At 35.5% G+C, this 144,179-nt stretch overlaps 4 protein-coding genes and 2 long non-coding RNA genes across 16 annotated transcripts in view; 5 read left to right on the top strand and 1 right to left on the bottom strand.

The window, feature by feature from the left end:
- LOC120334487 (CD109 antigen-like) overlaps positions 1 to 18,099 on the top strand; it is a 28,596-nt gene extending 10,497 nt beyond the window's left edge. The window contains exons 13-33 of the mRNA XM_078109468.1: positions 1 to 51; positions 1,552 to 1,669; positions 2,751 to 2,864; positions 3,375 to 3,593; positions 4,272 to 4,416; positions 4,971 to 5,166; positions 5,418 to 5,643; positions 6,299 to 6,376; positions 6,756 to 6,921; positions 7,432 to 7,652; positions 8,146 to 8,304; positions 8,470 to 8,648; positions 9,031 to 9,193; positions 10,457 to 10,562; positions 10,788 to 10,877; positions 11,461 to 11,550; positions 12,402 to 12,530; positions 13,679 to 13,880; positions 15,218 to 15,391; positions 16,076 to 16,155; positions 17,792 to 18,099. The exon at positions 1 to 51 is cut by the window's left edge and continues 103 nt beyond it. Coding sequence (XP_077965594.1) covers positions 1 to 51; positions 1,552 to 1,669; positions 2,751 to 2,864; positions 3,375 to 3,593; positions 4,272 to 4,416; positions 4,971 to 5,166; positions 5,418 to 5,643; positions 6,299 to 6,376; positions 6,756 to 6,921; positions 7,432 to 7,652; positions 8,146 to 8,304; positions 8,470 to 8,648; positions 9,031 to 9,193; positions 10,457 to 10,562; positions 10,788 to 10,877; positions 11,461 to 11,550; positions 12,402 to 12,530; positions 13,679 to 13,880; positions 15,218 to 15,391; positions 16,076 to 16,155; positions 17,792 to 18,099 — 3,214 coding nt within the window. The remainder of the gene's footprint in view (positions 52 to 1,551; positions 1,670 to 2,750; positions 2,865 to 3,374; positions 3,594 to 4,271; positions 4,417 to 4,970; positions 5,167 to 5,417; positions 5,644 to 6,298; positions 6,377 to 6,755; positions 6,922 to 7,431; positions 7,653 to 8,145; positions 8,305 to 8,469; positions 8,649 to 9,030; positions 9,194 to 10,456; positions 10,563 to 10,787; positions 10,878 to 11,460; positions 11,551 to 12,401; positions 12,531 to 13,678; positions 13,881 to 15,217; positions 15,392 to 16,075; positions 16,156 to 17,791) is intronic.
- Positions 18,100 to 18,147: 48 nt separating this feature from the next.
- LOC120334418 (uncharacterized) lies at positions 18,148 to 47,055 on the bottom strand. 5 transcript variants are annotated; one of them, XR_013480586.1, is made up of 6 exons: positions 46,272 to 47,055; positions 40,641 to 40,936; positions 35,020 to 37,475; positions 23,105 to 23,610; positions 22,140 to 22,341; positions 18,148 to 20,812 (listed from the first exon to the last, which is right to left on the bottom strand). It is a non-coding gene; the product is annotated as an uncharacterized LOC120334418 (long non-coding RNA). The 5 variants fall into 5 exon arrangements; XR_013480585.1 differs by having other exon boundaries at positions 35,020 to 35,315; positions 40,641 to 43,095; positions 46,272 to 47,054; XR_013480584.1 differs by having other exon boundaries at positions 35,020 to 35,315; positions 46,272 to 46,634.
- On the top strand, positions 21,443 to 66,486 carry LOC144432398 (uncharacterized). 5 transcript variants are annotated; one of them, XM_078120454.1, is made up of 6 exons: positions 21,444 to 21,574; positions 22,507 to 22,561; positions 59,846 to 59,940; positions 60,933 to 61,068; positions 61,736 to 61,907; positions 62,320 to 66,485. In XM_078120454.1, the coding sequence occupies exons 3-6, from the start codon at positions 59,910 to 59,912 to the stop codon at positions 62,485 to 62,487; spliced, it is 507 nt and encodes a 168-aa protein (XP_077976580.1). In that variant the 5' UTR covers positions 21,444 to 21,574; positions 22,507 to 22,561; positions 59,846 to 59,909; the 3' UTR covers positions 62,488 to 66,485. The 5 variants fall into 5 exon arrangements, with proteins under 5 accessions (XP_077976578.1, XP_077976580.1, XP_077976582.1 ...); XM_078120453.1 differs by having other exon boundaries at positions 21,460 to 21,574; positions 22,494 to 22,561; XM_078120455.1 differs by having other exon boundaries at positions 21,461 to 21,574; positions 22,407 to 22,561.
- A 5,883-nt stretch (positions 66,487 to 72,369) lies between these two features.
- Positions 72,370 to 73,570, top strand: LOC120334488 (uncharacterized). The gene is made up of 2 exons (XR_013480578.1): positions 72,370 to 72,491; positions 73,269 to 73,570. It is a non-coding gene; the product is annotated as an uncharacterized LOC120334488 (long non-coding RNA).
- Positions 73,571 to 73,750: 180 nt separating this feature from the next.
- On the top strand, positions 73,751 to 92,774 carry LOC120334406 (uncharacterized). Of its 3 annotated transcripts, none has more exons than XM_078109487.1 (14): positions 73,751 to 73,831; positions 77,337 to 77,514; positions 78,306 to 78,369; positions 80,109 to 80,175; positions 81,048 to 81,096; positions 82,135 to 82,207; positions 83,182 to 83,269; positions 83,451 to 83,643; positions 84,255 to 84,307; positions 85,188 to 85,263; positions 86,049 to 86,145; positions 87,450 to 87,505; positions 88,539 to 88,659; positions 90,486 to 92,774. In XM_078109487.1, the coding sequence occupies exons 2-14, from the start codon at positions 77,489 to 77,491 to the stop codon at positions 90,528 to 90,530; spliced, it is 1,008 nt and encodes a 335-aa protein (XP_077965613.1). In that variant the 5' UTR covers positions 73,751 to 73,831; positions 77,337 to 77,488; the 3' UTR covers positions 90,531 to 92,774. The 3 variants fall into 3 exon arrangements, with proteins under 3 accessions (XP_077965613.1, XP_077965611.1, XP_077965612.1); XM_078109485.1 differs by lacking the exon at positions 73,751 to 73,831 and adding an exon at positions 73,841 to 74,094; XM_078109486.1 differs by lacking the exon at positions 73,751 to 73,831 and adding an exon at positions 76,317 to 76,447.
- Positions 92,775 to 105,988: 13,214 nt separating this feature from the next.
- LOC120334399 (uncharacterized) lies at positions 105,989 to 138,094 on the top strand. Its single transcript, XM_078120601.1, has 17 exons — positions 105,989 to 107,961; positions 108,485 to 108,602; positions 109,340 to 109,435; positions 121,181 to 121,320; positions 122,738 to 122,933; positions 123,415 to 123,514; positions 125,697 to 125,790; positions 126,629 to 126,806; positions 127,193 to 127,349; positions 127,842 to 128,085; positions 128,240 to 128,559; positions 129,089 to 129,184; positions 129,671 to 129,881; positions 130,486 to 130,632; positions 130,854 to 130,906; positions 131,550 to 131,742; positions 132,133 to 138,094. The coding sequence occupies exons 1-16, from the start codon at positions 106,119 to 106,121 to the stop codon at positions 131,727 to 131,729; spliced, it is 4,173 nt and encodes a 1,390-aa protein (XP_077976727.1). The 5' UTR covers positions 105,989 to 106,118; the 3' UTR covers positions 131,730 to 131,742; positions 132,133 to 138,094.
- The last annotated feature ends 6,085 nt before the right edge of the window (positions 138,095 to 144,179 follow it).

Here is a 144,179-nt window from a genome sequence, read left to right as displayed (position 1 = left end):
AAAAAGATCATTTTTCCCTGAGACCTGGATTTGGACCGAAGACAAAATAGGGTTAGGATTAAGTACGGTATTCCCGAAGTATGCGAACCAAGATGGCGGACACCAGAACGTAGTATGTGTACCAGGTTAAGGTGAGGCCATAATTTCTGGTACAAACACTACGGGATTCACTTGAATAGTCCCCTGAACTCGTAATGGAACTAAAATAAGGAAAATTAGAATAAGCCTTTGGCCTAACCTGGTACACATACTACGTACCGGTGTCCACATCTTGGTTCGCATACTACAGGAGTACTCTAAATACTAAATACTGCATGAAAAGATTCATCTCCTAACTATACTCCACTACTTGACTTACTTGCCTGAATTAATCTGTGTATCCTCTGACTTCTAACTACTTCTGGTTTGAAGACTCGCAACCTCTAATGTTTGCTATGGCCGAATGTGACGGAGCTCCAATCAATGCAGTATTAGTAACTCGAAGATCAGCGTCTGCCTCTTCTGTAACAAGAAATTTTTTCCTGAATCTTGAATATGAACAGATAGTCAGACAGGGTGAGAATCTGTGTGGAGTGTGTTGTGCTTTTCAAAGAGTGTCTTGTGTGTTTTGTTAGTCTTTTCGAACTTCACAAATCTTTGAGTCTTGTTTCATCATTTTTGTGATGTTACCTGGCAATCAGATATACCTCGTTTCATCTGCGTGTGTTTTGTTTCTTGTAGTGTTTCTCACTAGAGTTTAGTGCATGCTTCAAAAATTCTTTTGTGTGACAAATGTTAGTCATATGTAGTTGCCTATGGGCTCGTCCAACTGGTCTTCAAAAATGATGTCGTTCAAATGTCATTTCCTTCATTTTCCTAACATACGGTCTATATGGCAAATCAGCAGCAGAAAAGGTCTTTCAGGTGGTGATTGGAAATTTGGGATCATATAAACATCACTATTTCTAAATGTAGTTGTATAAACTAATTAATGCTCACAATACATTACATTTGATGTAGCGGCATGAACTTACTAAATCCATGTTTCTATTTTGTCTTTGGTATTGTATATGCTTTGGTATTTTCAGAGATTATCGCTTTCGTATGTTACCAACCAAGACTTAAAGTACTTGAACCTTTTTTACAGCCATACATTCATAACAAACCTGTCTCTATATATACACCTCAGACATTTCAAAGACCATTTTCTCTAACTAGTTAATCTACTTAAAATAAATGCGTGCGAGTTGGCATCCAATTCTGCTTTATTTGAAACTTTCTGTCTGAAATCATTACTTTCAACCAGCTTAGTAGAAAAAATGATCTACATCTGCTTTGGCCAGTATTGTTATTGCCTTAACTCCTTTTTTTTTTAAAAAAACTTGCATGATTTTACCATTAGATTACATTGTGAGAAAAATAGTTGCATGTAATATTTAACATCACATATACTGACTTGATAGCATGTTTGCCTGCTGTAGTGTAGTTTATTGCTATTTTATTGTTAATTGGTATTGTTGCAATTGGCATCTCAAAAATGATAAAAAAAAATCTAATACAATGTATATCCAGGGAGAATGGTTCAGCAACTTTTACCTACAACACTCCTGATACAATCACTACTTGGGAGCTCAGTAGTTTTGCTGTTTCTGATGAGAAAGGTCTTGGAGTCACCGATGAAACATCAAAGGTTTGTTGATCTGCTCATCATCATGCTATTTACATACATTGGAAAAGTAACTAAGACCAAATTAATGATGTGAATGAAACATGTGACGATGGAAAATAAACCACAAAAAATAACTAGCTAACAGTAAGCTACTAATAACAGATAGTAAAGCTGTTTTATTCAAAAACATGTACTACATGCAATGGAAACACATGGATGGAGCTTAAATATACAAAATAAAGAAATGTAAATATTCAAAATAAGGCGGACAAAATCAAATTTGACAAATGTTTTTATTTTTAATTAGCTTTACATCTCCCTCAAAAAATTGTCTACGTCCTTTTGAGGGGCATCCAACCGTTTGAGAACCCCCGACATAGTTTAATAAAATAAATCAAAATCGGATCAAATATGTGTAATGAAACATGTGACGTTGTAAATTAAACAGTGTTGCCAGTTTTTGAGAATCATACTTATAAACATAAATATGTGATATTAAACGAACACTGAGTGTTAGGAGCATGATCGCCATCACATCACACTACTGACACCAGTCAGAGCAGTTTAACCAACTGTTGGCTAATTAAGGCCCCCTTTACTTCCTGTCTATACACAGGTTGTCCATAAAGTCCCTTTACAATTTCAATTTTGTTATGAAGTCAGTTCTCAATATATCTTAACCAAGTTTGTGTTTTAAATCAGTAATTGTATTAAATTATTTTTACTTCATTTAATACATCTGTGAGGGCCAAAACAATACATGGTATCGATAAATTCCCTTTGCAATTTATATATATTTAAAACAATTTCAACCCACTATCCTAGCTTGAAAAAGTAATCAGATGAAAGCATGTGGTTAAAATTGTTATTATATAAAATCTGGCGAACCAATTTGGCATCCTGTGGCTGATAATTGCCGGAGTCCTAATAGTGAGGGGGTGTTCCACATGCCTACTTCGTTCCTATAAATTGTAATGTCCTAAAACAGAATGCAGTTTGCCTCTCGTTAAATTCAAAATGATCATTGGTGCTGCCACTTTAGGGATTAACTTCATCTTAACATGAAATCGGAATTTCAATTTAACTTTTCTTTGTGTCACAGATCACAGTCTTCCGCAACTTCTTCATCTCCCTGAATCTTCCTCCAACCATGATCAGAGGAGAAACACTCAACATGAAGACGACTCTCTTCAACTACTTTGATGATGAGCTTACAGTGAGTTATCCGAACTTATAAAATCGATTTTCATCATATTTACAAATAGATTTATAGATTTGTCAACCAAAAACATATACATGAAAGCACACATACAATAAAAAAGGCACACTGTTTTCCGGTAGCGACTGGATGGAGCAATACGACGATACGGCCATCAGAGTCAGCTCATATTGGGTCAGATTATGTATTACAGCTTGTGAAGAATCTTCAATAAGGAGCAAAAAATATGAAAAATTACAGAGAATCTTGAAAAAAAAACGTGAATGTCAATCTTTTAATTAGGCCTTGTCTCTATATAAACGTTTTTTCCTTATGTGGGTGACAGTCACCAAAATAGTATAAAAAAGATGCTCACTTCCCAGTTTTTATAATTTTGTTGAATTGAATATAAAAAGTCAGGCTTTAACATTTTGAGCCTCTTTAATAACTTACCTCTTTTATGTGAGTGCCAGTGGCCAAAAGTTGTCTATTTAACTGTTTTACAATTTTGTTGAAATAAAATTCCAGGTCACTCTGACTCTTGAGGAAAATGAATGGTATGACCTTGTTATCCCTGGGGATGACCCAATTGCTGCTGGACCAATCAGAACTGTGACAATCCCAAGCAAAGATTCAGTGACCGTTGTTTTCCCGATAACATTCAAGAAAGTTGGAACAGCAAGAATCTCAGTCTCAGCAACGTCACCGATAGCTGGAGATGCAGTAGAAAGAACTATGGTTGTTAAAGTAAGAATATTCGAAAAATCTTGATTATGTTATAGTCTTGCTTCACACCAACACGGATAGCTCAAAAACCTGTGGCTCCAGAGTCGCATGTGACTCTTTGTTCTCGGCGCTCTGAATAGCGTTTTATCTGACAGATGATTGACCCTTGAAACTCGAATCGTTTACCACTGACATAGGAAAACTACGCCAGTGGGACCGTTGCGTAATTTAATCTGGCCCGCCTGATGCTGCCACAATCAAACTAAAATCAAATTTTGATGTTTTAGTGAAAAATAACTCAAGAAAATTGTTGAAATTGCGATTAAATTTATTTTAGGCTTTTGTTTTCCACTTTTGCTTTTGTAACACTGTAAATATTGTTCATAAAATGTAACTTTTACGTTAAACTTACATGGCCCGCCAGTCTGAGTGGGCAAAATGCCTGTTCCCTGCTCTGAAAACCTTGTCCACCCCTTATTTAGAATAATTATCTCCACTCTTACGCAGAACTCTTGTGTATCCCCGACTTACAATTACATTCATCAGGGCATTTGCAAGTCTAAGATTTATGGTAGAATCCCATGTCAGCTTATTATGTATCAGTAGTGGCTGCTAGTATACATCCTTGCTCAGGGTAAAGGATAAAATTTAGGTCCGGCTCTTAATCTTTTATGGATTTTGTATTATTATTTTACTTAGCCTGAGGGAATTCAGAAGATTGAATCTCACAGTAGTATCATTGACAAAGAAACAGATGATGGTGTTCCTGAATCAGTCACTTTCAATGTCAACATTCCTGAAGATGCCGTGGAGGGGTCAGCTCGTGTCAAGTTCTCTGTCTCAGGTTTGATATTAAAAATTGAACATTTGATTAGTGTTTCTGACAACTAATATATCGATAAGCAGCACCCTTATTAGTACCATCAGTATTTTTGATAACTAATATGTTGGAAATCAGTACCATAAGGTAGTCAGAACTCCCTATCGAAGCTATACATATTGCTATAGGCAAATTCTGAAATAATGCTCATCATTACTATAAATGAATATAATCTGCCTCAATTGTCACATTTTCCAATCCAGCCAACATTCCTAACTGTGCTTTTAAATTTTCTAAATTAAATGCTTCAGATCTATGCCAAAAAATGTCCTTCCTCTTCGAGCTCTGAGCAATTTATTTTCAAATTTTGTGTTCCATCCTTTACTATCATTTATTAAATTTTTCTGGCTATTACAATGCTTCCAATTTTTCTGGGCAATGAATAAAATGTCTGGACAGTTTAAATATTATGGGATTTGGAAAATTTTCAGCCAGCTTTAATACTCTCTTCAAACCATTGAGCTATACATGCACTGTGCTTTGAAGTATAAAAATAATTCTTGTTTATTTTTGTCCAGGCAACATTCTTGGAAGCGCTCTCAGTAACCTCTTTAACTTGTTACAAATGCCGAGTGGATGTGGCGAACAAACTATGGTCGGCTTCGCACCTGATGTTTATATCAGTTTGTATCTGGAGAAAGTTGGTGAATTGGAAGGAAAAATCAAACAAAAATCAGAATCTCATATCAGAGAAGGATACACTAATGAATTGAGGTGATTATATAGTTTGGTTTGCAGAGTTGATTGTGTGCGAGAGGATTGCTGGACTCCTCTCCGCCAGGGGAAGGTTCATGTAACTGATTTGCCATATGATTAAGCAGTCTTATCGGCTTCCCCCTCCCCTTTGTAAATATGTTAATCTTATCCTATCCTAGAATAATTTAGAAAATATTGATAATATTGGGAATTCTATGATAATTTGTGGAGTGGATTTTTTCATTGAATTATGTTATTCTGTTACACAGATACCAACGAGATGACGGCTCATTCAGTGCATTCGGTTCAAAGGATCGTTCTGGCAGTACATGGTTGACCGCATTTGTTGCAAAATGTTTCATCGCAGCTAAAGAACTCAATAGTGACCTTATTGAAGAGTCAAAGGTCAATCGAGCCATCAACTTCATTCTCAAACAACAGAACAAAGACGGAACATTCAAGGAACCAGGAAAAGTAATTCACAAGGATATGCAGGTTTAAGTAATTTTTTTTTAATGGGGGGGTTACTCAATTCAAGATCACATGCACTGACTTAAAACATCAAGGATATTTCTCTCTTATTGCAATAACAGGTACCACTGAAACTCAGAGCAGGGTGACAATCACTCACTTTGAAATAAAGAGGTTTAATCTCTAAGCCAATTTATGGGTGACTTGTTAAATTGCCAAGAGCTATTGAGACTATAAAGAACTAAGATTTAGAATTGTGCATCACTGAATACTGATTGCAACGAGACTTGAAAGCAGTCCATGTCAATACGATCATTCTGTACTATTCAAAATTGATTTGTTCACAACATCGTTCCAATAGGAACAGCAAGAACAATAAAACTAAGCCATTCATAAGTAAATTTGTGTCCAATAATTATCTTATTCATAGGCTGGCTAGATCGATAAATATTAGCAGGATTTAAGATCAACTATTCCCAAACCTGACATGGACTAGTAACAAAGGGTAGTTTGCCATATGCTTAAGCCTTCTTGTTACATGGGTTCCGTGAGTAATTTTATATAAAAACCAAATAAAAAACACACTAGTAAAACTTTATTTCATTCCTTAGTTCTCAGTGTTTTTGAAATTCTATAGTAATAATTATTTTTACCTAAACATGAATATCTTTCATTCTAGGGTGGAGTAAACAGCAAAGAAACTTTGGCTTCATATATGCTGATTGCCATGTCTGAAGGAAACTGGAAAAAGAATGAAGTAAGTATTATTTAAGCTTAAAACTGGCTCCATCCATTGCCTTTCATAGGTGAATTTGCTCAAAGAAAAGGCAAGCGCTCTCAGTCATATATATTCATTTTTGAGTTGAGGTTCTGGCAATTTGCACGCCAGCCATTGTAGCTTGCCAATGAATATTTGGTAATGAATAATTGCCAATGAATATTTGGTTGATTGCGTGATTTGATTTATATATTGTCAACTAAACTGATGTATTCTAGGGTGTCAACTCTCTAACTATCCTGGTTTTGGTATAATTTCCTGTTCATCAGTGCACACCGAAGTTCATTAATAATGTTGACTTGACCAGGGCCTTGTTTCCAGTATAGTGTGCATCATAATTCGTTACATAATTTCTCAGGATGTGGAAGCTTCAATGAAGAAAACTCAAACCTATTTGGAATCCAGAATTGAATCAGTTCGAGATGTTTACACTCTGTCTATCATGGGATATGCTTTTTCTCTTGTTGAAAGCATGGAAACTCCAAAGATATTGAACATCATTGATAGCATGTCAACTGTAAAAGGTATAGTGATGCCAAGATTATGATTTTCTAATAAATAACAAATAACTGGAAAACTAATCCTATACCCAGGGACTGGTAACCGTACGAGATGGCGTGGTTTTCCTTTTACCCTGGGATAAATATGTAAATCATATCCTTTCATAATCCTTAATCAGATAAATATACAGGATTCGTTTTTGAGGGTGCAATGGTTCTTGGCCCTCTAAGTCGTTTGTTCTTTTATAAAGTACTTAGTTTGTGCTTTCAAGGCGTTTCTATCAGTAATTGATATGTCATGTTTAATAATAAAAAGCTGACAAACGAATAAAAGAGAATAAATTAATTACAGCCAAAAAAAATTAAACAAATTAAGAACAGTTTTGGATAAATTGACGTATCATTGTACTGATACATACATATACATTTGTTTGTAAAATCCTAGCAAAATGAGGTTTATCACATTTTCGTGTTTGCCAACGCTTTTTTTTAGAATTTTCAACTAATACTTAAATTTTCCATGAATTCTTACAGCCAACATGAAATACTGGGTAAAAAAGACAACTGGAATGTCAAAATGTGAAGCAAGGAGAGAATATTGTCCGATGGATGATGATAAACCAAGCACAGCGTCTATTGAAACTACGGCATACGTTCTGTTGACTTATGTAAAGATGGGACGAGAAGACATCATGCCTATTGTTAGATGGCTCGTTGAACAACGTGGTGCATTCGGAGGATACCATTCCACACAGGTATGTTTGACAAGGAGAATTCATTCATTCTTTACATTCATGCTCAGTTATTCAATTTTGTTGACAAAGTCAAAGCCGAGGAAAGCATCGACCAAAACTGAGTAATATCAACTATTCGCAAATACATTCTGAAATAAAAATTTCAAATATGTTATGTTGGGTAATGTTCAACAAAGAAATAGAGAATAGTGATAGAATTTACAGATTTATCCCGGGGTAGAGGAAAGCCGATAAAACCACTTATTCACATGGCAAACCACGGCCTCTCGTCCAGTTACCGGTTCATGTCGAGTATGTGATTAGTTAGCCAGTTAATTGTTTTCCGAAGAAACTTGAGAAGAACAAAAAACACAATAAGTTTGAATACAGAAATCCAAGAAAGTTACATCGAGGATAGACATTTGCTCTGGTAGCAAGAGGCTTCAGTCTGACATATGATAAAGCTTCCTTATTAGCTTTTCTCTGTAATAAATTATTCTCTTTTATATTACAGGATACTGTTATGGCAATCCAAGCTCTTTCAACAGTAGCTGGATTATTCTCTGAACGTACAATGAATCTTGATATCAAAGTAACTCACAGCGGAGATGAAAATTTCGAGGAAACTTTCCAACTCTCGGACAGCAATCAAATCGTATTGCAAATGGCTCAGGTAATTGTTTAAAAGAGAGAGAGAGATGTCTTTTTTATTAACCAGAAATGACGAGCATTGCAACAATAATAATAAATACAACAACACAGTAGTTTGAAACTACTGGTATACATCCTCATTTGAATAGAAGCAGAAAACGACTCAACTTAAATCTCGATTTATTAGCTTCCTGCTGTATCAGGAGACGTTCTGATTGAAGCCAGCGGCCAAGGATTAGGTGACGTGCAAGTCACTGTTTGGTATAACCTGCCTGTCGGTCCAAGAAGCGACGACACGTTTCTTTTAAACGTCAATGTTCAAGAACAATACCAGGGAGAATTTGTCAGGTTACAAGTTTGTTCCAGGTAGTGTGACGTTTTTTGTTATTTGGGAATATTTAAAGGCAGCGATATAGATGGAACTCAATTTTTTGTTTGTACAGCCTGAAAGAATAAAGTTTGAAGGGTAAATGTTTTACTAGGTCCTGACTACCTAGGTGGGTGTAATAAATTGGGTGGGACATACTTCAAAGTGGAAACATTTCTGTTATTGCGAAGCGTAGCTACTGGTTTTAAGCATTGTTCAAAGAAAAAGTATAAAATCAACGTAATAGGTAAATGTTAGTACTAAAAGAAGGGGGCATGTTTGCGACACATCAACTAATTTTAAAGATTCAAATAGGGTATGTACTATTTACAATCACACATGGAATTTGAAAATTTCACAGAACCCGCCCTATTATTTTAGAATCAATTATGATCGAAAAGAAATTGTCGATGGCACTGGAATGTTTGTGATAACAACAGCGCTACCTAGTGGACACACAACTGACGATAAAGAAGCAACGAGACAAAATGAAATGAAACTTGTCGAACTTGATGGAGATCGAATCACAGGATATTTTGATGAGGTTACTTTATTATTCTGAATGAAATGATTTAAATTTTCACTCCAAATAAACAACAGGGTATGGAGCAGAGGTAGGCATGTATTTTGGGCCAGAGCCCACCTGGACCGGTGGGCCATGTAGGGGTGACGTAAAAAGTTACATTTTATGAACAATATCTACAATGTTACAAAGGCAAAAGTGGAAAACAATAAGCTCCGTGCCAACACTAAATTTAATCGCAATCTCAACAAATTCCTTCAGTTATTTTTAGCCCTTACATAAGAATTTGGGTTCAGTTCGGTTGTGGCAGCGTCAGTCGGGCCAGATTGAATCACCTAATTGACGGATTTGGCCAGCGGGCTGTAGTTTGCCCATGACAAGTCTAGAGTCTAAAAAAATTCATTTAAAGTTTTATTTCTATTTTCTGAAATGTGCAGACGTTCTCAACACTGTCTTCTCAAAATAATTATAAAAAATTTTTTTAATGTGACTTGCGCTGGTATTTTTCATTAATATATTATAAGCGTAGTTTTGAATGCTAGTTAGGGATAAAATTTGAATACATATTCAATGGAGATAAAAGTTAATAAAGTGGCTCAATCTAATGGTGAACCACGGCTTCTATGTAACTAGTTAATCGTTTCAGATGCAGAGACTTGCTGTTTGGGAAAGCTTTATTTGACCAGCTGTTATATGAGTACTCCTGTAGTTTGTGTACCAGATTAGGGTCAGGCCATAATTTTATTCGAGGACTGTTTTGTGTTAGCCCTGCCCATTGGTTTCAGTCCCTTTACACAACTCAATGAAAATAGGCGAACAAAATTAGTTACCTCCATTCCATATTGGTACACACACTTTTGGAGCGTCGTTATATGAATTCCTACAAGAAGCTGAGTAGTCCAGCAATCCTCTTGCAGATAAATATTCCCCACAGTTCTTGCAAACTCATTAAGGGTAATCAGAGATGCCTTGGCAACTGAGCTCTTCATATCTAATTATTTCGGGAGCTCCAGAAGTGTGTGTACCAATATGGAGGTAACTAATTCTGTTCGCCTATTATACATCAAGTTGTCTAAAGGGAATGAAACCTATGGACACGGAGTATATTCACTTGGCTTACACAGACAGTCCCCGAACTTGTAATAAATCTAAAATAAGGAAAATCGGAATGAAAATTACGGGTCTACCGATTAGAGGTGCATTGGCAACTGCGCTCTCAATGTCTAGCATTTCACGCAACCGGCATTGAATCTTAATAATTAAATCCATTTTTTTTTCTTACAGCTCCGTAGGGGCGAACTGAATTGTATGTATTTGGAGTTTCGTCGATATGCTGAAGTGACTGGAGTGAAACCACAAATAATGGAAGCCTATGATTATTATGAACCAGGTTTGTATTCTGATCTTTAATTAATCAAATCATGAACTTGGGTGTAAAAAAGTCAGATAAATAAGGATTATGTTATGCAGTTTTTTTTTTATTAATACGATCCTTGGCAGCTGGCCTCATCTTAGACCTTTTCCTTCCTGAGGATAAGCCCAGAGAATATCAAAAAAAAATTTTTCAAATTTTTCGATTGTCATTTTATACTAATTATTATGTTTTTATTTCCAGCTAAAAGAACAGCAGTTATGTACTCACTCCCAGAAGCAGAAGGTGGCAATGTCTGTGCAATGTGTGGAGAAGCATGTGTTGGATGCCCACGTAAGTAGAAAGCTCCATCAGTATTCACACTCAGAGCAAGTCTGTAGCCAATCAAAGACTGAAGTACAAAGTGTTCATAAAGTCTTGTTCCAATTTCAGTTTTGTTATAAAGTCTTAATATATCTTACAACCAGGTGTGTTTCATTTATTTAAGTGCTTATTTAAGTTATTTTACTTCATTCAATGCACCTGTAGCGGCCAGGGCCATCAAACAACAATATATATTGTAGTGATTAATTCATTTTGCAATTAAAAAATATATGACTTAATAAATATCCTGTATAACAAGTTGCCAAATGTTGCAACGATACTTCCACACTGAAATGGTATTTTTGAGTTTTTTATCGAGTCACAAGTTTTATTATATGTGTAGTAGTTATACTCTAAACAAGTTTAAAACCAAGCTGAGATTGAAGTATAATAAATTGCCAGTTTACACATTCCACATAAACGAAGTATATTTTCAATACGATGAAAAATTAAACTACTGGTTACTGAAAATCTTTCCCATTGTGGCCCTAGTTTTATAATTTACATATTTTTATATTTGTCGCATTTTTATGTTTGTATTTTCATTTTTTAGCAAAATCAAAATCGAAGCCGAAATCGAAAATTGTTCAAGGAGAAATTGATGGAGAATCATATTGTCAAGATATTAAATTCCCTTGTCCAGGTATGCATGTTCTATATTTTCAAACATGGAGATCCTGAGCTTTGCTAACTACTTTAAGTATCAAATATCTGGCAAGAACGCTTTGTAAACTATTCCTATGTTTGACATTCCTTGGCATCCGGACGCGATATGGCCTTTGCCCGCTTTATTTTTTCAATTGTCATGTGAACGAAATTGGGTTGTTGGTATCAAGCAAACTGGCTTACCCCATGCTAATGTGGTGCAAGGCTGCAATCTTATGACCAGTATCATTAGATCTAGCAATGACAACCTCAACTAAATAGGACAGGATTTACATATTTATTTGAGGAGAAGAAAGGCAATAAGATTGCTTAATGACATGGCAAACATGCCATCTTGATTGGAGTTTTCAGTATCATGATGACTGCTTGGGTCCTTGCCTAGACTTAGAATAGCAATCTCATGTTTATGCCAAAGTAGATGTCAATAGGCAATGAACCATCTATCTCTCGTCTTGTTACTTCAGCTATATCAGTGGTGCTCCACAAGGGGAGCGCAGTCAATTTTTTGAGGGCCGTGAAACTAATTCAAGATAAACGTTTATGCTAGATTTGATCTTGTCTGCCCTATTTTGGATAGTTATATCTCAAAACTTTTCATTAAGTTCATTATTCACTTTCAATCCACGTATTTTTAACCTAATTTTTTGAATAAAACATGCTTTTGCCTTACTATTTGGTATTTGTGGCTTATTATTAGCTAGTTATTTTTGAGGTAGGCCGCGACACTTAAAATTTTGAAAACCAATAAAGGAGTGGGAGAAACCTGTACCACATGCTTCATTGAGGTTTAATGAAGATCGAACAGATTTTTTTCAACTTCTTTTGCAGATTTCAGTGATGGTCTCTACTATGACACCGGTTCCCATATCTACAAAATGATGATGAAATATTCCAGTGATTCACAATGTGCTGCACCAAATAATGCTGAAAACTCACAAGCGTATATAGGACTTCCGGGTAAGTTTGTTTGGAAATTTTTACCTAACTCATCGCTATTGAATTCTCAAGAGATACAGGATTAATGTGTTGAGGTACGCTTATAAATAACAATTGTCGCAAGACTTGAAATGAAGGGAGGAATTTCACAGAAGCTGATAAGACGGCTCAATCATATGGCAAACCACGGCCTGTCAGTTACCAGTCCTTGTCGAGTATGTGATTAGTTACCCAGTTATTTGTTTCAGATGCATGGACTTGATGGTGGAGGAGGTCGTAATTGACTAGCGGTTCCATGAACCACCCTATGACAGCGAGGAGTCTAGCAACCATTTCGCACATAACTATCCTCACAGATACGAATCTGCGAACCTATGCAGGGTAATCAGAGGTGCGATGGTGACCATACTCCTAACGCTCATTTCTAACTAGCACGATATCACACCGCCAAGCTTGTGATACTTATTGATTTGGAGGGTCCAGAAGATTTATATTCAATACTCGTTTACCAAGAGCAAATTCAAAGCTTCTCTCTCCTCTATTCTGGAAAAGTAATTTTGGCCAATAATTGGTGATGAGTGTTGGAAACAGGAACATGCTTGTTTTAATTTGTCTGATTATCCCATTTGGTTTGCGGGTGTCGCGCGGCAAACATTCATGCACAGGAATCATCATCAAGTCCATGTATCTGAAACTGAAATCTGATTACGGTAATCGTTTTGGATAAGGTGTCCCAAACTGCTATCAAACGATAAATCGTTATTGACCATATGAAGTCGTCTTACCTGCTTTCCGATACTCCCGTAGTTTGTGTACCAGGTTAGGGTGAGTCCATAATTTTATACCGATTTTCCTCATTAAGGCCTCTTACAAGTTTGGGGAATGTCTGTTTTAGTCAAGTAAATATACCCCTTGCCCATATGTTCCAGTCGCTTTACAAAACTTTATGTAAAGTAGGCGAACAAAATTGGTTACTTCGTATTGGTACGCACACTTCGGGAGTACCCAAGAATCTCCAAGTCCATTTATCTGCAAGTGGAATATGATTAATTGTTTTGGATAAGGTATCCCAAACTGCTTACGAACGATAAATCATCATTTGCAATATGAAGTCGTCCTATCCGCTTTCCTCTTCTAAAATTCTATCCACCAAACTAAATTTCTTTCAGGAACTCTGTTCGATGGAGTCAGCCAGTACATTGAATGTGGAAGGACAGATTATTTTGAAAAAGTGCTTTCTGGCATCGAAGGATTCACTATTTCAATCTTAGTTTATCCAACTGAGCTAAACAAACCAAAATTCTATGCTATATACTCGATTGCAGCTGAAAAGGGAAAGCTGCCAATCGTTATATTTGCAAAACGACCAAGGTAATTCGTATTCTACTGCTATATATATAACTCATGGTTTCGGATTTTGTATCTAGTGGGAAATGCAATGCCTTACACTTACAGTAATGAATACATAGGCAAAACGGCGAAAGATTTTACGCTGCAACAAGAACCAAAAACGTGATGTAATTTTATCCATTTAAGCGCCTTTTCGAACATAAACTGTCGGATTACAATTTTATACTTGATGGGGAAAATCTTAGTTGTTAACAAGGGCCACACCAAATGACTTTGTGGGCTTCGCTGTGGCCCGCGAGCCGCCTGTCGCACACCCCTGGTTCAGAAAGACTTCATTTGTCTTGCTGAGATGTAGGAACCAGTGTTTGGGAGGCTCAAGTCACTGATACAACTTGAGTTGGACTCGGGTCCTTTTATCATAGACTGTAAATGATTTAATTGGAATGACTCGGATCAACTAAAAGTCAGTGAGACTTATTTCAGTGATTAGCTTGACTTCGTAAATGACTTGATTTGACGCGCAAATCTTAGTGCAGGGATTCTTCGACCTTTTTTCTGTTAAGTACCCCCCGAGTCACGAAACAAACAACGCGAACCCCGGTATTCATACATCAAACAAAGTTGTGCTGGCAACGACAATTCATTAACTAACTGCTGAAACTAAATCAAATCTTTGTGTTGATGTTATTGCCCTTGTCCTCCGCCTAAACCGGGGATAATGATTTTGTAATGATTTCTTGAAATCTCTCTCAAGTTTCAATTAGCATATCACTTTCTGCATTGCTCGCAACGCATTGTCTTTAGATATTTCACAGTTTGGCTGGCTGCAAAGTTGTGCATTTCATATTGTTGCGTCACAATCACAGTAGCGCAAGGTCAAAGATTCAATTGGCACGCATTTTTCTCTGGTAGTTACATAGTTTCACTCTGTTTTAAAGGTTATTAAAAAAAAGCAACACACAAAAACTCGACTGCGATCCAAGTACCCCGGGAAATCTCCCCATGAACCTTTGGGGGTTTTGTCACTCCACCCCTTCTAAGTATAAGAAGAAGTTTATTTTGATTCCCCAATCAGCATAATAAAAAATGATTGATGAAAACAAAATTAATAAAACAGATTACAGAATCAAGAAAGCGAACAAAACCCTTAGTAGGCTTAGGACGTACAAATTTTAGATTGAAAGGTGTTGTCAAAAAAGTGGTGTTCGCTCATCCAACACACTCGCGATTGCACTACGCCACAGTAGCCAGTAGCCATTACATATCAGTAAATGCTTATCAGAGCCTTGTTAAGATCAAAAGTGGAATATTTATCTAAAAAACGTGATTATCTAATGTTTATTTTGTTATCTTTTCAGAGTTGATCAATATTGGCTCAAGATAAGACTTAATGGATATGAGTACATGGTCCGATCCCTCTATACTTACAATATCCCACTCGACGAATGGACTTTGATAACGGCAAGACTGAATGGAGAAGCGAGTGCTGATGTGTTTATTAATGGAATAAAGATGGGAAAGAGCTTCAGGAAGTTAGTAGTTGATAGAAAATTGAGAAGTTTTGCAAAAATTGAGTAAACGATATTCGAAATTTTGTCCAACTGTTAGCACATCGCAAAATGCTTCGCGAGAGAGAGGCTGTAGTTTGCAATATAATTATTAGGCAGTCTCATTATTGCGTTTGCGTCCCTTTTTTCTGAATTCACTCAATTGCACACTAGAGTCAAAAAAATTTCAAAATTCTACAGACATGAAATTTAGTAATTTTCTACAAATGATATCATGTAAATTAGTAGTTCTTAAATGTTTGCGGAAATGATATTGTCCTTAATAATAAATAGCACAGCCAGAGTTTTATTTTCATTTACTTCCTCATATCTGACGCTAGGATAGGATTTAGTTATTTATCCTGAAGGAAAGGAAAATCGATAATACGGCCTAATCATGTGGCGAACCACGGTCTCTCTTTCGGTTACCAGTCTGTACCGGGTATGGGATTAGTTAGCCAGTTATTTAATTCAAATTTACCTAAATATTGAATCAAATTCGTATTGCATTATCCAATAATAAGCGAATCACTGTAATACATAAGCATAGGTAGTGTACTCTTTAATCCAACTTATTGATTCAGCCGTCTCATACCATCCGGGAACAGTTCTTGAACCCGTTGTTAAGTAACTCAGATCTTTTCTTCATCATACATTTTCTCATCACAGGAAGCGAACCAACCAAATGGTGGAATCTGATGTCACACTCAAGATAGGAAGATCTCACATGAGAGAAAGAAGAAATAGAGGTTTGATTTATATATTTTTGTTGGCGCAATTCGCCAGTGGTTTCCACCCTTTTTAAATGAATTCATCTTTCCGCCTATTTTGTAACCTATGCTCCCCTCCCCATTATGAATAAAGGCTCTGGATTTCAATATTTGTCCAATGTTAGAGGCCCTTTGGCTAGTTTTAAATGCAACTGGCACTCTAGATTTTGTATCGGTAAAATAGTTTATGTGTGTTTAAATTTGTATTACAATAATAATAAATATTATTAGTAAAACTACACTGGAAACAAAGTCGTATTTCCTTAGTTCCTCACCGAAACATTAAAATTCCTCTTTGGAGATGAATTAATTATTGCTTGTCAGGAAACGTTGGCCTAGCGGTCAAACTGCTGTGTCGACATCGTAAGTTACACGTTACATATCTTGGATTGAAATCGCATGTCCAACACCTCACTCAATTTTGTGAAGGCAATGCTGAACCACATAAATGCAATATCTTTTGCATTGCTGAATTTTTTTGTAACTTACAATAATTTTAGCGGAATTTTGCCAATGCTCAAACTTATTTATAATATATTGGATATTCCATAATCAAAAATATAATTCCCGAGTGTATTCAGAATAGTAAATTATCTGATTTTGCTTATCTTTTGAGTATGTTTCTATTTCCTACTTCTGCATTCGAATAATACATATAAGACATCATATTGGTCGCTCCAGAAGTGTGTGTACCAATATGAAGGTAGCTAATTTTGTTCGCCTATTTTACATCAAGTTGTGTAAAGGGACTGGAACCTACGGGCAGGAGGTATATTTAATTGGCTAACAGAGACAGTCACCGAACGCGTAATAGAACTAAAATGAGGAAAATCGGAATAAAATTATGGCCTGATCCTAACCTGGTACACACACTACGGGAGAACCTCATATTGTATTAACATGTCCATGTATCTGGAACAAATAACTGACTAACTAATCGCATACTTATGGGCTGGTAACCAGATTAAAGTTATGGTTCGCCATGTGAATGACCTATCTTTCCTAACCCCTGGATAAATTTGAAAATCCAATCACAAATTTCCTAAATAAAAGGAATATTTGTGTTCGAAATTCAGATACTGAATATTCAGAATTTTTTATTTCACAATAATTTAGAAAAGTTAGTATTAGGTAAATTTATTATTTAGCGAAAATAAAGTCTCCCGTTATGACCAAAAATGTTTTCTAATTCCAAGAAACTATAAATGGAGAACCAACCATAGTTTATTTCAACTTTTCCGCAACTATTTCAAACACATTGAATATACAGGGTGTCCATAAAGTCCTGTTACAATTTCAATTTATTCAGTTATGAGGTCAGCTCTCAATATATCTTAATAACCAGGTTTGTTGTTTTTCAATCAGTAATTGTTTGAGTATTATTACTTCATTTAATACATCTGTGAGAGTCATTACAAAATATGGTATCAATAAAGTCCCTTTGCAATTTGGAAAGTTGGGTAAAAATGTGAAGACTTCATGGACACCCTACACATCGACTTCTATATGCTCTTTTTGAACAAGACCAAATTTAGAATTTTGGTATCCTTTTACAGGTATTTGGATTTGGAAACCATTTGGTATGGAAATTGAACTATTTTTTGTTCCTTTACAGGTAACTGGAAAGGACTTGTTTCATCTTTGGACATGTGGTCCAAACCCTTGACTGATGACCAGATAATAAATGTCTACAATTATTATAGTTCAGTTATGTTTTCATCAAATCCAATGCTCAGCAAATCCCGTGTCCATCATGTGGTACCTATGTCGATCCGCCGCTGCTTTACAAGATCATATGGAGCATCTGATTTAAAGAGTAGAAGTGGTGATCTTCGTACTAGCTGCAATGAACCGAACCGAGATATGATAGACCCTCCAGACAGAGACCTGAGCTTTTGGAGGTTCTACGAGCCGGACGAATGATGCCATAGGTGAACCTGATTACCAAAGATAAAATAACGACAACTTGGACATTGCAGTACATTTTATTTTGAATTTTCAACACAAAAATAAATAAAAATCTGAACAACCAAGCCGACAATACACAACCTTTTTAAACACTTCTAACCGAATAAAATTTTACAAAGCAATATTGGTTATATAATCTTAATTCATTACTTACATTAATTCCTCATACATTACTTCAAATGAGAAAGATTTTGATTCGGTATCGCTACCTCCTTTCAATACCAGAGCAATTTTATTTTACATTTATTTTCGCATTGACGACTGCTTGTATTTTGATTAAAAAAAAAAATATATATATCTATCTCTCGCTCTCATAAATTTTGAGTAAGTTTTAATCGATATTTTCTGTATTATGAATCTTTAGTTAAAGTTGTACTTCGAAAACATTAATTATTTGTCAAATGTTTAAAATTTTTCAAATGGAGGGGAAAAATGAACCGACAGCTCACTTATGAACCAGGTTGGATTGGTGTAATTCTCTTCTTTTTTCCGTATATTTTTACTGAAAAATTGAAATCCGCTTACCTAGTCTGGCGGGCCATGTGAGTGTCACGTAAAAAGCTACATTTTATGAACAATATTTACAGTGTTACAAAGAAAATGTGGAAAACAATAAGCCTCGTGCCAAAACTAAATTCAACCACAATCTCAACAAAAATCTTTGAGCTATTTTTAGCTAAAACATCAAAAATTCTGGTTTCAGTTTGGTTGTAGCAGCATCAAGCGTGCCAGATTGAATTAACCAACGGGCCGGATTTGGCCCATGTCTTCTCTAGATGATTGAAATATGTTATTGGATGATTTCATCAAAGCTTTTATCATGTATAACGTACTGATTAAATAAAAATGCAAACAAAATGTACGACTATAATTTGGAAGCCAGATTTTGATATTCATTGCCAAGTTTATTTTTATTTTCAGGCTGTAAAAATAGCCTACGGAATTAAAATAAATAAGATTGAACACACAATTTTACAAGGCAAGGAAAGCCACTGAAACCAAAGCTGGCTCTGATATATCATTATAATTTAGAAGGTAGATAGGAAGATAATTATTACTTAGATTATTATTAATTATTTAAAACGAAATAAGCAGGGCGGAAGTTCTGGCAAGTTTCCAAAACTAAGTTTATAATAATTTCATTTCGACTCGACATTACAGATACTAAAATAATTGATAGTCAGGAGAGAGAATAGGTTTTAAACGTATAGACGTGAAAGATATTGTCAAATGAAGTGATAAGTATACACTCAATCATGCTAATGAAAGTATTACATGGGTAAACTCCTGTTGTGACATCGAATAACTAAAAAAACACGATGAAATACTCTTTAACCCAGTTTTAAGATTGTAAGCATTGTTATAATACAGGAATGTTAGTGCAAACATGCTGGCATAATCTTAAACCGAGCTTTAAGCTTGAAAGCATTGTGATATTGAATTAATATACAGGAGTGAAAACAGGATGATATACTTTCGGGTCTTAAGCTTGCGTGATATATGGCAAATGTTCATGGATTTAGATTAGAGTAGCCTTGTAGTTTAGTGATCTATATTGGCTACAATATGTGGAAATTTATCGTTTGCTCCCCCAGTTTGCAAACTGTGTTAGTAGATTGGTTCTCAGTGATATAGCAAACTGAGTTAGTAGATTGGTTCTCAGTGATATAGCAAACTGAGTTAGTAGATTGGTTCTCAGTGATATAGCAAACTGAGTTAGTAGATTGGTTCTCAGTGATATAGCAAACTGAGTTAGTAGATTGGTTCTCAGTGATATAGCAAACTGAGTTAGTAGATTGGTTCTCAGTGATATAGCAAACTGAGTTAGTAGATTGGTTCTCAGTGATATAGCAAACTGAGTTGGTTCTCAGTGATATAGCAAACTGAGTTAGTAGATTGGTTCTCAGTGATATAGCAAACTGAGTTAGTAGATTGGTTCTCAGTGATATAGCAAACTGAGTTAGTAGATTGGTTCTCAGTGATATAGCAAACTGAGTTAGTAGATTGGTTCTCAGTGATATAGCAAACTGAGTTAGTAGATTGGTTCTCAGTGATATAGCAAACTGAGTTAGTAGATTGGTTCTCAGTGATATAGCAAACTGAGTTAGTAGATTGGTTCTCAGTGATATAGCAAACTGAGTTAGTAGATTGGTTCTCAGTGATATAGCAAACTGAGTTAGTAGATTGGTTCTCAGTGATATAGCAAACTGAGTTAGTAGATTGGTTCTCGGTGATATCTATTCCGAGCAAAAGTGTTGGCAACCCGTGTTTTCTTGGAAAGTTGTACTGTTATACAATCCATGTTTAAAATTCGGTTCAATTCGATCGATTATTTTTTGTGGGCTTCGTATGACGCCGAGTGCATTACTGCTTATGGTTAGGATATGATTTCATAGAAAACGAAGAACGATTTTATCATATGGCGAACCACGGCCTCTCTTTCGGTTACCACGTCGGGTATGGGATTAGTTAGCCAGGTATTTGTGCATGTGCCAGATGCATGGGCTTGATCGTGGTGAAATCTGTAACCGACCAGCGTTGGCCAATGTGTAGAAAATCTTCAGAGAAAAGGCAAGCTCCAGGCCAGGTATAGGTCTTTTTTCTCGAGGTTCACCACGTCCATCATGTTGGGGTCGGAGGTTTTTCAATTGTAATATTCTCTGCTGTCCTGCAATAAATGTAAATAATATTTTAGCGTGACAATCTGTACCAGTAGAAAGTTGTTGCTTAGCAGACTTTTATCTATTTATATCCTGTCCCCTTTTTTCTAACTTATCCCAGCATGGAGGAAAGGGTGATGAGCCAATCTCATTCTAGACGGCGGACAAAGAGTTAGTTAGCCATGTTCGGGTGTGTATTTTTCAGGGCTGCGAGGTCGGAGTTTGGTGCTCCCGAAGTATGTGCACCAAGATGGCGCACCACCTGAACATAGTGTGTGTACACGGTTAGGGTTATCAGGTTGTGCGCCACCTTGGTGAACACACTTCTGGAGTGCCCGGAGTTTGACATGTTTTCATATTTTCCAACTCCGAGACTATTGATACTTTCTCCTACTCGTCAGATCTATTATTTGTCCCAATATGTAGTTGCATAAGCATAATAAAAAAGACAATATTAGAAACTAATTCCAGGCACATTCAACATGAAAAGGCTCTCAGTAATATTAGTAACACAAACACGAGGAAATAATCAGTGATAAATATCTGAAGATAGTTGGCAACTATGTTTTGTAATCAACTTGAAGGCGCCCGAGCGTGAAAACCATAATAACAATCGGAGTGAAACAAAACATAAGGTTCGCGAGTGCTGCGAGCATGGGTGCCGGTGCTATGGCGTTTCCATTCTTTTGAGTGAAGTTTTTGTAGGATGCTCGCAAACAAAGCCGTGGCTGCAGCTGAAATTCAAATGGAATGGAATAGCTAAGAAGCAGGTGGGAATCATTATATATTTCTAACATTACTGTTATATTTGTCTTTGTTGTCAATTCCTCTATTTTATGCGTCACTGGCGTATGTCGTGATTATTTATTTGAGAGCCTCATGGTTGACAAATAAAACATCGTAAGTATACTTTAACAAGCTCTATGACGTGAATGTGATGACGTAGTGACGTATTTTTGGGATGGCGTAGTCAGGTCGGGGTTAGGATTGACATGTGCAAAAATCGTTATGCTACACCCACTGAAGTACTTAGGTTACGAAACTACACAAGACCCGTGTACAGGTCATCCGTGTCTAGAGACCGAAGTGGAATTACCAACCTAAGTCACACTGGCAGTAAGTTAAGAACGAGTCATTTTATTTTAATATTTTTTGATATATGATTAACTCGAAGGTCGAATTAATGTCTCGAGTCTTCCCAATACTGTGGAATACTTGCGCAAGACTTTGTAGACGAATCATATAGATTATAGAGTACGTATAGAAGATATATCAATGCTTGATTTCAAATTTTTTGATTTCACTTCGGTTGTATCTCGTACTTACTTTTCTCACCTGTTTAAAATCCACTGCTGTAAGATCATGCGGAGTCGTGATTGGGGCATCACCTTTTTCAGCTGAGCGGCGTCGCCTTTCGGAATTGTGAATAGTACTAGCAATGTCAAGTTACCTGTTTATCGTCAAATATGAACTTCCGAACGTAATAATGACAATCCTCGGGAGATAGCGTTGTTGGTTATTGCGTCATTACTCGGCACTAAAACAAGTGAATATATATAAACGGTTAAAACGTTTCATTAGGGTCACCTTGTATTTACTCAGCAATAGAAACATGTGCAGAGTGATAATCGTATAAAAATGAATGAGCATTTGCCCTTGCGGTTTCTACACTTTTGAATATGAATGCAGTTTTTGTCGGCAGATCATAAAGAAAACCGAGGCTACAGCCGGACTTCGAATAGATAGCTGTGAATCAGGTGAAAACCAACAGTTTATTTTCGAACATTACGATAGTTTCATATTTATCTTCGTTTTCAGTTTTGCTAATCGGCCAGGGTTTAAGTTCTCGGAGAGAAAAAGCCGATAAGTCGGCTAAATCGTGTGACGAAACAAGCATCACATAAAAACAGGCATTTGTTCCAGATGGACTTATTTCATCCGACCTTGGCTTGAAATAAGCATCACATAAAAATAGGCATTTGTTCCAGATGGACTTATTTTATCCGACCTTGGCTTGAAATAAGCATCACATAAAAACAGGCATTTGTTCCAGATGGACTTATTTTATCCAACCTTGGCTTATGTTATAATAAAGTGCCCAAGCAGATGAGGTAGATGAGTTGTATCTTTTTCAATTACCTGAGCGAGTTTCTTTATTTTTATGAAATTGTGCCGTTGGCAAGATAGCTTCATAATTATATTATTGTACAAAACTTTATCTTTATTTTATGATGCGATATTGGTCGAATCACTTGGCTAATTGTACTAGACACGGAATCTTACAGTAACTGCAAACTTACTCATAAATACAGTGATTCTCTCGTAGCGAATTCCAAAGACCGGTCAAATCGCGTAGTTGATGTGGTCCTTACGACACAACTTCTTCGTTCTGCTAAGCTGTAGCTTTTATTTCATTTAAGATATCCTTTTTTGTAATCCAATATTCTTCATACTTATATCTCCATTTGATTAAAAATAGAATTTATCCCAAAGGGAGAGGAAAGTCAGCAAATGGCTCAATCATATAACGAGCTTGGCTTTTACTTCGGTCACCAGATAAGATAAAACTTTCAGACTTTCGCGTGGGAGAGTAAAGCCGATACGACAGTCCAACCATATAACGAACATGGTTTTAATTCAGCTGATATTTTTATCTATGTTTATTGTTAGTGAATTAACCATGATGCGTGTCAGGTGGTTCCGGTAATCCTCGAAGCCCTTTGTAAATTCCAGCTTGATGGTTTGCTCCAAAATGTGTACGGTATCATTCTTTCATTTTATGTTCCAAGTTTTTATAACTTATAAACTGTTAAAAGATAATGATTAAGTCATTCGTTTTCGATCATACGTTTTCGAGTTGTATATAAGCCAGAAAAGATCACACGTTGTTCAATAAAAATCACCTCGCTAATTTATAGAAAAGTTAAAATGCAATACGTCTGCCTGTTTTGGGTAACTTTACCTGACTCACTTTGCATAAAAACTATTGTTTCCGCTTTAGTTTGGTATCTGAAGTATTCTTTGCTGTGTTACGCGCAACAGTTCCTCTGGCTTTTGTACATTATAAATAGTTTATGATGTGTTCATACAATATTCCTAAATAATTTTAGTAAATTACACCGAGTGTTTGCTTAAGCTCTAGTATAAGTTTCATTTCCTACCTCCATTGTTTGTCAAGAGACAGAGCAGGGATGGGAAATGACTTTACCGAGTGGGTTTGTTACAGATAATAAACTTGCTTACTGGGCAAAGGCTCAAAACTCAATATGGAAAACAATGAGTAAAAAAGTAAGTTTATCTATAAAAGCTGCAGCTCTAGGCTAACGTTTATATAATAATAGGAAACACAATGTAACAACCGTCGTTATTTTGACGTTATTTTATCCATTTTTTCAACGGAAATTTATATACCTAAAAACTACAGTCGTAATTTTAGCATACACAAGTAGATCGGATGAAACACTTCGGGGGTTCGGAACCAGTCCTCTGGCCATAATTTTCCCACCCATGAGATAGAGAGATCTTTTACCAGACAAGTTCTCTGATATTAGCCCCCAAACTCCATATTTATTCCATTTTTTATTAACACATTTATTTCGCTATTTAGCATTGTCTTAACGAGGTAAGCCTCCCCCCCCCCCCCCCCCCCCCCCCCCCTTAATTGTAATGATTGGGCATAATACGAGGTAATTAGATAGAGAACAGCATTATTTTATATTACGACGACAATTATTTGGCAAAAAAAAACTCCAAGTCTCACTTCAATCGGTGTATTTAACGTATGTATTTAGTAACGCGCAATGTCATGCTATATTAGTTTATAGCAGGGGTGGGCAGGGTTTTTGAACCAGGGGCCAAAAATTTCGCCCACCTAAACTTGCGGTATGACGTGATGAATATGTAGGTATGACGTAAAAAGTTAAATGTTATGAACAATATTCACAGTGCTACAGAAGCAAAAGTGGAAAACAATAAGCCTCTTGCCAAAACTAAATTAATCGCAATGTTATCAAATTACTTGAGTAAATTTTTTGCCAAAATTTGGCCCGCGTTTTAACGGAGTGGGCCCCTCCACATTAATTGTAATGAGTGGGCATAATACGAGGTAATTAAGAAGAGCAGCAATATTTTATATTATGACAACAACAATTTTTTTAAACAAAAAAATAACTACTTTATGTCTCTTGTCAATTGGTATTTAGTAACGCGCAATGCCACGCTATAATTATTTTTTTCTCATGCACTCTTGGCCTTTCAGTATTCGCTTAGAGATGAATTTCCTTATTTTCTGAGTTAGTGACTTTTATGATTTTGACCAAATATCCATAACAAATATATAGACCCGCTTCGTGGGCAGAATCGTAAACATACGTATTGCAAAATCGTGAATTCTGGTATAAACTATCTTTCCCTCATCTATGTTTATACCATTTCTGACACAACAGGTGATGCGGTGGCTCACTGATTTAAACCATTAGGCTTAACTATATGATGTATCGCAGTTGAACAAACCCGTGTATGTCATCTTACCCATGAGTGAACATGCCTATCATTGCCTACCATATTGCCGCCCCTCAAGTTTGGACATACCCCCTCGAAAATGAAAAGCTGGGGATCATTCTGAACCGAGGAGAGATAAACTAGGTAGGCAGTGCCGCAACGGTTCTTCCGAACTAAATACCACTCTACCTAGAAGTTGCTGCTTGAGCAGAGCCTTGTTCCGAGACGAAAGCGTGTAAACAAACAATATCTTACCACTCTAATACCAAGTTTCAGAATAAAATAATATCCTCAAAACTAAGTAAATGTCAGAAATCATAAAATTTTATTATTAAAAAAGTTTGGTATAATTCAACGAAAATCCCACAAATCAAATATTATATCCTATCCCACCAGGGAATTCCCCGTGGCCTACGAACGAATGACCAATCAGAAGCTAACTAACAGTGTTTTTCTGATCGCTGTATTGATCAGGCGGGCAGCCGGCCATTTTTGTCGGCTTTCATTGCATCAGATTTTGCCGTGAGGAAGGCGGAAAAAAATATTTTCGAATATCTGTGTTGATTAACGCACTGATTGAGTTAAACTATATATTCTATAGTCGCGTACTTGGAAAATTCTACTCAATCGAAGAATTCGGTTATAGCGAGGTATAGCAGCTTTGCTGGAACTTTTCCTTCGAGGTGGGTGAATGATTTCATTTAGAGCCGTGTTCAGGGCAAAATTGGGGACACCTGGGGTGAAAAGTAAAAAATTGTTTTACTGTGTAGAATAGGCTATGTAACGACACTCCTTTTTAAGTTGGTTAGAAGCCGTGCATTTGGAAAATCAATCAAATTCTAGTTTCCAATTTGATCATTTTTGTATCAACTAGATTACTAGAGGATAAATAACAAAGATACTATAATAAAGAAAGCATGTCAATATGTTCTGCAACAGTTTCAACTTTCCTTTAGTTTTTCGTATTTTTTAAATATTCGTTATGATTGTTGTGTGAGTGATTTGGATACTCCCGTAGTATGTGTACCAGGTTAAGGTTAGGCATAATTTTGTTTCTATTTTCCTTATATTTGTTCTGTTACGGGTTCGAGGACTGTCTGTGTTTGCCAAGTGAATATTCCCCTGCCCATAGTTTTCAGTCCCTTTACACAACTTAATGTAAAATAAGCGAACAAAATTAGTTACTTCCATATCGGTACACATACTTGGAACTCTCCTGTCACTTCCCCGCTAATTTTCAAGGCTGTCCTTTAATTCTATGTATCATAAGTAAGAACTTTTACATTTGAGAACAAACTAGTCTTGATTCTATATAATCAAAGAAGACACACTAGGACATAAGTGCTTGGTTATAAAGTGATGTTTGCTATATAAAAATTAAGTAGTCGGTCGGTGAGCAGCCTTTCATAGGTTTACGAGGGTTTGGTAAAGTAGCAAAGTCAATAAGGCGTTTACAATTGGATTTTTATAAATACTATAATGGTATTACATATCATTTGAGATCAAAGGTTATCCCAAAGTTTGCCGTAAGTTCCGGGTTTACTAAACAGTTTTTATTTATTTTGAATATTACCAATTACAGTAAGACGAACTTTTGCATGCGTTCGGTTAGGGGATGGGTTCCAAAAGTTGATTGACAGCGGTCCAAAATCTGAATCAGAAGTATATTTGCGGGTTGGGAAAGCGGAGCGGAAAAAAGGCTGCGAGAGAACAATTGAACAGCACGCTCAACCGTCCTGAGAACATTTTTAAAAATAGGCTGAAAAATTGATTTTAGATACACCTAGCATCGCAGTTTGTTATGTTTTAAAATATATTAGTATTTATTTAGGGTTAAACTATTTCAGTTAAGTTCGGCTGGCTATTTCAAACCGTTACGCGGGCCGTGGTTTTGGAACCCCCGAGTTGGGGTATTGCGCAACTTATTCTTACCTAACCTAAAATAATCAGAATATCCAAACTAATCACAAATCAGTGGTAGGGCGGGTCAGTCAACGCCTCCATCTTTTTATTGAAATACTTTGAAGCCTCTCCGGTCTTGAAACCCTCAATATACACTCTGCTCAGTGATTTCCCTCCCCTCCCCCCATATAGGGAGTGAACACCTCTGCTAAAATTTCACCCCGTCTCCCACGCCCCCAAATCAGGGTCAGTGGTATAGCAGGATAGTGCCAGGTCGGGTCACCTTCTCCCATCATTACGCAAAGCAGGGCTGTACGCTAATATACCAATAATATTTTAGATGGTAAGACCAGAGCTTCAGTGTTAGACGTCCAAGATATTTAGTTCAAACTTATTCTCAACACCAAACCCAGGAGGTCTAATATCAACTTGTACAGAGCCCTTTGTCATTTTTTCACAATATCAAGAAAAGATGAAGACGAAAACGTTAATTATACTGGTCAATACTAGTGTTGTTTTTTTGAATCTGTTCAATTTTAAACATTGTCGCAAAAGTTAGTATTGATAGGGCTGGATATATGGCGTTCCAGAAGTATGTGTACCAATATGGAGATGACTAATTTTGTTCGCCTATTTTGTCATCAAGTTGTTTAAAGAGACTGAAACGTATGGGCAGGGGGTATATTCACCTGCCTAACACAGCAAGTCCCGAACTCGTGTAATAGAACTTAAATAAGAAAAAACGGAATAAAATTATGGCCTAACCCGGTACACATACGAGTGCTCGTGCTAATGGAGTACCGGATATGTGGTCCCAATCGCCATTAGAATAACCTTATTCGTAAAGCGTTTTCGAACAGCAGATCAGACTATAATGGGCATAAACAAATTATAGATGCTGTTATACATCAGAATAAATATAGCAAAGGTCAAGTTAGAGTGAAATGTATGTATTATTATTATTTAAATCGTCAAACAAAGCAATACTGCCCGAGCGGGTGCCTCTATGCCATTCTCTGTACACCTCCCTACCAACGTTGAATCGCGAAACCCATGAAACAATTTCGGTGTAAAGCATCTCAGACCTCAATGTCAATAAATAGCCGTGAGCAATCTGTATAAAGAAAACTAGGCTACATTCAAATATTTTCTTTACTAGTTCACGAAAGCCAATACATTTTAGTGATCTTCATTTTCACTTTACTTTGTTGAAAAATATTCGCATTTGCTCAAAACGATGTGTTAATTTTTTGTATAACACACACAGTATCGTATGTAAGGAAATTAGGTTTAGATAACGAGTGCTGGGGTTCTGACCTTGGAACTCTTTCGGAGAAAAAAAAATTCAAATGTACTAGGGAGGGATTTAAATATTTATTACTAATGTTTATTTAGTATTATTGAAATGCTCATTCATACGTATATACTGTACAAAATCACTAGCCGATTATCCCTTAAACCAGGGGTAAGCAATACATACAACAAGCGAAATTCAAATAAAGCGACCTCGGTAGCGTTCGTCACGTGCTATCTATATCCGGAAGTTAAAGGGGTTAAGCAAATTTAACGGGCTCATTCGGTTTTTGTCTTTATGCGCTTTTATTGTCAATAAATATTTATATTCGCCAGTAGCCTGGCATCCCCCACCCAGGCGGGCAATAACTACATTATATTAAGATTCAGTGGTGCTACTCTAGCATTAGGTCCCATATGTAGCCTACACCCGAGTTCTACTGTGTGAGAGATGATACAGCGATAGTCCTAACACTAGAGGGCTAACGGGAGGGTAGACCTAACGCTAAATTACTTCCGTTTTTGTCGACTGTCGGTTATCCCCATATGGCGATATAACTTTATTCGTTGTTTCTTTTTTGCGGTTCGTATCTCGGTCTTTTTTATGTAGATATGCAAAGGTATAAAAAGATTAGAATAATGATTGCAATTCAAGATACACACCTTGAGAGAAATCAGGGCCGTGATGAGCTAATTGCGCAATGTTACAGTCGGAACGTTGACCGGAAACAGACAGCACGTGACGCTCGCAACCAAAGTCGCTTGATTTAGGTAATAAAATACGCCGTATGTGCGAGCTTTCATTGGTGGCAAACCGAAAAAATAACTTAAATTTCATAAATATTTAATATGTCTCATAAATATTTTTATTCCTGAAAAAGTTTGGCATAATTTAACGAAAATTTCACAAGAAATCAACGTTTTTGGGAAATAGAATATATATTACTTGAAATGTGAAGGTTGTACATTAATTTTTATTGTCGTCACTTAATCGTGTTGCGTTTTTAAACAAGAAGATAGTGATGGCGCTCGCAATACTATATGTAAGTGGTTCTCATGCTTTTTCTAGATATTCCTGTTTCTGCCTGTTTTGAATTGCTAAAATTTAATTTTTATTGTCTTAGACTTAGCGTTTTTTATTAATTAAACAAGAATGTAGTGAAACGCACGCCAAAGCATAGTTAAATTTTCAGATTGTGGTTGTTAAAACTAAGTTTTATTTCAAATCACATTGATATTTTGGTGAAGATCTAATCTTGCGAATATGAAAACAGATAATAATATTCAACTAATGGGCCGCTAATATGGTTTGAGACAAAAGGCCAAATTTAACATTTGAAATATTTGCAAAAAAATAGGTTCTGGCTGTAGTTGCTTTTCTGATCAAAGTTTGAAATGATATTCACCACAGTACTTCAATAAAAAGTTAGATAGTTTAAAAATCAAAAGTATATCCTTTATTTATTTTCTCCTAATTAATAGCTTTCATTTTGTTCTGGATTTCATGAGAACTAGAAAGTATTGAAGCCAAAGTATAAAAGAAGGTAAGGTTGTAAATTTTACAACAAATTTTGGCTCTAAGTCTTATTTAATTGATTCATTTTTCATGATTTTCTCGGGTCTGTGTTACAAAATACTTTGAACTATTCTGTCATTTACCCTCGACTAATTTTTTGATTTAATTTTACGTATCTCAGGTTGGAATAAGTTAGATTTGGTTAGTGCCCTCTTATATTTGAAAATAAAAATAAAACTATTCATAACTATATAGAATTTGACAAAGCAAGGTAAAATATAAGTGTTGAGCATTAGCATGTATAAAATATATAAAATACATTTCAACATTCTCAACTAAATAGTTGGTTAAGGGCTTCGGTCTGTGATTAGCATGTCATTAAAGTGAAGAAGGAATGTACGATAATCTTTAATATTCGTTTATTGTTATGGTAACAAGTCTCGATATTTTTATTAAGGCGTAATTTATCGCTATAAGGGTTTTAGTGTCAGCTTTTTACCTTCAATGGTCGCCCTATTTTCTTATAAATTAACTATGTACATGCTGAAACCATCTATAAAATACGTTTCGACATTCTTAAGCTTCGGCCCGTGATCAAGCAAGTCGTTAATGTGAAAAAGGAATGTACGATATTTTTTCATTGGTGAGGGCGTTAGGCCTAACTAAGTTGGCGTCGAAGGTTACAGATATCTAGTTCAAACAGGCACTCAACACTTCGCCCACTGAGCCCAATACCATCTTGTACAGAGTCCTATTTGAAACAGAGTTGTAATCTACTAATTGAAAAGAACAATTTCATTCCAAGTGCAATAAATCGCAGAAGCTATGTCACGCGGATATTTGATTTCGTTATTTTCAATTTATTTGGTTATAGATATTCAATATATGTACTAGCTTTTGTCGCTTTTATTCATAAACAATATATAAAACAAACAAAAGTAAAATTATTATTCGGCTCAATTGTTTGACGACATTTTTTTCTGAGGGGCTGATTGGTTAGCCATATCAAGAAATCAAGAATTTGAATAAGCCAATAGACGTCTAAATGGCCTGATTCGTAGAGAGCATGTTTTTTTCTAGAATAGGTTAAGTATCAATATTGGTGACGGTTAGTGATTAAAAAATTTGAAAATAAAAAAAAATGTCTGTTTATATATACCAAGGCGTCTCGGGCCATAGTCAGTCGTTGAGTAGTCGGTTTGGCGTGGATGCGTTAACTTAATCTTAAATAACTTATGAGTTGATCGGCTGGTATGGTACGGCATTTTTGCTAAGGTCGAAACCGAACATATAGGAAGTCTTGGGCAAATATTTTGAACATCTTTGAGTCGAATAGTAAAGTCGATTCAAGACACCAGGTGTAGGAGATTGCTTTAAAACTCCACAACAAATATTCAGCTATATTAGAAGTTTTATCATTCTTTGTATGTTATGTTGCCCACATAATTCGTGGAAAAAAATTTCAAGTTATGTGCAATTAGCAGGATCAGAACGTTAGAAACGAGGACAGAGTTGAAGGTAGATAGATAAAAAAAAGGGTCTGCTCGTCCACGTGAAATTCCAAGTTTTATTGTAGAAGATTAGCAATAACTAATGAGGCGCCATGGAAGAGAGTAATAATAACTACTTATTTATAATATGTTGGAGAAAGAAACGAGACATTTTCCAGTTCACTTTTCGTCGGTTGTTTAAAGCATGAACACCAATCTGATAGTCTTAACTTTTCGAATTCACTGAATATACATTGTTAACTTGAATATACATTGTTAACTTCTATATCGAGTGTTTCAACCCAAAAGGTCGAAACTTGAAAAAAATGTTTTGAGGAAATAAGGATAACATATATTTCGATTTCCATACGCTTCCAGCTTTTTATCGTAACACTTTGTGGTGAATATCAGATTTTAATTAGAAAACCAGCTTAAAAAACATCTATTTATTTGTAATTTTCTCAAATAATATATATTTTCTTAATTTAAACAATCGTTCTATTCTATTCTCAAATGTATAAAATCATAAAATATTTCGGATAAGAATAGATGCCAGAAATTGCATTAAACTAGAATATTATAACGGGGCAAACCTTATGAAGTGACTCTTGAATACAACAGTTTAATTACTGTTAATTTTAGAAAAGGCTTCAATAATATATCAAATATACCTTTGAAATATAAATATTTCTACTTTATTCTTAAAGTAAATGAATAATGATCAAACAACTGCAGTATAGATAGTAAATACCATAATACATTACATATATAAAAAAAATCGGGCGGATGTAATGCCAGGTTTGGGCAACTTATGACGTTACAGAAAATCGGCCTAGAGCAGCGACTGAGCCAATGCTTCCCCGATATCACGAACGTGAAACGTCAATTGGCGTCATATTAACCCTCCCGTTGTCACGTACAGAGGATTTTCACATATTTAACCAACGTGGCGTTGTAAACATTTTTGTTCCACTTTTGGGTACTTGGCCACGGCAGTAACATGGGCTTGCTCTGAGTTTATAACAGTGACATTTTATGACCATATCGTGCATGAGGCGAATTGTAAATGAATTCAGATAAGATAGAACAAGAGACTTAGTTAGCATGACAGACACAGAGATCATTTCAGAAAATATCATTAGAAACTAAAATTTGACAAAAAAAATTGAATTGACAGCGGTACTCATGTAGTATGCGAACCAAGATGGCGGTCACGTGAACGTAGTTATGTACCAGCTTAGGGTTAGGCTATAATTTCAGGTACAAATGCTACGGGAGTCCCTTGGCTGTCCGCCATCTTGGTTCGCATATTACAGGAGTACCTTGACAGTAGCATATCGCCTTCATTTTGGATATTACTTTTAAATCCTATTCCGAGAGCAACCAAATAAGTTGAAATCTTGTTAGAAGGTCGTTTCAAGTATTATTTATTTCGAACATAAACCGATTTTATTTAGTTTGTCTTTGCGCAATTCTTTTTAAATATGAAGATTTGTATTGGTATATCAAGCATGTGCCAAATAAATAAATAGGAAGTTTATAGTGAATTCTTAGTTCGTCTTAGCACAGTCGGTTTATATATAAGAAAGATTTTAATGGTTGTTCATATTAAGTACGATACAAATCTGTATAAAATTATACTATATATCGATTTATAAATTAGAATGGAAGCCAAAAAATTAGAATATTATAACGAGGCACAAATATGAGACGAGAACCTTGTGAGGAAAATCTTGAACAAAACAGTTAAATTACCGTTTAAATTTTAGAAGATAGGGGGTAAGAGACTTCACCAATATTCCAAAAATACTATTGAAATATGAACATGTTAACTTTCTTCCTAAACACTAATTGAATATTATTAAAAATATATCAAATAAAACAAAAGTTAAGGAGTTCAATATAAAATATATACTATAATAAATCACATAATATATATAATATATTATATAAAGTAGATAAGGCGCCACAGAAATGTCGACTCGAAACAAACTGGTGGCTGGTGATTCCCCGCTCCATTAGTAAAACCAATGTAAAACTGTTCAGAAAACAACTTAGTCATCTAAGGGCATTCGAAGCGATAGCAGTGCACAGAATTGTGTCCTCAGAAAGCCTAGGTTATATGAACATTTTACCGTCGTCTAGGATTTGTAAAATTTAGACTAGTACTAGCCGCAGTGTAGATACTAATAGAAACGGGCAATTTTTAATTTGTTGAGAAAGTACGGTGAATTCCTATCTAGGTACTTTAAAGTAAAATTGGCATTTATTGTCTAGTATTTTTTGTACGTGCGGGGTGATTAAATCAAATGTTTCAAGTCATGATGGCCCTTTGCAAGAAGAATCGAAAACTTTGGTTCTGACTCCTGCTCTGGAGTGAAGAAATTTGTAAAAATTCCTCCGGCTTTGTACTCCGCTTTATGTAATAAACACGTAAGTGGAACTTTATGCTCTTTGACCACAAACTACGTTGTAACGGTAGAGGAATACAAATAAGAGAATCCGCTAGATGTCACACAATAGACGTTTCAATATCACTTTAAACTTAAAGAGAGTCCATTTCCACAATTTTGTTTCGTGTTCGCGTCTGCGTCAGTTACAATGCCGCATTTCGAGGCATTGTTGGTGATTTGAAATGTTAAACCGCGCGAATTGAAAAATCGATTATCGAATTGAATATTTCCACTCAAACCCAGTATACCGTATACATATATGAACTGTATGTATATTGTTTATATGACCAAATATTTTTCAGATTTTCCACTATTATTAAACCTAAAACACTTTAAAGAACATTTTGGCTTGCCTGCATTAGGTCTGCTTTTGGTACCCCTGAAGTATGTGAACCAAGATGGGCGACACCGGAACGTAGTATGTGTACTAGGTTAGGGTTGGGCTATAATTTTGTTCCAATTTTCCTTATTTTAGTTCTATTACGAGTTCAGGGACTAGCCAAGTGACTCCAGTAGTATTTGTACCTGAAATTATGAACTGATCCTAACCTAGTAAACATACTACGTTCCGGTGTCCGCAATCTTCACATACCACGGGAGTACCCTGCTTTCATATATAGTTTATGATACAATTCAGACAACAAAAAACAATTAAATTAATGCCCTAGGCCTAGGGTAAAATTCTGCTTGACCAAAAAGTTGAAACCACTTTTCTGTACTTTCCTGCCTGTTATTGCCTTGCCACAATTTTATTTATTTATCCCCTTAATCGAGGCGGCCAACTTCGGTTTATAAAAAAGACATGGTGCACATCAACTCAGTAGATTCATGACCTGTGGCCCCCATAAATTGTGCTTTTTGATATTGTTTTACTTTTCATCAGTTTTTCTATCTGCGACGAGTACATCATCTTATTGCTCATGTTTAATAATATAAATCAACGAATGCTTGGCAATTGAAGAAGTAAACCAAACAATTACTTTACTTTTCGGAACCCCGGAATCGGCCAATTGTAACTTTTCTATCAATTTAAAACTGAATTTATGTAAAAAATATCAAACCTTTATTTCCATTGACCAGTTTGGTCGCAATCAATTTGTTTGTTTGTTAAAAGGAAATCTTCCTTGGATGACAATAAAGTAGCAATATCATTCATTCAGTATCAGAAAGTAATCCTTATTGTGCGCTTCCTAGATGGTATCCAGTTTCAACCATTCAGTACATTCAGTTAGTTTTCCGCGAGCCAGTCAAGAATGAATACTGAAATAGTATTTCAGTCTAATTAAATCTAGTAGTATGAGTGTTTCGTGGTACGTTCCTGTCCAGTGTAAGTGAAACATGGACTATCCTAATGAATCTGAAATGAATAATAGAAAAAAATAAAAGTTGTTTTATAGAATACTAAATCAACATATGTTGCGATTCACTGATTAGAAACGTGGTGCTAACATCCCGAATGTATTCTGTGGCGATGCCTGTTTTTTCCCCTTGAATCAGCCTAGATGTGAAGTGCAATTCTCATAAAAACCATATCTCAATGCAGCACAAAAGTTGTTGCATTACATGTAGATAATAGGCCCTTTAACAACGCCCTACTTTAGCTCATCCCAGAGTCTATTTAAGATTTCAAAGAGGTGTTTATTGGTTATCGAAACTAAACGAAAACTTCCCACAAGAGCTAATGACCACTGAGTTATACGATTTAGAATAATTTTGAAAATATAAGTGTCAAATAAAACCCCAAATTATGAAAACTTGTTATTTACAACCATGCTTGATGAATTTGTCAGGGAGTAAAATGTTTATGAGAACCTAGTTATATTTGGTTACATTGCTGTTGACGCATTGCTGTGTCAGAAGACTTTGAACTTGTAAAATTATATCGAATATTTAAAAGCAGACCAACCTCTTGAGAGATTGTTACCCTGGAGAAAAACATACTTACATGGTTTTGAAGTGAAGATGGTTTATAGAGTAACGCATCAAGTATTGACTTGATTTCAGTTTGGTTGTGACGGCATCAGGCGGGCCAGGTTCATTTACCCAGAAGGCAGGATTTGGACCGCGGCCCGTACTTTGCCGATGTCTGACGTAGACCCATGTATATATAAGATTTTAAACGCGCAGTGAAAAAAATACTGATAAACACACACAATGACTCTCTTTCACGTACGATCAAAATTTTCGATTTCTTGCCGGTCTATATAAATATCACAACATGGAAAGAGGGCTTTGGCGCTTTCCACTTCCCTATTATATTTAATACTTCATCGTATTACAACAACATTACCAAACCATACATAAGCATACCAGCTTTTCAGTCCGCTGTAATTAATAAGGTACTAGGTCATTATGTAAAATATATAGTTCGATTTTCATTATACTAACACTATTCGATGTCTAGTGAAACAAAACCTTTTTTAGTATCTAGTTAGGATATCTTTTAACGATATTTATGTATTTATACTCTTGTTGAATTGTTCCGCGCGGATCTTCCCGTAGACCCGTTATGCTACTTTCACCCTATATTTGTATGGGGCGTATATGCGTAATAACCATTTTAATATCTGCATTCAAACCCTGGATTATGTCCGTTCTTTTCAGTCATAAAACTTTATTTTGTACCAAAACCCTCAAGATCGTGAAACACAAACTAATCATAAAAGTGAATTATTATGGACGTATGATACTAGGTTGACAAATATTTCAAGTAAAACACTCTACACCGCGTTAAAAAAAAAGTGGCACCAATCCAGCTCTCAACAAAAAAATGACAAAGTTTTGCAACGAAAATTATTTTGGATTCGGTTCCCTGGCAGTTTGAAATTATATATTTGAATCAGACCCCAACACCAGCATTATGCACATGCAAAAAAATCAATTTTCCAAAATAAAATTTCCTAATTACTTCAACGAAAATGATTTTCTGTTGAACACTTGTGTATGTCGTTCCCAAAAAATCTCAGTAATCGAGTACGTTTTGTAAAAAAGCTTCGTTCTCTCTGAAATATGTTAGAAATAGCCAAGGGTTTGTTGGTTCACCCTGATGTGTCCGTTGTAGCTTTTAAATACTTTTAATGGCTCAAACGTAATTTTTTTTAACAGTGCGTGGTTGATATTATTCCCGCTGTACATACGATCACGACCATAAACTGTTAGATTTAAAACAAATATTTTGCAGTATACTCAAACCATTTTGGAAAATTATCTCCCTTTGAGCAAACCCATGAAACGCATTTAACTCTGAATGAATCAAACGTAATTTGTTTAACAGTGCCCGGGAGATATTACATTTAATTCAAGATGCTTTAGTTACAAAGTCAGTCGCTGAAAGCTCGATAATCCTATGTTTTTGAAAGTACAGAAATTTTGTACGACTTTATTGAGATATGCTTGAAATCAGTATTGCGACGTTTTTCTTTTTTCTCTCTTCATCGTTTTTTTTTAATTCTCCCACAATTCCGAATACCTGATGCCTTTTTTCTTTTCTCTCCTTGTTGTTTCACCATTCTACAGCCTGACAAACAAATTCAACCCCTTATCACTTTACCGTCGGTTTCACTGCAAAAACCATTCACATATCCTATCAACTTGAATTAGTCTGTAAAGTATATAAAGCTATCCACAGAACCATCTATACCAGTGGTTCTCAAACGGCCATATAATGGGTATACTCAAACCATTTTGGAAAAATTATCTCCATTTGAGCAAACTCATGAAACGCTTTTAAATCGTGACGGCATTCGTACGGTAACCCATAACGCGTGTGTTTAACAGTAGGAACAGTGGCAGTTGCTTGCGATTTATGCGAAGAGCAAACACTCAAACAGGTGCCGTTTAGTAAACGAAAATCTTTTCTAGCCAAAGAGATATTTTTGACGTGCAAGAGGCTATGTTTAATAGGCTTACGCTAGCTTATTTAATATCATAGACTAGTAGAGTATATTGGGCTACCATACAGACAACTATCTGATTTTCAGGAAAGCTGCATCAGACGCGCGATGTCAATGGAGTGCAGTATTTGTGTAAAAACTAGTTTTTTATTAAAATTTCGGTGCTCCAAAAGTATGTGCACCAAGATGTCACACAATCTTAATCCTGGCCGATCCACACATACTATATTCAGGTTGTGCGCCATCTTGGTGCACGGTGACATGGGCTTCCTCTGAATTTAGAACAGGGGAATTTTATGACCATATTCTGTAAGGAGCGAGTTGTCAAAGTTGCTTTAAATGAATTCAAATAAGCTAGAATAAGAAACTTAGTTAGCAGGATAGATGTTGGAGATGATTTCAAAAAATATCATTAGAAACTAAAATTTGATAAAAAAAAATGGACTTGACAGCGGTACTCATGTAGTATGCGAACCAAGAGGGCGGTCACCCGAACGTAGTTATGTACCAGGTTAGGGTTAGGCTATAATTTCAGGTACAAATGCTACGGGAGTCCCTTGGCTGTCCGCCATCTTGGTTCGCATATTACAGGAGTACGTTGACAGTAGCATATTGCCTTCATTTTGGATATTACTTTTAAATCCTATTCCGAGAGCGACCAAATAAGTTGAAATCTTGTTAGAAGGTCGTTTCAAGTATTATTTATTTCGAACATAAACCGATTTTATTTAGTTTGTCTTTGCGCAATTCTTTTTAAATAGGAAGATTTGTATTGGTATATCAAGCATGTGCCAAATAAATAAATAGGAAGTTTATAGTGAATTCTTAGTTCGTCTTAGCACAGTCGGTTTATATATAAGAAAGATTTTAATGGTTGTTCATATTAAGTACGATACAAATCTGTATAAAATTATACTATATATCGATTTATAAATTAGAATGGAAGCCAAAAAATTAGAATATTATAACGAGGCACAAATATGAGACGAGAACCTTGTGAGGAAAATCTTTAACAAAACAGTTAAATTACCGTTTAAATTTTAGAAGATAGGGGGTAAGAGACTTCACCAATATTCCAAAAATACTATTGAAATATGAACATGTTAACTTTCTTCCTAAACACTAATTGAATATTATTAAAAATATATCAAATAAAACAAAAGTTAAGGAGTTCAATATAAAATATATACTATAATAAATCACATAATATATATAATATATTATATAAAGTAGATAAGGCGCCACAGAAATGTCGACTCGAAACAAACTGGTGGCTGGTGATTCCCCGCTCCATTAGTAAAACCAATGTAAAACTGTTCAGAAAACAACTTAGTCATCTAAGGGCATTCGAAGCGATAGCAGTGCACAGAATTGTGTCCTCAGAAAGCCTAGGTTATATGAACATTTTACCGTCGTCTAGGATTTGTAAAATTTAGACTAGTACTAGCCGCAGTGTAGATACTAATAGAAACGGGCAATTTTTAATTTGTTGAGAAAGTACGGTGAATTCCTATCTAGGTACTTTAAAGTAAAATTGGCATTTATTGTCTAGTATTTTTTGTACGTGCGGGGTGATTAAATCAAATGTTTCAAGTCATGATGGCCTTTTGCAAGAAGAATCGAAAACTTTGGTTCTGACTCCTGCTCTGGAGTGAAGAAATTTGTAAAAATTCCTCCGGCTTTGTACTCCGCTTTATGTAATAAACACGTAAGTGGAACTTTATGCTCTTTGACCACAAACTACGTTGTAACGGTAGAGGAATACAAATAAGAGAATCCGCTAGATGTCACACAATAGACGTTTCAATATCACTTTAAACTTAAAGAGAGTCCATTTCCACAATTTTGTTTCGTGTTCGCGTCTGCGTCAGTTACAATGCCGCATTTCGAGGCATTGTTGGTGATTTGAAATGTTAAACCGCGCGAATTGAAAAATCGATTATCGAATTGAATATTTCCACTCAAACCCAGTATACCGTATACATATATGAACTGTATGTATATTGTTTATATGACCAAATATTTTTCAGATTTTCCACTATTATTAAACCTAAAACACTTTAAAGAACATTTTGGCTTGCCTGCATTAGGTCTGCTTTTGGTACCCCTGAAGTATGTGAACCAAGATGGGCGACACCGGAACGTAGTATGTGTACTAGGTTAGGGTTGGGCTATAATTTTGTTCCAATTTTCCTTATTTTAGTTCTATTACGAGTTCAGGGACTAGCCAAGTGACTCCAGTAGTATTTGTACCTGAAATTATGAACTGATCCTAACCTAGTAAACATACTACGTTCCGGTGTCCGCAATCTTCACATACCACGGGAGTACCCTGCTTTCATATATAGTTTATGATACAATTCAGACAACAAAAAACAATTAAATTAATGCCCTAGGCCTAGGGTAAAATTCTGCTTGACCAAAAAGTTGAAACCACTTTTCTGTACTTTCCTGCCTGTTATTGCCTTGCCACAATTTTATTTATTTATCCCCTTAATCGAGGCGGCCAACTTCGGTTTATAAAAAAGACATGGTGCACATCAACTCAGTAGATTCATGACCTGTGGCCCCCATAAATTGTGCTTTTTGATATTGTTTTACTTTTCATCAGTTTTTCTATCTGCGACGAGTACATCATCTTATTGCTCATGTTTAATAATATAAATCAACGAATGCTTGGCAATTGAAGAAGTAAACCAAACAATTACTTTACTTTTCGGAACCCCGGAATCGGCCAATTGTAACTTTTCTATCAATTTAAAACTGAATTTATGTAAAAAATATCAAACCTTTATTTCCATTGACCAGTTTGGTCGCAATCAATTTGTTTGTTTGTTAAAAGGAAATCTTCCTTGGATGACAATAAAGTAGCAATATCATTCATTCAGTATCAGAAAGTAATCCTTATTGTGCGCTTCCTAGATGGTATCCAGTTTCAACCATTCAGTACATTCAGTTAGTTTTCCGCGAGCCAGTCAAGAATGAATACTGAAATAGTATTTCAGTCTAATTAAATCTAGTAGTATGAGTGTTTCGTGGTACGTTCCTGTCCAGTGTAAGTGAAACATGGACTATCCTAATGAATCTGAAATGAATAATAGAAAAAAATAAAAGTTGTTTTATAGAATACTAAATCAACATATGTTGCGATTCACTGATTAGAAACGTGGTGCTAACATCCCGAATGTATTCTGTGGCGATGCCTGTTTTTTCCCCTTGAATCAGCCTAGATGTGAAGTGCAATTCTCATAAAAACCATATCTCAATGCAGCACAAAAGTTGTTGCATTACATGTAGATAATAGGCCCTTTAACAACGCCCTACTTTAGCTCATCCCAGAGTCTATTTAAGATTTCAAAGAGGTGTTTATTGGTTATCGAAACTAAACGAAAACTTCCCACATGAGCTAATGACCACTGAGTTATACGATTTAGAATAATTTTGAAAATATAAGTGTCAAATAAAACCCCAAATTATGAAAACTTGTTATTTACAACCATGCTTGATGAATTTGTCAGGGAGTAAAATGTTTATGAGAACCTAGTTATATTTGGTTACATTGCTGTTGACGCATTGCTGTGTCAGAAGACTTTGAACTTGTAAAATTATATCGAATATTTAAAAGCAGACCAACCTCTTGAGAGATTGTTACCCTGGAGAAAAACATACTTACATGGTTTTGAAGTGAAGATGGTTTATAGAGTACGCATCAAGTATTGACTTGATTTCAGTTTGGTTGTGACGGCATCAGGCGGGCCAGGTTCATTTACCCAGAAGGCAGGATTTGGACCGCGGCCCGTACTTTGCCGATGTCTGACGTAGACCCATGTATATATAAGATTTTAAACGCGCAGTGAAAAAAATACTGATAAACACACACAATGACTCTCTTTCACGTACGATCAAAATTTTCGATTTCTTGCCGGTCTATATAAATATCACAACATGGAAAGAGGGCTTTGGCGCTTTCCACTTCCCTATTATATTTAATACTTCATCGTATTACAACAACATTACCAAACCATACATAAGCATACCAGCTTTTCAGTCCGCTGTAATTAATAAGGTACTAGGTCATTATGTAAAATATATAGTTCGATTTTCATTATACTAACACTATTCGATGTCTAGTGAAACAAAACCTTTTTTAGTATCTAGTTAGGATATCTTTTAACGATATTTATGTATTTATACTCTTGTTGAATTGTTCCGCGCGGATCTTCCCGTAGACCCGTTATGCTACTTTCACCCTATATTTGTATGGGGCGTATATGCGTAATAACCATTTTAATATCTGCATTCAAACCCTGGATTATGTCCGTTCTTTTCAGTCATAAAACTTTATTTTGTACCAAAACCCTCAAGATCGTGAAACACAAACTAATCATAAAAGTGAATTATTATGGACGTATGATACTAGGTTGACAAATATTTCAAGTAAAACACTCTACACCGCGTTAAAAAAAAAGTGGCACCAATCCAGCTCTCAACAAAAAAATGACAAAGTTTTGCAACGAAAATTATTTTGGATTCGGTTCCCTGGCAGTTTGAAATTATATATTTGAATCAGACCCCAACACCAGCATTATGCACATGCAAAAAAATCAATTTTCCAAAATAAAATTTCCTAATTACTTCAACGAAAATGATTTTCTGTTGAACACTTGTGTATGTCGTTCCCAAAAAATCTCAGTAATCGAGTACGTTTTGTAAAAAAGCTTCGTTCTCTCTGAAATATGTTAGAAATAGCCAAGGGTTTGTTGGTTCACCCTGATGTGTCCGTTGTAGCTTTTAAATACTTTTAATGGCTCAAACGTAATTTTTTTTAACAGTGCGTGGTTGATATTATTCCCGCTGTACATACGATCACGACCATAAACTGTTAGATTTAAAACAAATATTTTGCAGTATACTCAAACCATTTTGGAAAATTATCTCCCTTTGAGCAAACCCATGAAACGCATTTAACTCTGAATGAATCAAACGTAATTTGTTTAACAGTGCCCGGGAGATATTACATTTAATTCAAGATGCTTTAGTTACAAAGTCAGTCGCTGAAAGCTCGATAATCCTATGTTTTTGAAAGTACAGAAATTTTGTACGACTTTATTGAGATATGCTTGAAATCAGTATTGCGACGTTTTTCTTTTTTCTCTCTTCATCGTTTTTTTTTAATTCTCCCACAATTCCGAATACCTGATGCCTTTTTTCTTTTCTCTCCTTGTTGTTTCACCATTCTACAGCCTGACAAACAAATTCAACCCCTTATCACTTTACCGTCGGTTTCACTGCAAAAACCATTCACATATCCTATCAACTTGAATTAGTCTGTAAAGTATATAAAGCTATCCACAGAACCATCTATACCAGTGGTTCTCAAACGGCCATATAATGGGTATACTCAAACCATTTTGGAAAAATTATCTCCATTTGAGCAAACTCATGAAACGCTTTTAAATCGTGACGGCATTCGTACGGTAACCCATAACGCGTGTGTTTAACAGTAGGAACAGTGGCAGTTGCTTGCGATTTATGCGAAGAGCAAACACTCAAACAGGTGCCGTTTAGTAAACGAAAATCTTTTCTAGCCAAAGAGATATTTTTGACGTGCAAGAGGCTATGTTTAATAGGCTTACGCTAGCTTATTTAATATCATAGACTAGTAGAGTATATTGGGCTACCATACAGACAACTATCTGATTTTCAGGAAAGCTGCATCAGACGCGCGATGTCAATGGAGTGCAGTATTTGTGTAAAAACTAGTTTTTTATTAAAATTTCGGTGCTCCAAAAGTATGTGCACCAAGATGTCACACAATCTTAATCCTGGCCGATCCACACATACTATATTCAGGTTGTGCGCCATCTTGGTGCACGGTGACATGGGCTTCCTCTGAATTTAGAACAGGGGAATTTTATGACCATATTCTGTAAGGAGCGAGTTGTCAAAGTTGCTTTAAATGAATTCAAATAAGATAGAATAAGAAACTTAGTTAGCAGGATAGATGTTGGAGATGATTTCAAAAAATATCATTAGAAACTAAAATTTGATAAAAAAAATGGACTTGACAGCGGTACTCATGTAGTATGCGAACCAAGAGGGCGGTCACCCGAACGTAGTTATGTACCAGGTTAGGGTTAGGCTGTAATTTCATGTACAAATTCTACGGGAGTCCCTTGGCTGTCCGCCATCTTGGTTCGCATATTACAGGAGTACCTTGACCGTAGCATATTGCCTTCATTTTGGATATTACTTTTGAATCTTATTCCGAGAGCGACCAAATAAGTTGAAATCTTGTTAGAAGGTCGTTTCAAGTATTATTTATTTCGAACATAAACCGATTTTATTTAGTTTGTCTTTGCGCAATTCTTTTTAAATATGAAGATTTGTATTGGTATATCAAGAATGTGCCAAATAAATAAATAGGAAGTTTATAGTGAATTCTTAGTTCGTCTTAGCACAGTCGGTTTATATATAAGAAAGATTTTATTGGTTGTTCATATTAGGTACAATACAAATCTGTATAAAATTATACTATATATCGATTTATAAATTAGAATGGAAGCCAGAATAATTAGAATAATATAACGAGGCACAAATATGAGACGAGAACCTTGTGAGGAAAATCTTGAACAAAACAGTTAAATTACCGTTTAAATTTTAGAAGATAGTGGGTAAGAGACTTCACCAATATTCCAAAAATACCATTGAAATATGAACATGTTAACTTTCTTCCTAAACACTAATTGAATATTATTAAAAATATATCAAATAAAACAAAAGTTAAGGAATTCATTATAAAATATATACTATAATAAATCACATAATATATATAATATATTATATAAAGTAGATAAGGCGCCACAGAAATGTCGACTCGAAACAAACTGGTGGCTGGTGATTCCCCGCTCCATTAGTAAAACCAATGTAAAACTGTTCAGAAAACGACTCGGTCATCTACGGGCATTCGAAGCGATAGCAGTGCACAGATTTGGGTCCTCAGAAAGCCTAGGTTATATGAAAATTTTACCGTCGTCTAGGATTTGTAAAATTTAGACTAGTACCAGCCGCAGTGTAGATACTAATAGAAACGGGCAATTTTTAATTTGTTGAGAAAGTACGGTGAATTCCTATCTAGGTACTTCAAAGTCAAATTGGCATTTATTGTCTAGTATTTTTTGTACGTGCGGGGTGATTAAATCAAATGTTTCAAGTCATGATGGCCTTTTGCAAGAAGAATCGAAAACTTTGGTTCTGACCCCTGCTCTGGAGTGAAGAAATTTGTAAAAATTCCTCCGGCTTTGTACTCCGATTTATGTAATAAACACGTAAAAACATTAGTGGAACTTTATGCTCTTTGGCGACAAACTACGTTGTAACGGTAGAGGAATAGAAATAAGAGAATCCGCTAGATGTCACACAATAGACGTTTCAATATCACTTTAAACTTGTAGAGGGTCGATTTCCGCCATTTTGTTTCGTGTTTGCGTCTGCGTTAGTTACAATGCGGCATTTCGAGGCCTTGTTGGTGATTTGAGATGATTAAACCGCGCGAATTGAAAAATCGATTATCGAATTGAATATTTCCACTCAAACCCAGTGTACCGTATATATATATAAACTGTATGTATATTGTTTATATGACCAAATACTTTTCAGATTTTCCACTATTATTAATTAAACCTTAAACACTTTAAAGAACATTTTGGTTTGCCTGCATTAGGCTTTTGGTATCTCTGAAGTATGTGAACCAAGATGGGGAACACCGGAACGTAGTATGTGTACCAGATTAGAATTGGGCCATTTGTTTGTTTCAATTTTCCCTATTTTAGTTCTATTACGAGTTCAGGGACTAGCCAAGTGACTCCAGTAGTATTTGTACCTAGAATTATGGACTGATCCTAACCTAGTAAACATACTACGTTCCGGTGTCCGCAATCTTCACATACTACGGGAGTGCCCTGCTTTTATATATAGTTTATAATACAATTCAGACAAGAAAAGACAATTAAATTAATGCTCTCTAGGTATAATTCTGCTCGACCAAAAAAGTTGAAACTACTATTCTGTACTTTCCTGCCTGTTATTGCTTTGCCACTATTTTATCTTTGCATCCCCTCAGACGAGGCGGCAGGCTTCGGTTTATAAAGAAGACATGCTTAATGGTGCACATCAACTCAATAGTTCGTGATCTGTGGCCCCCATAAATGGTGCTTTTCGATATTGTTTTACTTTTCATCAGTTTTTCTATCTGCGACGACTACATCATCTTATTACTCGTGTTTAATAATATAAATCAACGAATGCTTGGCAATCAGAGAGGTAAACCAAACAATAACTTTACTTTTCGGAACTCCGGAATCGGCCAATAGTAACTTTTCTATAGATTTAAAACTGAATTTATGATACAAATATCAAACCTTTATTTCCATTGACCAGTTTGGTCGCAATCAATTTGTTTGTTTGTTAAAAGGATATCTTCCCTGGATGACAATAAAGTAGCAATATCATCCATTCAGTATCAGAAAGTAATCCGTATTGTGCGCTTCTTAGGTGGTATCCAATTTCAACCATTCAGTACATTTAGTTAGTTTTCCGCGAGCCAGTCAAGAATGAATACTGAAACATACTGGTGAACATGAATACTGGTACGTTCCTGTCCAGTGTAAGTGAAACAGTGACTACCCTAATGAATCTGAACTGAATAATAGAAAAAATAAAAGTTGTTTTATAGAATTCTAAATCAACATATGTTGCGATTCACTGATTAGAAACGTGGTGCTAACATCCCGAATGTATTCTGCGGCGATGCCTGTTTTTCCCCCTTGAATCAGCCTAGATGTGAAGTGCAATTCTCATTAAAACCATCTCCCAATGCAGCACAAAAGTTGTTGCATTACATGTAGTTAATAGGCCATTTAACAACGCCCTACTTAGCTCACCCCAGAGTCCATTTAAGATTTCAAAGAGGTGTTTATTGGTTATCGAAACTAAACGAAACTTCCCACAAGAGCTAATGACCACTGAATTATACGATTTAGAATAATTTTGAAAATATAAGTGTCAAATAAAACCCAAAATTATGAAAACTTGTTATTTACAACCATGCTTGATGAATTTGTCAGGAAGTAAAATGTTTATGAGAACCTAGTTATATTTGGTTACATCGCTGTTGACGCATTGCTGTGTCAGAAGACTTTAAACTTGTAAAATTATATCGAATATTTAAAAGCAGACCAACCTCTTGAGAGATTGTTACCCTGGAGAAAAACATACTTACATGGTTTTGAAGTGAAGATGGTTTATAGAGTACGCATCAAGTATGGGCTTGATTTCAGTTTGGTTGTGACGGCATCAGGCGGGCCAGGTTCATTTACCCAGAGGGCAGGATTTGGACCGCGGCCCGTACTTTGCCCATGTCTGACCATGTATATATCAGATTTTGAACGCGCAGTGAAAAAAATACTGATAAACACACACAATGACTCTCTTTCACGTACGATCAAAATTTTCGATTTCTTGTCGGTCTATATAAATATCACAACATGGAAAGAGGGCTTTGGCTCTTTCCACTTCCCTATTATATTTAATACTTCATCGTATTACAACAACATTACCAAACCATACCAGCTTTTCAGTCCGTTGTAATTAATAAGGTACTAGTTCATTATGTAAAATATATAGTTCGATTTTCATTATACTAACACTATTCGATGTTTAGTGAAACAAAACCTTTTTTAGTATCTAGTTAGGATATCTTTTAACGATATTTATGTATTTATACTCTTGTTGAATTGTTCCGCGCGGATCTTCCCGTAGACCCGTTATGCTACTTTCACCCTATATTTGTATGGGGCGTATATGCGCGATAACCATTTTAATATCTGCATTCAAACCCTGGATTATGTCCGTTCTTTTCAGTCATAAAACTTTATTTTGTACCAAAACCCTCAAGATCGTGAAACACAAACTAATCATAAAAGTGATTTATTATGGACGTCTGATACTAGGTTGACAAATATTTCAAGTAAAACACTCTACACCGCGTTAAAAAAAAGTGGCACCAATCCAGCTCTCAACAAGAAAATGACAAAGTTTTGCAACGAAAATTATTTCGGATTCGGCTCCCAGGGAGTTTGAAATTATATATTTGAATCAGGCCCCAACACCAGCATTATACACATGCAAAAAAATCAATTTTCCAAAATAAAATTTCTTAATTACTTCAACGAAAATGATTTTCTGTTGAACACTTGTGTATGTCGTACCCAAAAAATCTCAGTAATCGAGTACGTTTTGTAAAAAAGCTTCGTTCTCTCTGGAATATGTTACAAAGAGCCAAGGGTTTTATTGGTTCACCCTGATGTCTCCGTTGTAGCTTTTAAATACTTTTAATGGCTCAAACGTAATTTTTTTTAACAGTGCGCGGTTGATATTATTCCCGCTGTACATACGATCACGACCATAAACTGTTAGATTTAAAACAAATATTTTGCAGTATACTCAAACCATTTTGGAAAAATTATCTCCCTTTGAGCAAACCCATGAAACGCATTTAACTCTGAAAGAATCAAACGTAATTTTTTTAACAGTGCCCGGTAGATATTACATTTAATTCAAGATGCTTTAGTTAGAAAGTCAGTCGCTGAAATGCTCGATAATTCTATTTTTTTGGAAAGTACAAAAATTTTGTACGACTTTATTTAGATATGCTGGAAATCAGTATTGCGACATTTTTCTTTTTTCTCTCGTCATCGTTTTTTTAATTCTCTCACAATTCCGAATACCTGATGCCTTTTTTCTTTTCTCTCCTTTTTGTTTCACCATTCTACAGCCTGACAAACAAATTCAACCCCAGATCACTTTACCGTCGGTTTCACTGCAAAAACCATTCCCATATCATATCAACTTGAATTAGTCTGTAAAGTATATATAGCTATCCACAGAACCATCTATACCAGTATTTCTCAAACGGCCATATAATGGGTATACTCAAACCATTTTGGAAAAATTATCTCCATTTGAGCAAACCCATGAAACGCGTTTAACTTTGAATGACTCGAACGTAATTTTTTTAACAGTGCCCGGTAGATATTATTTTCGCTCTACATACTATCACGAGCACAAGTATTACCTTGCCCATCGGCCATATCGAATACCTTTCTTTTACACGGGTATTTACCCGGTTACCGAAATGTAAAAGTCGTACACATCGTACAAGTATTAGAGCAAATTTACTCTTCCAGTTTATCGAAACTGAATGCATGTAAGCAATGAAAGGGTTCAAAATTTCAAGAACGGGTTATCTTTCATATTTATCTAACTAACAACGAGTTCTCTCATTGTCATGCATAAAAATGGTGGAAACATTTTGTTACGTGTGAAAACGTAACGTGCGCGAAAACGTAATATTATGTTTAAAGAATCTGCAATTTTTGCGACTTCGATCGTCGCAAGAAAATTCCCAAATAACCAACGCTACGATTATTTATTATCATTATTACTAGTCAACTTTCTGGCGGTTTCGAATTCGTTCCGTTGTGGATGCAATGTTGTTGGGGTTTCAAAAAACTTGCTTCAGAGTAAAAACTCGGGTGCTACAAATCTGGAGGTACTGGACAAATTTGCTCACTTATTCACTTTGAAGATTCGTCGAGGCGGCGTCGTTTTAGTGGTTATAAATTGAAGCATTTGGGGGTTTAGAAGAGGCCCCAAATTTTGCAATGCTAATTAAGACTTGGTATGTAATCAAATATACCAAAAAAGACATCTACCGGTTACAAGACATACAACTACCGGTGAACGCGATTAATTAAAAGCATAATTTGGTGATCTGAGCTCAGATGTGGGGTATTCGATAACTCCCTTAGTTAGTAACAACATGTGAGATTATTTTTTTCCGATGGAGTGATTTAAAAAATAAATAGGCAATTTTGTGGAACCTGCTGAAGTATGCGCACCAAGATGGCGCACAACCAGAACTCAAGTTGTGTACCAGGTTAGGGTTCAGGTTATGCGACATCTGGGTGCGCATACTTCAGGAATACCATTTTGTGTTTTCTGGACTCTAGGTTTTGCCACTAATATCGTTTTTTTGTATAACTAATGAATCTTTCAAACTTTTAATTGATAAAATCTGACTTAAAAAGTAATATATTCCACTATAGCTGGTTTAAAATGCGCTTCAATGGTGCGCAACAAATTTAACAACAATACGATTGAGCAGCAATTATTAGATCAGTGTTCTTAAATATAGATAAAAGAACGAGATTTCGAGAACAAGTTCTCTTTTATATTAAACTAACTAACAGCGGGTTCCCTCAATTTACAAAATGTTACGAATCCATTTAGGAATGGAATACATCCAGCAAGTTAATTAAGATATCTTTTTTGCCCCTGCCAAAAAAACGTCTCCGCCAACGCTCAATATAGGAAAGTTTTCCTCCTGTTTGAGAAGTTAATAACAGCAACAGAAATCCGTAACCAATTCTCACGCCACAAGACTGCGTTCATCAAGCGCTCGTTCGTTGCAACGGTCTGTTTCCGCATCGTCACACAACTTAATTATAACACTCCGAATAGCAATAGCACAGTTGCCATATAGTTGATAATATTGATTCTATAGCACATTAATGATTAAATATTTGATAACTTGGCCACCATCTGTATTCGACGTCATTGGCTTATTTCACTCACAAAGTTGCGCATGTACATAATGTAGCGAGAGTAAAAATAACTATCTTAAATGGTTCAAGAGTCTTGCTGCACACTAACACTTCGGATCACTTAGGTAAATAAATTTCGTCCTTTCTTTGTGCATAGTGTTATAAATTGGCAACTATTAGTATTCTGCGTCATTGACTTATTGTTTACCCAGCAATTGGCGCCTGTACCGTACTTAAGGCTTACCAATGTTTCGCAACTTATTTCTATATCTTCAAGTTTAACGATGTTAGAGGTTTTTCGTCACAATTCTTTCAATGGGTACGTCCACTTTTTTCAAAATATCACAGGGCCAAGTATGGGAATGATTCATTAAAACCAGCTTGTTGTTGACGTAATACATCGATAGGTGGCTATAGTTTCGAGATTTAACCCAAAAAAGACGACGAAATCCGACTGCTACCGACATCACATTTCAACCGACATCAATGTAAACAAAGATGGCTGACCACAAAATATGAAACATTTGGTGGCGCTAAATAGGCTCAAACGAGAGAGTGGGTACAGACGATTTCGGGACAATCGCCGCTTTCTCTCTAGCTATCCTGGTTCATACTATGAGGGGGAAAATAAAGTCAATGTCCCGAAAACGACCCCGTCGTCGTTAAGTGGTTATCAGTACGCTACCACGTAGTAGACTGGCTATTTATTCATACTCGCCTGATACGCCAGATTTTCTAGAGATTCGATATTATACTATATAAATATAAATGATACCTCTATCGAGATACGCTATATAAACGTACGTCCCATAAAGCTGGTACTACATAAAAGCGAGGTTCTGGCCTGCGGACTCATTCACTCTGAAGATTCATCGAGGCGTCGTTTCGAATGCATTTCATTACGAATAATGGGTCGCATTCACGACCAAGCATTCGCGGGATCAAAAATGACCTCAATTTTTTAATGCTAATTAGGACCTAGAATGCATAAATCATGTTTAACTAATTATGCCAAAACAGAGATAGAAAACAACTCTTACTTTAGGGAGATTAAAAGCAAAATGTTGTGAGTTTTGAGCTCAGGTATGAGGTATTCGATAGCTCTTTTATAAAGTTAGCAACGACATGAGAAGTTATTTAGAAATCGAAAATCATTTTTCGTCAGCTGGATACAAAATATTATAGTTGCTTAGCAAGATGGCACTTATTTTCTATTTCGGATTTGTTTCCATAATTCGCTGCTAACAGTATATTGTCACTCGTAGGATTTGTACCAGAGTAGAGTCGGTTTAAGCCTAGCAGCCAGAAGCCTTTACAGTCATCTACAATTCAACAATTTTGATCTATTTTTCATTTTGGGTCGTTTTTAAATTAAAAGAGGTCTGTTTCATAATAATGCCAGTTTAAAATAATATAGATCTCACATTTTTTTTCGGGTTACTGATTCTAAATATTTGGCGTTGAAAAGTTTAAAAAAATGAAATACGGCCGAATAAATGAATTTGCATTTGTCAAAACCCTTAAAAATAAAATATGCTAATTTAAATTAACTGAACAGTTTTTACGTAATAATGCATTTTTTTATGAAAAAAATATCGATATATAGCTATATATCCTAATTCATCCAAGCAACAAAGAATGCAAGCGTTATTATATATAATTTACTATGCTAGATCTCACTGAAAACGAGTATTATGATGTCGAGTTTTTTGTTGTCATGACGTTTCGTGCTTATGTATGCTAAAGTATTGTAATTCACGCAATTTGAAAACTGTATGTGTGATGCCATAATACATAAACTCGAAATCCATATTATTACGTTATAATGGATTAGTTTTTATGTCATTGTTACATATGAGCCTCATAATTAGTATATCCTAGGCCCTGGCCTAGAGTGTCTAATTGTCCAAATCCGAGCCTGATTTGAATATATGTAGGTCGCCGTCAATATAGTACAGTCTCCATTATTATTTTAATACACTTATTCAGACGGTGAGAGGGCCCCCGATGCAACTGCTTTTAGATTGTACTAGGCCCGCGAGCTATGTTTCATGATTTTTCTTGCCTTTTCTCTCAAAGCGTCACTTTGGTATCTCTGATAATTGTTCCTGTTGAAATCGTATGACTTTAGTGTAGCTACTAAGTTGACGATAAAGATGCTCGATTAAGGTTCACACCGAAGCAAATTTTTCCCCACATTATTCTTAAATTATTATTCCAGCAGCGTGTACAGCTGAAAGAACGAAACATTTGGCATAATTTCACGGCGATGCGAGGGCTTTTCAAATGAAACACAAAAGATAGAAAAAAAATGGTTTAAAACAAGTCTGTTTTTTTAGAACTGATGAAAAACAAAACCATTAGTCACCAAGCATATGTATTTCTACGGCAAGAGTTGTGAAAGCGTCAGGCGACGAGTAGAAATTCAACTCATCAACGAGCACAAGTAGAAACTAAATTCCCAAAAACAGGAACAGGCAAACAAACGACAGAGAGACAGAGAGACTGGGAAAAGCGCTGCATTCCGTCCGTACGCGGAACCTCATTTCATGCGTCATAAAAATACAACGCTTTCATTGGCTGTTAGAAACGAAATTGGATATATCCCTCTGTCAAATATGGCCGCTCGTGAAAGAGTTTTTTTTGCCGCGGCATAACGACGACCAAACGTGTAATTAACATAACGGTTTTCGAATCACGTTCGATAACTGGGCACACTTAGTGATAACTGTCTTTTCCGTATAAAACGGGAGGTTCTGGCTCCTTTTGCGCACTTGTCCATTCTGAAGATTCATCGAGACGTCGTTTCGAATGCATTTATAGGTCGAAGTATTTGCAGGATGAAAAATGACCCCAATTTTTTTTTCAATGCTATTTAAGGCTTAGAACGTATAAATCATGTTTAATTAATTATGCCAGAGATAGAAAACAACTGTTACTTAGTGAGATCGAAAGCAAAGTTTTGTGAGTTTTGAGCTCAGATGTTAGGTAATCTATAGCTCTTTTATAAAAGTTAGCATGGACATGATACTCTGAAGTTATTTCTTCAGTCCGAAGTAGTTTAAAAGTCGAAAATCATTTTTTGTCAGCTGGATTCAAAATACTATAATTGTTTAGTGGGAATATACATATTTTTAATTTCGGATTTGTTTCCATGGGCCGCTGCGGTTTACCTATTTTGAAAAAAAGTTGCAGTTTTGCTAGTTTTTTTCTGGACATGTTTTTTTTTTTATAAGTAAAATCGTTCTTTTTTTGTTTTGTTCGGCTAGTGGGTTGTACGCTTTCAAATTTTCAATTATCAAAAATGAATTATGGTATTTTGTTCAATACTACCGCCTACCTAATACAAATAGTTTAAAGAATTATTGCAATGAAAGTAGCAGGATTACATCCAATCTCTACAAACAGAAAAACCTTTTTTTTCGGAAATAATGAGACAGGACTTTTAAACACTTTTAAACAACGCGGGTGTAGCGGCGGACCGATAAAATAATAACTTCTCTCTCTGGTTTACTGTTCCTGTTTTGCGATTCAGTTTCGTTCAATACATACTAGCCCTACGACGCGTACAAGGTTTTCTTCCTTACAGCCGTGAATACAAAAAAATAGAGAGAAATAGCTTTAGTGATCACACAATGCACAATTCGGTACCTAATGACGACAGTTTTCACTGTATAAAGCCGTTGGCTCAGTCAAATTTTTGCGCACTCGTTCACTCCGAAGATTCATCGATGCGTCGTTTCGAGTGTTTCACAATTAAAACACAAAGATAGAATGGTGCTCCCGAAGTATGTGTATATGGCGCAAAGCCTGAATATATTTTATTTTGAAAAGCTGTTTTGCAGCATTTGCAGTTAGACACACGCTCGTACTATAATTTCAACATTATTTGGCTGTTTTTAAACTGATAACCTGACGTTGTTTGGATTATTAACAATGCTTTCCACAGATGGACCAACCGAGCTATAGGCTATATTCTGTTGAGCGCTTCTTCAAGATATCATTAGATATCAGTAGCTTCTTGTACCTGGTCTTGGTCGGAGCCCCACTCTGAAAGAGATTTGGGCTGGCTACGCTATTGCATCACAAAAAATATTTCTTGACGAAATAATGTAACAGAACGTTTAATATTTTCATGACTTGGCACAAGGCGGCTATAGCGGAGCGATAACTTCTTTTTCTCGTTTTTTTGCTCTCGTTTTTCTGTATTGTGGACATAGCTACTAATTCTGCCCGTCGCTGTCTGGCTGTTTTCTCATATTCGCCTGATACATTCGTCGCACTCACTACTATTGCGATACAGATATCCTGTTTGTACTATTTCTGCGATACCAATTCAGGCGACTCTCTCTCTCGTACCGGTGCAAAGTAATCGTGTGCGCCGCGTATGAGTTTTCTTATAGCCGTGGATATCAATGGAAATTGTGGCAATACTCTGTCCACTAAACGAAATAGTACATAGAAATTTGGGGTACTCATATAGTGTGCGTTAGGGTTAGGGCATAATTTTATTCCGATTGTCCTTATTTTAGTTCTATTACGAGTTCGAGGACTGTCTGTGTTAGCCACGTAAATATACCCCATCCCCATTTCAGTCCCTTTACACAGTTTGATGTTGAGTAGCCAAACAAAATCAGTTACCTTCATATTGGTACAAATCCTAATTTCGAATGTTTATAGAAATTTATAGAAATAATAAAAATTTATAAATTTTAAAATGAATATTATAATTTAATTTTTTTTTTCAAAATCTCTCCTTGAAAGGTTGGTATTATATGACTAAATATGACAAAGAAGCGAATTGAACGTTCTATATTTTCCTTGTATTCGCTGGTTTTACCTATATATTTCTTTATCTTTGACCTATTTTTAAAACATTCTATATCCATAATTTCAGTTGGTTGCTTCTATATTATTTAACTTATATATTACTTCCAAATGCGCCAATAAATAGCATAAATGAATAAAAGTTAGGAATATAATATGAGTAACAAGATTGAAAAAACTACATAACAGTTACAAATTCCTCAATACGACTATATAATTCCAAATATACTAGTCTCTTGTATATAAATATACTAGTCTTCTAAATATACTAGTCTTATGTACCAATTGTACACGGGAACTCATTCGATGCCCCTCACTATTTTTTCGCAGACCTGATCGTTCTTTTTATACGAGATTTCGTGACGCACGTCTTTCTCTCTTTTTCTCTTCACATCTTACATGTTCTGACTACCATACACAAAGCATAGCCGAACCGAGTCGGTTTATAAGACCCTGGCCGTATAAATTTTAGAGAGAGGGTGAACACATTTCACTGAATTTAATAAATTTGTATTATTCAGGTCACGTTATCGTCCTTCCTTCCTCTGCGTATTTTACTGGCTTTGGGTCTCTCATATCAAAATTTATTTCGTAATACTGTGAATAAATAGATGACGCTATAGAAAATTCTGATTCCGGGTGAATCCACCACGCCGGGGACCAAATTATTCATTGTGCATATACTCTTATACAATGTTTAAAAAATGTTACTTTATGAGGCTTCATAACACTCGTATAAGCCATCTCCCAATTTATCTGAAGCCCCTACCATGGTCGATTTTCATTAACTAGGGCTATGTTCAGAACTATAGAATGATTTTTTCAATCAAAAACCAATGTTTCTTCCATATTTAGCTACCGCTCTTCACCAACTGAGCGAAATTTAACATCTTTACCTTTGCCCGCTCAGAAAAATGACTTACAGCGCTCACACGCAGTGGTTAGAATGGGCGGCTCACATGACGAGTCGAACGACGAACGGTCGAAAGACTGGTGAGCAAACAACGATTGACGTATTTTGTTATCGAAGGGATACCACTCCCATTTACCTGGCACCGGTCGACGATAAAGCGACCGCTACGACCACGTTTCATCTGTGGATGACGATAAAAATGGGGAACTGAATACTCCACTTCTAAAATTCAATTGGCGGCTGCTCTATGGCTGACTAAACGCTGTGCTGTCGAGTTATGTGGAACGGTCGATCGTTTTGAGAAGGAACGAAACCTGGCACGGGTCGCAGAGATAGCGACAACTTTTCATCTATGACTGACGATACAGATTAGCTCACCCTAAAAAGAGAACATACTACTTGAATATTCATAAAACTTTTCGAACGATTTGACCAGAAAATGTTGTATTGCGTTTGATGAGAAGACCATTCGTTACATCCGTCGTATATAGAATAAATGCTTTGTGGATACTTTTGAGGTTGAGGCTGAAGCAAAAAAAGTTCTTCGTTATTGTTAAATTATTATTCCGATAGCGTGTGCAGCTGCGAGAACGCAGCATTCGGCGTAGTTTCACGGCGATACGAGGGGTTTCTCAATTAAAACACAAACGATACAGATAAAATGGTGCTCCCGAAGTATGTGTACCAAGATGGCGCACAGCCTGAACATAGTATGTGTATCAGGTTAGGGTTCAGGTTGTGCGTCATCTTGGTACACATACTTCCGGAGCGCCGACAAAATTGATTCAAAACAAGCCCTTGTTTTAAAACAGGTTGTTTTTTGAATTTGACGAAAAAACGAAACCCTCAGTACTTAAGCATATGTATTTCTACGACAAGAATTGTGAAAGCGTCAGGCGAGTGGAAATTAAACAGCCAGGCATCGACGACCACAACTAGAAACTAAATCCATAAAACGGGAACTGGCAAAGGACAGATAGAGGGGAGATAAAGTTACATTGAATGCTTATTGTGCAACTCTCCACTTCGCCAATTAAACGACGCGGAAAAAACGTCAAGATTGCTCTGTCTGTCCCCACCGCGGAGTAAGCTTTGGTTAGTTATTGTCATGCCGGATTTACATAACGCGAATCGGTATCGATAATTATCGAACTTTTGAAGTAGGCGAACAAAATTTGTTACCTCCATATTACTACACACACACACACACGCCGAAATTGACTAATTTCTCTCCTTTTCTCTTTATTGCTCCATTCACTTTTTTTCTCTCGTTTTCGCATTCTTACATGTTCTGACTATCATACACAAAACATAGCCGGATCGAGTCGGTTTATAAGACTCTGGCTGTAAAATTTACTAAGGTGCTAGCAAGCATCGCCTCGACCTTTTGAATACTACGATTCATCCCTTTTTATAGACCAAATAGGAATAAATTTTGGAGAAAGGGTCAACACATTTCACTAAATTTAATAAATTTCAAGCTAGGGTGTCCAAAGCAAAGTTATACTGAAGGAATGGATGATTTTAATATTTCACCACGAAGGTGATTTCATAACATAGATATTCTAGTACAAGACTCTCAAAAGAATTTGCTTGTATTCATGCTCTTGTTTTATTTTTAATATTCGAACAAATTATTTGAGCGAGATGATAGTTTTTTGTTGCAATGAGTAGCGCCTTTGGTAAACATGCATGTAACTTTTGAACTAACGATTAGGACGTTGATCGGTACTATCGCGTCGATATTATAAATGTAGAGGAAGAAAGTAGATTGAGGCGGTCGAGAATATATTAAATGATGAACTGCTTCTACTCGAAATAGAGCTCCTCACTCGACTCTGCGAGATTAACATCCGCACCCTAAATCAAAATGAATCGTCTCCGCAGCGTTTAGCACGAGTAGTCTGAAGGGCGTCTCTTTGGCAATAGGCTGAATTCTGAGCTGACGCGTCACATGAAACGGTCGAACCCGCCTAGAGCGAACAAACATCGATTGACGTAATTCGTCATCGAATACATAACACTTCGATCTTCCTGGTACGGGTCGTAGATAAAACAACAACTACGACCATGTTCCATCTATGATTGACGATAGAGGTTAGCTCACGATAAAAAGCGTAATACTTACTTTTCTCTCCTTTTTGTCTCACCAATCTTCAGCCTGCATAACGAATCCAGCGCCAGATCACTTTACAATCGGTCCTATTACAAAAACCATTCCCATATCCCATCAACTTGAATTTGCCTATTAAGTATATAAAGCTATTCACAGAAACTCCCTCACTATAAAATCTTAAATATTATAGCGAGAGCGAGTCGTATTTTTATAGCGTGTCGGCATTGTTTTAGGTCAGTAATGTCGAAGATTAAAATTTTTCCACATTTAGTTCAAGATGTTTTAGTTAGAAAGTCAGTCGCTGAAATGCTCGATAATTTTATGTTTTTGGAAAGTACAGAAATTTTGTACGACTTTGTTGAGATATGCTTGAAATCAGTATTGCGACATTTTTCTTTTTTCTCTCGTCATCGCTTTTTTTTATTCTCTCACAATTCCGAATACCTGATGCCTTTTTTCTTTTCTCTTCTTTTTGTTTCACCAGTTTACAGCCTGGCAAACAAATTCAGCCCCATATCACTTTACCGTCGGTTTCACTGCAAAAACCAGTTCCATATCATATCAACTTGAATTAGTCTGTAAAGTATATAAAGCTATTTACACAACCCTTAACACTATAGAATCGTGAATATTATAGCGAGTGAGTCATTTTCATAGCGTCGGCGTGCTCGTGTTGTAGGTCAGTAATGTTAAATAGATGAGTTTTTCTACATTTAATCTGCATTTAATTCAAGATCTTTTATTTAGAAAGCCAGTCACTCAAATTTTAAATGATTTTATGTTTCTGGAAAGCACATAAAGTTTAACGACTTTATTAAGTGAGATGTGCTTGAAATTAGTATGGCGACATTTTTCTCTCGTCATCGCCCTTTTCTATTCTCTCACAATTCAGAATACCTGATGTCGTTTTTCTTTTCTCTCCTTTTTGTCTCACCAATCTTCAGCCTGCTTAACAAATCCAGCCTCATATCACTTCACAATCGGTCTTATTACAAAAAACAGTTCCATATCACATCAACATGAATTGGATTATAAAGTATAAAGCTATTCACAGAACCCTCCTCACTATAAAATCGTAAATATTCTAGCGAGAGAGTCATATTTTTATAGCGTGCCGGCAATGTTTTAAGTCAGTCATCTCATTAAATTAATTTTAATTAATATTTTTTACATCCAATTCAAAAAGTTTTAGTTGGACAATAAGTCACTGAATTTTTAAATGATTTTGTGTTTTTGAAGAGCACCGAGATTTTTTAACGACTTTATTTAGTGAGATATGCTTGAAAACTCACTGTTACAACATTGTGTAATATTTTTCATTTTTATATATTTGTTATTAAGGGCCAATTGTATGAAGTTTCCAAATACCTTTTTCCAAAATAATTTCCAAAAAGTGCTGAGAAATTCAGATCCGAGAAAAAAGCTTAGTGGATTTTATCACCTCGTATTAAATCGCATTTTTTTGTTTTACAGTTTTAAAATTGTGTTTGGTTTGATCTATTTTACTTTGAATCTCAGCGTGGAACCCTATTCAAAAATGGCTGCCAACAATTCAAACATCATAGTAGGTAAGAATGCATTCATTTTGATGGCTGTTGATATTTTTGAGAGAGTTCGGTCATATTAAGGCCTTGTGCACTCACTCAGAAAAGAGACACTTACCCGAACAAATTACTTGTGGCCACTGAAATACCGACAGCGTTGAGCTAATTCAAAATAAAAATATTTGTTGGATTTGATACCTTCCATCTTCTAAATAGCTTGTACTGAGACTCGGACCGCGTAGCCGAAAATACAAGGCAAAATTTCATACCCTGCGATCATGAAGGACGATTGGCAATCGTTGTATGCCTACAGACCAGTTCTAACCGGTTTTAACTGGTTTCTACCGAACGCAACAAGGTGCGTCAGAGTCTGCGTATCCCCGACACCGCACATCCCCGACCGGAAAGGAAAAAACTGTCATAACCTATTACGCGCAACATTGACAGAATCGTGGCCGTCCAAGCGTGGCAATGCCAGAATGACAGAATCTTGGTCGTCCAAGCGTGGCAATGCCAGAATAAAACGACACAGTCGACACGTTTTTTTTATTTATTTTTACTCGGTTTTATTTGAACAATGAGTGATTCGCGTTGCAAAAAGCCAAGTCAAATTAACTAGAATCTCTAGGTTACCAATTCGCGGAGATTCACGACTTACCGCGAAAACAGGATATTATGATATTCATGGCAAAAACCGTACCCACAAACAATTAAAAGTGTATGGCATAAAAATACAAGAGAGCTACGCTAAAATATATGGACACGTCTGTTCGCAGTACAGTACGGTTTACCGTACCGTCAGATCACAGTCTACAAATATATTCACACCAAGCGAAGCAGTACAGTCGGACACAAAATGGCGTCCGATGTCCGCAGAACGTTCAGTGACGTCATAGCAAACAAAAATAAATCTCACAGAGCTAACAGAAATATTTGAAATGATTAAAAGTAATAGCCTTCTGAAAAAAAATTTAATCTTTCTTGATTGATATGTAATAAACTTAATCTTTTTTCAGACGAGGGCATGTATGAAGCAAGGATCGATAGTCTCCTTCGGTTTGGGAATTTGATGCAGCAGCCCCCCTTCATGGCAGCTCCATTTGCAAAGTCTGGTTTCTCTGGAGTTGAAAATGATATCATGCAATGTGTTGGGTATGTTTTACGCTTTTCCTTTGCAGTAGTAAGATTTTTCAATAGTTTTATTTTGTCGGGCCGGGGTTCTAAGGGCTGGGGAACTTGTACTCTCGTAGTGTGTGTACCAGGTTAGAGTTAACGGCATAATTTTATTTCGAATTTTCTTATTTTAGTTCTATTACGAGTTCCGAGACTGTCTGTCGTAGCCAAGTGAATATACCCCCATCTCATAGGTTTCGGTCCCTTTACACAACTTGATGTAGTCTGAGTCGAAATTCTGAAGCCGAAGTCAGAATTGTAGACTCAATAACTGGTTTCAATGGTATTAAAACTTTGAAAGCATTATGTTTACTTGGTCTTCTTACCAGCCTGCTCAGAACATACGAAACTAACTATTATTATCAATTACTCTAAAGTTTCAATTAGGCAAATAAAATTAGTTACCTTCATATTGGTACGCATACTTCTGGGGCGCCAGGGAACTAGTTTCAAATCACAATGACGCTCGCTCCTAATCCACAAGTGTTTATTCTTTGGTGCCAATGCAGACTTCAGCTTCGGGGCTTCGATTTTTTTTTTACTAAGGCTTTTTTTACCTTTCAACTGAAATTCGACTCCATCGGTCCAAACGTAATTGAACTTGAAACCTTCAACTTGCGTTATAAGTTATAACTTTTGTTTACAGATGTGGACGACGGCATAAAATCAGCCAAGTTCTCCAGAATGATTCAACAGACGTTCAATGGCACGAACTTCTATGTCCTTTTCGAAAAGCAAAAAAACCTTGCTGGTACTGCTCGTCAACTTTTTTCAACTGGGAGACTTTCCAGTGTCCGAAATGCGACATAACTTCGAATGTGAGTCCTTATATCTTGTTTCAATATCTTTGAAAGTAGAAAACAATCAAAGCTAATTAAAAATATGAATATATTATAGATTTGCCCGCCTTATTTTCAGTATTTACGTTCCATCCACATATTTTCAACGGGTTTTTTGAATAAAGCATACTTTTGCTTTACTATCTGTTATTTGTATCTTATTGTAGCTAGTTATCTTTGAGGTGGGCGCGAGATTTGACAAATGCTATAAAGTGGGCGTGGCTTATTAAGTTTGAGAAACAACGAGTCATTGACTTACGTACGTTGTACTAGCAATCTAGAAAACAATGAGATTATCAAGATGGTAATGATTATCAAGACGCAAATAAATGCTATTATCTCTTTTCTCTAGAGTCCGAACCTTATTTAATAATATATATTTTTGTTCCAGTTCGACAAGGCTTTTTCGGAGGCTTCCTGTGTCATCTGTGGAACAATCGTCAACCTTGCAATTGAATACTATGAGCGCTGTGCGGAATGCTCAGGAGTTATTTGCAGGGAATGCATAGCCAGAAGAAGGCCACATGTTCATGCCGATGACGAGAGGAAGGCATTTTAACAGGACATATTCCAGACTAGAATTCCATCGGAATTCGACAGTTTCGAATCCATTGCCTGCCTCAACACACAGGCGGCCTGATGGAAATCTTATGAGAATTGAGGCGACGATAACATTTCATGAAATGGACCCTGCAATTTACCTGCAAGTTGGATGGCGCCGACAAAATGCCACAACTCTGAATAATCGGTACCGGTAGAATGGATTGGAGGCGCCGAATCCTCCCCGTGACATTTTATTGTTATTTAAGCATTGATGTGTATGGTAAAGCGGAGTTCAGTTTAATGCTGCCTAAAATTGTTTGTTTCAATCATCCGATCTCATCGTAAGAACCAGAATTTGGAAAAGCATTGCGGCTCCATCAATCGCCTTTTACTGTATTCGGCTTATTATTTTGGCCGACAAATTCGCCTTATGTTTTTCTGGCCAAAACATTAAGTAGCCTTATCGATATCGTTCATTTACCTCGTTGCCTGCTCTTTAATGACCTCTGTACACCCTGCCAATGAATAACTTTTGTCCTTCTTAATTCAAGAGTTTATATAAGCCAAACTTTATTATGTTGTAGCTTTACTCGTTAATAATAGAATTTGAAATTGTTTTCAATATAAACAAAAAATCATTGGCCTGCCCTTGCGCGCACTTGTGACGATAGGCAATAGTAAATATACGAATAAAATCGGGCCAGTCGAGTTTCTACCGTATCCACCTACCCTGTCTTTCAAATAATGATGTTTTTTTTTAATTTTCAAAATTATGACAGCATTATTTATTCTTGATTATATCAAATTTTATGCAGTACAGAATGAAGCATATGCGCATATAGCAGTGTTAGTTGAATTCAAGTGTTTAAACGCAGAGTCTCCATTCCGAAGCTAATTCACTAAGTTGAGTACTATTCATTTTGTTTAGATCAGGGGATAACAATCTTTGGTTTCTTGTGGCCAATTTTTGGCACCAAAAGAAACCTGAGACCCACAAAACCTTTAATATTTTTTTGTGAGTATAATAATACATTGAAAATGTTTGGGACCAACCCAATCTTTGTGTCTATTTACCAATTTCAAAACCCTGGTTCAACATCAAGCGTAAATCTTCTCTATTTTCAATTTATAAGTAACAATGTTTCTTCGTTACATACTCTAGGCCCGGTGAAACCTCACGAGCAATTTCAACTCTGAGATACATTGGTTCAAACGACCTGAAATTTTTTTTAAATATCGACTCGCGTCGAGTCAATGTCCCGAGTCTCTCCAATTGGGAAACGTCGGAAGAAACAGGAAACAGTAAATAACTGTAAATTTCCAAATCATGTTCTAGTACATCATGTTTAATTGTGTGTGTGCTTGAATATATAAAATCGTATGCAGTATAGATTTAACATTAAGACTTTATTTTCTATAACAAATTATATATTTAAATCCATATATTATTTAAATACATAGAGAGAGATTTTAAGTGAAAAATCTATAAATATAGTAATTATGTTTGAGTAAGCTTAAAGCGATGTTGCATTTTGTATTGTAAAGTTTAACTTGAATTTATCCGCAATTTTAATGAAATAGTTCATGATTGAAAATGGTTCTATTTATTTATGGGACAATTTTTATGACCATACAGGGTGGCCCAAAAATAGGTATATACAGTTATTTTATTTATTTTTTATTACCTTCCAAGCAGCTAGAAAACTAATGTAAAATTCACACTAGATTTATTATCTAAAAAAATAAGCAATTTTTGTGGTACTTAACAAGGAACAAAAAGTGAACTGCAAGTAGCTTCAAAGCATATAAAATAGTTTAGTAACTGTATACCTACTTTTAGGCCATCACCTACTTTTGGGCAACCTTGTACATTTATGAAACATATGGTATTTGAGATTTTTTTCATTATTTGAAAGCATGGTTCATTGGGGCACAAGTTATAAATCCTTGTCATGACGTCCCATCTTGAATATGGCGTCATTGTGGGTTGTCTATTCCAAGTGAATGGTTACTCTTTTACAGTATCCAAAATACGCCTTGTCTCCTGCTTTCAAATTTGCGTAATTTTGGGTTGATTTGGGAAGCACAGTTGTAAACGCAATTTGATTTTGAAACAGATGCAAAAGAGCGAGTGTTGTTGAAGTAAGGTTGGTTTATGCCATCTAGGCCCCCGTAGCCTCAAAACATTTAATAAGACTCCCAACGACTCAAAATTCGGGCGCTCAAGACGTATGCGTACCAATGTGGAGGTAACTAATTTTGTTCGCCTATTTTACAACAAGTTGTGTGAAGGGACTGAAACCTATGGGCATAGGTATATTCACTTACACAGACATTGCCCTGGTGCTCAAGTAATAACAGTTTTGCCAACTAAACACTTTGCACTTCTGAGTTAGTTTTAGTTCAGCAAAGAGGGCTTAAAATTCCGTTTCCCGGAATTGCTTGAAACATTCCCGTGATACTCATCTCACAAGCAAATAGGAAAACCCCCGAGAGCTCCATTATATTTTGCTATTATGATTGAACCAACTGGAAGCTCGCCCATACTTCAAATAAACTGATATCAGTACTTTCATAGAAAAAAACTCGTTATCTAAGAGTCATTTGAACGAGGTAAATAGCTTACACTTATAAAGTTCCCTTATTTTCAACTCATTATCAAAACCTAGTGGCAAAAATTTGAATTGTTGATAAGGTTGCTCTCTAGCGACATGCCGCGATTGTTGTCCACTCATAATTTATTTTGTAGTAGATAGTTTAATGGAAGTATCAAAAGCCCCCAAATTGCCAGTTTTTGCTGTCACACAAGTCTGGGTACTTCCGTATTGCATGTAACAGGTTAAGGTTAGGCTATAATATTATTCTGATTTATTTTATATCAATTATATTACGAGTTTAAGGACTATCTGTGTTAGACAAGTGAATATACTCCCTACCCGCAGACTTCAGTCTCTTCACACAACTTGATGTAAAATAGGCGAACAAAATTAGTTACCTCCATATTGTTACACACACTTCTGGAGCGCCCAGGTTGGTACCCAAGTTATGCATAGATAATTGTGGAAAGTATCAGTCAATAATTTAAACTTTCCACAGTTCCAAGTCAAAGACTTTTATACTCGATTGACTCGTAAACAGTTCCAATTACCAAAGTTTTGTTATTTTGGCTTTATCAATACAGAATTTGAAGAAAATTTCAGCCGACGCAGCAGCGAATAAATACACATGTAGTCCAGTGTTTGTTAACTTTAATGACCCTTCCTTTCCAAAGACTATCCGTACCTAGGACCAAGGGCATGTCGAGGGTGGGGACATGGGGCAAGCCGCTCTACCAGCACGTTACTAGGGTAAATTTGTTGCATAATATGATGATTTAATTAATGATAATACAAACATTTCTTTCTTACTCAACCTTTATTTCATGTATTCTCGTGTATAACAACGTCTATATTATATAATTTGTTTATCCCCCAAATCATTTTTGAAGTTAGGTATAGGGAGCAGCATTATCAGAAACTTGCTTCAGTCGGCGCAAAGTTTGATACGGCCGTGACGTCATGCTCTTCAATAAAAAGAAATCGTTTTTGTGCGTTTCGTCAGCTACTTCATGCGCTAAGTTCAATAACAAAGAAACCTTTAAGAGGAAGCCTGAAAATAAATACATCACGGTCAGAAAATAAAACAAATTGCTGCCAGTTTACTTTGAAAAATAAATATCATCGCGAATGGTACGTAGTGAAAAAACATTGGTCATGTCTGCAGAGAACCAGGTCGTGCCTTGGGACGCAGTTTAAACAACCGTAACATATCGTAAATAAAAATAGTATATAATGTGTTGAAACTGCACTAAAAATGAGATATAAAAATATCCGCGAAAATCTCAAGTACATTAAAATTCGATAAAAATCGTATTGTTCTATTTTGCAGCAGAATTCGAAATTGGTTTTTTATTGAGCCCAACGTCGAAACCGAATTTACTACTCAAATTTAGGTATTTGGAGCAATTCTATCTTATGCGCACCCAAAAATAAACATAACGAATAATATCAAACTTCTCTCTATGTAAACGCAGTTCGATTGGTTGTTCTTTGACCATCGAGAGAAACGATAAAATGCTTTTAACGGCCACGAGGCGATATCGAAATTCTATTTTAAAGTCCAGAAATTTAATATCTTAATATTAATGTAAATAGGAGCGATAAAATCTTAAACAATGTACCAGGGTGAAAGTGCGTTTGCATGATAATCTGGTTGGAAACATATCAAGAATGTAAACAGGATTAGAGAGTGAATTTGCTTGATTTTAGATAAATGATGATAAAGTACGCAATTTAAGGGAGTTTATGGTAAAATATGTTGTTCGCGTCTATTCGCTTATGGTCAGTATTTTTTGATCAAGGAATATATTACCCATATTATAATGGTACTAATTTATCCAAATAAAGGGTGGCCGGTGAAAAAAAAAAAAAAAATTTGTCAGTCCCTAAGTCGGAATTTCACTTTTGAGAAGAATTATTATTTACCTTTCAAAGTCTGAAACCTGTTTCCCGTCTATTTGCATGATGTAGGTATCAAAATAGAACGAACCTAAAAGGAATCAACCTAAAACAACCTAGAACCTAAATAACAAATATAACGTATCAAAAAAGAAATGAGAAAGCTAGCATTTTATCCGTAATCTCATCTGATCTTCAAATTTACTGCTTTTCTATCGAACACCCTGTAAGTTTATGAGATTTCGTCTATGAATGATTATTATAGTTTGTAAATATATGATTATTGTTGGTGGCGAGAGTGTAATGGTGACAATTGCCAGGTCGCTAAAACTGTCGAATAGTAAATTGTCAATTGGCCAAACTCAACTATATAGAAAACAAACATATTTTAATTAAAACCATGAATGAATTAGTTTTCCGAGGAAGCCTATAGCATTAATCCGATAAAATTTTGCAGAAAATATATAGGGTGTCAATAGAGTTTCAAAGTTATTTAGGAATTCATTGATACCACATATTGTTTTGGCTCTAACAAATGTATTAAATGAAATAAAAATACTTGAACAATTACTGATTAAAATACAACATGGTTAAGATATATTGAGAACTGACTCCATAACAATATTAAAATTGTGAAAGGACTTTAAGGACACCCTGTATATGTGTCAGTATGCAACAAGACTTTTTATGGACATTTTGCTCAAAGCAAGGTCGCGTGCATTCACTCAGAAATGGAGAATCTTGATCTCTGAGCGAAGTTACGGGTGAACACTAAAATGCCAAGACCAACCGAGGCTATAAAAAATAATGGCGCTTCGGAAGTGTGTGTACCAATATGTAGGTAACTAATTATGTTCGCCTATTTTCGTCAAGTTGTGTAAAGGGACTGGAACCTATGGCAGGGGGATATTTACTTGGCTAGCACTGACAGTCCCCGAACTCGTAATAGAACTAAAATAAGGAAAATCGGAATAAAATTACGTCTCAACTCTAACTTGGTACGCTTACTACGGGAGTACCAAAATAATAGCGCCAGTAAATGTCAATTACGCGAAATACTTCATGCCAATTATAAGATATCAGAAAACAGTTATAAAAGTTCCACATATCTGGAATCACTTGGAACTTTTATTGATATACAGGATGTCCATAAAGTCCCCTTACAAATTCAATTTTGTTATGAAGTCAGTTCTCAATATATCTTAACCAGGATTGTTGTTTTTTAATCAGTAATTGTTTATGTATTTTTACTTCATTTGATAAATCAGTGAGGGCCAAAACAATAAATTCCCTTTGCAATTTAAAATAATTTTTAGACTTTATGGTCACGCTATATTTGCAGAATATGACGAGGCACGCAAGAGCAAAAATATAATCGGATTTGCGCAACATATGACTCTGTATGTATAAGTAACTCATTATCTATAACAACACACCGTGTACAGCAAGGCTTTCCAAACTTTTAATCTCGCAACCTCTTCCAATATATTGAAAAATTTGCGCGACCCATGTTAAGTCGGCAATGTTATGCAAGCGCGTCGCTTCTCTGATCATATGTATTCTTTCGAAGTCGTGAGATTATGCTTCGCATTGATTTCAATAATTGTGTTTCGAATCAGAAATCTGAAAAAGTACAATTTTGTGGGACATTGGTGTACTTTTCGCGACCCCTAAAATTCGTTTCGATCCGTTTCTGATCTATAACTTTGCATGAAAGAACAGCGCAAACCATTTTTATTTTCGCCTTGCACTATTTTTGTGGTTTTTTATCATCAAATTGTCACTCAAATATGACACTCGATGCGGTTAATCAAAAAGCTAATCTAAAAATCCATTTATATGGTAACACGATCTTCTTGTTACAACTATTTCAGCTTTGAAAATATAATTTAGGATGATATAAATTTTGAGGTTCATTAAATGAGATGTTATCAAAAAAATAAATAAATAAACTCGAAACTGCAAGTGATAACATCGAAAAATATTCCCGTCGGAGATATATCGTTATGCACGAAAGTGCATGTTATTTTCTTGTTATTGAAAATTAGTAAAAGTATAAAAGACACGTCTCGCTTGTAATTGAATCAGTTTTCAACCAACAGCGCTGGGTTACGAAGTGTTTTGGACACAAAATGGCGAAAATATTCGAGATTCTGCTTGGGGTAAATATGGTGATCTTGGGCTTCGTTTGTAGAAGTGAAGCAGGAACTGTTAGGCCGCGAGCCGAGGACATTTATCTTTCAGTTTCGTAGCGCACATCAGGTAACTACCTGAAAATGATTTTAAAATGTTCCTTAGAAATTTAGTAACAAATATTGCCTTGTTCCCACTTACAAAAGTTGCACGTTTTACAGAAAAGACGCTTTTACTACAATAAATATGTGTTACCATCTGTCCTATTTTCTCTGCTTTTCCGGTATCATGGGCCAATGAACGCAGACTTCTGCACGACGTAACAGTCAAGTTAGTCAGCTGTAGGTGGATCCCCAGTGGTCGGATGAATATCAGATGTACTCAACTGCTCGCTTTTGCGTTGAGTAGCCTTTCCATAGTTTTTTTCAGTTACCGGTAATATTAGTCCAGTTATTCTAAGGAGGTGTTGAAAAGTATAGGTAAGATATTAAACACTTGTATATCCTTGCCATAAATAGCAATTTTAGTTGAGCACTAGCTCATAAGACGTTGTTAAATAGGTACCGGTACGGTGCGGTAACTCCAAGGAAGGCTAGACCTAGAATAATATGTCACAAACAACGATATTTTCTGGCTTGCATGAAATGTTTATGATTAATTTAATGACTCTTCTTGACTATTCAGCAGACTTATACTACTATATAGGCCACAGCATATTTGGAAATAGAAATGAATGGCTGTTTCTGTAATGCACGGTTGTGTGAAAGAGAAGAAATTAATCAATTTTACTAATGTCGGTTAGTCTAAATCTAAATTCATAGAGTCGACAAGAACCTGGGAAGCAATCATAAGTTATGCCGGAGTGGAAAGAAAGGTACGGTAGCATTGGAAATGATTGAGAGGTGAGAAATGAAGTTGTAGACAAACAGTTGATGTTTCAAAATATAGTCTATAGCCTAGTCCATACTCATACTGCTGTACTGTCATGGGACATTTCAGACTGTGATATATCAAAATTTAGTGTAGATATAGTCTAGTAATGGTATGCAAACACTGCTGGACTGTAGAACATGCAATGAGCATATATACGCTCATTTAGTACATCAGATAAAATGCATTACGGTATGTATTCAAGGTATTAGTTAGTATTTAGGGGTATTTTTAAAATCATGCTGCTCCAAATATTATTTTCTTCCTTATTTTAGATACTGTACTACAAAAGAAAACGGCAATGTTCCACCAATCCGACCTAACGCAGGCTCTGATCCCCGCTGCTATCAGTGCTATAAAATGGATTAAACAAGAAGTCTTGAAGCTTAAAGGTATATGAGAATCATAATAGTTGCCAACAGCTTAGATGGGCTATTCATATTGAAATACTTTAGCACTTTTCTGCAATTGGAACTGCCCATCAAATTCATGTTGGAGACTTCATTGAGATTTTCAATTCTTTTTTTTCCCTCGACTATGAAGATCTTTTGAGGTTAACGAGGTATTAATAAATAAAGCTGAGGAATTTGAAAAGGATATGAAGAATGTAAATGATACCAGGGCACGTCTATTTAACACTGTCAAACATAAGGATTATACTCTCCACCCAACAATGATTCACTGAAGAAGCATGTGGCCCTCAAATCAGTTCTTGAGTTGTCAAACTGCAAAGAAAAATAGTCAAAATAATTTATGAAAGTGTGCCAAAATCAACTTAAATTGCACAGATTTTTGTTTTTGTATTGACTGCAGAAATCACAGTACACCTATAGAGGAAAAGTCGATTTTTGAGATAGTGGATTTCGAAAACAATTCAGAAGAAAGTGAATTAGATATTACAGTTGATTTAATAAGTATCATACATTTGTTTTTTTTCGGACATTTGTTAGTGTCGTAGTCCTGTTTCTAGAAATATTATTGCCTTTGTTCAAATACATAACCACATAAACTAAAAAAAGATTAATTGTAAATTGTAATATTTCTGTTCACTATGTTATGTACATATTGTACATTCATTTAATTTTCTTGACTTTTGCGGTAAATTTCTAAGTGAGAAATAACTGATTTATTTGTGTTTTCGTGCTCACGATGTTAATTTGTGACTTCATTGCTTAAAAATAAATACGTTTGATACTTGATAGCTTCTATAAAATGGATGTAGCTTTTTATGCTGTTCTTGTTGTAAACTGCTTGTGGTTATTACATAAAATTTATTCTAAAATGTGAATCAGCGTTGTTGGTGTCGCTGCTTTCGAGGTCACTCCCGACTCCTGTCACACAATTAAAGTATTTTTTGTTGTTGGTTACATGTATGCCATATTTTTCGTAATCTACCTAATAAATTATGATTGACTGAGGAAGTCCGATTTTGGTCAGGCAAAACATTACAGGAATACATTTGTGTTAGTGTGCTGTAGTGCTCTCGAATTGTATAGTTCTTATGAATGCGTTGTAAACTTATGGTTATTGAATTTCCGGGAACCTCTTATATTCAATTTCGCACCAGGATTGTGGAACAAGCTGTAATGCGTTCATTATGTTCGTTTTCACACAAAACTGAAGAATTTATTTAGTTACCAGATGTGCGCTACGAAACTCATTTTCTGGGCGTTTTCATGGTTTCGTCTCACGGCCCATATCCGTGGTAAGGATCTACAAGTGTTTAATAATTTACTTATACATTTTTCAACAACGTCTTAGCATAACTTAACTAATAATAACTAAACAGGGCTATGGAAAGCCTGCCCAACTCAGCGCAAGGTCGAGCAGAAATAACTGATATTCATCCGCTCGCTAACAGCTGGTTTAATTCAATTGTTACGTCATGCAGAAGTCATTGTTCAGTGCCGAAAATGTAGAGAATATAGGACAGATCGTAGCACATATTTCTTGTAGTAAAAGCGTCTTTTCCGTAAAACGTGCAACTTTTGGAAGTGGGAACAAGGCAATATTTGTTACTGAATTTTTAAGGAACATTTTAAAATCATTTTCAGGTAGTTACCTGATGTGCGCTACGAAACTCACTTTCTAGGCGTTTTTCAGGGCCTCGGCTCGCGGCCTATGTGCAAGGTAAGCGTCTCTCAGCTAATCAAGTCTTGTTTTGTGTCAATGACTCTTTCATTCAAATCATAGCATGTGAAAACAAATACAACACAGAAGGCCAATTAACAGTTGTCACAACTTGGCAGAAATTTCTTCGTAAATCCCTTAGATACTTACATACTGAAATACTCACTTGTTGCTGTTATTTTACGCCCTATTGGTTATTTTTAAAGTTCCAGTCGAAGATGAAATCTGCAAGGCTTTGAAGAATATCGCAGTCAATGTTGTTAAACTTATTGGAGAAGGAAAACTAGAAGAGGCGAAAAATGAGCTTGATACTAAAATCGGTGAAATGAAGGTAGGGTATAAAACAGTATTGAGAATGTTAGGTATTCCATTTGATTCAAGAGTCTTGCTGCACACTAACTAGAGCTAAAATCTGAATACCGAGCCCGGTCCGGATCGGGCCTGAAATGTCAATCATTATGTTCCGGTCGGGTCGGGCTTCTCTATCGCTGACTTTCCTTTTAAGTGAGGCGTTTCGGCCACGAAAGACCGTGGTCTGCAAAATTCAGAAGTTTCCATATCAACACGTCACATACTGTACTAAACTCATGCAATGACGATTCAATAAACTCATAAATAAAATATGAAATTTCGGATTTGTTTTGGTCTCGGGCCTGCAAATACAGTTTATTAGTCGGGCTCGGGTCTGGTCATGTTTAATACCTACGAGCCTGGGTCGGACCGGGCTGCGATTTTTGTTTCCAATTTTACTTCTAACACTAACACAAATGTATTTCTGTAACGTTTCGTCTGCACAGCATCCTTGCGTTACACTGATACGGATCCACTCCCATAAAGACATAAGTCATGAAAAGCGGGTTGTTAACATTTTCAAGTCTTTATGTAATCGAGCGCTCGGTCAATTAATATTAAACCGTCATTACACGAAAATCGAATATAGGAACTCGTAATAGAATTAAAATAAGGAAAATTGGAATAAAATTATGGCCTAACCCTAACCTAGTACACACACTACGTTCCGGTGTCCGCCATCTTGGTTCACATAATTCAGGGGTACATCATTTTCATACTGTGTATTAGGCTTCACTAAACGTTTTTCTGTCAACAGGATTCCGACGATTTGGCAAAGATCAAAGAGAAACTTAGAAAAATGATGAGTGAATGGCTTCCCACAGAACAATACGTTATACTGACTTACATTGAAGGAAAACTTTGCCCCGGCGAAGCTGGGAGAGCCATAAGATCAATTCAATTCTGGTCACCAAAAAACAACAAAAATTGGGCAGACTTTGTCGAGATTATGGTGAAATGTCTAGGGGGCAATCCGTAATTTTGTGGAGTTACAACATTGTGTTTTGCACTGACTATATTCATCGGTTTTAGTCAATGAAAATTAATTTTTATCCCATATCATAATGGTACTAATCTATCATATATATCGTTTATGTTATATTGTGCGTGTATGATTGTTGTTTGTAAATATATGATGAAATAAATACTAAGTTAGTGACGAGAGTGTAATGCTGACAAACTGCCAGATCGCTAAAAGGGTCGAACAGTACAAAATATTCTTACACCCTTTCGAAATGTCGGACACGCACCTATCTCTTACTATGAGACAAAGCCGGCGTTGATTATAAACACCAGTGGCGACTTAATTGGATTCACAGCGTAAGTTTGTAAACAAGTGTTACAGTATTAACTGCCAGATATCGCTTTATGTTAGGGTAATGCAGCGCATAAAGTGAGATTCAGCATTAAGTACGGGCGTAGTAGAGAGAGAAGATTATGATTAGGCTTTATAATAGACATAGAATCACCGGCGAACTAAAGTAACACCATGTCAAATATGGCGGAGATATTCGAGGGTTTTCAAACATTTTTGATGAGTAATGTCTTGAAATTGCTTCGGATGTGTCTTTACCAATATAGAGGTAACTAATTTTGTTTGTCTACTTTACATCAAGTTGTGTAAAGGGACTGAAACCCATGGGCAGGGGGCATGATTACTTGGCTAACACAGACAGTCCCCGAACTCGTGATAGAACAAAATGAGGAAAATCAGGATAAAATTATGGCCCTAATCTCAACCTGGTACACACACTAGGTGAGTACCGAAATTTCTGCATTTTCGTTTTAAATTATCAGATACCTAATTTGGTATACCTTGACTTGCTACGGATATCAGAATGGAAATAGCCCAGCGACATCGGCATTTTGACTATCGGGGAATATAATCAATTTAACGCTTTGATTTCGAGCTACTGACTATGGGAATTGGAATCCATGTTTTTAAATTGTGACTAATACTTCTTACATTACGTCAAAATTCAAAGCCGCTAAATGTCGACAACGAGTAGAATTTAATTTCAATTATTTTTGACCATTGGGCCGTGTTTCGTTACGAATGAATAAACACAGGAGACGCAAACATGTTGGTTTACTTAATTACAATTATTGATATATAGCGCAAGAATTTGTGCAACGACCTCTTATAAAAGTACAATGTTTTTGATAATGAGTGTTTTCCCCATATTTCAATTGATTGTAAAGCTGACCAAATCCGCCAGTTGGGTGATTCAATTTAGCCCATCTGATGCTGTCATGACTTTCTGATTTCAACCAAATCTGCATACATTACATAGTTGTTGTTATTAAAATCTATATGGTGCGATAGACTTGTTAGATTGTTATCGTGGTCTGTGTAAATGGTATTTTAGAGTTCTTTTTCTCAACATTCGTTTTTGTCCAGAGCTCACGCTTTCTTGCCTAGTGATCTAGTACCTTCTAGTCTATCGTTTCCCGATGGTTTCTAATAATATGTTGCTGTATACCTTTTCTGCACCCTGATTTGCGAAAATTGATAGGTAAATTATCACGTCACACTTACATGGCCCGCCAGTCTGAATTGGCAAAACTTTTGGCCCCTTGTCCAAAAACCTTGCCTACCCCTGTTATGGAGCAATGGCGAGATTCTGTTGCTCTTTGGGTTTCAGCAGATGCTTGTCCATAGCATTGTACAGAGTGGATTCATTGAAATCATTTTAGGATCCTTGAGCATGAAATTTTGAATGACAAATCGCGATTGCGCTATTTATGTGATAGATACTTGAAATGTCCGGGTAATAAGACGCGGAATTGCGATTTAGGCAGACAGACAATGATTTATTTTTTAATATTTCATTGAATTAAATTACACATTGCAGTAAGAATATACAAACAAACAATCATCATAAAATATAATCGGACGGGGCAAGACTTCAAAGACAGCAAGGTCGACCGTCCTTGAAATTTATTTAAAATAGAGGAATCTCATACCGGTATAGTTGGGCACAAAATCATTAAAGGTACCTGTCAATCTACTTTGCACAGAGTATGACGTAGTGAGCCAGTTAGTGCCTTAGTTTGAGCTGGACTGACTTGGCCTTAGCTTTACACCAAAGCGACCATTTTGTGGGTGGTAGAGGGGCGTGTTCGTGGGTAAATAAGATATGTTGGGCTTATGGGTAAATAGAGACGGAAATGATTTATCTTTTGATATTCTATTACATATAACTTAATATAAGTAGGTTATATATTGCAGTAATGAAAAAACAATAATCTTAAAATATAATCGGGCGGGGTGGGCAAGACCACAAGGTCGACCGACCTTATAATTTATTCAGAATAGGAAAATCTCATATTCTCATTAATGTGTCACGACATCTACCAGTCAATGCCGAGTATGAACGTAGTGAACTAATTAATGCTCCTGTTCGAGCTGAAATAACGTTGCCCTTAGTTTAACTTAAATGTGGCCATTTTGCAGATGGTGGACGGACGTGTTCGGGAGTATACATTTGGTAGATGTATCGCGCTTACGTAAATGTTTGTATAGTTCAAACATTAATATGATTACTCAGGACGTCGGCCCCCCAGTGCTCATTTGTCGTCAACAAATACCACTCTATATTTGCTCTATTTATTGCGAAAGACTTTAAAACTCCTGCAATTCCTTCCCCTGACACCTCAACCAGGGGGTTCACCGGGGCTCGGCTACGGGGATCTATGGCGTGCATTACGTGCGTTCTCCTTTTGTAATATTATTGAGCGAGGTAAAAGTTTTATATTCGCACCTGACAGGTCGCTCTTGTGTGTGTACTAGTCTGCAAAGAGATTTTGTTTTGGTAAAAGCCTGCTCTAGCCAGAAGGTTTCTGTTTGGGTCGCTGATATGCAGTTCAGAAATTTTTTATCCTGTATTTGAAGTTAACCTCAATATTGGAATTAAATTATGGATAACAGAGATAGTAAGTTAACTTGTTTATGTGAAGCAATAAAACGTACAATATGAGCTTTATAGGATTTTTTTTTTGTTGTCTTAGAGTGGAATTTTTCTAGCAGAACTGTATGAATATTTGTGAAGAAATAAGCTAGAATTCGGAGGAGAAAAGCAAGCGTTTTTTTAAGACTAGAAATTAGAATATATACTCCAGTTGTACCACGTTAAGGTTAGGCCATAATTTTATACTGATTTTTCTTATTTTAGTCCTATTACGAGTTTGGGAACTGTATTTGTTAGTCAAGTAAATATACCCCCTGCCCATGGGTTTCAGTTACACAACTTGATGTAAAGTAGGCGAACAAAATTAGTTACCTCTATATTAATACACACACTTCTAGAGCGCCAAAGGTAGCATGAAATACTTGCTCGTCTGCGCTGTATAGAATAAGCGTTTCATTACAGTTGGTTAAAGTTTTCACGCTTGATAAACCGTGACAACATTTGAACGCCTAATATTCGAGCTTCTAATATTCTTTCACTCGAGTAGCAAATTATGTTAAATTTTAACTTAATGTGTGCCTGAATGGATTTATATACAGAAAATTAACAACTAATCAAAACCTTATTGTCGAATGCCGTGTATTTAGTGTATGCTTTAGCAGGCAGTGGCGTAGCCAGGAATTTTAAAAGAGAGAAGGGGGGTCTGAAATTTCTAGTTCCCATATTAGAAAGAAACACATACTTTACACATACTACGTACCGGTGTCCGACATCTCGGTCCACATACTTCGGGAGTACCAAAAGTTCTACAATTCTGATTCCGGAAGTACACTTTTGTCAGATTTTAACTATAAGTTAGGTTTGATTTTAAGATTTTTTTCTCGAAAAATTTAAAAATAAATTTTTTTTTTTAGGTGAAGAACTCGTTCCCATTTGCTTTCCTACAATTCCAAATATCGATTTGGATTCGGTATTTCGAATCAAAAATGTGCTTGGGGTAAAAGCAGAAGAAGCAAAGACGTTTTTCTCTGACTTTTTCGCCTCGAATTTGGAAAACAATGGAAATATGTCCAACCCGGAAGCAGGTCAAAGGTGAGAGATCTGTATTGACTTTTATTACAGTTATTCTTTCATGTATTTTGCGCCGTTTATCGATTTATCCATGTTATGCGGTATTTCATCCATGAACATAGTACAATCATCCATTCATAAGTGAAGAGAAGTAAGGAGAGCGAATACTGTACCATATTGCTTACTAGAGATAGACATTTTAGAATATCTGATGATTTCAGAATTCTAATCGACTATTTTTTTGAAATTGAATCGAATACTTGAAATATATTCAATTTTATTTGGCGCATACATTACTGATAATACCTGATGATTTCAGATATATATTCAATTATATGTGACATTTTTATTGTAATGGGTCCCCCAGTCACATAAATTACTAAACACATAGAATCTGTGCCAATTACATTGTAAAAATATGGATTTTATGGAAAAAATTTGTGGGATTCACCTCTACTTTTGGCTGATAGAAAAAGGGCAAGATGGCGTATATTCGATCACTTTACTTTTCAATTCTATTCGAATATTCGTTTCGAAATGCCAGGCCCTACACAATTGGGTGGGGGTGTGGGGAAACGGAGTTCGGATCCTTTAATCGACAATTCCAACATAGATATGCCCAGTGCTTTTAGCGCTAACGCAAACTTGCCACCACAAAAAAAAACTTTCAAAAACGTGCAAAAGCAGTGAAAAAGAGTCAAAAATCATCAAAAACTTTGCATAATGTCTGCATATGACTTCAGTCAGATTTTCTCGCTCTTGCATCAATAATGAAAACCCTATCTAATTATACTATATATTTTTACATGCAGGGGAATGGAGGAAGGTGAAACATCAGCGGAAACTGATAGAGAAAATCAAGACAATTCTAGAAAGGTAATTCGTTAATATTTTCATATGGAATTTCCAAGCAGCCATTATTAGGTATGAAGCAAGAGAAAAATTCGAGTTTTTCATATTTGCCATTGAACGCTTACCCAAGTAATTCTAAGACCATATCAACTGCCATATTAAAACTAGTTTATGATTATATTTAATGATGGGATTCAATATATTAAGGGTTCTCTTATGTATCAAACTCACTAACAACAGATTCCGTCATACCAGTAAACCGTGCTGGACCCATAGCTCTAAAACAGAACGGGTCTGCTGATTACTACGATATTCTAAAAACGGGTTCGCTGATTACTGCGCCATTCTACAAATGGATTGCTCATTTCGCGGTTGTCTGAGAACGGGTTCGCTTATCTATTCGCCGTTCAAAGAACCATTCGCTTATACAATGTAAATTTAAGAGCGGATTCACCAATGTCGCGGTCATTTGAGCACGGGTTCGCTGATTACGGCGCTGTTTCGAGAAACGGGTTCGCTAATACCACAACCATATGAGAACGGGTTCGCTGCTTACTGCAACATAGTAAGAACGCCAACTGCACCGACAATTTGAGAACGGGTTCGCTGATACCGCGTCAGTTTAGGAACTGGGTCGCTTATATTGCATCAGTTTGATAACGGGTTCGCTGATGTCACGTCCATTTTAAGAACCGGTTCAATGATGACAAGTCCATTTTAAGAACCGGTTCTCTGATGTCACGTTCCTTTTAAAAACGGGTTCGCTTATATCGCGGCAATTTAAGAACGAGTTCGTGCGAACTAGTGCGAAACTCCCGAATCACTACTAATAATCTTTTTTTATAAAAGCCATCACGCAATTGGTTTATTACTATGAAGTTACTTCGACAAATACTAACAGTAACTGTAGATTTCAAACAAAATTCTATTTATTTTTGAGTGAAAGCGCCTGGCTTCACGTTAAAGCAAATTCCTAAATTATTGATGGTTTTGTGTTAAAATAAAATGGCGCTCCAGAAGTGTGTGAACCAATATGCAGGAAAACTAATTTTGTTTCCCTACTTTACATCAAGTTGTGTAAAGGGACTGAAACCTATGGGCAGGGGGTATATTCACTTGGCTAACGCGGACAGTACCCGAACTCGTAATAGAACAAAATAAAATATTTATTATGGCCTAAAAAATAAAAGTATGACCTAACCCTAACCTAGTACACACACTACGGGAATACCGATAAAATATGTTTGAATGGTTAATGACGTAAAAGCCAAGCCGGTTATCACAGCGTAAGTACATACTAGTAAATATTTAACAGAAGCCATGTTTTGTGTACTGTAGGCCCGTAGGGACGTACGCTCATTCAGATGATATTATGAGGTCACATTCTTGTACTATGACCCTACACTTGGTAATGTGACGTCAAAATCTGTTTCTCGTTTTTTTTCTTGGCGCAAATCGTTACTCATTGGTTTCTTACTATGTTTAAGTTTGTACGGCCTTGCACATACCGTAAAATATTAGTAATTTTACAGGTCATTTTGTTGTGATTTTCGCCATTGTGTCACCTGGCCCCATAGCCAATTTTAGAGCAAAGTAGGGTTATATTTAATAATTAAACTACCCGTGACGATACGTTTGCTAGAACGTTTAATATCACTATTCGCTCATTCGAACGTTTTCCGAAAAAGAAAATTAATTGCCGTTATATATAGGCATGTAGGGCCGCATCGTTATTATTAATTTATTTTTCGAATTCTGTTTAGGGTTCGGCTGAAGGCACCAAGTCCACAATGTGGCCATTTTTGAACAAAGTTACAGAAACTTTTCAAAGTAAGATGATATTTTTTTTAAGTAAAATTTTATGAATTAGTACAATTTTTAGCCTGTCAAATGGTAAATTCGTCATAAATGGGTAGTTGCTAGTTTAGTGAACTAGTTCGTTGCGTTAATCACGCAATTTACTTCAAGACTATTTTATGCAAACTTTTTTTTTTTTTTTTATCTTGTAGTACTCGAAGATTAGGCTGGTTCGTTGATTTCCATAATATAGGCCGCAGACATGGGCAAACTACGCCCCGTTGGGTAATTCAATCTTGCCCGCCTGATGCTGTCACAACCAAGCCAAAACCAAATTTTGCTGTTTTAGCAAAAAATAGCTCAAGGAATTCGTTGGGATTGCGATCAATTGAGTTTTAGCATGGGGTTTATCGTTTTCCACTTTTGCTTTTGTAACACTGTAAATATTGTCCATAACATGTAACTTATACTTCATAATTACATGGCTCGCCAGTCTAGATGGGCAAAATTGTTGGCCGTGGTCCAGGGGTGAGCACCTACATAAAATTTCAGCTCCCAAAATTTTGAGGTTGACCATCACGCTGACCATTTGCATCTGTAACAACATGTTTCATTCGTTTTAATTTAACACACCCCGTCCGCTTGATATACATGCCTCCCAACGGGTTCGGATTAGCTCAATAATTGAATATGTAAATATTAAGTTTCTAGTGTTTACCAAAGTATTCAAAGCATTTTTGATTCGGGTTTTCACTTCGTCTGGCGCGCTAAAAATAAACCAACAAACAATGGAGTCTCTTTTCAACATTAAACGTTTCATTACTCGCTTACCGCGCCCCTTGACATGTATTCATCCCATTGGTTTAGAGTAAGTTCTGCTTTTGTTACGTCATCTTATATTTTAGAATTCCAAAGACATTGCGAGAGTGGAAATGAAAACGAGGTTCCCTTCACGTAAGTCTTTGTTTGCTTACTTAAGTCTAGCGTACTTTGTACCATTTGTCCTGGATTGAACTCTAGGAATAAGGAAGTTGGGTGAAACCGAGCCGTTACTCCCTGTTAGGTGAAAACTGTACTTTGATTACCTCGTAGGTAAAGCACGCTTTGGCATGGCCTTTTGTGCGCCGGTAGTTTTGGCACCAGCCTGTTTGATGCTATTTTGATTGGTCTTAAATGTACAAAATTACAATACAGTATTTTATCTAAAAAATCAGTTTTATTTCATTTATGATGCTCTCGAAGTATCTGCACCAAGATGGCGCACAACCTGAACATATTATGTGTACCAGGTTAGGGTTCAAGTTGTGCACCATCTTGGTACGCATACTTCCGGGGCTCCTCGTTTATTTATTTATTCGTAGTGCATTCATAAATGTTGTTAGTTCACCTAAGCCCAATTCTCCCAATTTTACTCCCAAATTGATGTATTTTAAAATCGCTGTTTACATTCCTATGTTACGGCGTATGTAACTTAAGTGATGGCACCAAATCGAACGTCACGTCCAAACTGTAGAGGTATTCGTTAAACACAAAAGTATATTTTTATTTCACAATAGCAAATACGCCAAACCTTTTTCTACTCGTGGCCTATTTTTACTAGAACGTATTATATATAACGGTGGCCCACTAAACATATGACATGTTAATGCTGCATCATAGTGTGACCTTTCTCTTTCTTAAATCTGGGAGTACGCTTTTAAGTTGGAACTCTGTCACAAACATAACATTTTTATCATCGAATATGTTGTTCCTTACTTGATCACAATGAACTTTTGTTTCAAATCCAATATTGCCTTCATTCTGTTTTATGCCAAGCTGTGTGACCCATTGAAAATAGAGCTGTGGCCCACCACTAGGTCATGGCCCACAGGTTGAAAATCACTGAACGAGAGGTTGCGGTTCGCTATTTGATTGTTCAGCCTTTCTCTTCTTTAGGAAAAATATAAAAAAAATTCTTATTACAATTGCACTAAAATAGTTTTTACTTCGCAGATGTTTACCGCGATTCGTTTCCGAGACCAAAAAACAACACGACAGCAAGCAAGATGATGCACTGAACGGTCAGGTAGTCGCAATTTAGCTATCATTTCATCTGGTATGCTCTTCTTAGCAAACCAAATATAGATATTTAAAATTGAGTAATTACGTAATTGAATTTTTATTTAAAAGCGTAGCCATTGTGACCCCCATACCCCCTCCAATAAACAAAACCCATACATTTCTTGACTACTTCAACAAAAATGAAGAAAATTTATTTCACACTTGAACTTCTGTTTGTGTATGATTGTGTCCAAAATCTAGGACGCTTTGCACAAAAGTTATGTTCTCTCTAGAATCGGTCCCAAATAACCTGTTTTTTTTTTTTTTTGGTCACATTGTACTCACGGTTTGTGTGTGTGATGACCTAAGAACGGTGTACATTACTATGTTGGTTTTGTGCGTTAATCTCGGGTCTGACGCGTATGCCCATTATGTAATGAGTCACGGAAATGCCGAACGGAAATGCTCCCTGTATCTACGTAGTAACTTCTTGCACGAATCCTTCTTCGGAGTGAATGTGTGGGAACTAGGGCTGGCCACTTTGAATCAAATATTCGTATCGGTTGAGAGCAAAATTTTGAATCGCCGCCATCTTGTTTTTTTTTCTTGTTTTTGTCAATGATTGAGGTGAATTTCCAGTTTTTTTTTTATTAAAGCCATATTTTTCCCACGCAATTTTGACATATGATTATTTTCTGTAGTGAGTTATTGATTAAACGTGTTTGTTTTTTTATTTGTGAATGCTCTGCAATCTGCCTGAGTGATGTAGCCTATTCTTTGTATTCAGTAATTCATGTCTCTGTATGACTCATTACTATAAAAAATGTCGCATACAATAACATACCTCTCAATTACTCGAGATTCGATTCTGAAATCATCAGGTATTCGAAAATGCCCAGCCCTAGTGGAAACACTAAAATAAATGACTAGGAACTGGAGCCTCTCTCTCTTTAGACAGTCGAAGGGGTTAATTTACAAGACACATCATTATTTTTGTAGGTATCTCCCAACCATGAAACACGTGTCAAATTAGACGAGATGAAAATTGAAGAAATCAATGGAAAAGATGGCCTATTTGCTGCACCAGGTGAGATAGTGTTGGAAGTGGGGTATGTTAACCATGGGTATATGGTAATACTACAGCAAATACAAAGCAAAATTTCCCTCAAAGAACAACAAAGTTTGGGGGAAACTGACCATATACGATTAAGCAAACGTGACTTTCTGTTGTTACAGTTGTATCATTATAATATCCCATTTAATTCTAGACGAATTCAATTCTGTAAGACGGAGGATTCATACTTTTGGAAACTCCATGTTTGGGGATCCGGAAGTTCAAAGAACTCTCGCCTCATCAGGGTTTTACAGTCTCGGTGGACAATCGATACAATGTATAGGGTGCAGGATTTTACATGACAACTGGGATTTGGAAAATGATCCAACGGATTCTTTATGGCATAGGTGTGAAATACTCATTATTGATTGATTTGATTAAGAATAAATTACCGTATATCCTCGGATATAGGAGTTTAAAACTTGAAAAATCTGCTAAATTATAAGTTCGACTTATAAGCGCATAACTCTGATCGCACTAAAATTCGTCTTATACGCTCATAACTCTTATCGCACTAAAAGAGTCGATTAAACATACCAATAATCAGTTGCGCAACCAGGATTTTCAAAAGGAGGGTTTCAAAATCGAAATCGGAAATTTCCATGCAACGGCTTCTGAAGCGGTGGCCGCGAATGCATATTCGTCAACATAGCCATTTTTTTGTCGCGTAATGTTCAATCAATGGTAACTACGTGGACATTACAATGATCGGGGACGTAGCCAGGATATACTGTAAATACGATGGATTTAAGTTAGGGTTAGAAACTGAATTCTATGAGATTACACACACTTTGGTAAGCCATCTACATTAGCAAGTAAGTCAGGCAAGCGAGATTGCATACCAAACGGTTTACAAATATATATTTTCAAAACATTCATAATAACTTTCTGTAAGCAACATAATTCGCTCACATTTAGAGGACCAATTTACATGAATAATATTTTTTTCTATTCTCAGGCGCGGGTGTCGATTTCTGTTACCAACGGCACGGAACTCTGGGCAACCAAACGGTAGGAACGTTATTCCATTGAAGCGATATTCGTTAAATAAATCAGTTTGACTTAATTTTTTGGTTCAACTTTCTCACTTGACACAGGCAATATGAGATAAGTGTACTAAAAAGGGAGAGTGGGGCACAATTTTTGAGATAGGTTTTTAACCCTTTCCGTTTACGGTGCACATGAACTCGACCACTTCAAACCCTAATAAAGATCAAGATCTTACATGGGCAAACTTATGCCCGCGGGCCAAATCCGACCCGTTGGGTAATTCAATCTGGTCCGCCTGATCATACCACAACCAAACTAAAACCAAATTTAGATGTTTTAGTAGTTCGTTGAGATTGCGATTAAATTTAGTTTGGCACGCGCGTGTCACACACAACCAGAGAAAAGAGAACTGAAAAGGAAAAGTGGGGCACGATTTCTTAGACATAGGTTTTTAACACTTCCCGTGTACGGTGCACATGAACTTGACCACTTCAACCCCAATGGAGCAAACTACGGCCCGCGAGCCGAATCCAACCGTTGGGTAATTCAATCAAGCCCACCTGATGCTTTCACAACCAAGTTAAAACCAAATTTTGATGTTTCAGCTAAAAAAAAACTTCAAGTTATGTTAGAGATTGCGATTTAATTTAGTTTCGGCCTGGAGCGTATTGTTTTTCACTTCTGTTTTTTAATACTGTAAATATTGTTCATAAAATGCTTACGTCACACTCCCATGTCCCGCTAGTCTAGGTGGCCAAGTTTTTAGTCCCTGGTTTAAAAACCTTGCGCTTTCCGGATCTAGATTTAATCCAATCATTGTCACTAATATTTCAATTAGAATAGGAGATAGATAACTTTAAATATATTCCAGATTGAAATAGAATAATTCCTCGTTTCGTAGGTCAGAATCACCTTGGACGTTCTTGTTCCTTCTCGACAGCTGATCTCGGAGCAGTTGGCGGAGAACAGGGTACAAGGTAAGTTACATAATATGATTTTTTCAAATTATCCTGGCGGTTAACGGCTTTATCGGGTACTCACGTAGTATGTGAACCAAGAACCGGAACGTATTATGTGTACCAGGTCAGGGTTAAGCCATGATTTTATTTCAATTTGCCTTATTTTAGTTTTATTGCGAGTTCGGGGACTAGACCAGTGACTCCCGTAGTATTTGTACTGAAATTATGGCATAACCCTAACCTGGTACACATACTACGTCCCGGTGTCCGTCATCTTGGTTCACATACTACGGGAGGACCTACCATGGGACAGACCACCATCTTCTGCCCAATCCGAGTCAATAATTTAACGTTTTCATATGCATGGTGGAGGCAACTAACAAACTGGAAGACATAACAAAAGCCACTAGGCTTGTTTTGGACATAAAGATAACAGGGTTTCGTAAAAAAATGGACTATGTCTGTTCTGCTTCCCCGATAAATAAAATCCAACTGTTCGAGTACTCATGTTTAGTGATATTTATTTCGACTTATTTTTATCGCAAGGACAAGTCTATATACAACTCATATGGATTGATTGGGCACTTGAAACTATTCCATCGACGTTCTTTTCCACCCCAAGTTGAAAACTGCTTCTAGTAAAATTTTAAAGTAGTGCTTTTAAAGCACCTTTCATTCAAATTACTTTTATCCGATACTTCATTTATTAAGTTTTACTCAATCTTCGCGCCATGGAATCTTTTGATGCAACATGATCTGAAAACAAACAACTTCTATAAAATTTCTTATTTTCATATTTCCAGCCATAGAGCTACCCGAGTGTTCTCTGAGCCGAACCGCGTCCGTCGCTCAGCAACTTGTGGTGATTTGCCTCTTAGACAAGATGCACCTCATGAACTGGTAGGTTCAATATAAAATAATGAATTAGAAATAGAGATTCATCTCTTCCAATTTTCTTTGCTCATGCTTCGCGTTGGGATTCAAAATTTTAAGAACGTATTCTGTTTTGATTCAGAATTTTAGGAACGGGTGTTGTTTTGCTTAAAAACTTTTAGGAACGGGTTCTATTTTGATTCAAAATTTTAGGAAAAAGTTTTGTTTTGATTCAAAAGTTTTAAAAACGGGTTCTGTTTTGATTCAAAATTTTTAGAAACGGGTTCTGTTTTGATTCAAAAGTTTTAGGAACGGGTTCTGTTTTGATTTAAAATTTTTAGAAACGGGTTCTGTTTTACTTCAAAAGTTTTAGGAACGGGTTCTCTTGTTTCAAAACTTTTCGAAAGGGGTTCTCTTTTGGTTCAAACGGTAAGGATCGGGATTAGTCTGGATTTAAAATTTTAAGAAAGGGTTCTCTTTTGATTCAAAAGTTTTTGGGTTCTCTCTTGATTCAGAAGTTTCGGAACGGGTATAGTCTGGATTTGAAAGTTTAGGAACAGGTTCTCTTTTAATTCAAAGGTTTAGGAACGGGTTTAGTCTAAATTTAAAAGTTTAGGAACGGGTTAAGCCTGGATTTAAAAGTTTAGCAACGGGTTCTCTTTTGGTTCAAATTTTTAGGAACAGGTTCTGGGTTGATTCAAAGGTTTTAGGAACGGGATCTCTTTTAGTTCAAAAATTTAGAAAGAACGAACCCAATATCAACAGGTTTCCTTGTTTCAAAAAATGTATAAACGCCACCACATAAATTGCATTAATACAGCGCGATTACATAACTTTTGAAACGCCAAATATAATGCCAGTTGTCAGCTGCGGTGCACGTAACCCACTTTTCTGCTGATGTCTAACGTCTAAAACAAAAAAAAACAAGAACAGGTTACTGATTATCACAAATATGGGTTGTCGCGAACTCCCTAAATTCAACCATTGCACTTGCCCCACTTCTCATTTCCTTTCTCCGTAACCGTAATACACATAACGCAAATGGAAGCGCAACCCTGAAACGCGGGGTCTACTTCGAATTGGAAAATAGAACAATCGATACAAAATCGTGTTCGTTTCCACAATTTTCAACAACAAAACCAACAACGAAAAACTCGGCAAAAATAATCTTTAGGTGTCTAAATCTTTGTGTCCAAAAAAGCTAAATTGTGATTCCACTGCCCTTGTCTTTTTCATCTTTTTGTTCATTTAAATTAAACAAGTTTTATCGATATCTAAACATATTTATCTAAACTTCCAAATATCTGAAAATTTGTTGTATTACTTTCCAGATACTGCCACATGGAATAGAAAGAGTTACATCGGACCATTCTTTTGAACTTTTTCGGTGAGTGCAAGAGTGTAGGCCAAACTTAACAGAAAATAGTTTCAGTTACAAAAAAGCACAATGCGAATTTTAATTGACTGCTCTTTCGGGACTCTATTTGGATCGCTGTCCGAAAATAGTATGAAAGTACGTCAGTCCCGTGTTGATAACTATTTGCTTTCCATCTTAGGCTAAATTATAGGCTACTTTATTCATGTACATGTCGATAACACCAACCAAGATCAGAAAAACGGGTCTCCAATTTTTTGATTTTTGCACAAAATCGAATCTAACACTCAATAGTTTTACGTTTCTGTTGTTTTTTCATTATCATGATTCCATGAATATCGTTAATTGAACTGTAGTTAATAGTATATTCAATTTGATCTTTCGGTACTCCCGAAGTATGTTAACCAAGATGGCGTACATTGAAACGTAGTATGTGTACCAGGTTAGGGTTAGGCCATGGTTTCAGGTACAAATATTATGGGAGTCGCTTGGCCCGAACTCGTAATAGAACTAAAATAAGGAAAATTGGAATAAAATTATGGCTTAACGCTGACCTGGTACACATACTACGTTTCGGTGTCCGCCATCTTGGTTCACATACTTCGGGAGTACCGATAATTTAACTATAGATAATATTATATTCAATTTGATTTTCAACCCTTCACCCTCCCGCCATGTCGTATATACCTATATATGTACAGGGTGTTAAAAAAGTAACGCAACATTAACGCAAAATGTTTTCTTATTGCAACGTTAAAAAAACTAAATGTTAAAAAGCGTAAGTCGTGAAATGTTTAAATGGCATTTCAGCGTAATTCAATACTGTTAAAAAGCGTCAGTCGTTGAATGTTTTAAGTAGAATTTCATCTTAACTTCTGTTAATTTTGCGTTCATTTTTCACACATAGAATAATTCATACTACAAAAGGTATGGAGTGGAAAAGTCGCTACAGGGCCATTGACGGTTCTGGAAAAACAGTATAATACATTAAAAAAGATCATTTATGTTAAACTTTTCTGATGTTTTATAACTCTTCCTATTTAAGGAAATGTGGCAACTGTGGCCAAGACCTATTGGGAGACGAAAAGGAAGTTTGTAGACAATGTCGGAAGTGGATTTGCAGCAGACCCAATTGCCAACAACATGGACAGTGTTATATTGGCCGGGTAAGTAAAATGAGTTCCTTATTTGTCTTTATCTAAAACAAAGACTCTAGTCTAGTCATCTAATAATAACTAAAAAAATTACTGATAGGAGTGTCGCATATTGTCAGAACAATCTTATCTTAATGTGCATATACCAGTGCTGTCAGTTTTATGGTTCATTGCTTCACTGAGTTAGTTTGTTGTCAACTGTTGGCACCAAGCTTCTTTTTATAAAAGTTAAAAGTTTTATCAATTCAAGTCGCTTTTTTTCTTGGACGTTCACTACCGCGGCGCCTGCAAATGAAATACAAATTTGGTCTATTTATTGAACACGAAGTGTACATCTTTCTGTAAATTGCTGTTATTATTTGAGGTTCTTCATCATTGAGGTTATGCATTTGAAACAAATAACTGGGTGTGTACCCAACATTAACTGGTAACCGGATGAGAGGCCGTGGTTCGTTGAACCACCCTTTAGGTGTTCATCCTATAATGTTAATAGGATAGTTAAATATTATAAATGCAGCGCATTTACGGCTTTTTTCATTTACATCCATTCAAATCAAGACGGGCACATTTTACTCAAATTTGGTTTATTCATGGGATACGAATTATACATGAGATCGTTTTTCTGAATTTTTTTGAATTGTTTTTGAGTGGCATTTCTTGTTGGTAAGAATCGCTCTGGCGGATTCGACGGTCCTCAAATTTAGTGGATTCTAGCTAGGGGGTGCAAACTGCGGTCCACAATAAAAAAAAAAATGCGAGTGATTTCAATCCCTTCTGTTGCAAAGCCTGTACCCGAGTCCAATATCGTCACGCTACTAACCGAATTGCGTAAGTCATTTTTAGCAGTTTTGAGAAAAACGTTAAAACTTTCTAATGATATTGCTATGCCACTGAGAGGCAATAATTTGCCATGGTCCAATTTTTTGATCGTAGTCGGATTTAAGTTAATTTGTATAACGCAGTCATGTGACGTCATAATGGCGCACTGTGTCTATGACTCGGGGACATGCGCAATTTTGCAACTCGACTATATGCACCAGTCCTGAAAACCAAACAATTCAAAAACGAATGTAATTCTTAGTATCTACGATATAGTATCTAGATAATCTGTTTCAATTAAAATATTTTTTATGTTTAAAAATATATGTTTCATCAATATAACACGATCTGCACACCCACCGAAATAAGAATAACATAAAATATATAGAATGAAACAGCAATGTACGCTTATATAAAAGTCAACCAAGATGAATTGGACTCAGACAGTGAATATCACAAGTGCACGCCTTCCTATACTGTAGTATAAATTCAAATTTATAAGCGCTAAGCTAGAATCTGAGATGGAAAAACTCGAAAATCCTCCGCTGAGGTTATTTTGTCTTTGCGAGCGTCACAATAGTCCTGCGTTAACACTGATAATTGAACAAAATTGCATGTCATACAAAATCTCCATTTTTATGGGTTTCGGAATTCTTAAAATAAAAAATTTCCGTGGCGTTTATACATTTTTTGAAACAAGGAAACCTGTTGATATTGGGTTCGTTCTTTCTAAATTTTTGAACTGGGTTAACAGACAGGTGCGCAGCGTTACATTAATACCTATTTTATAAAAAAAACTCAAAACCGCCAAAAATGACTTACGCAATTCGGTTATTAGCCTGACGATATGTTATCTATGCCTATGGCGAATAAAGCATGTTGCTCGGACCGCGGTTCCACCCAGCTATTTGTATTTGGCCCTTCTGCAAAAAAGGTTGCACACCCCGGAACTGCCAAGTAAAAAACTTGTTGAAAAGTTACAACTACAAAATGACAAAAAATACTTGCCTTGTTTTCAGGCCTCATCGACAGAGAGAAGAAGCAATGACCGAGACCGGACGTAATTACTACTGAAGAGAAATATGTTTTAATTAGTGTGTTTTCATGGGCGATATTACTAGGACGGACTAGGACTCGCATTCCATATATGGTCAATAATGTGACGTCATGGCGCGCCCTAGTACGTCCTACTTCTTCACCGGGTCCTCGTCCTACTGAGTCCTAGTATTCAAGGCGCTTATGCGTCATTTTCCGTTATAGCGACTTTCTATGTTTCTCGCAAATGACATTTTTGTGGCCTTTCTTCGTGGGGGATCCACCTGGGTTCAAATCTGTCAGTTGTAACGTAAATCTGTTGTAAATCTGGCATTGCAAGATGCGGTATTTTCAATTATCGTTATGTATATCACCTACGAAATGATATATAAAATGTGGTTGGGTAACTGAAATCTTGATTACACGGAAACAGGTCGCGATTTTGTGACCTTGTCCGCACCAGTGCACGCGCCCGACTGCGTCCAAGTCCGACCTAGTATGACCCAATCATGGAAACACACTTAATGTCAAATTGTCGATCGCATTCATGTGTTTAAATTTTGTATAATAACTTTTCGTATGCAAATTTGCTTTAAGCAAGATCAGGCGTGTTCACTTAGAAGTAAAAATGACTAAATTTTTGAGCGATGTCATCGGCGGCCACTGAAGTGCCAAGGGAACTACTGAAACGGCTTTCCCGTAGTATGTGCATCAAGATGGCGCACAACATGATAACGATAACCTGATACACATACTATAAACTATATTTAATTATGGCAAAACATTTTGCGTCAATACATACCAATTGACGCAAAACCTGAAGGGGTTTAAGTAAATGCGATGACGAATATTTTACTCTATTATTATGTTTTAAGCCTCTGATCCTTGCGTTCATGGTCACTAAATTACGTGTCGCATGGCATAAAAATGAAAAAGATTTAAAATTGGATATCAACATTGTGAAATATGATCGAGATAATGCCATATTGGATAATGGTTATTTCTTTAATTTAATTGTAAAATTGCCTAAAAAGCAAGCAAAAAAAATCATAACCATAAACCTGTAAAGGTTGGTCTTCAAAGGTTGGGCCAGGGGTGGGCAAGGTTTTTCGACCAGTGGTCAAAAATTTTGCCTCCCCCCCCCCCCCCTGACATTTGTGTCGGATTTTTTGACTTGATGGGTGATGGATAACTAAGCTGACTCACTTCACAGTATCAAGGAGTCGTCTCGCACATATCAATTCCCACAGGACGGGAATCGACGCATAATCATAAGCTATGCGGTGGCAAACGTACTGCCATCTACCTAAGGAGCTAGTGTATATTTGGAAATATTATTTTATTCGTTAAGCCTTGAAAGTATTTTCAAATAGATACTTTCGTACCTTATTATATCACATATTACCTAATACCTTAATATATTTTATTGAGTCATTAGATTATTTTACGTCATGTCATGAGTGAGGTTCAGTCCATGAGTCATTAGTATTAGCAAGCTGTTTTTACCTTTCTTTAGTTTAGTAATTTCACCATTTCCTCGGGTATCGGTTCTTAACATAATATAACATATTGGTAAATACAAATCGCCCCAGTTTCGACTATGACACCGGGCGAAATGTTTATGCATCCGTTGTAAATACATTCCTGTATGTGTCAAAATATTGACCTCTTTCTTACATTCCCCTTTCCTTAGTTTAATAATTTCACCATTCTCCCGGGTATCGGTTCTTTACATAACATAACATCTGGCGGAATCTTCATACATCCGGTGTAAATACATTCCTGTGTGTATCAAATATTGATAAATTTTCCAATTGTTTTATCGGACACGTGGGGATCATTTCGTTATTATTATTATGCTGTTAATCCTCTTCTTTGCGTTACTTTCTATTATTATAAAAAAAATTACTGTTGATTACTGGGCCAATTGCTTTTAAATTTTCAGTGGTTAAAGATGGAATTTTTCTCTAGAAGAGTATTACTTTTATATAATCCTAACTTTTTTATGAATCCCATGAGATTTGATATTTCATCCAAAATTTCGCTGTATTAATTTTTACTCATGTCCATGTCTCCATGTCCAAATATTTAATCATCGCTCTTTTTCTCAGTACTTATAAATTATATTTTTAATTTATATCTCATTTCGAGTGTGACTGATTTTCTGGTGTTTTATATTTTTCTAAATACAATGTATTTTATTAGGAAAGAAAGCGTAAAAGGTGTTATTTTCAAACCTTCTCTTCAGCCTTAGAAATAATATGAAGTGCAAACATATTCCTACTATTGTACAGTAATAAATTGCAATTGTGCGTACACGTGGACGGAAAGTTTATTTTATTGCAGATTCAGATAGCTTCCGATATTTTATTTTTATCATGTAAAAATCAATGAAAACACAACACAAAAGTGTATAACGGAATTAGAAAAAAAAATGTAATTTACACATAAGAAATATCGTCAGAGATTCATTGCAATCGATAAGGGGTCGCGAATACTGTAACAGTCTTCGAGTCAGCGACACCTGTTGGCTGATTAATTCAGACGAAAATAACCAAAGTATACTAATTTAATAATACAAAAGTATCACAAAATGAAAATAACAAAATATCACTGCAGCATTTGAATTGGTTCGCTTTGGGCAAAACATGTGCAAGCAGCCGATGTTACAGCCAGTACTTATCATTGACTAACCAGTCGAGAACATAATATGTGTACCAGGTTAGGGTTAGGCCATAATTTCAGGTACAAGTACTATGTCAGTCACTTGGCGAGGACTAGTCTTCGAACTCGTAATAGAACTAACAAAAGGAAAATTGGAATAAAATCATTGCCTAACCCCTAACCTGGTACACATACTACGTTCCGGTTTCCGCAATCTTGGTTCACATACTTCAGAAGTACCAAAACAGGAGTACCCCATTTAAAGAGTCTGAGAGATGGTTATTTGCACACGTTCGCTGTGGACAAGGCCCTGTACTGAAGTAGCCACTTATACGTAAAAGAATGCTACGATTACCAGACGGGTTAGTAAGGAAGGTTTTGAAAGTTAGAAAACTCTGATTTATTTGAACGGACACTTATCGCCATTGTGAGATCTTTATTATTTGGCGTATCCACTATTAACAAGGCGCTGTGCAAGTAGGAAGGAAGCTAATTTGGCTTAGTTACGGTGGATTTGTGAATGAGGAATATCGGATTCACAAACTGACACTCTTTTGCTCATTTTCATCCTGATTTTGAACGTATGCATATTCAATCAATTGTTCAAGCTGCACTGCGTTCTCGGGCGCAACGTAATGTCACGCATTGCGCAATTCCGGAACGAAAATTTTGTTTGTAAACAAAACTGCCTTGCAAAAGCTTTTAGTACAACGTGAGTTACATTAGTTGCAGTTAGATTGAGTCGGTACGAGTGCATGTTAATGTGGATGTATTCAATGTAAGATAGGCGTAATATGTGAACATCGAAGTAAAATCAGATGGAAGAACTACTTTTCATGAATTATGGTACGAAAATGAGAAAAGCCTACGACATCGGTATTCCCAGCTCGTCACCCAAGCAAGTTACAAGAAAATAGGTATGTAGTGTGTGGGGTTTTAAATTTTAAGAATGGGTTCTCTTTTATATCGAACTCACTGCCCCCGATCCAAAAACCGTGCCCGCCTCTGCTCTAGATAAATCAAATGCATGACGTATGAAACGCCAAATGTAACGCCAGCCGTCACGTAACGCAGTGGTCTGTGGTCTAGACAAGGGCGGGTTTGCTGTTATCTCGTCATTCCAGGAACTCGCTCACGCGAACAATCCCACAACTAGCTTCAGTATTTATAAACAGTGTACTGGACCCTAGGGTATTGTGTACTGAACTGCAAATTATTCCTCCTTGTTTACATCTCTATGTGTCCGTTGTCAAAATCGTGCTTGAACGAGATAGTATCATAAAAATAAATAAGAATAATGTGGAATACTATATACTTTCTATTTCATGGAAAGAGATTATGTTTTTCCTATTTTTCCGCATTCATCAAAAAAGGAAGTGAAATATTTCAAAATCCTGTCAGAGTTGCAGATCTCAGTCAGTCTCATTCTTATTTTTCGTTTTTGTAGCTTATTCGTCCTGCCCATGTCCAGATAAATAGATCAACGCACTATAAACTGCTCTTATCCAAATATTTATTCACTTTTAATAGTAAAACCTGAACCTGACATTGTATGACACTTCGCCGTTTCGAATATTTTGAGTCGCCTGATTATTCGAATTTCGTAAAATATTGGACAACCACCTTCGAAGACCCTTATTCTCAGTCGTTCTGCTGTGTTTATGCTGTGTGTTTAGCTGTAGCATCTAAATCAGACATGGGCAAAGTACGGACCGCGGGACAAATCCGGCCCGTTGGGTAATTCAATCTGACCGGACTGATGCTGCCACAACCAAACTGAAATCAAATTTTGATGTTTCAGTCAAAATAGCTCAAGGAATATGTTGAGATTGCAGTTAAATTTAGTTTCGGCACAAGTCATATTGTTTTTACATTTGCTTTGTAACACTGTAAATATTATTCATAAAATGTAACTTTTTACGTCACGCTAGTTATAGGCGTTTCAGCGAAAGTCCAGATTGATGTTTTGTTTCCATAACAACAGCGAAAACGCGCTTGTTGGGAAATTTCAGTTCACTTACAATTTATTCCTATTTTCCCCTCAACCAAGCCTAAAATTAAATATACGAGAATATTACCCTCCGCGGAAGAAAACAACCTTTCGATGTAGTTGTCGCCCTTATCGCTAATCCATCAACAGGGGAAGCCTTGTGAATTTTTTAAACATATTTTTATTAATACTCTCAGTTTACCACTTACACAAGGATGTCGATGAGACGCGCAGAGTTCGGTGTATTTACGGAAGTAATACTGTGTACGAGCGAATGGTTATGACATCAGACAGTGCGTTATATCAAATGTACTGGTAATTTGAGCGTCTTCCTCGGCCTCTTCAATACGTAACCCTGAACATATATATATGTATGTATCAGTGGAGATCCATAATGGGCGCCTACCGGCTTGTTACTTACCAATTGGCTAAATTTACAGAAGTAAAGCCAGGGATGGCCAATTCGAATAAAGTATTCGAATGTATTCGAATATCTCGTCATTCGAATATCGGAATTAGCGTTCACAAGAATATCGGATATTTGTGTGACGTCACACATTTTCGACGCCGCTCTCAAGACGTTTCCGTTGAATGAAAACATTCTCGATAGAAACTTGCGCGTGATTATTTTCATCACTCATCAGCGTAACGTGTTATTTAGGTCGTAAACGCCTTTACGTTTGTGTTATTTTCTCTAAAACGAAAATTTTCCACAAATTTGTTCCACGTAACGAAGACAATTATTTTAATTTTGTACGCGCACGGAATTGTGAATCTGGCAAATACGTTCATCGGCGGCGAGTTTCTAAAGACAACGCAACTTTTTGATTGAAAAGCGGCAATTTAAACTACTGAAAAAAAAAACCGTAAACAATATAAGTTTTATTGAGGCCCGCGAAAACTTGAAAAACGCTTTTCTAGGCAGTGAAAAACCCGGAAATCGCAGAATTTCGTGTGCCTCTGGCACACATTATGTTTGGTCGGCGTTTAGAAACATATCGTCACGAATTGAGGGCGGGATTTGCCTGATTATCCATTAAATAAATTGCCGTCCAATATTTTCAAAGTATATTTAATCAATTTTATTTTGATGAAATAAATTTCACTCCGAGATGTTACAGAAGATTTACGGATTTTTCGAACGGTTTTATCTAAAAATAATCAGAGTGGCAGCATTTCGATTGAGCGGAGACACTGTTAACAAGTACATCTAAATATTTGCCGAATTCGCAAAATACGGATCAAAACAATATTTAATCGGGCAGTTTACCACACGTTTTATTTTTATGACCGCGGATTGCAATGGTATATAAGAGGATTTTATTTTGTCGACGCAACCACAGGTTAAATTGAAGACAATTAAATTATTAATGAAGCAAGACATTTTAAATATGCCCCGTATCGGTCACGAATTCATCATTTTGCACAACAGAAAAAATATATTGTTATATTATTTGTTGTAAAAGTCGACTCTTTTAACAGGTGGCATAATCGCGGCAATGAATACGTATTTTCAATTTACTGCTAAATTTATATTTATATTCATTGTATGAAATGAATTATACTCTACACTTAACAGGATTTTATATCACTATTTGAGATTTTTCTAACGGCGATAACGAGTTGGCAAGATTGCAAAAATACGTATTAAAATTAAATACATCAGGCAGTTTATCTCGTACTTTTAGGTCACAGATCGCCGTGGACCGAATAGTAATGTTTTTTTTTGACGTAAGAAGAAGCAACCGCGAGTTACGTTGGACACATTAAATTAATATATAAAAATATTTTAGAAACTCGTAGTTGTCATGGATTGAATATTTTACGTAACAGGATGATCATTATACGCTGAGAAGACGGCTCTTTTAACGAGCGCGGAATCGCGGTGGGTGTTACCAAAGTCACTTTGGGTGTTACAGGCGGCAATGGGAATTTCCGATTTCGAAAATCCTGGCTGCGCGGCTGGCAGTGGTGGTCATCTATCCCCTACTAATTTATTTCTAATTTCAAACACAACAATATGTTACACATAATAACAATATGGTTCACATCACTGCAAGCGCAACTCACTGATATTGACCAAATCCCCCTGGAATGAAAAAACTTCTATCATGCCATTACTTATTACACCCCAGGGTGATTTCCCCACAAAGTTTCTTAGGATTAGGCGTACGAAGTGAAGTGAAGTGAAATAACGGAACTATCAGCGCATAACGGAGCAGGCCAAAGAATTTGGGGACATCGTTGGTAAGAATTTTATATTTTAATATAAAATAAATAACTCATGAACAATATTTTGATCAAATTAATACCAGGAATGTAAACAGAGGTATTGATTCAATTGTTTTCGACCTTTTGTCAAACACGTAATCCGAGACTGACGGAATCACTAATGCTGCGACATACTTGTGCAATTTATAGGCATGATATATTGTGATCATTCTACCATTTATCGGTAGCAAATCAAATATTGTAATTCTGCATAAACAAATTTTAAGATGTTTGCGTTCATTTTTCGACGAAGTTTACTTTTACAATAATGCTATTTATAACTAACGATATATATATAAAAAATCTTCCTTAAATTGATTTTGATTAGTCGATGTCACTTTCCACCAAATATCGGTAGTGTGACCTACACAATTATGAGCTTATCTAAATGTCTGAGTTTATATTTCTCTACAATAATGTAACTGTAATTGCAATATTGGGTCTGAAAAGAAAAAACGTGAACTTAACAAAGAACTGAGCTTCCATTTTGGCTCGTATGGCTTGCACAAAACTTATTATTTCATGACATAGATTGATTTTAGTTGGTCGGTTACATTTTAAATAATAATAAATTTTCAATTTAACAAGCTGTGATTGGCCGATATCTATTTCAACTCAAATTATTTGAGGAACTTCGATTGGTTAGCATATATGTATCAAATTTGAGTGTTGAGTTATTTTTACAAAGCATAATTCCAAGTATAGCCATAGAACATTCACCCACAGATTGTGCTATTGAAAAAATGTTTTCGGACCAGGTGCCGGAAATTTTGCCCACCTGGTCTGCCGGACCATGTAAGTGTGACGTAAAAATGAGATATTATGAACAATATTTGCAGCGTACAAAAGCAGAAGTGGAACAATTAAGCCTCGTGCCTAAAATTGAAATTAATCGCAATTCAACAACTACCATGGGCTATTTTTTTTAGATAAAAAATCAAAATTTGCTTTTAGTTTGGTTGTGGTAGCATCAGGCGGACCAGATCGGACCGGATTTGGCCCGTGAGTAGTTGTATGTCTATATGTCAGACCTAAGTCGTCTTATTTATCGGTATTTTTTGCCGTACTATTTCTCTGAGATTTCTGGTACGTTGTTTCAACACCATATCGTCTAGACCCCTTTGTTATATTAATAGGGTTCTCGCTCGAACTACAATGACTTATATGTAGATGTTACCTAAGCAAAACATTCTTATTATGATGTTAATGTCAGGTGACTTAGAAAGAAATGTTTTGCTTACATGGCAACGGTGTTTGTGTTACTCTTACACCACAATGAAAAGTCAAATACTGCCTCCCGGTGTTCCACCCAACTTCAGCGGGCCATATTAAATCGTTACGCGGGCCGTAATGGGCCCGCAGGCCGTGGTTTGTGAACCACTGGTCTAGAGGCTGTTTCTAAGAGTTTTAGTTAATCTTTTTCGAGAACAAATGTAGACTTCGTATGGTCTTATACATGATTGTGATTTCTCACGTTGGCACCGTAATAGAACTTTTCTCTTATTCCTTCGTGACTGTTCCTTGAAACAATAACTTGGTCAAACTTTGTGAACGTGGTTATATAGGCGAATATTAATAATGAAACCAAATATGAAATACTTTTCGGTTACTTTATCTCTAAGGAACCAGTATTAGCTACGTGAGCAAACAGAAACTTTGTTTGATTAACGACCATTAGGATAATGGCAGAAACCATTAGTCACGATTTCATTGCTTTTCCTACTGCGAGTCGCACAAAGTTCAAATCTTGATAGAGATTTTTTTCAATAAGATATTTTTTAAAATAACCAAGCAGTGATGCACATGCATTTATCGAACAGAATATGAATTTTATTTCCTCATTGCATCTCAAGGAGCTGCATTTGAATATTTTCTGCGCCATTGAACCCCTGCACTCAGCCTCAAATTTTCTGCGTGTTGCCATTTGTCTAATTATAGTCATTTATAACCATTTATATAACTGTAGGCTCGTTTAACGAGTAGCTAGCTGTTCACTAAATTGTTAGGTTATTATATATATATTGTTAGGTCTAAACGTGTCCCACAATGAATTCTGTTACGCAACGAATTTCATCTACTCCTCGAGCGTAGATTAAAAAATTCGTTCATCGTCAAAACTATCGTTTTGCTATAATTCAGAAGAGCGTCCCGGGCCTGATTATTTCACTTCGCGGGCCGGATCTGGCCCGCGGGCCGTCGGTTGCCTTGATGTAGAGCGTGGCTTTTATTCGCGAGCAATTCATTGTTAAATCGTTGCCGTTTAATTTTGTTTCACCTGACCTTGAACCTATATCGCTTTGCGCAATTGAGGCCTTCAGCAAATATTTATCGACATTTATTCTTTACACCTTGCACTTCTTTTTATGTGTCTGCCTGAAATTGTTCTTTGTTCCATAGCGTGTTTTCATATATATAAAATTAAATAACTTGAATTTTCTTACCATCCAACACCGTTCACAAACATAACGAATAGAAAAAAAGTCAATGTTAAGAATAATACAGAACGGTTATATTGGTGCTACTTTTTACGTACTATTCAAATAAAAAACTACCATCAATATACAGGGAGAATTTTAAAAATTGGCAAAGTTCTGTATATGCGATTGTGTTAGTTACCCACATAGTAAAAATTAAAGTCATAATTCTTATTCAGGTTAAGGTCAAACGGAGATGCAATACCTTGGGGCTCAAATTTATAGCCTTTTTACTGCAATGTCACAATATGTGTTTTCGAATCATTTAACAATTTATGCAATCTTAATATTTGCGCAATATTTGTCCTAATTTATGGCCACTGAGTATGAATACCCGCTGGTTACCCCACAGCACAACTGTTCCTGGGTGTGGCGTTACAATTTTGCACGAAACTTTATTCTCGGTTGCCGTTGCTGAGGATAATAAAAACCAGTCGAGGGTGAAGCCGGCTGGCACGTATACTAATTTATTTCTTCCGCATATTTACACTCAAGTAACTCCAGTTACCAGTAACACCGTAATTACAGCTGTGGATTTGAACAGAGACTTTTTCATTCACACAACTTCAGTCCCAACGCGAGGTCCATGGGCGTAAACTTATACCAGTAAATAGCGAGTTTCATTGAGACGCGTAACTCAACACTGTCAGAGTAACATCTAGAGAAACTTGAAACGTCTCAATAAAAATCACGTTGTCCAGTGTATTCCCCTATGGCCCATACAAGCGGTTATCGACCCTCATTGTCAAATTCCTCTTTTCGCCTTCATTGGAAATTTTAATTCCTCCCTTACAATGCATGAATATTACTTACTTGTCATGTCTTACACCAGCTTTCTAACAGTTTGAGTAGTTTATAATGTGTAACATTAAACAACATATAAATAAGTATTAATTTGAGTGAGTTGGGTTTCGCGAGGATACGTGTACATATACTGCAAGGATGCTGTAGCAGGAATAAACATGACTATTCTTTTCAATTAATTGATTGGATAATTAAGTATTACAGTAATAATATAAACTTAGACGTATTAGTAACACTAAAGCAAAAACAAAGCAATAGTACTCCCCTAGAGCGGTAACGTGGTCCCTAAACGTGGCCCTATATCAGGGGTGGTCTTTGTGCGGCTCTTCTCGCTAACATGAATTAGTATCAAAATTTTAACTGAGAGAAAAAACTTTAATGTAAACTTTTTTAATTTAATAAAGGTTGTAAAGAAGTTTTCGTCAATGATTAAAACAAATTATGTCCTAGTATGAAAATCGCTTTAGCGTTAAATTTTGAATTTAAGTCAATCAAGTCAGCAAATCTTTCGTCACAATTGTCAATGTTTATTGATGCGTCGGCGGTATTGCAGCTTGATTGCGCGGTTAATTAGTCTAAGTTACTTTGCGATATGTCATCAATTAGGAAACGAAAGTACGAAGATAAAAACAGAGTTGTCAAGTCAGAATGGGAAGAAGAATACGCATTTACCAGTCAGAGGAATAAATCGTTGTGTTTAATCTGCCATAAGCTACCAAGTCAAAATAAAGTCAGCAATGTTGAACGGCTCCATGAAACGAATCATGAAAACTTCTTACGAGTCTATCCTCGTAAATCAGCTATAAGGAAACACAAATTAAATGAGGTCAAATTGTGCATATATTTGAGCATAACTGCCTTGTTTATCAATTTATTGTTATTAGACTATTGTGTAAATTTCTTTTCTGTTCGTGATATTTTAATAATAAAAAAACATACAAATTCTGTGGCTCCTCAAAAGTTCTGACTTGCAACATGCGGCTCTTATACTAAAAAACTGTGCCTACCCCTGCTCTATACTTTCCGATCCCCATGGGAAAATAAAAAAAGATTTGTCGAATTACCTTCATCACCTTTGAGAATACCACATAGGTCAGGGGGCTCCAACTCAAAATATATCGCAGGACACTTCTTGAAATTTATCGACGACGCTGGCCGCAAACTAACAAATTAGATACATAATTCGTATACAAAAATTAACAAATTAAATCTTGATATATTTGTTAAAATTACCCATGAATCTTACACCAAGCGAGACATGAAACATATTCGTTTACCTGTGTTGGATATTTGGCATCGTTTTGTAACGTGAGAGACTTGATGTTGGCCTTATTTTGCGTTGGTTTGCTGGTCTTTAGACAGCATACAAACTCTCGTCCATTAGTCGTGTGCGAAAGGCTGATTTATTAACTCTCATTGTTAAAAAATTATTCCACAAGCCTCCAACATACACTCTTTAATAAAGTTTCCCTTAACGAAAGGACGTGACGATTTCGCAATCATCTCACTTATGGAAAAGCTTGCTTTTCATCGAATCTTCACAAATTTTGTTTATGTCTGAGAAAATTTCTCTGTTTCATCAGTGAACATTTTTTTTTGAGAAACCTTTTCGTGACGAATTGTTTCAGTATAAACATGGTATTTTCCCCTGTGTAGAATTTAATTATTACAATAGAATAAAATATATACTTGGTGAAGTGCAATAACGTGGGGAATTTTTGTTTCACTTTTAACAGTTTGTTGTACCGGACTCTTGATGTTAAATAAACAGGATAAAACTCATAGCTGACATCATACTTTTTTAGTTTTTTCTGGAAAAATCTTATCCACGACGCGGACGCAAAAATGCTTTGTGGGCCGCGTGTTGGAGACCCATGACATAGGTGAATTGTGGCATATGCAAATTAACATTTTTGGATTTTTTTGTTCAGATTACAGGTATAACAAAGCCGTTGGTGCATATCTCCATATATTATTTATATATTCATTTATTTCAGGTCGGCAAAATCAGAAGTGGAGAAGGACGATGTTGAAAGAATACGTGAGGATTTTCTTTTATATTATAAGTCTAGGCAGTTTCAACAGTTTTAATGATTTTCCATGTTCAACTCATCAATACAAGCATAGCGGACCATGAATTTTATTTTTGAAAGGTACTATGTTAGATGAAGCCATTATTTTACTGTTATTCGCCAAATTTTGTGATTAGGCTCAGTTGAAAATATTTGACAAAAAAAAATTTTTGGGGTACAAGCGATCGGAATATTTCAAACTGAATAGGCAAGTGGTGTCAGAATTTACTCATAGTCATAGTCAATTTTATTTTTTCCAACCAGCAAAAAAATAACATACAAAATAAACAAAATTTAACACACATTTTTACTGGGGAAGGGAAGCCGCGGGGAACCAAATTTGGTTATCGAGCAGCGACACCCAAGATTCTCTATCTAATTTAATTTGGAAGCTCGGAATTTAAGATCAAATTTTGATATAATGTATACTTTGGTTATAAAACCCAATCGGTCACAAAACGGTAAATTCCAGTAATATATATACTATTTTTTGCTAAACTTTAGTGGTTAAAATAAACTTCAATCACTATTTTTTTTTTGAACTCCAACCAAGTTATAATTCGAAAATCTTCGCTCAAATTCACGCATGTTAGTACAAAATATAGAAACTTTGAAAATATTATACAAGCGATCACACTTCGAACATATTCCTATTCTGCCATCATTCTGAAGATGAAACAGCATAGGAATCGTTAGAAGGAACGACGTTCAGTTAAAAACCACAGTCAAAGAATTTTTCATGCTTTTAATTTTAAACTTTATTAGTTAATATAAATACATGCTTATTGAGATCCTATAATACGAAAAACCGTGAGACGATGTTTTGTAAAAGTAGTTCACATTTTTCGAACGAGGTCTTGAACAAACAGTAACTTAGACGTAGGGAGATACTACATGCCAAATTATATGTGGTCACTTGCCTCTCTTTTATTAGTTTTCTTCTAATATGGGTTGAATTGACGCGACAAAGTCGACTTTGAGCAAACGTGCGTAAATACAAAGTTTAGTATTCCATGGCCGACAGATGTTTCATATAGGAAATTATTAAATGAGGACAATGGCGTGTGAATTGAATTTCAATATATATATGAAATTTCTGCTTTTATGGCATTGAACATTCTCATCGGCAAAATGAGAAAAGTTGACTAAACTGGAGGATTTCAAACATGGATAAAATTGCCTCAAACCGTATGGGAAGTACTACTGCGCAAAATCCCTCCGCGTGAATATTTGATGATTTTCATGCCATATCACGTTTTTGGGTAGATAGTCGTTAGGGTTGGAGTATATATATGTATATAAATTAAAAATTATACATATTTATCTTATGTAGGCTACATATACAGCCCAATATATATATATATATATATATATATATATGCAAAAACAATGTCATTTCCACGTTGACCGTACATTTGAACCCATACATTTGCACCGGTATACCCGCGGGTTCAATCTATATGCGGGTGATAAAATCCCTGGGTTAGGATTAGTCTGGGCTCAAATATCCATAAAAAAACATTTCCATAGGTGCAATAGTATGCAGGTGCAATTACGGACTTTCATACGACTCAACAGAGCGTGACGACTGCTGCCAGACCCACTTTTCGGGGTGACGCTGCGATTTTGCTTCGTACTCGCATGTGGTTGGGCGGTACATTATCCGAGAGATGCTGTACTAAAGTAAGTTTTTTTGTAATATGTCAGTGTTTTAAGGTACACGATAGACCAGTTTGACAAGATATCCGATCCTCTGACGCTACCGCAGAACTGATACGGGTGCACCACTGTCAGGTACCGTACCTGTACTCAAACCCAACCAACAAATAGACCGTGGTACTGTACATGCAACTTGACATAAGTTAGTCAGTATTAAATTTATAATATTGAAAAGACTGTTGAAGCAACATTAACACACAGCAGCTTCACTAAGCACTAAGCAGGTACGAACAGCAACCGCGCGTAGTCTGAAACGGCGCGGTAAGGCAATCGTCCCCTCAAAATATGTTGCTGGCAGCATCGGTCAAAGGTTATGAAAGTTGGTAATTACGGGTTGAAATGTCCGTGGGTTCATTTTATCAATATTTTCTACAGGAATATATTAAAATCATTTTTAAAATTCAGGCTAGGTCTTATTTTCAGGACAAGTCTTATTTTCGAAGAGACACGGGTAACTCAATCTACGTATACAGCCATTCATGTGATGCACATATGCAGCCAAACAGTTCAATATGCATGAGCGAGAAAAGTTTATTAGTTTTAAAAAAAAGATATTTTCCTTCCAAGCACTTCGGAATGTTAGACCCTAAACGCGAACTTCCCCTCGTTCCCGGAAATTTTTATATAATGTAAAAATCAAAAAAATAATAAACGATTTTAAAATTACAAGTAAACTACATACAACTGACGCTACAAAAAGCGCGTATAGCTGCATTTGTACCGCTCAAATGCATGTGCAGACAACGATAAATTTATAATTAATTTTTGTTTTATGCATTTAAAGTCGAGACGTTTGAATGCCGCAAAAAAATAGGTCGCGGGCCGCATTTGACCCGCGGGCCGCAGTTTGCCGACCCCTGCTTTAAATTCTAAAATCTCGGTAGTGATACCCCTGGGGATTTCCCTGAATATTTAAACCACGTCACATCAGCTGGCCAATCAGGAGACTGATCGTGGGAAGGAAGCTATGGGTAGCTATGCGAACTGTCATCCAATACGCGCAGACGAGAACCCGAACCCGATAGGAGAGAGGTCGCTAACGTCAGTCAGTTCTTTATCGTCGGCGCCGATGCTATTTCGGGCGATCGTTCGAGTATTTGGCAAGCTCTATGACGTGATTGTGACGTCGTAGTGACGTAATTTTTTGATGGCGTAGTCAGGTGAGGGTTAGGATTGGCATGTCGAGAATGATGCTGATGCTAAGACCACTAGAAGTGTTTGTGGTACTAAACTATACCAGACCTATGTTTTCAATCAGTTGCCAAGTGATAAATCAAAAGCAAACAATCTCAGTTAGAAAGAATTTAATTATGTATTTGGTTTGTGTGGTGCAAACTAGAATAAATTTTTGTGAAGAGTAGAAATAGTCAAAAAATGTTTTCTTCAAACAGACGTTATGTATAGTTAAGATGGACTCAAACCTCTGAAACTTGTTTTTTCCATTACAAAGAATGGTCTGTACAAGCGTATGATGATGTCTATCAATATTATCATGTTTTTCTAATTTATACAGATAACCAATACTCTGAAATCTGATATTTATTCGTATACAATATATATTAATGATTAATTATGTAAGTGCTGTGATGCTCGCGTTTACGAATTTGTCTACAACGAGCAAAAATGTCAGATTCTCCGATAGTCACTTCTCCAGAAAGTGACCAGGATAGTGACGCTTCGTTGCATCAGTTTAAGTATCAAAACCAATCTAGTACAAATATACATGAAGTAACTCGAAAAAGAAGAAATTTTCAACAGGCAAGAAGGCGTACATTTTCTACAGATACAAACTTAGCAGAAACCTGTCCCAAATTTCAATTTTTTTCGCAAAGCATCTCAAAATTGGACAAATTTGAATGTCCAAAAGATGTAAGAAGCAACACAACAGATTTGAAATCTGAGAATAAGGATTCTGAAAATGATGAACCAGAGGCTTCAGAAGAAAGTGATGCAGAAAGTGAAAGAGATTCCCGAACTAATAGGAAGAAGAAAACAGGATCCTATTTCATCTGGAGACTCTTCGCACATGTAGTAAACTTGTTCACGAACCAAGACAATGAAAATGATGAAAAAATGGAATCTGATGGATTACAAGCTAATGAGATAGAAAATGACCTTACACCCCTCACTGATGAGCCAATTAATGAATCCCCCAAAGTTCAAACAGATAACGATACTAATATTGAGGAAATAAATGTTTCAAATCGTTATTCTTTAAACAGTTTGGAAGCTGAAAAGGGGGTTGAGACACCACCACATTCATCTGAAAATTCTCCAACTGTCAATGGGTTCCTGTATTTTGCAATTCTGTTAACCTTTTGTTTACCATACATGCAAAATGGCATAACTCAGCCAAAAAAGTCTACCAAAGAAAGTAAACGAAAGAAAAAAGATTCCAGTGAGAAAAATGAACGCGAGCGAAACACTGCACCGCTTTCAAGAAATTTAAAGCCACGAATTAATTGGAAGGAATATATAGATCATGAAAAAGAGGTTAACGATATACAAGTGGAAAATGAAGTTTCTGATCAAATCAGAACGCAGAATTCTGTCCATACAGAATGTTGGGTAAATCGACAAAAACGGGATGGATCTGGAATCTCAGGCTGTGATATTGACCCAGCGGCAGCGAGCTCATTTAACCATGAAACATCGACAGAATTTCAATCTCGCTTTTACCAGATGGGCCATCTGGTCAACAGTTGTACAATATTTAATGACAATATTGTTCTCAATAATTTGATAAAATCGGAAGAATTTATTTACGAAAAGGGAAAAGCATATTACAATAAAGATATAAAGAAAGAGAAGGACACAATTCCCAGCAATTTTAATCTGAAGAACGAAGATGACACCGATTCTACAACAGATAACTGGTCTTGGGAACTCATTGAATCTGTATCCAGTCACAGTCATGTTTCTTCACAATCTATTTTCCTCAAAAAGAAAATTGTTGATAATATAGCTTTTCGTTCAGGCATAGGTGAAACAATAAGCAACGCTGAAAACAAAAATCCACAAACAGCAGAAGAAGAATTCGGTTCGGAAAGTGAATGTCAAAATGAGTATGGAAATGAATCTACCCATCAAACAAAAATTATTGAAAACTCAGAACTTCCATCTCTATGTTGTGAGGTCAGTGAAACTACAAGCGATGATAAAGATCCAGAAAAAGAAAGTGGTGTTGCCAAAGGAAGCGAAACTAAAGAAGAGATTGAAACTGAACCTTTCCAACAAAACAAGGCTTTTGAAAATGAGTTGGAACATTGGTGCGACCTCTTAATTTGCCGCAAAGAAAAGCCATATCAAAAATCTGAAGCATTTTTAGAAGATGAATTCCAATTTTACAAAAAGAAAGAAAATTATGAGTCACAAAGCATTTTTGAATGGTCGTTCAAACACGAAGAACTCTCCGAATGTTTGAATACGATTCCCCCAGAGGGCACTGCAACTTTCAACTCAGACGGTATTTGATTTTTCAACTAACTCATCTTAGGAGTTTTCAATCTAAATTAATTGTATTTAATAATGATAGATAGGCTTCATACATCTCATATATCAATTTTCTTGTGACATGTTATAGTTATTTTGAGTTAACCCACATTGCCCAAAAATTTTGTTTTTAAAATGTGTAACAATCATAGAGACTGGCTGAATCAATCAATTCAAATTATCTATCAGCAAAAATTACTTTCATTTTCCAAATTTATTGTTTTTGTCCAAATTGAACCAATCAAGAGTAATAAAAATAAATATTCAAAAACGCTCACCTGTAGGCTGTAGTACACTTGTAACTTGTAACTCATGGGATATTTTTTGCTTCCAACTTTTTATACTAGATTTTTCTCACGGCAGGTTCCCAAGCTATCAACTAAAAATAGAAGAGAGTCTTAATAGAAAATTTGCGAGCGGGCAGTGATAAGCTTTAAAGAAAAGTATTGTATTTCCCATTCAATTACATAAGATAATAGTTAATATTCTATATTCAGATTATTTGTCGCGTCTTCAAACATTTCAAGAACTGAGGATAAACTCTTGCTATCCATGGGAAGAATTTGCTAGAGCTGGATTCTATGTTATTTTCGACAATACATTAGCTTGTTACAGGTTTGTAACAGTTTAGCAGTAGATTGTTTTATCAAATTGTTCAAATTGTTTTATCATATTGTTTTGCAATAAATCGGGTGAGCAATGTTGAACTGAAAATACAGGGAGGTCGCTAGAAAAGCAGAAAATTTAAAGACCATATCAGGCCGCGAGTAAAATGTGTGCAAACTCATTTCTGTTTAGATACCGTATTTTTTTTTTTTTTTTCAAGGTTTGGGTTGAAATCTATCAGGTTTTACTAGGGGCACAATGCTCTGAAGTGCACAGACATCCTGAGCATCTATGAGTTTAATAAAAGATATGCCTTCAAAAAACTTTGAAGTTATTCTTTGTTAGAATATTTGACAAATTTTTAGTTTCTCTAGCGTGCACCCTGTCTTACGGCCTCACAAAAAGAGTAAGTAGCTAGTTATGCACCAGCTGAAGCATACACATAGCTCTTTATTCTAAATGGTTCTCAAACTTTTTGAGCTGCGCCCCCTTTTTAGAATTTGTCAAGTCTCGCGCCCCACGTCAAAAATAACTAGTTAATAACAAGCTACAAATAACAGTTCTTAAGGTGAAAGTATGTTTTATTCAAAAAGCATGTTAAAAATATGTGGATGGAACGTAAATAATGAAGTAAATAAAAATTAATAGGGCGGGCAAGATCAAATCAAACAAATATCAATTCATGACCAGCACTAATGTGTAAAAAAAAATGCTAAAATGATTTTAAATTTATCTATTTTTTTCAGTTGCTCTCTCCAAGTTCGCATCGAAGATGTAGTTTCTCGTCCTCCAACAAACCCAAGATGGCATCATCCAGGATGTGAAAATCTTCAAAATTCAAGGTTGGTAATCTATAACATTTATTTTATTTACGGTAAGTTCAAAGTGACTAAATGTGGAAAGAGCTATGAAAAATAATAAGCGACAACTGACATTCTAAGGTTATCCAATAGTGGTTGAAATTCAAAACTTCCTGCCTATGAATGGTAGAAAGATAAGTCAATTTTCGACATAAAATTCACATAAATTCTTTCAGTACTCCTGTAGTATGTGTACCAGGTTAGGGTTGGGCCATAATTTTATTCTGATTTTTCCTATTTTAGTTCTATTAAAAGTTCGGGGACTTTCTGTGTTAGCCAAGTGAATATACCTTCTGCCCATATGTTTCATTTCCGTTACACAACTTGATGTAAAGTAGGCGAACATAATTAGTTACCTCCATATTGGTACACATACTTCTGAAGACATCCTTTCACTGCAAGGTCTCTCTTAACTAATACTATTTAAAACTGATACATCGAAGATTTGAAATCTCTACTATGTCTAATTTTTACTAATAGAACAATCGTGCTGATTGACGAACATTGAAACTACCAACTAAGTATCAATATTGAATATACACTCCATATTTATTGACTTTACCCCGATTGAATGACAAATAAATATTTTCGTGAATTTTGATAGCTTTGACAAGTGGTCTATATTTAGATTGGGGATATACCATTTATTATTATTATTTGTTCACACTAAGATACACACACACACGAAGATTTTTATGAGATGGCTACATTTCTTGTTTCGTGTAATTATTGTCACCCGTATCGAATATACTATCCTCATTATTTGACTTTACACTGATCGAATTAAAAACACACATAAGTTTTATTATCTCTGGAATGTGTGGTCTATATTTATATTGGGGGATTTACCTGTTTTTGATTGAGTGATATATATACATTTTCACAAGTTCTATTAGGATTGAAATATTTGAAAAATGTCGGTCTATATTTAGATTGAGGAACTTTTTCCTTTTTTGTTTACACAAGATATTGTCCATGATGGCATTGTTTGTTGTAATGAATGTCGACCCTATTATTCAATTTATTTTGTAGTAACAGTAACTGAATAGAATTTCAGATATCATTTCATTTTAGTGAGGCTAGAATGGCCTTTGAAGTGCTAAAATGTACGGGTACTTTAATAAAATTTAGGACAATGTATTATATGTTAGTATGTAATTCGAGAGGCAGAGTATACATTTTATCGAAATTGTCATTGTGATTGTGACACTTTGTGTCTATATTTAGTATAAGTGTCAGTGATAAAATATTATTCATATTTATGTACATGGGTATTTCCCTGTTAATCATTTGGCACTGTAGTCCGCACGTAACAGCAGATCCTGATTCATAAACTTTACTGATTCATCTTCTTATGATTTTTGGTTCATTAAGTTCTAATACTAAACATGTTCTCAATTGAGTTTACTGGGCTGTTTTTTTAAATCTTGGGAACACTTTATTTTGCCACATCTTTGCTGAGTTTCCCAACATATGATTATTTATAGGTAACTGGTGTTACACACTTTGTGTCCATAAGGCTGTACATTACTTTCTTGTTTCATTTCTGACATGATCTGGATTTATTGTGAATTCGGGAGTCAGATGCCAAAGTAAATTTTTACAGCCCTGGTCTGTATGAAATAAGTGTTGTCAAAACTTTGCTTTTTACCAGTTGTGCTTTACAGGCTTCGAATACGTCTGGTTTCCCCACTGGGATTGAAATTCAATTTTATATAAGGATGACAGGTCTGCATTAACTGTATACCTCAATAAATGGTCTTTTTTTTCTACGGAGTACATAGGTATATCCCCTTTGAATCACATCTCCTTTTTCTATTTCTTATTTGGGTGCCAGTGACGTCACCTTGGGCAATTAATTGTTTTGACGTGTTGTAGCTGGTTGTCCCTAGGGCTTCAGAAACTTATATAATATTTGGATGCATTTGAATGATTATATTTGATATAGTAATAGCTAACATAAGCTTGATTTGATTTAATTGTAGAAAATAATAACTTTTCACAGCTCTGGACTGTATAAACATTAAGAATGTTGTCAAAACTTATTTGCTTCTTTCCAGTTGTAATGATATGACGGTATATAGACATAACCATGAAATCCACTGGGAATGTAATTTAATTTTAAAAATTGCATCATTCCTGTTATATAATGATGGCCAGATGGAATGTTCATGACACATCATTCTTTTTTCCGGGTAGACCACACTGGTTATTCCCCTGTCTTTTTTCATGGGATATATGAGCGATGAATAACTGAAGAGCAGTTAATTATTAATGCGTTTTTTGACTGACGTTAGTGCCAACCTGTGACAGCTGTTTCTTTAAATGGAGGTCATTCTCTGTGTCATTTAAAATCTACAGCAGGGGTCACCAACCTTTTCGAAGTCGAGTGCTACCTTCTGGGTACCGATTAAGCCGAGGGCTACCAGATCAATGCACACTTTTAAAAAAGTCAATTTGCTCGATTAACCTTCAATTATTGATGATGACTGGTATTTAGACAAGTATAAACACTGATAAACTTTAGGATTCTACAGGAAATCAAACGATTATCGCAACCTAGCAACTAAATTACTAGCAATGACACTTCCATTTTCAAACTGAGTGTTTTTCAAATTGATTTTCAAAAAATAATATCCTCGGAAATCACAGGTCCACAATGCACCTACTTTTTTACAAACACCCTGCTTAACCCTAAAATTGATTTTCAAAAAATAATATCCTCGGAAATCACAGGTCCACAATGCACCTACTTTTTTACAAACACCCTGCTTAACCCTAAGATGAAATGAACTTAACAGTTGTACTGCCAAATGTTACATTTACAAACATATTTAACTATTTATGAATATCTTGTTTTAAACAATGAGGAAACGAAAATCGAACAAATCTGGTCTAATGCTCTCCACCAGTGTGTTGTACTCTGGCGGCCAACTTGACACTGTAACTAGGGTCTTGCAGATTTTCATCAGTAAGGCGTATTTCGTGCTTAGTTCCTTGTAAAGTTCATGTCCAAAAATGTTGATTCACAAAGATGGCTTGATCCAAACACTGATTTCGTAACATAGGATTGCTGTTTGATTTAAAGGGCGGGATTTTTCTGCCCGTACTGCGCTGACCAATGGATAGTGACAAGATGGAAAATGTCTCTTCGCTTATCGTCGCTATAATCGCCCCGCAAATGAGACATACGCAAGCTGTTTTCACGGTGGCGAAAGGAAATCCCCCTCCCATTCATCGGGAAAATGGTAGGTTTTCTTTCTATTTTTCTTTGAAATCAATAATTGTATTATTGACACTGCCCCACGAATCAACGGACACGAAAAAACGTGGGTTCGTTTAAGGTGACATCTGTGTGATGTCATAATTGGGAGAGTATTTAATGACCCGTCAAATACTGAGGTCAAATGAAAGTTAGGATGATCGTTACCATAATAATTAACATAGTTTTATTCCCAGTTCCCAAGTGAGACATAAGTGTGATTTTATACAAGAATAATATGACAAAATGATATGACTTTTCAGCGACGTTATTAAGCTCATTTTGGAACAGACCTGCGGGCGACTCATGTGGCCTTCGCGGGGCGACTTGGTGCCTGCGGGCAACGGGTTGGGGACCCCTGATCTACAGGGTATTCGTGAAGTCCCCTTCTGATTTCAGTTTCGTTATGAAGTCAGTCGTCAATATATCTTAACCAAGTTTATTTTATTCCAGTAGTTTATTTTATACACCTTTGGAGGCCAACAAGCGATACATGATATTGATAAATTTACTTACACCCTTTGCAATTTGAAATTATTTTAGAATTTTATGAACACCCTGTCTGTATATTATAATCACTAGCATAAAAACTTGCTATCACTCAGATTTGTTTACTGGCTCAAACAATTGATTCTTTTCTGTCGTAATTTGAATTACCAAACATAGTTTTTCATTTTTTTTCTTGGGTGTCAGTAACCTTATGTTGGATAAAATTGAAATGCTATCCTTGGTTGTTTCTGATAATTCAAATTACGGTAGTTTTGTTTGCTATACAATTTTAGGAGTGATTTGGAATATTTTAACGTTAAAATTCGTCATCTTAAGTTGGCTGTCATACTAAAAATAAGCTCGATTTGATTTACCTAATTGTAGAAAATAGGAAAAAGCAATGTTCAACCTTCTGTATTACTAAATTCCCAAACTATCAACTTAGTTTGATAACTAAAGCCTTGTTCTGCATAAACAAATTATATCTGAAGTTCTTCATAAATTTAAAATGTCCTACACGTCATTAACTGCTTGTCCTGTTCTTGTGCATGTTTCTCATACATAATTCTAAAAAACTATTTCTTCATAAATTATTACGGTCCTCCCGAAACATAGAAGTTCCTTACATATCACTACTTGACTACTCTCTTTTGATGGTATAAGGCGGACATTGGTAAATCACGGCTCACGGGCCCAATCCGGCCAGTTGGGTACTTCAATCTGGCCCACCTGATGCGACCACATCAAACTGAAACCAAATTTTGATTAAGCTGAAAAAAATAGCTCAAGGAAGTTGTTGAGATTGTAATTAAATTTAGTTTTAGCACGAAGCATAACGTTTCCTTTTTGCTTTTGTAACACTGTAAATATTGTTCATAAAATGTAACTTTACATCATACTTACATGGCCTGCCAGTCCTGATGGGCAAAATTTTTGGCCCCTGATTCAAAAACCTTGCCCACCTCTGGTATGAGTGGTATTAATCATCCCATAGAAATCCTTTTTTCCCAAACTATATAACTATCAAATACTAGGTCCCTGTCAACTGCTAAATTGCCTGTCTATAATAATCTGATAATAAATGTCCCTATTTCTGAAAATAAACTTATCAGAATCGAGACTCTTCTTATGCCCTTATTTTGGTCTGTGCTGTTTTCACCCTTCCAATATAGTATTAAATATTCCCGCGTTTCTAACTTTGGCCCCCGGCCAATCAACTTTTGGAACCACTACTGTTGAGAATCCTCCATTTTGCTAAACTCTAGATCTGTCATTTACTAGGCTGCCTATCATATTCTAAATGAACTGTTTATTAAATTTACTTTATTTCTGAAAACAATAACAAATCCATGGAGAGTGGGACCCGTTCTGTGGTAATGTTACCGTACCTTCCCAAAACAGTATTCAGTAACAAATGATCCCCTCTTTGGTAATTTCAGCTACAGTATGGAAGCCGTATTGTTTGTTATTCTTTTGTCTTTTCCTATTCTTTTCATTTAATTGGTCTTTCTCTTCTTAGATCTGCTATTTGATTTATTTTCAATAAAAGTTATTTTCAATAAATCAAATTTCAAGTTTTTTTGTTGCCTAGAGACCCCATTTCTTTTCTCTGTATTTATATAAATATGATGACATGCTATTGTGACATCAAAATATCATTCAAAAGTTCGGGAAGTTTTACTAACAGCAGAAAAAGGGGCATTATGTAAAGCTATCTCTTATATAGTATTGTTCTTGCATTGTTCTTTGTCTGATTCGATTACTTCAAATCAAGATTTTGAATGACTCACAAGCACCATCAAGTGGAATTTACTGTATGAGAACTATTGCGCCATATTTTTAACAAAATATATTTGAACTTGTGTATTGCGGATGCAGAACTATACGTGGTATGGTTTGTGAGTTGTGACGTTAATCAAGGAGAATATTCACCACAGCATTTCCACTCTTAAACAATATTTCAAGTGTTTATTTGTTTTGTCTGCACTTTGACGTGTTTGCTAGGTTTAATAAGTATTGACGAGACAACTAGAATGATACGAACTATGTCTCAAATAAAAACAGGTTACTCCCCCGTTATTGGATATTCATGATATATTATGATATTATATTATATTATGATATTCATGATATTTTTCTATCAAATCTGTTTTTGTTAAATTTGAATAAGTGAGTCATCAAGATACTTGAACAATAAAAATGCTATGTAATGACTCAACTCAAAACAGTCGAGTTGAAAAATATCAGTTCGTTTTCTAAAAATTTATTACTTATGTACTCATATTTAGAACTTGTCATTGAATGATAAAATTGTTGAAATATGTATAGAGAAAAGTATGATTTTTAGATACAATAGGATAGGATTTATATATTTATCCCAGGAGAGATGAAAGACATTAACACGGCTTAATCATATGGCAAACCACGGCCTTTCGTACGGTACTACGGTTACCAGTCCATGTCGGGTATGAGATTAGTTAGACAGTTATTTCTTTTCAGATGAATGAACCTGATGATAGATATCTGACATTAAGTCACGGTGTTTTTGTGTATGTTCACAACAACAAGCTCATGTACAGCTTTTATTATATGTGCATGAATTATGAAACTCTTCTTTGTTGTGATTTAATGTTGATAAAGGTAAATTGTCTTTCCAATGCGTCATGACATTTATTAAAAAAAGTTTGGTAACCGAAGTAATACTAACCCAACCTAGAATAGAATTGTAGAATTAATTGGGGGCAAAACCAAGTTAGCCCTAAACCATGTTGTCATGTACTACTTGTTTACCTGATCCTCTTTTTTAATAAATCTTTATCACAGCCATATTAAATAATATTTTTGGTGTGCCTTGTAACTAATTTTGTTTTGTACATTCCTTTCAAAAGGAGATATTTAGGAAGCTAATAAAATTTTATTTTTATTTCCTCAAGTAATCACAAAATTGTGCAATAACTTGCATAATTGCGCAATAAATTGTTTTCAAAGTATTGGATTCTGAAAAAAAGTTTTAGTTTATCATTTCATGGGTGAGACCATGGGTTTCTCCCTGATACATTTTGCCAAATAATTCTAGTTTCTGGTAAATATTATTGCACTTAGCTCGATATTTATTGCTCAATACTGCACTCCATGACCATAATTATAATATGGAATTATTTAAAATAGTAAATTTGAAATCAGCTTATTTGTCAAGAAAAAATTTAAATTGAAATAAAGTAGAAGTAGAATATCAAATTACACTTCAAAAAATGTAAAACTAATGCTTGAGGTAGTTGAGGTATATATTTGCTCTGATTTTGACTTTTTTAACTTGTTGACGAGCAGACGGTAGGTCGTGTGCGTCATTTAATACCTATAGTTCCTCTTTTATTATTGACGTCGGTGGTGAATGTGCGAGATCACACACGACTGTTCTTTGTTTTTTTAACGTGTTGTTTATCACGTTCTACATATTTTAGAATCTGATAAATATTGTGTTGTATGGTCCAATTATTATTTGAATTTTATGCCAAGCTGAGAGCAGCTTAACCTATTATGTGTGATAATGTAAGATAGTATCCTTTTAAATAAAATAACAGGTTTGGATAGTATTTAATGTTAGAAATCAGTGTTCGGGATTTTTTTTGCAAAAAAAAATTAAATGCTCATGAATGAACAGAAATGGTGTCTTATTAAGTATGGTTACAGTAGCAAGAGATAATTCAGTATTACCATTAATTTACTGTTAGAAATCAGTTTTAGGTTTTTTTTGCAAAAACTAAATAAAAGCTTATGAATGAACAAAAATGGTATATTTTGTATTGTTACAGTTAGCAAACGTGGATTTGCATAAAATTGTATATTGTCTGTTTAAAATCAGTGTAAGGTAATCTGCTGCAAAAAACTTGAATGCTTATGTTGCAAGGAAATGGTATGTGTTAAGGGTTGTTACAGTTATCAAAGGTTTATTACAATATTACCATTAATTTGTTGCAAAAACAAAAGTTGATGCTTATGAATGCGCAGAAATGTTATCTTTAGTATTGTTACAGTTAGCAAAAGTGGATTTGCATAAAATTGTATACAAAATAGTAAAACTAGTTCAGAACCTTGTTTACTGCAGTTATATTTGTGCAAATTATATTTAGTCAAGAAATTGATTTTGATTATGAGGATATAAATAAAGTCTATCTGTAGACTGGCATCAAATTGTTATTAAAATTACAACTAAAAATTTTGTTTTTGGGATGTCTGATAACACAAATTAAGTAGTAAGCCAATTCAAAAACAATGTATAAATGGTTTATTCAATATTAGAACAGCAAGGTTTTGGTTGAAGAGGTTTCTTTGTGTCAAACGTAAGGCAAAATTGTGAGTTTCTTGATCAAAATTTAATACAATTAATTGCTTGCGGCCTGTTTAAAGCCTAGTTGAAGTTTGGAAGATGTTCAGTATGACTCATGTCATGTAGTATGTGAACCAAGATGGCAGACACCGGATTGTAGTATGTGTACCATGTTAGGCCATAATTTCAATATGGGAGTCACTTGGCTAGTCCTCAACTTGTAATAGAACTAAAGTAAGGAAAATTGGAAAAATGATGGCCCAATCCTAACCTGGTACACATACTATGTTCCAGTGTCTGCCATCTTGGTTCACATACTACGGTAGCGCCAAAAAAATGTTATATAAAAGAGGATCCTAATCTCTGGAATGAGTGTGATAAGCAGTAGTTATAAGCATCCTTTCTTATCTATCTTCAGCATTTCTAAAAAAATAAAGTATACAATATTCTATCAGTTGTAACGATTTATAATACAAGGAAGCTAACTATTGCAAAGCTATATATCTACATTTTGCAACTGCACAACAACTTATCAAACAAGAAAGTGTCTGATTATGGAGGCTGTCGTCTCACATAAAATAGGTGATTATAACTAATGAATTAATGTCATGTATATTTTTTTCTAAAATTTTTAGCTTTAATTTAACTTATAGATAGTTATTTACACAGGTTTGAAATGTTCAATATATTTTTGTGACATACATATTCTCTTTCCCTAACTAACAATGAAACATGTTTGGTCAGAATTATCTAATGATGAATAGATGATGACTATTCTGCCATTTACTTGCTTCATTGATTTCCCGGGCACTGGGAAATGAAATTATGAATTTCAATACTTGCTGATTGATTAATTAGGTACCGTAATAAAAGATATTTTATTTCAGAATTTCAGTAATATTTTAGAAGCACAGATTAAAAATGTTGCCTCAATTCTCTGCTCAGTGCGCCACCGGGCCACAACCTCACCCATGTTGAAATGAACTGGGTAAAATATACTGAGCCGGAAATCGTTCACTTTCCAGTTTTGGTATTCGTCAGTGGCCTTCTGTCAAACGAAGGTTGCAAACTTAGAGTTCTTGAACCTTAGTGACTGTTGAGTGATACTTTAAAGAAGCATAAAAAACTTTAACATCAATAAAGCCTTGAAGAAGTTTGATAGACATTTCACAATAGGCTTTCTTTTTCCTCAGGGCCTCGGCCCCTTCGGAAATGCAAGAATCCTGGAGGTTATACTCATTCTGTACTGAATTCAACATCAACTTTGGGACAACAAGCAAATAACAGGCACGTATCCTTGGATAACGTAAGCCTACGTTTGTTTAACCATCAATCGCGACCCTCAACAACAATTTGCTGGGGACCCCTGTACAATACAACATACTTGAAGCTGAGGATTTATATTATTGCTCAGAGAAGAATTTTAAATGAATAATATCGTTTGTGGTGTATGTGGCAAATTTTTTTATTTATAAAGTAGTAAAAAGATTTAATTCAAATTTCAATGCTAAAATACTAATCTTCGAACATGGTTCTGTATTTATCCTAGATCCTCAAGAGAAACATAGAATAAGATGAAAACTTTGCAAAATGAGTAAAAACCACCAGAAACCTTGAAAAAAGGTGCAAAAACAGTGTATGTGACAAATTTAAATAATTTTTTCATATTGACGTTGTTTGTATTTTCATGGAACATGGTTTTGTATTAATCCTGGATCTTGAGAGAAAATGTAAATAAGATAGTTTACTTAATTGTAAAATGTTGTGGCAGAGTTACCATTTATAAAAAGACCATAATTTGCTTGAGTCGGCAAAACCACTGGTGTGCAACTTTTATTACTGGAGGGCCAGATACGAATAACTGTGCTCCTGAAGCATGTGCATGAAGATGGCGCACAACCTGAACATAGTATGTGTACCTGGTTAGGGTTATCAGGTTGTGTGCCATCTTGGTGCACATACTTCTGGAGATCCGAAATAACTAGGTGAAACACGATTGCATATTTATTTCTAATATTTGCAGGGACAACAATTTTGTGCCACATTTTTTTAGAGTGGTGGTATTTGGCCTGCGTGCATGCAGGTTGCATACCTCTGAACTAAATGAGATGAAAATGAGTGAGACTTAGCTTAGTTATTGAGACTCACATGACCTGGGGTTATATGAGTGCCAGTTAGTTATTTCATTTAGATGACAAGTTTCAAAGTAGTTATATTTCGGTTGGGATTTTATTTAAAAATCATTGGTAGCCAAACCCAAGAACAAAGATTTTTAAAATTGATTAAAGAAATAAGTGTTCTTAAAAAGCTATCAGGAAATCTAAGTAAATAGACCTTGCATTTTCTATGATGGCAGATCATTTCTAAATATGTCATTTTGCTAGAAAAAGCCATTTTGGTGTGTAGTGTTTGCAATAAATTGTCTTTTCAATTAAAAATTAAAGTCAAAGGAAATATTTAGAAAAAAATATAGATTGTTTTTTAAATTTGGTAAGCCCTAGATAAAACCAACATGCTAGTAGTTTGAAAATTGTTAGAACACTTGTCCAGTACTTATAGAAGTTTATAGAATAAATACTTGAAACAACATCTGATTATGTCGTAACACAAAGAAAATGAGGTGTTGTAATTTCATATTGCTCATGTGCAACTCGAATCATTTACCCTAGTCTAAAAGTACTGATAATATCCCCAAAGTTTGTCGAAGTGGAATTGATATAAATTGGGAACTCAGATTGCACAATGCCCATTTAGTTGGAACTTCCTCGGCTATTGTTATACTATACACTTCTCTCTTTAGGAAATCTAGTTGCTCTATGAAACGATAAGCTTATATTGTTAGTAAGAAAATGATGGCGTTTCGTTAGTCTTGTATTCAGTGAAGTTTAAGTCAGTTTGAATGAAAACCAGTTTTATGTATTTGTTAACTTTACAATACTACATAAATTTTTCAAGAAGTTCAAAGTTTGTCTGGAATTTGGCGAATTTTGTATCAATGCTTTTTCAGGCTTAATTTTTCAAAAAAAATTGTCATACTTCTACTCACATAACTTATTTTAATAACTGACTAACCAATCTTAGACTGATAAACTAATAAAGTCCATGGTCCAAAGTCCATAAATTATCCGTTGTCCTCTTTTCTCTCCTCTAATATACAGGATTCTTTGCCCCAAATTGTTTTTCAGACAGTTTCAATAGAAATAAATGAGCGAGCATGGCGTCTCACATTTATTAAAATTCTCTGTATTATCAAGTTTTCGAGAGTCTTCCAGGCTGCTTTTCTTATTTTTATTTTTAAGTAAAACTTTGATGCCACATCATGAACTGGGAAAGTAAGATCAAGTCTTGATTTCGTTATTTCAACATGTAATATTTTGTTATTTAAGAGAAGAAGCTAATGAATTTTTGGGTCATTGTCATTTGACAAAATTTTTGTTATTGACACAAGTATTGGATTATTATTGTGTGATCATTTTAATTACTGATTTTTGCAGCAGCATACGTACTGAAAGTTTCAGTCTGAAACACAAGTAGGCCTACTAATAGTTAAAAGTAATGTTGGCAACCAATTTTGGTATTTTTAATACTGTGTTTACTTGGAAAAATTGTCTCTGTCTGTATTTTGAATTTCTGCGCTTTTAATTTACAGCTATCACTCTCCCAGTTCAAGTTGTGGTCGTCTTTCTTATGTGAGTTTACAGAACTGTTTTGGTGATATTGAGAGTGATGGTGCTGTATCTGATGATATAAGAGATCCTCCAGGACAACAAAGCATCTATATTCCACCAGGTATGGGAATTTGGGTTAAATTATGACATATTCCGAAAATCCGTACATCTAGAACAAACGGGCTATTCCAAGTGACACTACGGGACAATTCCAGAAATTTTGCATGTTGAACAAAATTGCACAAAAGTTATTTACAAGACTCACTCAGTGAATATAAAATATACAAGCCGGTAGGCGTCCAGGATCTCCGCTGACACCCAGGCCCGCGGCATACAGTATATCGCGAGGATCCAATTCATTTTAGTCTCTGTAGCACTTTAGTGGTCGGCCTAACTTCGTTCAGATTTAAATCTCTTTAATGAATTTGTGCGCTTGGAAGTGAATTCATGAAAATTTCCTCGCAAGAAATAGGCGAGAGGCGAGTAGGTTTTGCACTAGCCGACGATTATTTGTTGCGGGGCAATGACGGCGTATTTCAAAGATTGTAAACGTGATGCAGAATTCATAAAAGATTCCGTAGAAGCACTTGCCGATCACCTTCGTAAAAAAGGGTACGACAGCCAGTACGCTATTTTATCAACACAACAAGTATCAGCGTCTGCAGCTCGTATTGCAGCTTTGATTGAAAGAATGGAAAGCAGTTACAAACGACAGGACAACGATGTCTGCTTACCAGTTTGATTCGGATATAGCAATCCTAATTTATAGACTTAAATAGTTAAAGAAACTGTAGCCAGCGTTTAGGTGAACCACCCACTAACAGAGAGAAGTACATCAAATCTCAAGCAAATAATAATTCCGTATATATCAAGAACACCTGCACCGGCTCACCAGTTCCGTTGAGTTCATTTCAGACGCTGCGCGTTCCGTTGACATACTCACGTGACTGATATACTGTGACTAAATGGGGAAATTATGTTCACTGAAATCCCTAAGGCTTCTCCAGTTTATGAAGTATCGAGACCAAAGACGACTTATTGGAAAGAGTACTTTGCCATGCGGAAGGAAGCGCTCTTGGAATTTTAATTTTCGACTTGGTTGGCGAGAAAACGGCGATAAACTGTGAAAAAAATAGAAATTTCATAACGATCGGAGCGTTTTTCGTTGTTACCATGGAAACGAAACATTTATATGGACTTTCTATAAAACGCACATTACCAGGGTGACAGGATAACCCATGTGAAAAATTTCATCCAGATTGGTCCAGCCATTAAGACGCTACATCTAAACAGACAGACAGACAGACAGACAGATAGACAGATACACAGACAGACAGACAGAACGACTGATAATAAGGGTCTCCTATAGAGCGGAGATCCAATAGTAAAATAAAGCGGGACACTATTAGGCGGCATGTCCACCGTGCATTAACGTTTCATTGTATCGTGTTGTAAATTGCCGCAATGGTACAGCAGAAGCCCATACTATTTTCTGATTCTTCTCAAGGATAAACCAGTCTTACAAAATTAATATTTAGGTGACAGCAGACTTGAACAATATCGTTTATCAACATATGAGCAGTATCCAATTTCTTCTCCAACAACCAGAAAATCTCTGGCAAAAGCAGGATTTTATTTCACCGGATTTTTCGATCGTGTAAAATGCTTCTCCTGCGCACGAACTGTAGAACGATGGAATGATATAGACAGTCCTTCGGATATAAGATGGCATAAGTAAGTTTAACTTGAATTTAGATGTTATTATATAGTTGGCAAGTTGTGCTAAGCCTTAGGAATAAGTTTGCCATTTGCATCATTGATTAATTAATTGATTGATTAATTTGACTTGAATATTTGCTGAACTCTCGAAGGGGGGTCAATATGACCACTAGTTTGCTCAAAATGAGAAATCTTTCTGAGAGAAAAAGGTATCTGAGTGATTAGCTAATTGCAATTATTATATTGTGGATAACTTATTCCTGATTGGTCACTCCTATGGAAATAAACAAGGAAGTTGAAGCTTAGGGGACATCAATGTGTTGCCCCAATAATTATATCTAACTTTTTATTTTTATTTTGGTCATTATATTATTGATTGGTTATTATTAGGGAAATATATAATGAAGTGTATAATATGGGGATTAGGGAACATCCACGTTCTATAAATTGATTGTACGTAAAGTTTCGTTTATTTCTTATTCTTACAAAATTTCAGAAATGATTGTCTGTTTATAAGAGGACATGACAGCGGCAACATCCCAATAAAAAGTTTATTCAATCGGAGCAATGCACAAGCAAGCTCATCCAGACAACAGGTATGTGTCAAAACTGAAAATATACACTGTGTTCGGAAAAAAATTAAAATTGCAAAGATAGCTGCTATGGATATATCATTAATCGAATTAAAAAACTTAATCAAAGTGAAACAAACCTGGTTAAGATAAATCGGGAATATATTATATATATCAAATGGCGACAAATTTTTGTTGCGCATTTACTTATATGTTCTAATAGGTAACCCCCTGGTGAAAAATCCCATTTAAACTATTGTTTGGTTTATAAGGAACAAAGTATATTATTCTGTGGTGGTATTCATTTAGCAATAAAATAGAAAGTGATGTAACATTGCAAAACAGGAATTTTTTCATTGGACTTAGTTTTACAAACATGCTTTTAATTAAAGATGAATTCCATTTACCTACAGTATAAACAACCCTTCTAGCATTACAATATTAGTTAGACATTTTAAAATTATAGAAATATAAAAAAAATAGGGAACGTCAGTTTTCTATCTCAAAAACCTATTTTATGTTTAGTAGTTTTACCGTTTAATTACAGTAGTACCTTATTGAGAAGACGTTTTTTAAAAGGCTGGTTTTCCAGGCAATCAATCTAACTGAAACCAATTTCTCTATTTACATTATTCCATTTTTACTTTCCATCATTCAATTTAATGAAAAGGCTGGTTGCGTTATAGTGTATTTTTAGGGAAATTCCCACAATTAATATATGCTATTGAACCTTTTTTTTTAATTTTCACTTAAATATATAAAGCATGAATATTATTTTCTTAGTGTTAAGAGAATTTTAAACAGTAGGCAGTTAGCATTTTTTTGTTAGAACATCAAAAAAAATTAATAGAAAAAGTTTCAATGTATAAGTGTAAAAGCATTTTGTTTTTCGATTTCAATTATAAAAAACTTGGAAATTACGATTCAAAATCATGAATTACTATTTTGAAACTGTAAGTTTTTATGTTACCTAATCCTATTTAAGGTTTTTATTTGAAATTTGACATTTTTATTTTATTATATTTACACACTGGTACATTTTGTGGCATTCCAATCAACCTAAATAAATTCCATTGAGCGTTCCCAGGTGTTCATTAGGTTTCATTTCCAAAACCATTGAAAAGCGTTTGGTTACATTCCACATTATGTATGCACAGTTATGTAGTATTTGTACCAGGTTCAGAGTTATGACATAATTTCCTTCCGATTTTCCTTACTTTAGTTGTATTACGAGTTCGGGACTGCCTGTGTTAGCCGAGTGAATATACCCCTGCCCATAGTTTTCTGTCTCTTTACACAACTTAATGTGAAGCAGGTGAATAAAATTAGTTACCTCCATATTGGTACACATACTTCTGGAGCTCCCATTTCTCAGAGGAGGTATTCATTATGGCCAAAAACACACAAGTGTATTGTATAAATAGCAACCAATATCATATGAACGAAACAAACAAAACAAGATGGTGCAATTGAAAAGAATTTCCCCCGCTTAGTGGGAGCTTATAATTTGAAATGAACTATCAATCATTGTAAGCAATTAAAAGCATTTCTTTAAATAGAATACCCTGCAGAGATACCGCCTATTCTTGGTTCTAAGGTTCTCTATTATGCTAATTAGTTCCCCTTTTCCAGATTTATGGTGCAATTTAGTTTCTAGTTTTTTGTAGTATATTTTGTACTCAAAATATTTTCTATTTAAACCCTGGCTTTCTACATAATTAAAAGGTGAATTCTTTCTATTATTCTCATATTGTTGCTATTGTACAACAATGGAATAGGGAACTATTATTTGGTTTCAGAGTGGTTTATGTTTTCGATCAGATAAATCTGTTTTTTGCAAACCTCATATTGTTCCTCTTTTTTAAAATCACCTACCCGGTACGGTAATATTTTTTTTAATAACATCAACCGTGACTTTTTATTTTGATCAAAAATATCATTTTATTATGGTTTCTATGATTCTGTTTTCCCTCACAAATGTACAAGTTTGATAGAATATGAAATGTTTTATTAGGTTCTGAGTTTCACATCTCATAAACAGGAAGTATTTCAGAATCAGAATTCAAATCAAAGGCAAATGTATATTTTCCCAACTCCACAGCCAGTTATGTTAATCAATATGCTTACATGATGTCCCTTATACAGTTTCATGTTCGTATTTTTTATTCAAATATGATAAAATGATTAAACTTTCATAAAATTTTAGGAAGAAGTTTTGCAACAAATAGATCAAAGCACAGGAAATGTTCTAAGAACTGTCCACTATCCTGCTGATTTGCCAGAGAGAGTACGACAAACAGGTACGACAGGACTTTTCACATTTTTCCCTGGGAGACAAAAGATGATAAAATTATTTAATAATATGCGGACCACGACCTCTTGTCCAGTAACCAGTCCATGTCAGGAATGGGATTAGCTAGCCAGATATTTGTTTCAAATGCATGATGGCAAGTGTGTTTCTAACACGCCAGACTCAAAGCCAACTTTGTTTCCCCTATTAGCAAACCATGAGTTAAGTCTCATTAAAGGGGATATTAAAGCCTAGAGCAATAAATCTCTTATGGGAGTTTCTCAATCAATACAGTATCTCATTTATTTGATATGCTTCCTAGTTGGACAGTTGAGACAGTTTTGCAAAAGTGCTATTTATAGAAAGTGTATATCATGCATTCTTTCGCAAAAGAAGATCAATACTGTGAAACTGTGTTATATAAATATACTCATAAAACTATAAAATACTCTCACAGGCAGCTCTGTAGAAAATTGGGTTAGGATTTGGTAGTATAGGATTTTATATTTATCCTGGGGGAGAGGAAAACTGATAACACTGCTCATTCATATAGTGCACCATGGCCACTCGTCCGGTTACCAATGCATGTAGGGTATATACTATTTAGCCAGGTATTCATTTCAGATGTATGGACTTGGGTATAGCGTGAACCATAATGGTTCTGTCCTTTTTACCTGTAATAGCTTTCTACTCAATTGCTACTCAAAGTGCCTCTGTCCACAGCACCTAATTATTCTCCCAATTCCAGCGTTTCACCCACTTGGCCCACAAATTTTTGAATCTTCAAGGAAATGCAAATTTTATATTTTAGATTTTCAAAGTACATATGATAAAAATCTTATTTTCAGGAGGTACATTTGAAATTGGCCCTAATAATACAATAAGAATACAAACCGGTCCAGGACCTCAAAATATTGGAAATGGCGGTAATTCATCCCAACCAAGAAGATGGAGAATGGCAAATGTGATTTCGTCTGATCACAGAAGATTTTTAACTAATTTACATTTGAACAGAGAACTTGACAGGTGAGGGAGAGAGAGATTAATTATTCACGAACAACATTAACGTAATGAAAACAAAAATTGCCATAATATGATATTATTTCATGGAATTATTATGTGTAGGGATTCAGTCGACAAGGATGATGAAGGTCATCGAGGCTTTTGTTCTGTTTGCTTATGTTATGGGTTCATTAGACATTAGGTTACAATACAATAGCAATGACAAATTAAAAAATATATACATATAGGAAAGCACCCCAAAACAGCACCAGACATGCATGATGTACTATTTTTAAAATTTTCAGATCAGAATTTGCTGTCCTGCATAGTCTTCCTATGTTCTTTCATAATTTTAACCAAGTATTCCACTATATATCAGCTTTTTTTTAGTAAAGAAACTTTGTTTTCAGGCTTGCATCATTTGCACGATGGCCCGTTGGTCGCCCGAGTGTGTCACCGGCTGCTCTAGCAAGAACAGGATTCTTCTATCTTGGTGACATGGACAGAACTCAATGCTTCTCATGCGGAGGAGTTTTGAGAAATTGGACACTTGAGGATGACGCAATGGTGAGTGCAGTTTAAGTGATTTATAATCTCGAAGCAATACATCATCTTTGTCTGTTTTTAACCTCCTGTTACAAATTCAAAATTGAGTTGTAAATATGATTGGTTCCCGCAGGCCAAACGCGGCCCACAAAGAAAATTTGTGCAGCCCGCGTAACATGTTTTCAATTCAGTTTAATCTTGTACGTGCGAGCCACCAAGCCTGTATCCGAGTCCAATTGTATCTACTTTTGTTTTATCCATGCCCATGACGTTACAATGCCCTAACAGCTAGCTTTGGCGAAGCACGGTTTCACCCAGTTATTTGTATCTGGCCCTCATGTATTGAAGGTTGCACACCCTTGGTATACATTATACAATACAAGTCAAGTTGATGGAATGTGCAATTGCGAGAGTCCCATAATGCACAGTAGTAGCATGCATCAACCAGCCAGCACTTCACATGATCCATTTTAACGATTTGAAAGATTTTTTTGAAAAATATGTGTTTTACAGGCAGAACATCGATCTCATTTTCCCAATTGTAAAATGGTTCTCGGAACCGAACAACGTAATTACAAAGTAAATGAGTTTCCCGACCCACCTGCAGATCGTGCGAGAGATTATCCATGCAGATTTCCATCCAATCCACATATGAGAAATGAGGTTGCAAGACAAGATACTTTTGATCGTCGATGGCCTGTGGGAAGAACAGCTGCAACTCCTGCAGAAATATCACAAGCTGGATTCTTTTTTCTAGGTAATTTGTCGTTATACCTTCAATGTATCACTTTCAATAAGACTGATTCCAATCTTGTGTGAGGGTAACCATGAGGCTTCTGATGCATTTATGTTCTTACTTTATATAACTGAACATTTTTTGGGATCCTACAAATTTGAAACATATTTTTCAGGAGAACGAGACCGCGTTAAATGTTGGTATTGTAACGGTGGTCTCCAGAATTGGGAATACGACGACATGCCATGGATCGAACATGCAAAATGGTTTCCAACCTGTCAGTTTTTATTGCAAGTGAAAGGACAACATTTTGTTTATCGGCATTTAACAATGAACCCTCACCTTGCACGTCCGATCATCGCAAAACAAGATGGAGCTACCGTTGACCCTGGCAACGCCGCTGGGTCCGGAGAAGCAAGTCGAAATGTTGATATTCCACCTAGTGGTCCGAGAGCCCAACAACCTGAACCGACACCAGAGATCATTGATCCACAGGTACAGAGATGACGAAAAAAATTCTTGAAAATTTATTCATTTTTTCCTTTTTTTTGTACTTTACTAGAGTGAGGTCCCAAGTGCTCACTCAAGAAGAAATGATTCTCGCCACTGAGTACATTCATGAGTAACCACTAAACTGCCCATTACGTCTCCATGAGATTTCGCAGCACTTTCGAGGGATAGATGAGAGGGATAGATTTCGAGGGATGTATATAATCTGGGATTGATTTCTATGGAACATATATATAATGCATGAGAATATTTGTAAAACTTATTTACCCTTTTCATCAGAATTTCTCAAATTGAAACCACTTACTCGAAAGTGGTGAAAATCCACTGAAACACGCAAAAAATGGATAATAGCGTATTATACGTAACCCGGCGTTTACTGTTAGAATACTTTGCTTTACTGCCTCCACACAATGAATTCCTATGACATGTGGAGTGCACATATCCTAGTTAAATGGTTAGCTTGTTTAGTGCACTGGAACTACATTTTATGTTAATTACTATGTTTTATCTTCAGGCTGAGATGCGAAAACGTAAAGAAAGAGTAAAAAACATCATGGAAAAATCAGATCTTGTAAAGAGTATCATACTAATGGGTTTCGATGAGAAAATCGTAAGTATCAGATTTTGTATTTATTCTTTAGCAGTAGAAATTGATGTGGTATCCTTGAATGCATGGTGGTCTGGTCAAGCTCACCATCTCACAAAGTATTTTCATACAGCTTATCTTCCACATGTCATTGGGTGTGTGTTTAGAGCAGTGGTTCTTATAATTTCATGCCGTGTGGCTCCCTTTCAAGGACTTGTGGCCCTCGCTTTTCTATAAAACACCTCGTTTTGTTTTTACCAGTACCATTTCCACCAGTAATATTTTTGCCTCGTCTTAGAGTAGGAAACAAACGAAAGCCAAAGAAAAATACATCACAGTAAATTCACTTTCAATTAGATGTAGTTATCGTATTTGGCATTTAGTGGCCTCCAAAGACCCTCTCATTGGATGTTTAGGGGGTCGAGGCCCTGGTTAAAAAAAACTCTGGTCTAAAGTTTTGTTCAGAGCAAAAAGAAACAAGAAAATTCAGAATGTTACTTGAAATTCCAGGTTGCAGCTCTCCTTGAAGATAAAATCGAGAGTGGAAACATTGCAAATCCTGAGGATATTTATGATTCTATGTCCAGCTTACTTGATGATGTCATGAAGAAAGAAGCAGAAATCAAAGAAGAGGAGAGCCAGATGCAAGCTGCTGCCCAGATACCTGCAATGATGAACGTTGGTGGAGCAACTTCGATGGCTTTTCCATCTTATAGTTCAGGTATTAACAGACTTCAATTTACTATCAATAGCCTCGTTCCTCCAACTTGTTTGATTTGTGGCCACTTTGCAAAGATTTTCAGCACTCTGTGCCCCCTGCTATTTAATAACAAAAAATAGTTTCATTTTTGATGATTTACTATCAGGTATTTTATTTGCCGAGTTTATTGATAAAAAAGTCGCAAACAAAATCAAAAGAATAAATGCAGTACTGTCAGAGGTTAAAAAAGATCTCAGTCAAATGTATTTTATATCAATGTAGTCTTCGCAAATGCTATCTACTATCGGTACTTCTGTAGTATGTGGACCAAGATGGCGGACACCTGAACGTAGTGTGTGTACCAGGTTAGGTTAGACCATTATTTTAGATACAAATACTACGGTAGTCACTTGGCTAGTCCCCGAACTCCTAATAGAACTAAAATAAAGAAAATTGGAATAAACTTATGGCCTAACCCTAACCTGGTACACATACTATGTTCCGGTGTCTGCCATCTTGGTTCATATAGGCTACTACGGGAGCGCCATACTATCTCTTAAAGTTATTTTTTGTGGCGCAATCAAGTCTAATGCGCCTGTACAATAAAGATATTTCACTATTTCAGTCTACAGCTCAATGTCAACTCCAATGTCATCATTGGGACCTTCGCCAGGATCAGGAAAATATCAAGTTTCATTGATTGATGACAATGATGAACCAATGGATGAAGACATGTATGGAAGCATTGAGGCCGGTCCAGCTGTGACTCAAGGTATGTTGTTGTTATTTTATAGAAGATAGGATTTTATATTTATTCTAGGGTTGGGGGAAAACTGATAAGACAGCTTAATAATAGGGGAAGCCACGACCACTCATCTAGGTACCAGTTTATGTCAGGTTTCGGAATAGTTGGAATAATTTATTATAGTTGACCACGATATCAGTTTGTTTTATTTTGAATTTTTGTTTCTAACCATTTTTGTTTTTTTACAGTGAAAGAAGTCGCCCAGGCAGTAAATTTAGAAGAAAACTCAGAATCCCTTCAAGTAAGACCAGTTTTTACTATTTAAATCAGAGGTGTGCAAACTGCGGCCGAAGTGCCAATTATGAATGGTGTGCTCGCGAAACAAGTTTTTAGTTTAGTTGATCTGATACATGTGAGCAATTCCAATCCTTTCCAATTCCAGCAAAACTAGCTAGCAAGTCCTGTTGTAAAATACACAATGTTATAAAAACGTGTTTCTCGCTGAATTCGTTTAAAGTCTGTGTGACAATAAATTTGAATAGCAGTTTTCTTCAGAAATTCAGAAATGCGTCAGCTACTATGAAGGCATATCCTAAATAAAGGTGCGGCCCACGGTTTTCACCCAGTTACTTGTAAATGGCCCTCCTGTAAAAAAGGTTGCACACCCCTGATTTAAGTTATTCCTTTTTACTCTAGGAATGCATGTTAGGGTAGGAAGCCAGGAAATATCAAAGGGGATTTCTAAAATTTCCTAATTGCCAAGTTAGACTGTAACCTCTAGCGGGTCCGGCTGGAGAACGTGCTTTTTCGGAAATCCTCCGGGTCTACAAAGCGTTTCAAGATACAAAAATTGCTGTGGTATAATAAAGGAAAATGTTTTTGTTTTTTACACTTCAAAAGGGAGGGTCATTACAACCCGCAAAACTTGTTTTCATTTTATATAGCAACAACTGGACAAGATCGAAGAAGAGAGAATGTGTAAAATATGCTTCAGCAATCCGGCTGACATGGTTTTTATTCCTTGTTCTCATATGATTTGTTGTATGGAGTGTACGCAAGCAATCAGACATTGTCCCGTTTGCAGAAAAAAGATTGAAAAAGCAATCAAAACTTACGTTAACTAAACCTTCAAAGATCGTAAGTATCACTCATATTTTACTAAATATAATAAGTTCACCTGAAATTAAAATTTTATAAGTTAATCAAGTTCTATATATATTCAATTCCACCTAATTTGATGACTAGAATCGTATTGAGTCTTCTGAAGAATATTTCAGTCAAGTCAATGCCTGATTGTCCTCATATTAGGACAACGTTTATGTGAGGGCCCTTTAGATTTGGCCCTTTGTTCCCGAGGGTCTCAAGGGGCTATGGTCAAAAGCTCTCTCTAAGTTATGTCACAATGACTACATTGATTTGACTGTGATGCATCAAGGGCAAAAGCAGGTTTTTAGCAGGGGCCCATTTGCCATGAATCATGAATTATTGATAAACACTGGTTATGACATTTTTCTTTATATTTTTCAGACTGTGCATGGAGTTGGTAGATCATCTTTACACAAGATGGGACAACCCTCGGCGTGTACAGTGATTTATTGAAGACAAATTTCCTGGGCATCGATACAATCATAACTACGTTTTACTGATAATCCTACAAATTGTTATCAACGAAAAATGAGTTGAAAGATACCATGCAATAAGATTTATGCTGTATACCAGTGGTCCCCGAACTTTTTCAATAAAGTTTTTTCCTGCTTATTTTGGGACTCTAGATGAATTTAAGTACTTACGCCAGCAGTAGATAAAAATTTTTAATAACTGTTAACCTACTACTGGCCCACTCTATATATTATTTTTAAATTCACTGCAATTATAATTTTATAATACATATATTTCTTAAACGATATGTTTCCCAAATTCCCACAAAGTTTAAAAAAAAATTCGAAAGTATTGATAGTAATGCAAAGAATTAATTTAAAATATTTTTTTTAATATTTTGTTAAACTTATACGTTGATGATTCAAATCTTTATATTTTCATTATATATTTCATATGCCCAGGAAATTTGATTGAATTCGACGTAAACAATTCGCTCCTAACATCTTATAGGATTATTGTGTCATATTTGGCTATTTTCAATATATACACTGTTGTGGTGGTATCGGTCATTTGTGACATTTTGTCTTATTTCTCGAGCGAGATTGCTTTTTCCCCCTCAGCCAGTGACTTTTTGGTCATGTTACATTATTACTTACTTTTTTCCTTCCTTAGAACACAAAAAAAAAAAAAATGAAAAAAAAAATATAAAAATATAAAAAAAGACAAAAAAATAAAAAAAAATAAAAATGTTGAGCTCTTGCAGAGTTTTAACAATATATAAAAAAAAAATATATATAAAAACACAAAAAAAATAAACCTTTCACTGGCTGTGGGGTTCTTTTTCAATTAACATCATTTGAAGAATAATTAATTATCAGATCATCTATGATCAAATATTTGCCATAGATATACTGGCGCCCAGTTTATGTATGGTTTATATATGATTTAAGATGATTTGGTGATTGATTTTTCTGGACACGTGAGGCTGTCTGATCTTGTATAAATTTATTTTAAATCCTTATATTTAGAGATATTCATTGTATCACTTTTATATATTAAATGTGTAAACAATTTATGAAAATTACTTTTACTTGAATCCTTGATCCTGTCAATACCTATTCCCTTCCTTCAGAGCCCTTTTTTGTTGATGCAAAAGTCCTTATGTTATCATGAAGCAATACAATAAGCTATTCAATGAGTATTATTTTGTCTAATCTGATTTTTTCATGTTGTCTAATCAATTGCCTTTATTCATGAGTAAAAATATGCAGATTTGCCATCCTTTACGTCACAAGCGTTTAGTAATGCAATTTTTTCAATTGTCTATCTACACAGCCCGTGTCAATACATGATTTTTTCAGTCTAGAAATAAAACAATTTCAAATTATGATAAGCTGTATTAGAAGGCTTGAGTCATTGACTCGCCTCTATGAGATTAGAGCCTTATAAATGAAATGACTTGAACCCGGTGTATTTCAACTTTTAGAATACAAATGTATATATTGTATTTACAAGAATTGTATGTGGTAATGCAATTTTTTCAATTGTCCACCTATAACTCTTACACTGCCCTTTTCCATCATGATTTTTGCAGTCTTGAAATAAAACAATTTTAAATTATGATAATTAGCCTTGAGGAGGCTCTAGTAATTCCAGTAACTCAACTTGAGTCAACATTCAGCAGAGACTCTCAAAGTATTTTCTATAAAATTACTCGGACTCTTCTAACTAACGCCTTCGGGACTTAACTCAACTCTGAGAGACTGCTTAAGATGCAAATAACTCGTGTCTCGATTGGCGTATAGAGACTTTTTATGACACTGATAATAAGAATTAATTTTATGCCATTATTCAATTTGGTGTATAAAAAGTCTCCCTTATGTAACAAGAACATTTTGCTCGAATATTAAATTACTATATATATTTAATAAAATCCATTGCTTGAATGATATTAGAGAAATCTATAATTCATTTTAGAAAATTTTTAAATAGGGGGGACTTTCCCCTACTTGTGCTCACATGAAGCCACTCTTACTGTTAATCTTTTTCGAAGAACAAGAATTTTCAATCTCTATAAATAACTAAGGTTTTCAATTATTTGTAATATGCAATTATAGGTAAATTTATAAAGTTGCTTTTAAAATTCACTTGTTTAATATAAAGTTAATTTCCTATGCAGGAATTATAGTAAATAGTACATTAGCCAATAAATATTCTTCCTATTGTTACTTTCTGAAAAGCTTAAGATTTAAATTTTTCAAATCGTTTTCTTGTTTTGTTTATACTTTCCTATTCCATACATATATATATATATGTATCAGTTATATATAGTAATGCTGAAATATTTTTTTTTAAATATTCACTCACCTGATTTATTTGAAAGTTAGTTGTTTGTGGTAAATATGGGAATAAGATATAAAAGTTTGGAAAAGTAGTATGGTATTGGTATCCGGTATAGAATAGATACAATACTTTAGTCAAAAGGTTAGAGTAAGCATATTAAGTTGGTTCTGGATAAATATAAGACTTGAAGGCAAATGGTTAGAGTAAGCATATGAAGTGTGATCAATAGTATAGTCTGGATTTTTAGTGAACGAAGTGTCAGAGTGGTCATATGAGGTGGGATTTCTGATATTTTAGGAGTTAGGATAGATATAATACTTTGGGCAAATGGTTAGAATGAGTATGTGAAGTGGGTTCTGGGCAGGGTAGATGTTAAACTTTGTAAGTTTTTGGTTAGGTCAGATATTAGATTTTATGAAAATGATCCAAAGTAAGCATATGAAGTGGGATTCATGGTATGTTCTTGGTTGGGATAGATATAAAACTTTAGACAAATGGTTAGAGTAAGCATATGAAGTGAGATTCACGCTGTTCTGGTGTAGGATAGATATACGGGGTGTCCATAAAGTCCCTTTACAATTTCAATTTTATTATGAAGTCAGTTCTCAATATATTTCAACCAGGTTTGTTCTTTTTTAATCATTAATTGTTTAAGTATTTTCCTTTAATTTAATACATCTGTGAGGGCCAAAACAATTTATGGTATCGATAAATACCCTTTGCAATTTTAACTTTATGGACACCCTATATATTACTTGGTCAGAAGGATAGAGTAAGCATATAAAGAAGTGAGATCTATAGGTAAGATGGTATAAAACATAAGTCAGAAAGTTTGAAGTAAGCATATGAAGTTGACATTGCGATATTTAGGAATCGGACAGTTACAAAAGTTTAAAGGGATTCATGTTATGTTCAGGTTAGGTATAAAACTAAGGTTTGAGTAGAAGCATCAAGATGATAAGTTCTGGATTAAGATATAAAACTTCAGCCAATACTTACATATATGATTGGAATATAAAATAGACCGGTGAAATGGCCTATTTAACATTTGGAGTGGATTTAGTATATGTCTAGCTCTGGTACATATCACTAGAGATGGTTAAATAAGGAGAATGAATTAATATGCTCGATTTAACAAATTTTCGAACACAAATGTATTTCCTAGTATATATATAAAATCTAAAATACAGTTCCGACTAAGAAAATGAAATAATTTAAATATAAAAATTCTTCACTCTTTGGGCAAATGAACTTTTTGCACTTACATAGCTCACTGTAATATAAGTTTGTGCCGCTTTGTAACCAATATAGCTGAATATTTACATAAAATTTCAATTTAAGTTGTTTTTTCTGGAATCATTTTAAAATTAATTATATGCAGTTTTTTAACATTTAAATACTTATGATTTAGAGCAAATTTTGATTGAGTGTTGATGTAAAAGGCCTTAAATTTTTGTTGATTAAATTTCAGAAAATATAAAACTAATTGAATCACTGTTTAATTTAACTTCATTTCCGAATTATCATTTAGTCCATTTATTTCAGTCTGTGCTTACACACAATGAAGATCCCCGAGTTACTATTAGTCTCTTCGTTCTTCAATATTTCATCAATATTCTCTGTTTTTTAGTGAACATGATGCAATTTACATAATCTCCAGAAATATTATTTTAGAATGTATTCATATTAGCATAGTTTAAATATGTATAATATATATATATTATTTTAGTTCTAGTAAAATTTTGAGGTGGTGCTGAAGAGTTATAGATGGAATAATCAAAAATGTTGATATTGGTGGCAAATCTGAATATTTTTTCCATGTTCTTTTATATTTGCTATGTTCATAACATACGGTAAAAAGTTTACCGTAATAGACAAATGTTGCTTCAATACTACAGGAATACTTTTAAAAACATGCTTGTTTGAAAGATAAAATAACTCACAAATTTTTCTGTGAATTTCAACCTTGTTATAACTTTATAAGTTTTGCTCACTTCGTGAAAGTCTCTATTTTATATTTTTGTCTTGTGTGACATACATTTTCAAAAACAAACAATGTATTTTATTATTAAATCAAAGTTATGCATTATTCTGAGATATCGATCTTATATTCTATTTCAAGCACATCATTTATAACTGTACCAAAACTTGGTTTGAGCCACCATACTTCCCTATTAACTGCACTGGTATTTATTCCCTGTTTTACCTTTGAAAATATCCATGTCAGTTGAATCAATTCCAAAGCACTTCAATTTACAACATACTTTTTCAATAAAGCCAGTACTTTTTCACGTTTAAGAGTTTTTAATTTTCATTGCTAAAATTTCCAAACGTCCAGAAATACGCTATCTTTTTTTACTTAATTATAATTCCACTGTTTATCAACTATTGAAAAATCAGATAAGATTAACCTGACATAATATTTCTATCCATTGCAAAAGCGTTAATGCCTCTTAGTCATGCTTTGTTATTTTTGTGCATATGGAACAATTTTTTTGGCGTACCGAATCGGAACCGAAAAAAACTATATGATTATTCAATGTTTATTAGGCTTTCTCTTCTATTGTATAAATATGAAAAGCTTGTTTTTGAAGTAGAGTAGTATATAATTACAAACATATATAATTACTGTATCTCATTCAAATAAATTTATATTTTGAAAATACTTATTGCTGCCAAAACTCTTACTTTTTATGCAAATGGACACTAACTAACTAATTTATAATTTTACTTTGAACAATTAACTTCTCTTTTGCTAATCTTGTATTTTGTGATAAATTCGCAATCACATATGCAACAGATTTTATGTGAGCTAATAGTTTTTGATATTAACTTCTATCGAATGGTTTTATGATTTTCAATTCAGTGTTTAATTCATTACTAAACATATTTCAGTTAAACTCGCCTCATTTAAGATTAACTCTAGTAACATTGATAGAACTCTGTCTCCAAACATAGGTTTATTAAGAAGTGACAAAACATTGTATATTCCAATGCCATATGGCATCTTTCCTCATCCCCCTGGATATAGTTTTGAGAGCTATTTGTGCCATAAAGACCAAATATCTTAACCTATTGTTTGGTGAGGTGGTGGAAATGAAATTTGAACTCTGATCTTTAACCTTTAACCCTATTTAGTTTCAATATGCATCAAATTAACATATCATTTTTTCGTCTTGCTACATATCTACATTACTATATTCGAAAGTGTGTAGAAGTGTGTTCCAAAGTGTGTAGAAATATAACATTTCTTGTATTGCTACATTTATACATTGCATTATACTGTATTAGTAGTACTCAATGTCTCAATTTTAGATTATGTAAAACCTTTACAATAAGCTTGTATATGTCCAACCCACTTACTTGATCAATCTTTACACCTAATATATGTGTATATAAGATATACGGTAAGTTAAATATTTAATTGATTTAAAGCCTATATGTTAAGAATTAGAAATTTGTCATGACTCTCAATTTTGTTTGTATTACATGGGATAAATCGGTGTATTTAGATAACAATATTATCAATATAGTAATTAGGAGCATATCTGAGTGTGTGTGTGGTTTTTCATTTGAAATTGAGAAATAATTTTGTCAGATAAATCCAGCGTTGGGTAACAATGATATGCAAGAAGGATAGAATAAAATTTAGTGTTATTCAAGTATGTGAAAATTTGGAGTTTTGCATTGGTGCCATTCAGTTATTGTTTTATAAATAATATTGACCTGTGTACCTCAGATATGAGAAAATATTGCATATATATGTTGATACCACCTAGGAAAAAATAACAGTAAATATGAAGCTGGTTAAATAAATAGAAAGATCACAATATGCGCTTCAACAGCTTACGGAATCAGAATCGTAGGCGAAATTATATATCAGATCCCGGTATATATTTACAATCCTATGCTCTGTTTTTTTAAGTCGAAATACCCAAAGATTCAACCCGATCATTACAGGGTTTTCTGAATGTTAAAGGTTTGTGACAGTGGTTTACATATTTCAACGATACCTGGCACCTCTCAACACTTAGTAACTCCCGTTCTTCTATAAAATAAAAAAAACTCGAACTTTTGCTTTTGTCTTGCTTAACCCCGCAATGTGAAGCACCCGTCGGCTTATAAACATGCATTTGTTAATCTCACAACCATGCCGGTCTAATTTCCTCATAGTAAAAAGGTGTTAATTCTGCAAAAAATATTCTGTGTTTCTTTTGTGCTTTTATATTTCAAGGCAAAAGCTGGGCTGTGGTTCAAACTCGCATATCAAATATAACAGATCCATAATGAAATAAGAGACATGATTTATTGGACAGCTTTACCGCTTTTGGTTTTCCTTATGATGGGGGTGCTGACAGCTGATAAGAACTTTTTGTATGTGCACTTGCTAGACACCACTTGCTTGTTTCGTGTGACAAATAAAATAACTCCCTTTGATTATATTTATACATTCATGTTTTATAATGGATCAACTGGAGAATCTCCCCCTAGCCCCCCCCCCCCCCCCCCCAAGCTACCAAATAATTTGTCCAGGTCAAAAGAAGGATCAATATTATTATCGGCTTAGGCCTGTAGGTGGGTTGGGGGATGGGGATATACTTCAGTTGGGAAACGGGATCAACTGAAGAATCTCCACCCCAACTAAATCCAATTGAAAAATCCCCCCTCAGGTGAGTCCAACAGTTAATCCTTCAACTTCTTCGAAACACGACCTTTTCATTCATTTGTTTTCTAAGTGAAAACTGCCAATTTGATTTGATGCTAATGTTAATGTAGAGTCTTAATATTGATTTGTATAAGTAAATTGAATTGATTTTTTTGGTACTCCTGTAGTATGTGAACCAAGATGGCTGCACCGGAGCGTAGTATGTATTTGTAACTAAAATTAAGGCCTAACCCCAACCTGGTACACATACTACGTTCAGGTGTTCGCCATCTTGGTTCGCATACTATGCCTTTTTTATGAAAAAGAATGATTAAATACTGGCACTGATTGGTATGTGGCATATTCTGAACCTAACGGACTAAATAACAACCTAATAAAAATGAAACAATGTTATTCATACAAAGATCGTCTTAATCATCTCCTAACATACCTGCCGTGAGAAAGATCAGACATGGTTTATTACTCTATCGCGCTTGATTGTACACAACCACAAGAAATTAGGCGTCTCGTTCTAGGTGACCGTACATTTGAACCCATGTACATTTGAACTCATGCGTATATCCACGGGTTCAATCTATATGCGGGGGCTAAAACCCATGGGTTAGGGTTAGTATGGGTTTAACTATCCGTGAAACAAAAAAAATTCCATAGGTGCAATAGCATACAGGTGCAATTGTCATGGGTTCAAATGTACGTGGGTTCAAATGTAATGGAACCCTCGTTGTTCTATCCCGCATCAAACCAACCTGGGGATTTCCCTGATTCTTTCGCATAATTAATTATTAACCGAAGCTTGAAGAAGCTAACGGCTGAAAAGGTCCGCACAGCATAATGTCTACGTCGAGATATGGACTTTAATTCACTGCTTTCAGTGTTCAGGTTATGAAGACAAAACGTTCTGATGTATTCATAATGGCGCTATAGATTTTAAGTAAGTTTTAGTATTTTGTAATGTATCGGTATCTTACATATTGTTTTATTAATACAGTAATAGCTTGATGATGTACGGTAGGTCTATCTTTCATACGGCCTGTGATTGGTAGATCTGAGGCGTCGGACCGCATACTGCCTGGTGGCAATTTTTACCAGTTCCCATGAAATATTTGTGACCTGTGATGTTTGTTACAAAAGGTTTCGCATACATTGATTTAATTCGTTTTTATTTCACCCGGAAATTAATAAAATATGAAATTTCCGGGTCCAACTACGAATACTGGAATAAGGTTGTTCATAATAACTACATGTTTAGTTAAATAGATTCGCACATAGCTCGGGTCTAGTATAGTTTAGTACCACAGGTACTTCCAATGGGCGTAGCATAACGAATTTTGGATATGTTATTCCTAACCCTCACCTGACTATATCATCCAAAAATTATGTCACTACGACGTCACAATCACGTCATAGAGCTTGTCAAGTATAGCTACTATCGTCCGAAATGGCATCTGCGCCGACAATACCGAACTCATTAATGCCAGCGATCTCTCTCATATCGGGATCGTTGCGACGAGAAAACGAGAGAAATAGCTTGCTAGATTTCGGGTGATCGTCTGCGCGTTTCGGACGACCATCCGTACACTTTGTAGGTATTTATTACGCCACTGTGGCGTCGTAGTAATGTAATTTTTTGGTGACATAGTCAGGTGAGGGTTAGGAATGACATATGCAAAAATTGTTGAGCCAGGCTAACCATAATATAATGTGTTGACTTTTGGTGTTTAACTGATATAAATCGAGAACAAAAATATGATGTTCGATGAATATACTTGATAACCTGTGCTCGGGGTAGCATAGCGGTGTAAGTTATGTAACCCTAATCAAAATTAGAATGAACTTTATCACACCCCTTACTCATATTAAACCTTGTGTGAAAGAATTCGTGATACACATAATCTAGGCCAGGGTATTTGTAGGAGTTGAACAAGTTTGCAAGGGTTCTCATCAATTCATGATTGTAGCACTTAAAATATACGCACTTACTGTTATACATTTCTGATGAAAATCCTGAATGCACAACTTGCTTATGATTAGCTTATAAAGGGACCATTGATTTGTACAAAGGGTTAAAAAGTTATTTTAATTTGCAGTGGGAGCTAAAAAAAATTCAACTTATAGATTGATTTGCTTTTAAGTCGATCAGACTCCACAGCACTGTTTATTGTATAAATTTATTTAATTTAGTTAAAATACTTAATCCCTTTGAGGCGGGGTTTCTCAACCGATAACCTAGAACAGGGTGGTCCAAGGTTGTGGGCTTCGCGGGCCACAAAATTATTTTGGCATTGGTCGCGTCCACAATAGTACCAAGAATAGGTGAACAGTGCAATACAAAACAAGCACTTCTATGAGGGAAACACATAGTTATCACTGATAACTTATCAGGCATTGCCAACCTAGGCTAATGGAATCCGCGTCCGATGTTTAGTTTTCTATCATACAGATATTGTTCCCGACCAAAACGATAAAAATCCAGGTAACAATTTAGACTGCCCATCACATCTTCAACTTCGCTAGTTGCTTCAGCAAGCCATCATACTAGTCAATTCGGTAACATAATATTTTGATTACACTCCGAATGCGGCGCGGGCCACAGATAATGGAGCGGCGGGCCACATGTGGCCCACAGGCCTGGGTTTGGACCACCCTGACCTAGAATGTACGTAAAAGAATATGGTTATTTACGGCATAGCAGATCGCAATGTCCTCTTTTGCTAAAAGGATGTCACTACAGTCTCATTGCTAATAGAGTATGTTTAGTCTGGTGGCACTTCTCTCATATTTCACTTACAGCATACATAAAATAACCAGTCTGCACAGCACATTTTACCCTCAAAATTTTCTAAATAAAGGTTGAGAACCTCTGAATTAAAGAAATATGTGTTGATTCACTAATGCAAGCTATATCATCAAATGCTTATTCTCCAACTTATGACCAATAATTCGATTGCTTCTTACTGGAAATTTAATTTCAATTCTTTTCATTTTATATTTACGGATCATGATCAATAAGTATGTTGATAGGTATTTGTCTGTTAGACACTTTCGTATGTTATGCGATATCTCACGAAAGCGAGGTTGAATCCGCTCCAACTTTCGCATGTGCATTCATCATATCTTAGACCAGAAGCCTATTGATTTTGGATGAACTATGTCGTATAATTAGCGGGTTATCAAATATTTTTTTTTTTATGTTTTTTTATAATTAGCGAGTTATTAATTAATGGATTAATTTTTTTTTTGCGCTAGATCGATAAGTCTGCGGTCTTCGATCGCTATCTCATTCATTATTTATTCACTTTAAGGCTGTGAAAACAAGATATCTAAATTTCTGCTTATTGTATTAACTGTGTTATTGTTATGTTAGCCTGAAGCCATTTTCAGGTGTTGCTATAATTTAATATTCAAAGTATATTTTAAATTAGGATGTGTTCGATAACGAAATTTGCAGAAATCATTTTATACTAGTGGACACTGACAATAGGGTGCGGGCCACATTAAGCTCCACCTTCAAACAATTGTCAATTTATAACCTTCATATTACGAATCGCATATTTTTGCGCTATTACAACTAACTGTTGCCATGTTCTGCAAGTAATCGACATACAACTGACATGTCCTTTCACTTCAGCTAATGACTACAAACGAATGCTGTACAATAACCACGACATAATTATATCTGTGCGCAGATCATCATAAATTTTTGACCAATTTTTGTTTCATGCATTTGAATCATCGGCCTCAAAAATTTGTTAGTGTGTTGCATTTGGCCCATGGGTCGCAGTTTGTCGACCTTTGGTTTAGTATATATAAATTATTTTTTTTAAATATTTTTCAACTTTCAATGTGAGAAGTTATATGGAGTTCATGTCATATCTATTACATGTTACATGGTACTTGAATTGTCTGATTTTTGGTTTGAAAGATTCTAAATTTCATTCGAAATCGAATATTAACTATATTGATCTCGAATGCATTCAAATAATTCTAATATTTTCTGTTTACATGCGTAGAAATTACTTTATTATTCATCGTTGAAACAATGTGATTATGTTAGATTTTCAAAACAATACTGTGGCGAAAAATTGTCGTTATTTTTTCACAAATTGAAAGGTTATGCAAGAGATACTGCTGTGAGAAAAGCTAAAGTTGTCGGAGATGATGTAAAAAAAGGAGTTATTGCCTATATTTCGAAGAAATATGTCGATAGTCAAACATGTCATGAAAACTGTTAATGATGTAACCAATCCATCAACATACAGCGAAATCCTGACAAATTATGTTTCTGACTGTAAAAATGTTTTGCTCATGGTCCATGACACGATCCATTTTTCATGGCCTGGTGACAAGGGTAATACACCAATTTCCCCCGTGTTTTTTAACTTATTAAACATCATTATATATAAATTTCAATAACAGAGTTACACATACTTAAAACATATTAGATTATGTTTCTATTTCTGCTCTTCAATTTCAAGTGTCTTGGTTTATGAAAGACAACTTAAACTGGAAAACATGGACGGATGGGACGATTTAGTGACAGTTGGGAAAACTGGCGTCAGCAGTAAACAACAAATTGTTAGGCAAAACTTTTTTTTTATCAAATGAAAGTACACATAAAAACCTTTTACTGTGATTTTTTTCGACTCTCTGGGGTAAAACTCTATACCCCAAAAAAGACGACGAAATCCCACTGCTACTGACACCACATTTTAACAGACATCAATGTAAACAAAGATGGCTGACAATAAAATATAAAACATTTGGTGGCGCTAAATAGGCACAAACGAGAGAGTGGGTACAGACGATTTCGGGACAATCGCCGCTTTCTCTCTAGCTATCCTGGTTCGTACTCTGGGGTGCAATAAAGTCAATGTCCCGAAAACGACCCTGTCGTCGTTAAGTGGTTAAAGCCAAACTTGCCATTGTTGGCTTTTTCCAAACGCTTTTGGCGTCAGAATTTCCGTTT

The sequence above is a fragment of the Styela clava genome, chromosome 15 (assembly GCF_964204865.1).
Source record: "Styela clava chromosome 15, kaStyClav1.hap1.2, whole genome shotgun sequence".
NCBI classification, from domain to species: Eukaryota; Metazoa; Chordata; class Ascidiacea; order Stolidobranchia; family Styelidae; genus Styela; species Styela clava.
This window is presented reverse-complemented; position numbering and strand designations above follow the sequence as displayed.

Bases quoted from the DNA above. Each gene is read 5' to 3' on its own strand.
- LOC144432398 (XM_078120456.1), top strand. From the start codon at position 59,910: ATGGCTGCCAACAATTCAAACATCATAGTAG. The intron at 59,941-60,932 runs GTAAGAATGCAT...ATCTTTTTTCAG, and splicing joins CAATTCAAACATCATAGTAG to ACGAGGGCATGTATGAAGCA. The intron at 61,908-62,319 runs GTGAGTCCTTAT...TTTTTGTTCCAG, and splicing joins AATGCGACATAACTTCGAAT to TTCGACAAGGCTTTTTCGGA.
- LOC120334406 (XM_078109485.1), top strand. From the start codon at position 74,001: ATGTCAAATATGGCGGAGATATTCGAGGGTTTTCAAACATTTTTGATG. The intron at 81,097-82,134 runs GTAAGTCTTTGT...TTTACTTCGCAG, and splicing joins GAAAACGAGGTTCCCTTCAC to ATGTTTACCGCGATTCGTTT. The intron at 87,506-88,538 runs GTGAGTGCAAGA...TTCCTATTTAAG, and splicing joins CATTCTTTTGAACTTTTTCG to GAAATGTGGCAACTGTGGCC.
- LOC120334399 (XM_078120601.1), top strand. From the start codon at position 106,119: ATGTCAGATTCTCCGATAGTCACTTCTCCAGAAAGTGACCAGGATAGT. The intron at 122,934-123,414 runs GTAAGTTTAACT...ACAAAATTTCAG, and splicing joins TCGGATATAAGATGGCATAA to AAATGATTGTCTGTTTATAA. The intron at 130,633-130,853 runs GTATGTTGTTGT...GTTTTTTTACAG, and splicing joins CGGTCCAGCTGTGACTCAAG to TGAAAGAAGTCGCCCAGGCA.